At 39.5% G+C, this 144,179-nt stretch overlaps 1 protein-coding gene across 2 annotated transcripts; it reads left to right on the top strand.

Annotated features, from left to right (window-relative positions):
* Positions 1–32,950: 32,950 nt before the first annotated feature.
* On the top strand, positions 32,951–132,452 carry LOC124711894 (osteopetrosis-associated transmembrane protein 1). 2 transcript variants are annotated; one of them, XM_047242142.1, is made up of 6 exons: positions 32,951–32,997; positions 33,198–33,375; positions 76,292–76,409; positions 88,510–88,751; positions 103,752–103,920; positions 132,198–132,452. In XM_047242142.1, the coding sequence occupies exons 1-6, from the start codon at positions 32,984–32,986 to the stop codon at positions 132,251–132,253; spliced, it is 777 nt and encodes a 258-aa protein (XP_047098098.1). In that variant the 5' UTR covers positions 32,951–32,983; the 3' UTR covers positions 132,254–132,452. The 2 variants fall into 2 exon arrangements, with proteins under 2 accessions (XP_047098098.1, XP_047098097.1); XM_047242141.1 differs by having other exon boundaries at positions 32,976–33,114.
* The last annotated feature ends 11,727 nt before the right edge of the window (positions 132,453–144,179 follow it).

Genomic DNA, 144,179 nt, shown 5'->3' with positions numbered 1-144,179 from the left:
ATGGAAGACAGTCATTTGGCCGGATGAGTCTTGTTTCACACTGTTTCGAACTTCTGGCCAGGAATACGTCCCAAGAGCAAAACATGTTGGGGGTTTGGTGATGATTCGGGCACCCATATCATGTGGTATTTCATGGGACCCATGGTTACTTTGCAAGGTCGCATTACTGTCAAGGATTATGTGACAATTTCGGCTCGTCAGGTCTGTCCCATGGTACTATATGTGTTCCCCAGTGGTGACGCTGTGATCCAAGGCCCCTGTCCACACAGCCTGCATTGTCCAGGACTGGTTTTGTGAGCACGAGGATGAACTGTCGCACCTTCCTCGACAAACACAGTCACTACAGCTCATTGTTATTGAGCCTTTGTGGTCTGTTTTCGAGGAAAGGATGCGTGACCGCTGTTCACCTCCATCATTGGTATCTGAACTGATCACTGTTTTGCTAGAAGAATGGTATAAGATTCCCTTGAAAATCATATAATATTTGTATTTGTCCATTCCGAGGCGACTGGACGCTAATTTGAATGCCAACGGTTTTTCTGCACCGCATAAGGCATGGTAATGTGTTACGTTTTTGGTGGTATCACATTTTTGTCTACCTTCTTTAGGTGATCTATATTAATAGTCTTAAGAGCGTTTTGTCGATCTTTCGCAAATGTACAATTTTCCGTCGAAGAAATAAAGAGTCCCACAAAAGTTTAAAACTAATGAAAAGGCTGTGTCATACTGTAAAATAGTTATAATCAAGGAAATGGCATAAAACAACATAACAGGCACTTCAGTCTGATAGAAAGAGAGCATTGATACATTTCCCAACGCTACTTGTACAAATTGAGCCTGGACTCAAGGACTTTCAGTGGAGGCAACAGTGATCGGAGTGGTGGATAAGTTAGTTAATAGGAACAGATGCCCTTACATATCCACACACCGCATATCGGTAGTAGGGTGTTGGTGTAAGCGCATTTTGTTAATGCAGGTTGCATACATTTAGGGGCAAACTTGATTGGTTTGTGACCCCCTCCACCTCCCCTTAACCTATTGTTCTGTTAACTGATTTATGACTTCCCGGGAATAATCTGTCTTTCTGAGAAACCCCCAAGTCCTCCCCCTCCCCATCCTTCTCCCTCACCCCTCTGGAAACCTCAACCCTCCCCCCTCCCCCTCGCCAATAAAAGCACGCTTTCAGGCCTTAGGTATCTGAATACCCCAGTCCCACTCAATCAATCTGACTGACTAATTAATTAAATCAATAAATTAATTAACCACAATCCATTGGGAAATCCGCCAGTCCTACTCTCCCACACCCCACCTGGAAATTGGTAGGAAAAGGACTCAGTCTGTGCTGGAAAGGAGGGATCTCGTGGCAGAAGTTCAATTACATAGCAAAGGATATACTGTTTCTTTATAAAATTCAATTCTCTCAATCATTATCTTCTGCTGTACTGGATAATGTAGGTCTTGTAAAATATATCTAAAAGAAGTAATTAAATAGATCGCTTTCTTTCCGATCACACAAGGAATACCGCCATGAAATTGACGTCAACATAACTCGCCTCATGTATTCACACTGTTAAAATCCTTTCACACTCACCACAGGGCATTGCATGCCTATGCCCTGACCAATTCTCTGGGGTGCACCAGGCGCTGGCGTCCAAGAGACCACACTATGTCTGATCAGGTCCCGTGACAATTGTCGGTTGTGCACTACTGGCTGGCTTGTGTTGTGCACAGACTGGAAGTTGTGCTAATCCCTGAACAAACTGTTAGTAAGGGAACAAGGGTGACATGAGCACAATTTGTGTGTGTGTGTTGCCTAGATCAGGGGCAAGTATGCATTCAGGGGAAAAACCTATTGTTCTCTTTTGATTAACAGGTTAAATGACCCCCTTGGGATAATCCTTCCTTTTGACTGACAGGTTGTTAACCTATTGTTCCCCCATCCCTCTCCCCCCAACCCCTCATGAAACCTCCTACCCTACCACCTCCTGCTTCCTGATGCAGATACACTTTCATGCCTGAGTTATTCGAATAGCACCTTCTCACTCTTATCAGTTTGATTGACCACTTAATTAAATTGATCAATTAATTAACTCCCTTCCCCTCTGGTAAGGCCCCCACCCTCCACACACCTCTCACCCTCCCCTACCTGGAAATTGGCGGCTCTGTGTTGGAGAGGAAGCATCTCATAACAGCAAATTCAATTGCATAGCAGAGGTTATATTGTTAGTAATCAAAAATTCAGTTTTCAGGGGCTGCCTGAGAAGCAGCAGTGCCATGTGCAGGCATTCACTTGGGCTTCGCAACTGACAGACTGGATGTCATTCTAATCCTTGCACAAAAGCATCCGAGATATTCCCTTTGAAATGCATGCTCTTTCTCTGTTTCTCATTGTAACCTGCGGACCAAACCGCAAACAAAGCAGCGTTTACCAGCTAACCCCTGTGGAATACTGATGCATGTGAGACACCTTCCTTCCAAGGCAAATTCCAGACCGAGAATGGATTCCGCCATGGGCTCTAAGCTACTGTCTGTGCTGGAGAGAAAAGCTCTCACGACAAGAAATTCAATTATATAGCATAGGATATACTGTTTATTTATAAAATTCAATTTGCAGGGGCTGGATCTCACTTTTATTTCGTGGGAAAAGCTCTCATCCAGCAACTACATGTCCTATTTATGTAGTTACACTGTGGCAGATGGAAGGTGTCGTCTTATTGGAAAATTTTCCTTTGTGCACTCGCCTTTACATGTAGAAATCGACTAAGCTAATGCACAGCGTCGACACCAGAGGACGTACCAACCCCCTACCCCTCCCCCCCCTCCCCACCCATCCTAGAGAAAACTGGTAGGAAAAAAACTCAACTGCGCTGGAGAAGAAGGATCTCACAACATGAAATTCAAATCAAAGTCAATGATATATTGAAACATAGTCTTTATTTCATCACTTTGCGGGAGATGGGGTTCTCCACTTGGGCAGACATCATGACTGCCGACCCCTCCTCCCCCCCCCCCCCCCCCCGCCTTCGCCGCACTTATTCCCCATGACATAATAGCTGTAATCACAAGTGAATGGAATGAAGTGCGATTAGGTAGCCACAATTTGGGCTCTCGCTCGTGTGTGCCTGTCGTCAGAGCCCTGGCACGAAAATCAAAACGGCCCAATGTCCTTATTACAGATCATGTTACTAGATACAACCGACCACGGACCAGATAATGGCCTACTTTGAGCTCACAGCCCCTAAACAAAGCATCAAGTGGCTGCATTCTGTTAAATGGCTTCCTTTCTCTGTAGCTCCCAAGAAGCCACCCCATGCTTGTCGGTGTGAACCAACGTCTCCAAACAAGAAGATTGGCTAATGCTGGAGACAAAGGGAAAACTGACGCAATTTCGATATCAAAAATAGAGTGAAATAGTCCAATTGCACTTCCCTGTCAAATTAATGGTTTAACTATTTACAGGAATCAAACAGATCGCTGAAAACACACAATTGCACCTTACAATGATCCTTCTTCATAATAAAAAATATTTCAACATTTGAGTAGCACATGCAAACATTATGTAAATCAAGTAATGAAATTTCCGTCACAAATAGATCGTAGTGCTGAATTCATCTAAGGTCTTGTCAACACTCTCCTCCAGCATAACGTTTCCACTGAATATATATGCTGAAAAAAAGTCCTGACGATCACACAAGCTAGTGATCGCGAGAAACGCACCATCATCCGACTGCAGGGTAGCCCTGTCTGCACTATCTGGGAGAGAGAGACCCACTCGTGCGCTGACTATTCTCACCCGCACAGAACGCATGTCGGCACGCAATACAACTATCGGAGACAAGAAATTGATTAATTGGGAATTTGACGTCACAATTGGGTTTTTGAAAGTACTATAGACATCCTAAGTGGTTCCTTTCACCACATTCAGAAGGAAGCAGGAAGGTTCTACTGTATGATAGAATAGAGAAAACAGAAAATATCTCTGCAAGACAGAGCCCACTGCAATGTATTAGAGAAGCACTAAACATGACACACTTAAACCACAATCCAGTCTGTAGCAATAAGCTGCCAAGGCTAGATGTCGGAGACAGCTGGTAACACTCACACATCCCCACATGCTCCTGTCCTGAGGTCCACATACAGCCCCCCCCCCCCCCCCGCCCATCTCCATATACACCGCCAACGCCGACAAACAGATGTCAGTGAAAATTTCCACTGCAGCCACAATCACAGTCGTAGTCACGCGTGTGTGCCAAAGTACACTAACCCTGGCCATGGAGGGCGTCCAGGGATGATTGGAGTGGTAGGAATTCGTATGTTATCAATATGCCCAGTGAAAACGTCCATCATTTTGAATCTTCTCTCACATAACGCACACACGCTCGCTTTCGCCGCGCTCACCCAGCACACGGTCACTTCGCCAGCCCTCATTGCTGCTGGCAGGATCATATAAGTAGGCGCATCCTTTGTACACGGCAAAGGCTGAGCTAATCCGGTACTTCTTGTTGCTGCCTCCTCGAGACCGCCATTGCAGAAAGCCTCAGTGCACTGCAAAACAAGCAGCTGCAGCTTGGACGCATACACCAGTTCTAAACTATTCCACTCGCACATAGACCAGCCAGTTTAAAATATCTACTTTAGCCAGTCCGAGACAGCGATGTTGTTGACCATTCACCTCGAATTTCTCACACGAAATGTAAATTCCTCCAGTTTATGCGAGTTATTTTCGAAGATAGAAAAAATCGCGTCACTTAAGTATCGTTGCTTGTGAAAATCCCTTACAGGAGTGCAGTATAGACTATATTCCCTCCAAGTATTCTTTCATCAAGTAGAAAAATATCGTTCCTTATCTGTCATGTCATGCATCAAAGGACTATAATATTAAACTCATTTTTGGCTCATACTAAGATCTACAACTGTCACAGGATGCCACCTTACTTCCGAACTCTCTCTTAAGGTAACGAAGAAAAAGATATATACTGGTTATGATGCTGCTGCTGCTGGTACTGATGCATCTCAGCATTCATTTCATACACAATTTGGTGGATATATGCTGAAATAATAAGGTGAAATATATATAATACTGCAAAACCTTAGTGGAAGAAAAAGTTACAGTTGCCGATTTGGATATTAACTGCATTGAGCGTTTGCTGCCACTGGCATTGCCACTGCTGCTTGATACCACTGACCACCTTATTTTTCCAACTAAAAACTGGTAGCATACACATGAGCAAGAAGACGACCTGAGACTCTTATGAACAATGGCGGAATGAGGCTGGAGGTGGAGGGAATAGGGTTTATATAGACTAAAGTTCTGCTGACAAATTCGATAGAAACCAATTAGATTTCAGTATTTGGGGATACCTTGGTCGACAGGTTTGAACAGGTTGGTTCACACACACACAAACAGAATATAGCCATTTGAGAGAGAGTGCAGGTGGTTTCCCAAGTATCAAATATCAAAAGGTTGCTCAGGGATCAGTGTAACTTCTGGTCTGTGCACTGCATGAGCCAGCTGACAGTGCACAGCCAATAGTGTTCATGGGGACTGAGTGGGCATAGTACTGTTTGTTGGACTCCGGTGTCTGGTGCGGTCTGGTGAAGCGATTGCGGCTTGGCTACACAATGACATGCAGTCTGTGAGGAAAAATTTTTAGCAGTGTAACTACGTGTGGTGAGTTATGTTGATGTTGATTTCGTGATGGTATTTCTTGTGTGATCAGAAAAAAATGGATTTATTTAATTACTTCTTTTCAATGTGGTTTACAAATCCTGCACCTTCCATTATGGCAGAGAATGATGACTAAGAGATATCAAACTCCGCAAATTGAATTTTATAAATAAACCATATATCCTTTGCTGTGTTATTGAATTTGCCATCGTCAGATCCCCCTCTCCAGCATAGAGTGAGTCCTTTTCCCACCAATTTCCAGGTGGCGTATGGGAGGGTGGGGCTGGCGGATTTCCCAGTGAGGGAGAGGTTAGGTAATTTATTTATTTAATTAATTAGTCAATCAAACTGATAGAGTGGGAGGGGGCTATTCGAATAAGTCAGGCCTAAAAGTGTGCTTGTATCAGGGAGGGCGAGGGGGAGGGTTGGAGGTTTCCAAAAGGGTGTGGGAGGAGGAAGGTGAGGTGTAGAGGGATTCTCAGGGGGTTATAAATCAGCCTCAGAGAATCATAAATCAATTAGAAGAACGATAGGTTAATGAGAGGGGGTCATAAATGAATCAAGTTTGCCCATGGATATATGCACCCCACACCATTATAATGTGCTCGTACCCCCATTGCCCTACTACTCATATCCTCTTCTAAGATAATTTCAACAGTCTATCCTTCCCAGAATGTGTAACAATTTCTATGATTTATTCGAACTATGAACTATAACCAACGATAAATTATCCATAAAGGCTCCAATCTATCATCTTCGTGCATAACTGCAACGTTACTCGCCTCCGACAATCAAATGTCTCATCTCTTGATCCTTCCCATTACTCATATTCTTTCATATCTGGCTGTTATCTGTTAATCTGATAAATGCGAAGTTGAATAGCCATTTGCAGTCTGAAGCCCTCTCGTTAAACAGGATCATCCTTCCCCCTGCCCACACCCTCCTCCACTCCCATCCCTTCTAGGTTAGTCAGCTAAGGGTTGGGTGAAGGCAAGGGCGTACTACTGTATTCAGCAGTTTCAATGATGGAATGCCAGTCGTCCGCTTAGGAGAGTGATGCTGCATGCACTATGAAACATGAGGAGCGAGACGCTGCAAGTGCCACCACACCTCATGCCTGTAACGAACTACGAGAGACCACCCATCGTCTGTTGCACTTTGCGACTTTGTAGAACACAGTTCACTCCAGTCACTTTGTTATGATACACGAAACTGCAAAGTCATAGCATCACATAAGCACATCCGTAAAATGTATCTTATTATGAATGCAGATTCTATTTGAAGAATATTTTTGATATATTATGCTGGAGGTCTAGAACAATTACAGGATCCTTTTCGCATAATACTTCTCTTCAGGTGAATCGCAAAACTGATATGTTGCATATCATTTGCGTCAGTGTTATGTGACATTAACCCTGTCCCTTATTTTTTCTGGATAATTTAGCATTGCTAATTGTACATACCACAAAGGTCGGTTATAATCTATTTTTTTGGCAAATGCAGTTATGAGTTCTTGTTGAAAACCTATCCATAACATCTACAGATTGACACTGCCTCGTATTTCTGCAGAATGAGAGATCGAACTAATAGACTGCCTGCTCGTTATTTACTGGGTGTGAGTCACCCATATGCTGCGTCTGGTGTCTCCTCGCTCAGGCAGATTTTCAAATATTTGCTAATCAATGCGACTTTCGGGACAAAGGTAAATGAATATTGTGTTAGAGCTGATATCATAATGTTGTGGGCGATTACTACAAAGATCATGCACCTGAGAAGTCTATTTGCAACGGACTCCCATCGTTCACATCATATTGTGTTCAAAGAAGCTGCCTATTGAACACCATTACTTGCTGCAGTTCTTGTAAGATAACAAAACTCATAATGTGAGTTTGGTATGCAACGTAAGGAGAGTGATAAATTTATTTTGTGTCAACAATAGTAATCTTTGAGGAGGCGTAACTAGGGAAACGTCTTAGTCAGCGCAAAGCCTAGCAATGGATCTGACCAATGCGTTTGTTTGGATAATCTACATAATCTACTAGATTGTGGGATGGTAAGCTGCATTAGTACTATCTATGAGTTCCCTGCAACACAGCTCTTAAACATTACTTGACAGTTTCGGTATTACAGGTAGAGGAAAAACACAATTGGGATCCGAAAGAGTGTCTCCCCTATTCTGAAGTAGCTTTGTTAACAATGGTAGCAGTTTTCGATACATTCTTAGTACAGTCATATATGGGTGGGGTGAGGGGGTTAGCCAACGACATTGTAATTCTGTCGGAGACAGATAAGGACTTTGGAAAAGAGATTAATGAAATTGATAGTGATTTGAAAGGGATGTGTAAGACAAATATCAACACAAGTAAAAAAAACTGGGTAATGGACTGTAGCAAAACTAAATCAGACAAAGTGGGTGACAAAGTACGAGAAAATAAACATTCGCCATTCGATATGCAACAAGGGAAGTCAAAACGGTGTTCAGAATAAAGACACTTCGAATGTCACAATTTTATCAGTAAACTGTAGAGGTGTTCATAATACAGTTCGCGAATTTACTTCCCTCCAGGAAAGTTCTCTCAGTAAAATTATTCTTGGGACTGAGAGCCAGCTGAAACCCTAAGTGGGTCGTGGAACGTATATCGGAAAGATAGATTAGAGGCCATAGGAGTGTTCATTGAGGTTGACAAAAATATTGTTCCTATTGAGTTGAGTTTAATAGTGAAGTTATCTGGATGCGTATAACAGGTGTAGATGAAACCAAGTTAATTGCTGGATATTTTTAAGGGCTACCCGATTCCACTGTGTCAGTTCTAGAGTCATTCAGAGGAAATCTATGGTCAGTAGCGCGTAAATACCCGTATCGTGCAATAGTAGTTGGAGGCGACTTTAACCTACCGAGTATAGACTCTGATATCTATGGATACGTTGCTGGGATGGGTAGTGGTGAGGGGGGAGGGGGGGAGGGAGGCGGGTGAGACAGACAGTCATGCGAAATACTTTTGAACTCGTTTTCTGAAAACTTTATTGAGCAGCTATCTTGGAAGCCCACACTCAATGGAAATATCTTAGATCTTGAAGCTACAAACAGACCGGGCGTGTCGACAATGTCAGGACAAATGTTCAAATGTGTGTGAAGTCCTATGGGACCAAACTGCTGAGCTCATCGGTACCTAGTCTTACACATCTAAGCCCGAGGGAGGACTCGAACCACCGGCGGGAGGGGCCGAGCAGTCCGTGACATGGCGCCTCAAACCGCTCGGCCACTCCGCGCGGCAATGTCAGTACAGAAACGGGTATTAACGATCATGATGTCATTGTAGCAACTATGCGAAAGTTAATAAATCAGTCAAGAAGACTGGGAGAATGTGCTAGATAGAGCAGATAAGTAGTTTTAGCATCTCACTTAGACAGTGAATTGGCATCACTTAGTTCCAGCGAAATGGATGTAGAGGAATTATGGGAAAAGATTAAGCGGACTGTAGATCGTGATGTAGAGAGTTATGTGCCTCGTAAGTGGATAAAGGATGGAAAAGACCTACCATGGTTTAATAACAAAATTCGGACGATCCTGAGGAAGCAGGGGCTGTTGCCCTCTCGATTCAAAAGGGAACGCACAAACGACGACAAGCGAAGGTTAGTAGAGATTCGTTCGTCTGTGAAAATATCTATGCGCGAAGCATAAAACAACCACCGCCGCCACACCTTACAAGGGAACCTCCCCATCGCACCCCCCTCAGATTTAGTTATAAGGTGGCACAGGGATAGGCCATGAAGAACTGAACACAGATCAATCGAGAAAACAGGAAGGAGAGTGTCAGCCTGCGAGCGCCGTGGTCCAGTGGTTAACTTGAGCAGCTGCGGAACGAGAGGTCCTCAGTTCAAATCCTCTCTCGAGGGAAAAGTTTAATTTTTTATTTTCAGACAATTATCAAAGTTCAGACACTCACACATAATCAACTTCGCTCTCCAAAATTCCAGGGCATGTTCAGATTTGCTTCGACATATGCACAATTTTACGCTCTACACCCGGAAACATTTGAAAACGTAAAAAACATATGTTTTGACAGAGCACAGGGAAAACTGTGCGACTGTGAAACTGTTGCATTCATTTGTTGCAGTTTATGTGACAAACTCTTGTGTTTTCATCACTATTTTGGGGGTGATTATCACATCCACAAGAAAACCTAAATCGGGCAAGGTAGAAGAATCTTTTTACCCATTCGCCTAGTGTGCAAGTTAGGTGGGTCGACAACATATTCCTGTCATGTGACGCACATGCCGTCACCAGTGTTGTATAGAATATATCAGACGTGTTTTCCTGTGGAGGAATCGGTTGACCTATGAACTTGCGATCAAATGTTTTCGGTTCCCATTGGTGAGGCACGTCCTTTCGTCTACTAATCGCACGGTTTTGCGGTGCGGTCGCAAAACACAGACACTAAACTTATTACAGTGAACAGAGACGTCAATGAATGAACGGTCAGATCGTAATTTTGCGAAAATAAAGAAAGTAAAATTTTCGCTTGAGGGAGGATTGGAACCAAAGACCTCTCGTTCCATAGTCGTTCACTCTAACCACGGGACCACGGCGCTCCTCGGCTTACATTGTCCCTAATGTTGCATATCTTGCACATGGACTACTCAGTTTGTATATTTTGCTTATTTTTTCATAGTTCCACACAACTTCTTCCTGTTTTCTCGATTGATCTGTGTTCAGTTTTTCAAGGCCTATCCACTGTGTCAATTTATAACTAAATCTGAGGGGGGTGTGATGGGGAGGTTCCCTTGTTAGCAAAAGATCTGGCAGAGAAGTCGAGAAAATTCTGGTCTTACGTCAAATCACTAAGCGGGTCTAAGGATTCCATTCAGTCTTTTGTTGATCAGTCTAGTGTAGCAGTTGAAGATAGCAAAACGAAAGCCGAAGTTTGAATTTCACCTTCAAGAAATCATTAAAACAGGAGACATACCGTCATTTGACTATCGGTCAGACATACGTATGGACGACATAGTAATAAACATCCCTGGCTTAGAGAAACAACTGAAAGATTTGAAAGTAAGCAAATCACCAGGTCCGGGTGGAATCCCTGTTAGATTTTACAAAGAGTACTCTATGAGGCAGCCTCTTGCCTAGCCTGCGTTTATACTGAACTCTAGTCCTGCATGAAGTCCCAACCGACTGGCAAAAAGCGCGGGTGACTCCAGTACATAAGAAAGATAAAAGAACGGACCCACAAAATTAAAAACCAATCTCCCTAACTTCGGTTTGCTGCAGAATCCTTGAAAATATTCTCAGTTCGAATATGATAAACTTTCTTGAGACAGAGAAGCTTCTGTCCACTAATAAACAAGGTTGTAGAAAGCATCGCTCGTGTGAAACTCAGCCTATCCTTTTCTCACATGATATACTGTGGACAATGGATAAAGGGCAACAGGTAGATTCTATATTTCTAGAAATCCGACATGATGCCCCACTGCAGGCTGTTAACAAAGGTACGAGCATGTGGAATAAGTTCTCAGATATGTGAGTGCCTCGAAGACTTCTTAAGTAATAGAACCCAGTGTGTTGTCCTCGATGGCGAGTGTTCATTAGACGCAAAGGTATCGTTAGGAGTGCCCAAGGGATGTGTGATAGGACCGCTGTTGCTCTCTATATACATTAATGATTTGGCGGACTGGGTGGACAAAAAATCTGCGGTCGTTTGCTGGTGATGCTGTGCTGTACAGATAGGTGTCAAAGTTGAGTGATTGTAGGAAGATAACAAGACGTCTTAGACAAAATTTCTAGTTGGCGTCATGAATGGTAGCTACATCTAAATGTGGAAAAATGTAAGTTAATGCGAATGAGTAGCAAGAACAAACCTGTAATGTTTGGACACAGTATTACTAGTGTCCTGCTTGACACAGTCAAGTCATTTAAGTATCTAGAAGTAATGCTGAAATGGAATGAGCACTTGAGAACTGTGGTAGGGAAGCCGAATGGTTCACTTCAGTATATTGGGACAATTTTAGAAAAGAGTGGTTCACCTGTAAAGGAGGCTGCATGTAGGGCGGTGGTGCGACCTATTCTTGAGTGCTGCTCGAGTGTTTGGGTTCTGTACCAGGTTGGGTTGAAGGAAGTCATCGAAGCAATTCGGATGCAGGCTGCTAGCCTTGTTACTGGTAGATTTGAACAACACATAAGTGTTACGGAGATGCTTTGGGAACTCAAATTGGAATTTGTGGAGAAATGGCGACGTTGTTTCCGAGAAACACTACAGAGAAAATTTAGAGAACTGGCATCTGAAGCTGACTGCCAAACGATTCTACTGCCGCCAACATACATTGCGCGTAAAGACCACGAACATAAGATATGGAAATTAGGGTTCATACGGAGGCGTATAGACAGTCATTTTCCCCCCGCTCTATTCGCGATTGGAATAGGAAAGGAAATGGCTAGTAGTGGTACAGGATACCCTCCGCCACGCACCGTAATGTAGCTTGTGAATTATCTATGCAGATGTAGATCAAAATATATAATACCTGGAAAGTTAATGCATGCTCAGTGTTCGTCATTGGCCTTGTGATGGTGTCATGGGCCATACTGTTGTTTGTTGATAGAAAGGCTGTTCCCAATTTGTTTTTTGAGAATTCTGACCATAAAAACTAATTATCAAGATCGTTTTAATGATGTATCATATGGCCACATTTCTGCCCACAAAAGCTTTGAGATTGCTTGTCTAGGGAATGTATGTGAAATCTTACGGGACTTAACTGCTAAGGTCATGAGTCCCTAAACTTACACACTACTTAACCTAAATTATCCTAAGGACAAACACATATACCCATGCCCGAGGGAGGACTCGAACCTCCGCCAGGACCAGCTGCACAGTCCATGACTCCAGCGCCTTAGATCGCTCGGCACTTGTCTATCCTTTGAAGATGTTTGGTGATGCAGTTGAATGAAGGAACTAGAGATATTGCACTTGAAATTTCCTCTTCTCCCACTTTCTCCATTACGTAAGTTTCTCCATTAAAGTTTGTACCAGATGAATAACTTCCTATTCAGCGGTGATATATCGTAACAGTTACACATTTTTGCAGTCCGTTTGAAACCTACTTTGCGTGTGCATCTATTTATGTAATACCTCAATTATCCAGCGCTGTTTTTCATAATAACATGAACTTTGAACAATGAACAGTTGTGACGACGAAGAAAAAATATTTTACCATCCCTTTAGATGAGATTTCAAACCACAGTTTCGAATGTGTCAACAGTAGCATCTCATGAAAACCCTTGGTTGGCGCCTCCCAGACAGTAGCTTTCTCTATGTAGCTCCTGTGTCTCAGAGAAATGTCATGCTCTGTGCAGTGACCTCCCTATTAAAATGACTCTGTGACAAGAGGAGTGGCTGTCATTGAGGGACAACAGTCGACCATCAGTAACATCATCTTCCTAATGTGGTTCCTCTCAGATACTCTGGAATCATTCCTCCTTGTCTCTGCATAGGAGACTGAGCTTTGCTAATGGGATCCCTTTTCGGTGAGAGGGACCACTGGAAGGCAGGGCAGACAGTGTATGATAAGTCTGGTAAATCTCTACGAAAGACTGGAACGTTTTTATTGTACCTTCATGACTGATAAGCTCGATCATTCCAAGGATCACATAAAGAATTTCAACAATCTATCGCGTTCAGTTCATTGTTGACAGCCGGCAATATTGATCAGTGTTTCGAATGCGATTGAAAATAGACGAAAGCAGCTTTAATGTTGTAATCAAACAATTTCATTTGAAGAGCTGAACTGTCGCACAAATCAAAACAGAATTGGATGAAGATCACACGGGCTCTGCACCATCATTGAAGATCAGTTACTTTTGGATTAATGGGTTTAAATGTGGTCATACAAGCTCCAAAGGCGAAGAATGCTCGAACGATCCGGTTAAGGTCACCACAAAGGAAACCATTAACAAAATATGTGATATGATAATGCAGCAACGCCAAATAAAATTCGTGAGATTTCTGGGACTGTGGGATCTCAACTGAGCGAGTGCGTAACATGCTGCGTGGAGAATTGGCTATAAAGAGACTGTGTGCGAGGTGGGTGCCATCATTGCTCTAAGCCGACCAAAAGCGCATCAGGTACAACATTTCAACACAATGCCTGGAGATGTTTAATCGTTGCCTGCAAGATTTTTTGCTCCAATTTGTGACTGTTAATGAAACATGGATCCATCATTACACACCAGAGTCAAAATGGCAGTCAGAACAATGGATAAAGACTGGTGAAAGTGCACTGAAGAAGGCAAAGACCATCTTGTCAGCTGGTGAAGTGATGGCCACAGTTTTCTGGGATTCCCAAGGAATAATTCTCTTGAATTACTTGGAAAAAGACAGGATCATAATTGGACTCTACTATACTTCATTGTTTGATCACTTGAAACTTTCATTGGCTGCGAAAAGACGAGGGTTAGCAGGCAAAAAAGTACGCTTTCACCGTGAAAAACGCACCATCCCATGCATCAGCAATAACAAAGGCGGAAGTGCAACAGTTAGGTTTTGAACCGATTCCTCATCCACCCTCTTCATCAGAATTAATCCCAAGTGATTTCTTCCTGTTGCCTTACTTGAAACTTTGGAGAACTGGGAAGAAATTTTCATAATATGAGAAAGTGATAGTTGCAGTCGACAAGTATTTTGCAGAGTTTAAGAGAACTTATGTTTTCAAAGGAATGAAAAAATTGGAGGATCACTGGACCAAGTGTAAAATGTGTGTGTGAATTTCTAAGGGATCAAACTGCTGACGTCATTGGTCCCTAGACTTACGCAGTACTTAAACTAACTTTGGCTAAGAACAACACACACATCCATGCCTGAGGGAGGACTCGAACCTCCGCCGGGAGAGGCTGAGCAATCCGTGACATGGCGCCTTAATCCGCGCGGCCGCTATGCTTGGCGACCAACCGTAGATCCCTCAAAGGAGAATATTTTAAGACATCAAACCACCTCGTACAAGTCTCATTGTATCTTATTTTGAAATAAAACACTCAATTTGCTGAGGAGAGGCAAATAATAACTTGACTTCAGCCATGCGTTTTATTTTAGGTGACGACACACATTTTATCAACACCAAGAGCTTTTGGTGATTTTCCTGGCTTCTTTCCAGTTTTAAGGATGAACACTTCGCATAAATGTCAAGCTGTTTGCATCAAATTACTTATTCCCGTTTTTGATATTGTCAAACATTTCTACAACAATGCACTTTTATTGTTCCCTTCTTTTATTAGTTAGTGTTTTACATGTTTGTTTTATGAGATATAATTTATTGTAACGAAATACTGACGTGTCTCGGCTATGAATGGCCATAATTCACACATTTTGATGAGAGACATGGTCTTACTTTTCTGTAGTTTTAGGCTAATCATTGTGACTACACAGATAATGCATCGTATTCATATTAGGGAATATGGATGTGAGAACACGTGTCTTGCCATGCAGATCTTACTTTCCGCAATATCATTTTATGTGAATGGAGGTTTAGGTTCTTAAATGGACAACGATAGATGTGTTATATCTCTAATTGGTGCTCCATTGGCCAAACATCAAACTGCAGCTTTCCTTCTGTGATACAGTAGTAAAAGGACGGTTGATATTTCACCTTACAGAGGCATTACACTCCGAATCTCAGCGTCCCTTGTTTCTATTCAAGTGAAAATTTTCTGCATAAAAATCTGCCTTCCAGCTCAGATCTTTTCCTAGATACCTCCCCCAGAGGATATGGAGACAAAATTATTTAATATAACACATGTCTGAAGAAGCTGAAAGAGACTCATCCTCATAGAAATGGTACCTGGAGTAATGCTGTGCATTGTTAGCTGTAACAGGCAGAAGACATGTTTGTTGGTACTGCACATTTTAGCGGTTCTGACCGAGATAAATTCATGCTCCAGTATTCTTCTTTGGCACGCCAGTGTAGAAGTTTATGTAAGTAAAAAATCCCTGTACTGCACTGCACTAACTAGTGGACTGATCGTAGAGTCAGTGGAATGGAGGGTAAGCATCCTAGCTGCTGTTCCTCCTTGATCTTCCCTGGTGAATTGTCACGGCTCTACACTTCTTCAGTCTGTTGAAGTAGGTGATGGCTGCAAGACCTTCAGGGGCAGGCTTCTTCCTGACTGATCGCCACTCCTCCTTCACCCACTTCTCTGAGACTCAGTGGATGGGGTGGTGAAGATCAGATTGGCGATGACTACACAGGGCAACGATGGAAAACTTTTTTGTTGAAAGTAATTTATTCATATGTTTTTTAAAGTGGGAAATCGAAATTTGATACTTAAACAATGTATCAGCCACCATTTCTTCACATGTTACAGTTAATTTATTATGGTAGTACTGCTGAAAAACATTTGCTCTAAAAAAAGGTCGATTCTATTTTTGAGTTAACAGATGGTGTTTTGTTTACTGTCAACCCAACCTCACTTTCCCATTTCCTGTACATGTGATCAGTACAATGTCTAATTGTGGATGTAAAAACTCTGCTGACAGTTTTTGTTATATTTGTGGTGAATTGGTGATTAAAAAACATGAAAGAAACATTACAGACTTTGTTAAACTGGTTTATCTGTCATACTTTGGATATGACCTTGGTGATCAAGATAAATCTTGGGCGCTCGATAGGGTATGTTATGTGTTTGTTGCCGCCTGGAGTGGCCGAGCGGTTCTAGGCACTACAATCTGGAACCGCGCAACTGCTATGGTCGCAGGTTCGAATCCTGCCTTGAGCATGGATGTGTGTGATGTCCTTAGGATAGTTAGGTTTAAGTAGTTCTAAGTTCTAGGGGACTGATGACCTCAGAAGTTAAGTCCCATAGTGCTCAGAGCCATTTGAACCATTTTTATGTGTTTGTTGAACAGCTGAGAAAATGGTCCAAAAATATCTAATATGTAAATTAATATTAAATATTATTATAATTGGATATAATAAATAAAATTAATAACTTTAGATATAAAATATTATATTAATATAAATAATTATATTAATTATAATAATATAATTAAAGAACTATTTATAATTAGATTGTTTAACTAATAAATATTTAAGTTAACTTAATATAAACTTAATTTTATATTAATAACATATTACATTAATTTACATAATTGTATAAAATATATTTATTATATTATTTAATCTTTCTTTATTATTAGTGAAAAGAAAGATTAAATAAGAAAGAATATAATACATTTATTGGTATACATGTTCCATATTAATCTTTATTTATATATAATAGAGAAGTTGTTGTGGTCATACGGGGGTTCGTTTCTTTTTTTTTGTTAATGTTTGTGATTTTTTTCTTTTTTTTTCTTTAAATATTTGAATCTTTTATTTTTCGTTAATTTGATAAATTTTTAAATTTCTTATTTTTGTTCTTAAAAGTTTTATTCTTGCTTGTTTATTCACTTTTTCTTTGTATTATATGTAAGTTTTGTTAAACTAAATGTTCTTTTTGCAGAAATTTGATTTATTTATCAAGTCCTTTTGGATTTAGCAATTGATTTAGTATCGACATAATTTGTGCCAGCAGCCGCGATTACACGACTGATACAAGTGAATATTATTGGTTAAAACAGTTTATATTATTAGGGTTAAAATATAAATTTGTAAGCTGAAATGTTAAAATTTATTTGTAGCTCTTTTTATGAATCTGTGAAATTTAAATAATAAACTAGGATTGATACCCTATTATTTTAAATGTTAATTATATTTACCAGGGTACTATTAGTTAAGGTCTTTAAACTCAAAGAATTTGGCGGTATCTCATTCCATTCAGAGGAACCTACCCCATGATTGATAACACACGATTTACTCCACTTAATTTATTTGTTTGTATATCTCCGTTATCAGAGAATCTTTGTAGAGTTATAATTCTCAAGATTTATAATTATAAAATATTTCAAGTCAAGGTGCAGCTTATAGTTAAGAGGAGGTGGGTTACAATAGATTTTTGTTTATAACGGATTTGATGGTGAAATACTGTTAATGAAGGTGGATTTGATATTAATTTAATTTATTTAATTTAACTGATATTGGCTCTGAGGTGTGTACACATCGCCCGTCGCTCTCATTATTGATTATTCTATTTTTTTATTATTTTAAGGTAGCTTCAATTTAGATGAGATAAGTCGTTACATAGTAGATGTACTGGAAAGTGTATCTAGGAAGAGGTTCAAGATATAACTTATTAGTAAAGTGTTTGACTTACACTGAAAGTTTTTCTGTGCAAATCAGGATATCTTGATTATTTATTTTATTATATTTATTTTTTGTTTATTTAATTATTTAATATAAATAATTTTGTTGAATTTTGTCTTAGTATATTTTATAGAATTGATTTTTTAAATTATAGTTTATTGGTAATGTAAGTGTTTTATCAAATATTATTTTAAATTTTTTAAAGTAGATTTTAATTATTGTACCTTTCGTATCAGGGTTTATCAAAATTTTAGTATTTATTTTACTTGTCTCGATTTGGGTTGATTTATAAATAATTTATAGTTAATGTATCATAATTATTATTAAATTATTTATAGAAATGAGATGTTAATCGTTTCCTAAGATATCTGGGTTCTTAAGAAAAAATTTAATTTTTTGAAGGTAGTTGTTTTTATTTAATTTTTTAAGTATAAATATTAACTTATTTATTCTTTAAGGGATAAGCTTTGAAGTTAATAACCTATAATTTGTTTTATAAAAATATAATAGTAAGCTTTAAACCAGCTATCTTTATCATTACGTTTTAGTTCATTATTTTTTATTTTGATTTTATAAGTATTTTAGGTTTTTATTAAGATTATTAATCTAATTTTAGAATTTTTGTAATAATGATAGAATTAGTATATTTATTTGTATAAAATTTTTACCTTGTAAACTTATTATAAGGAACTAGGCAAAATTGATTTCCGCCTGTTTATCAAAAACATATCCTCTTGAAAATACTTTCAGGTGTGGCCTGCTCACTGAGCAGATTTTTAGAGAGCCGTGGTATTTTGACCATGCAAAGGTAGCATGATCATTAGTCTCTTAATTAGTGGCTGGAATGAATGGCTTGACGAGAAATCAACTGTCTCTTAATAAATTTTTGAATTTAACTTTTGAGTCAAAAAGGCTTAAATTCTTCTTTAGGACGAGAAGACCCTATAGAGCTTAACATTTTACTTTTATATAGTTTTTTGTTTGTCTTTCTATATTTAATGATGATGTTTTGTTGAGGTGACATGAAGAATAAATAAACTCTTCATTATTATATAATTGATTTATGTTTGTTGTTTTGATCTATAATTTATGATCATAAGATTAAGTTACCTTAGGGATAACAGCGTAATTGTTTTTGAGAGCTCATATCGAGAAAGCAGATTGCGACCTCGATGTTGGATTAAGAAAAAGTTTGGGTGCAGGAGCCCAGTAATTAGGTCTGTTCGAGCTTTAAATTCTTACATGATCTGAGTTCAGACCAGCGTGAGCCAGGTCAGTTTCTATCCTAAGACTATTAATCCATATTAGTACGAAAGGACCATATGGTTGAAATATTTTTATTATATTGATTAATATTAATTAATTTACTATTTTGACAGATTAATGTGTTGAATTTAGAATTCATTTATGTAGATTTTTTCTACAAATAGTATTGATACTTTATGATTTATTTATGTTTATTTTAAATTTTCTTTTATTAGTTATTTGTGTTTTAATTAGTGTTGCTTTTCTAACTTTATTGGAGCGTAAGGTTTTAGGTTATATTCAGATTCGTAAGGGTCCAAATAAGGTAGGATTTGTAGGAATCCCACAACCCTTTAGTGACACTATTAAGTTGATTTGTAAGGAGCAGCCAATTCCTCTTATATGTAATTATTTACTTTATTATTTTTCTCCTGTTTTTAATTTAATAATTTCTTTGGCTGTTTGAGTAATTTTCCCTTACTTAACTTATATATGTTCTTTTTCTTATGGGTTTTTGTTTTTTTTATGTTGCACTAGATTAGGTGTTTATACCGTTATGACTGCTGGTTGATCTTCTAATTCAAAATATTCTTTATTAGGTTCTCTTTGTTCTGTTGCTCAAACAATTTCTTATGAAGTTAGTTTGGCTTTAATTATATTATCTTTAATTATTTTAATTGGTAGTTTTAACATGTTTGATTTTATAAATTATCAGCTTTATTGTTGATTTGTTATTATTTCTTTTTCTTTATCTTTAGCTTGCTTTGCTTCTTGTTTAGCCGAAACTAACTGTACTCCTTTTGACTTTGCCGAAGGTGAGTCTGAGTTAGTTTCAGGTTTTAATATTGAATATGGTGCACGTGGTTTTACTTTAATTTTTTTAGCTGAGTATACTAGAATTGTTTTTATAAGAATATTATTAGCTTTAATTTTTTTAGGTGGTGATTTCTATTCTTTTATATTTTTTATTAAGCTTGCTATTATATCCTTTGGCTTTATTTGAGTTCGGGGTACATTACCACGGTTCCATTATGATAAGCTAATATACTTAGCTTGAAAAAGTTTTTACCTTTATTTTTAATTTTTTTTGTTTTCTTTGTTGGTTTAAAGATTTTATTTCTCTCACTTATTTAGTGAAATTTTTTAAGAAAAGTTAATAGAAGAGTTAAACTTCTAGTTTTGTGTTTTCAAAACATATGCTTTTCCTAAGCTAATTAACTTATTCCTTAATTAGCTTATCTCATGCGTTTGCAACATGGACATTAATTAAGAAGTATGTAAAGTAGATAATTGATAAGATTTGCCCTGTTGTAATGTAAGATTCTTCAACAGGTCGTTTACCAATTCATGTTAATAAGCATACAACAACTACTATGATTCAGAATAAAATCTGATTTATAGGATAGAATTGAATACCTCGGAATGGTGTTTTATTATAAAATGGTAAAATTATTAAGATTCTAATTGATAAGAATAATGCAATAACAACTCCTAACTTATTAGGAATTGATCGTAGAATTGCATATGCAAATAAGAAATATCATTCTGGTTGAATATGAAGTGGTGTTGCTAATGGATTAGCAGGTACAAAATTATCTGGATCTCCTAGGAGGTAAGGATTAATTAAGCATAACATAATTAATAATGATGTTATTAATACGAATGTAACAGAATCCTTGAAAGTAAAGTATGGGTGAAATGGAATTTTTTCAATATCTCCGTTTAGTCCTAAGCGGTTATTAGACCCTGTTTGGTGAAGAAAGAATAAGTGAATTGCAGCTATAGCTGCAATTATAAATGGTAATACAAAATGGAATGTGAAAAATCGATTTAATGTTGCATTATCAACATACCCATTGAACTAAATCTGTTCCTAAATATGGAATTGCTGATAATAAATTAGTAATTACTGTTGCACCTCAAAATGATATTTGACCTCAAGGTAAAACATATCCTATAAATGCAGTTGCTATAACTAAGAATAGAATTACTGTACCAATTATTCAGGTGTGTATGTATATATAAGATCCATAGTAAATTGCTCATCCTACACGCAAATAAATACAAATAAAAAATAACTTATTAGGAATGGAGGGAGCCAAGATACCATTCTGATGATTGCTACTTTTGCAGTGATGATATTACTGGCCAAGAAGGTAATAAGCTACCCTAACCTTCCATCTGCCATCTGACCAGTAGGGCATGGTGCAGATTTGCCGGTTCATGAACCACCAGATGACTTAAATTCTATTCCAACAGAAGTATTTTCTGATGTACAATGTGATTTAGATGAACCAGATGATGAGATGGATCCCATTGTAATACATAAGGTCTAGAGCCCAAATTGTTTGCTTAGACTGAGTGTAACTATTTGGTTAGGGATCTGGGATAACGAAAGAAAAAGCTGAATTGCCTGGCTCTAGATTAAAAGAAAAGAACTTATTGGCAGTTGTAACCAGCTTATACATGTATAGAAAGAGAGAGCAGCAATTTTCCAAGCTTTTTCAACAGGAAGGTGATTTACTGTACTGTTCAGGCATTCCCAGTCTGATGAATCAGGTTGTTATTGAATACAAAAAGGAAGACTGGAGGCTGTTTATTGATTCATCCAAAACCAGTTCAAAGGCTGTTTTATTACACAATGGTAACACATATGCATTTATACCTGTTGGACATTCTGGACATATGAAAGAAAGCTATGGAAACCTAGAAATAGTGCCAAATAACCTTGTAGATCCAAAAAACGTACTCCTACCGTCTCTACATATAAAGTTAGGCCTAATGAAACAGTTTGTAAAGGATTTGCCTAAAATGGACCATGTTTTAAATATCTCTGCCAAAAGATTCCACACCTTTCAGAAGCTAAACTAAAAGAAGGCGTCTTTGTCGGAGCTGACATTAGAAAATTGATGTTTTGATGTTAACTTTGAATCCACAATGACCTTAAATGAGAAAGAAGCATGGGTATCATTCAGGCAAGGCTTTACAAATTTCTTAGGACATGAAAAAGACCCAGAATATGTTTCTATTATAGCTACAATGATAAAGAAGTTTAAAACTTTAGGATGTTTGATGAGCCTGAAAGTTCACTTTATGAACAGTCACCCTGAAAAAAGAGAAAGAAAATACAAACCAATTCCAGCTGACAAGTGAAACGTCTGTTAACACGTATCATTGTTTTAAGTAGCTTACTGTAAATACAAACCATGCTTATGTTGTAACGAAGCATTTACCGTATAGCGATAAAAACATATTGCTCGAAAAAAACTACGGTTAGATTTGGATTCAGCTCAAAAAAATCTATAAAGGCCAGCTATCAAAGTAAAAACAGTTTTTCAACAAAAGTTTTTCGTTGGCCTGTGTTATCTGTACCTTCCGCCTCGACACCACATCATACAAAATGTCATGAATGTGGCAGATGTAATACAGTTGGTGCAAAAGGGGACGCTTGGAGTGTCCGCTGGCATGAATGCATAGGGATTGACCCTACGGGGTTATGTCCCATCCCTAAGAGACGACCTGATCTTCTTTAGGAAGGGCTGTACACTGCACTCGACTGGGGGCGGCAGACACTTGGGCAGGTCTTCTTCCTCCATCTCTTCCTCATCTTGCGAGGAAGACTCAGTGGGTGTCTCTTCTCGGGCTTGCGGTCTTACTGGCTCAGTATTAATTTCAGTGAAAGATAGCACCTCAGACTTGTTGGTTATGGGGATTGGCGAAACAGCCTGAGTCCTACCTGGTCCACATCCACCCTGTACAGGATGCCTAGATCAACCACTGACACGCCACTCGCAGTCAAGTGGACTCGTATTGACAAATTCTATACTTTCTGCATAAGAGACAGTATCCACAGGAGAGGATAATACTTGAGATACCTCTGGTGCTACAGTCTGGAGCCGAGCGACCGCTACGGTCGCAGGTTCGAATCCTGCTTCGGGCATGGATGTGTGTGATATCCTTAGATTAGTTAGGTTTAAATAGTTCTAACTTCTAGGGGACTGATGACCTCAGAAGTTAAGTCCCATAGTGCTCAGAGCCATTTGAACCATTTGTACCTCTGATACAGATATCATAGGTACACGACTCTTAGGAGCTCTTCCAACTCATAGATTCACTGCAGCTGCAATCATTTGACAGTAATCAGGGCGATTTCCATCTGCTTGCAAACTTCAACCAACTCATCCCATGTTTGAGAACAACATTCACAGTGGGACTGCAACGGGAGGGAGAGCGGGCGTCTCCACATCCATCAACGTATGCTCTGCCTCCTGCATTTCTGCAGGAGGCAGGGCTGTGGACGTCTGCATTGCGGCGTCTACCCCCGCCGGCCGCCTCACAGGGGAGGCGGTGTCGGGGATAGACGTCTTCTTCAGCGCTCGCCTTTCGTCTCGCAGCTGCTGCAGCTGGCAATGGACGGCTGCGAGCTCCTCTTTCATGGCGGTCCCCTCGGCCATAAAGGCGACCTGGAAACCGGCCAGAGCGTCGTCGGTGGCGGCTTCACGGCGGCGCGGCTCGATTCCTTCGCTGTATTGGTCGGGGGGGGGGGGGGTGTCTTGTCGCAAGAGATCGCCCCAGGGCGTGTTACGGCGTCCTGACATCTATGTTCCTTGATGTAATTGCAGCTGCATGAATTTGCGGCGTGAGCACCGCCTCAGTCCACGCGCTTGGCAGCTACACTACGCGGCTTGGGGCAGGTGCGTGTGTCGTGCGCTTCGGCAACAGTGCTCTTGCATGTTTTCGCATCATGCCCCATCTGCTGACATTTAAAGCACTGCTGCACTGTGTGCTTCTTCTTCGACTGTCTTTTGCGGCCGCGATCTATCCCGACAACAACCATCAGGAATACCAGTGCGGCAGCAAGCTTCCCTCCCTTTCCGCATCCGGACATTTCGTTCGGCTAATGATGTAGGCGAGCTAGCTAGCGAAGAAGTGAGCCGCAGCTAGTCGAGGAGCGGAGTGCGTGTGCGTGAAAAAAAAAGAGGGAGATCCTTGTAATACACACGTTTATTTATACACTCCTGGAAATGGAAAAAGGAACACATTGACACTGGTGTGTCAGACCCACCATACTTGCTCCGGACACTGCGAGAGGGCTGTACAAGCAATGATCACACGCACGGCACAGCGGACACACCAGGAACCGCGGTGTTGGCCGTCGAATGGCGCTAGCTGCGCAGCATTTGTGCACCGCCACCGTCAGTGTCAGCCAGTTTGCCGTGGCATACGGAGCTCCATCGCAGTCTTTAACACTGGTAGCATGCCGCGACAGCGTGGACGTGAACCGTATGTTTAGTTGACGGACTTTGAGCGAGGGCATATAGTGGGCATGCGGGAGGAAGGGTGGACGTACCGCCGAATTGCTCAACACGTGGGGCGTGAGGTCTCCACAGTACATCGATGTTGTCGCCAGTGCTCGGCGGAAGGTGCACGTGCCCGTCGACCTGGGACCGGACCGCAGCGACGCACGGATGCACGCCAAGACCGTAGGATCCTACGCAGTGCCGTAGGGGACCGCACCGCCACTTCCCAGCAAATTAGGGACACTGTTGCTCCTGGGGTATCGGCGAGGACCATTCGCAACCGTCTCCATGAAGCTGGGCTACGGTCCCGCACACCGTTAGGCCGTCTTCCGCTCACGCCCCAACATCGTGCAGCCCGCCTCCAGTGGTGTCGCGACAGGCGTGAATGGAGGGACGAATGGAGACGTGTCGTCTTCAGCGATGAGAGTCGCTTCTGCCTTGGTGCCAATGATGGTCGTATGCGTGTTTGGCGCCGTGCAGGTGAGCGCCACAATCAGGACTGCATACGACCGAGGCACACAGGGCCAACACCCAGCATCATGGTGTGGGGAGCGATCTCCTACACTGGCCGTACACCACTGGTGATCGTCGAGGGGACACTGAATAGTGCACGGTACATCCAAACCGTCATCGAACCCATCGTTCTACTATTCCTAGACCGGCAAGGGAACTTGCTGTTCCAACAGGACAATGCACGTCCGCATGTATCCCGTGCCACCCAACGTGCTCTAGAAGGTGTAAGTCAACTACCTTGGCCAGCAAGATCTCCGGATCTGTCCCCCATTGAGCATGTTTGGGACTGGATGAAGCGTCGTCTCACGCGGTCTGCACGTCCAGCACGAACGCTGGTCCAACTGAGGCGCCAGGTGGAAATGGCATGGCAAGCCGTTCCACAGGACTACATCCAGCATCTCTACGATCGTCTCCATGGGAGAATAGCAGCCTGCATTGCTGCGAAAGGTGGATATACACTGTACTAGTGCCGACATTGTGCATGCTCTGTTGCCTGTGTCTATGTGCCTGTGGTTCTGTCAGTGTGATCATGTGATGTATCTGACCCCAGGAATGTGTCAATAAAGTTTCCCCTTCCTGGGACAATGAATTCACGGTGTTCTTATTTCAATTTCCAGGAGTGTATATAAAGCAGACTTCGGAATTTTTCTTTGTATGAGATCGCGTGTACAAGTTTTGTGTGCTGACATGAAGTTCTAGATTCGCATATTTTACTGTTCGTGTCGTTTCAGCACACTCTTTCATTGCTTATCATCAATTGTAGGCTTAAACTTCAGTGTTGTTCATTTATATATGAAAGCAGACTTCGGAATTTTCCTTTGTGTGAGATCGTGTGTACAAGATTTGTGTGCCGACGTGAAGTTCTAGATTCGCATATTTTACTGTTCGTGTCGCTTCTGCATACTCTTTCATTGCTTATCATCGATTGTCGGCCTAAACTTCACTGTGCTTATTACAAATTTTTGGAACAGTAGGTAGGCCTACCACCGTTCAAAGCAGTCTTTGTCTAATTTCATTGTTCAACTGCGGGAGAAATAGGTTATAGGATATTTTTTGAGAACTTCCAGGTACAAGTGTTTTGGATATGTAATCAATTTCGTAGTAAATCAGCGTTTGTGGTTCAATGGTATTGCCAGAGATTACATCACCACTGAATTTTATTGTATATCAGCGCAAGTAAACGTACGATTTTGAGAATTTTTGGAAGCTACCACTGTCCTTTGCATAATGAACAAGTAATTTGCAGTAAACCGACGTTTGTAATTTAGTTACTGTAGCAATTACTCTAACAAACATATTGTGTTACATTTAGTTTTCCCTTAAAGAGGGGCAGCCCTATATATAATCTATATTCATCGTAAATTTACTCTGTTTTCGATTTTACTAACCAATATAATTAACCTCAAAACGTTTTAGGAAACAAGTAATTTCTACCACAGATTTTTGTTTTGCCTTAATAGAAATCTCAATTTGTGTATTTGCTTCAATTCTAATAGGGAAATAGCATTTTTTAGCTCAAAACCTTGAAAGATAATGAGTGGACTTATCTCAAAGTTATTTGTTCACTGTCCTGTAATACATTGCACCAGCCAAAACGCAGTCCCACTGTGAATGCTGTTCTCAAACACGAGATGAGTTGGTTGACGTTTGCAAGCAGATGGAAATCGCCCTAATTACAGTCAAATGATTGGCAGCTGCAGTGAATCTACACTACTGTCCATTAAAATTGCTACATCAAGAAGAAATGCAGATGATAAACGGGTATTTGTTGGACAAATATATTATACTAGAAATGACATGTGATTATATTTTCACGCAATTTGGGTGCATAGATCCTGAGAAATTAGTACCCGGAACAACCATCTCTGGACGTAATAACGGCCTTGATACGCCTGGGCATTGAGTCAAACAGAGCTTGGATGGCGTATATAGGTACAGCTGCCCATGCAGCTTCAACATGATACCACAGTTCATCAAGAGTAGTGACTGGCGTATTGTGACGAGCCAGTTGCTCGGCCACCACTGACCAGACATTTTCAATTGGTGAGAGATCTGGAGAATGTATCCAGAAAGGCCCGTACAGGACCTGCAACATGCGGTCGTGCATTATCCCACTGCCATGTAGGGTTTCGTAGGGATCGAATGAAGGGTAGAGCCACGGGTCGTAACACATCTGAAATGTAATGTCCACTGTTCAAAGTTCCATCAATGCTAACAAGAGGTGACCGAGACGTGTAACCAATGGCACCCCATACCATCACGCCGGGTGATACGCCAGTATGGCGATGACGAATACATGATTCTAATGTGTGTTCACCGCGATGTCGCCAAACACGGACGTGACCATCATGATGCTGTAAACAGAACCTGGATTCATCCGAAAAAATGACGTTTTCCCATTCGTGCACTCATGTTCGTCGTTGAGTACACCATCGCAGGCGCTCCTGTCTGTGACGCAGCGTCAAGGGCAACGGCAACCATGGTCTCCGAGCTGATAGTCCATGCTGCTGCAAACGTCGTCGAACTGTTCGTGCAGATGGTTGTTGTTTTGCAAACGTCCCCATCTGTTGACTCAGGGATCGAGACGTGGATGCACGACTTGCGGATAAGATGCCTGTCATCTCGACTGCTAGTGATACGAGGGATCCAGCACGGCGTTCCGTATTACCCTCTTGAACCCACCGATGCCATATTCTGCTAACAGTCATTGGATCTCGACCAACGCGAGCAGCAATGTCGCGATACGATAAACCGCATACGAGATAGGCTACAATACGACCTTTATCAAAGTGGGAAACGTGATGGTACGCATTTCTCCTCTTTACACGAGGCATCACAACAACGTTTCACCAGGCAACGTCGGTCAACTGCTGTTTGTGTATGAGAAATGGGTTGGAAACTATCTTCACGTCAGCACGTCGTAGGTGTCGCCACCGGCGCCAACGTTGTGTGAATGCTCTGAAAAGCTAATCATTTGCATATCACAGCATCTTCTTCCTGTCGGTTAAATTTCGCGTCTGTAGCAGGTCATCTTCGTGGTGTAGCAATTTTAGTGGCCAGTAGTGTATGAATTGGAAGAGGTCCCGAGAGTCGTGTACCTATGATGCCTGTACCAGAGATACCTCAAGTACTATCCTCTCCTGTGGATAATGTCTCTTATGCAGAAAGTATAGAATCTGTCATTACGAGTCCACTTGACTGCGAGTGGCGTGTCAGTGGTAGATCTAGGCATCCTGTACAGGGTGGATGGAAACCAGGGAGGACTCAGGCTGTTTTACCAATCCCCATAACCTAGAAGTCTGAGGTGCTATCTTTCACTGAAATTGAAACTGATCCAGTAAGACTCACTTCGCCTGTTTGATGGAAACCTATTTTGTCTGATGTCAGGAGGAGGCACACGCAAAATGGTATGGGCCTAATAATCGTTGACAGTTGAAACATATAGAGAATGATGGTACCTCTTAGGGAAATGGCAGCAAGGGACAAGAAAGGATACCAGGTGCACTCAGAGTGTATGCCTGGGGGCTTCATTCAACATGTTGAAGAGGCTATTCTACATCTACATCTACATCCATACTCCGCAAGCCACCCGACGGTGCGTGGCGGAGGGTACCCTGAGTACCTCTATCGGTTCTCCCTTCTATTCCCAGTGCGGAACCGCGCGACTGCTACGGTCGCACGTACGAATCCTGCCTCGGGCATGGATGTGTGTGATGTCCTTAGGTTAGTTAGGTTTAAGTAGTTCTAAGTTCTAGGGGACTGATGACCACAGATGTTAAGTCCCATAGCGCTCAGAGCCATTTGAACCATTTGAACCTTCTATTCCAGTCTCGTATTTTTCGTGGAAAGAAGGATTGTCGGTATGCCTCTGTGTGGGCTCTAATCTGATTTTATCCTCATGGTCTCTTCGCGAGATATACGTAGGAGGGAGCAATATACTGCTTGACTCTTCAGTGAAGGTATGTTCTCGAAACTTTAACAAAAGCCCGTACCGAGCTACTGAGCGTCTCTCCTGCAGAGTCTTCCACTGGAGTTTATCTGTCATCTCCGTAACGCTTTCGCGATTACTAAGTGATCGTGTAACGAAGCGCACTGCTCTCCGTTGGATCTTCTCTATCTCTTCTATTATGATAGCCATAGAAGGAACGGAGTGCAACCAATTGCAGATTGTGGTGTATGCTGGAACAAATGATGCCTGTTGTCTGGGCTCCAAGGTCATTCTTGAGTCATTCCAGCGACTGACAGAGAAGGTTGAGAAGACCAACCTTATGTGTGGAGTTTTAAGGAAGCTCACAATTTGCAGCATTGTCCCCAGAACTGATCGTGGCTCCTTGGTTCTGAATCGAGTGGAAGGACTGAACTATAGACTTTGGAAGTTATGCGACAAGCTAGGCTGTGACTTCCTGCACTTGCACCATAGGGTTGAGAGCTGTAGGGTTCCCCTAAATAGGTCAGGTGTGCACTACATATCAGAGGCTGGTACTCAGGTAGCTGTCTATGCAGGGGGGGGGGGGGGGGGTGGAGGGGTTGTGTCCTTTTAGATTAGGCGACTCCCATCCAATCTGGACAATGATAGCTGTGGGAAATCTAGAAGTATTAGTGCAAGATCCAAAGAAATGCCACCCACAGATGAGAATGTCAAAATCCTAGTGGTTAACTGCCAATGCATTTGCAACGAAGTGCCAGAGCTCGAAGTGCTTCAGAAAAGCGCTGTAGCTCACATAATTTTAGACACAGGCAGTTGGTTAAAATTTCATGTTACAGTAGCGAGATCTTAGTGGAAAATTTAAGCATATAACGAAAGAATAGGTAAATGGGTAATGGAGGTGGTGCATTTGTTGCAGTAGACAAGACTTTCAAATCCACAGAAGTAGAAATTGAAGCTGCATTTGTCTGAGCAAGACTCAGTATCAGAGGTGGACATATGAGAACAACTGGATATTTCTGTCACCCACAAGACTCATCTCTTGATGTAACTGTAAGCTTTAGAGAAAACCTCAGTTCACTTCTATTTAAGTTCCCAATCATACTGTAATCATCAGTGCAGGCTTTAATCACCCAACAATTAATTTGGAAAATTACTATTTTGTTAGTGGTGAGTGTGATAAAACATCCTGTAAAACATTTCTAAATGCCTCCTCTGAAACTATCTAGAATAAATAGAAATCCACTCACAATAGAAATATATTGGATCTAATGGTACAAGCAGACTTGCCCTGTTTGAGGATATCTACATCGAAACTAGTATCCGTGACTGTGGCACAGTTGTGGTGACAATGATTAACAAAGTACGAAGAACAACTAAAACAAGCAGAAAGATATATATGTTCAATAAACTAGATGAAAAATCAGTAATATCATAACTCAATGAGCAACTTCAGATTTTCAGCTCAGTTCAGGAGCACATGTAGAGGAACTATGGGCCAAGTTTAAAAGAATAGTTGGCCATGCACTGGATAGATATTTAGCCAGTAGAACAGTTCATAATGGGAGGGACCCTTGATGGTATACAGCCACTGTAAAGAAACTTCTAAAGAAATAGACATTACACATAAGAAATATAAAACAAAATGTGGGGCTGTAGACAGAGAGATGCTGAATGAAACGCGTTTGGCTGACGAGAGAGTAATGTGTGATACCTTCAATGACTACAGTAGTAGAACATTGTCAAATGGGACTTCACAAAACCCATAGAGATTTGGGTCGTATGTAAATGTGTTTAGTGGCACCAAAGATAGTGCCCAGTCCCTAGCAAACGAGGCAGGAACTGAAATGGTGGGTAGCAAATCAAAGACTGAAATGCTTAATTCTGTTTTCAAATTTTCCTTTGCAAAGGAAAACCCAGGAGATTTGCTTCAATCTAATATTCATACGACGGAAAAGATGAATCAAATAAATATTTGTGTCAGTGGTGTTGAGAAACATTTGAAATCGTTAAAATTGAACAAAGTGACAGGGTCCAATGGCATCCCTATCAGATTCTACACTGATATTGTGGCTGAGTTAGCCCCTCCTCTAATTATAATCTATTGTACATCCCCCAAACAAAAAATCGTGCCCAGCTCTTGGACAAAAGCACTGGTAACACCTGTCTACAACAAGAGCAGTAGAAGTAATCCACAAAACTACCATCCAATATCCTTGACATCAATTTGTTGTAGAATCTTGGAACTTATTCTGAGCTCAAACATAATGAGGTATCTTGAACAGAATGATCTCATCAATTCCAATCAGCACAGATTCCGAAAAATCGGCCATGTGAAACCCAACTCACACTTTTCTCACATAACATACTGAAAACTTTGGATCAAGGCAGTCAATTAGATGCAGTAGTTCATGATTTCCAAAAAGCTTTTGACTTAGTACCATATATGTTTATTGTCAAAAGTACGATCATATGAGGTATCAAGCGAAATTCGGCGACTGGATTAAGGACTTTTCGGTGGGGACGACGGTGCATGTTGTCTTAGATCGAGAGTCATCGTCAGATATAGAAGAAACTTCAGGTGTGCCCCAGGGAGGTGTGTTGGGACCCTTGCTGTTTCAATGACTTTGCAGACAACATTAACAGTAACCTCAGACTTTTTGCAGATGAAGCATTATCTATGATGAAATTCTGTCTGAAAGAAGCTGCATAAATATTCAGTAAGATCTTGATAAGATTTCAAAGTGGTGCAAAAATTGGCAACTTGCTTTTAATATTCAGAAATGTAAAATTTTGCACATTACAAAACGAAAGAAAGTTGTCTCCTTTGATTGTAATATTAATAAGCTACAGCTCGAATCTGCCAACTCATATGAATATCTGGGCGTAAAACTTTTTAGGGGTATGAAATAGAATGATCACATAGGCTCAATTGTGGCAAAAGCTGGTGGTATACTTCGGTTTATTGGTAGAAATCTGAGGAAGTGCAACCAGTCTACAAAGGAGATTGCTTACAAATCACCATTTCTAGAATATTGTTCAAGTGTGTGTGACATATACAAAGAAGAGCAGCAACGCTAGCCACTAGATGCATAGAAAGTTTTACTTTTACTATTGAAGTTGTGAATTGTACGATTAACCTTAATTCAATCTTTTTATGAGCCACATGTCCCATTAAAGAGTATATGTATTGATAAACAAGTGTAAGAAACTCTCTATCCCTAAAGACACTTCTATAAGACGTCAATTTATCAACTTAACAGGGTTGTCTGATTGCTCTCTCTTGTAGATTAAACAGTTTTAAAAAAATTGCAACAATTTCCTAAAATATTATTGGCGTGGGACAGTAGTAATCGAAAGTATGCTGGGTAACGGAATGAGAGAGATTTCTAAGTGCAAAGCAGGTAGAATTGAATATTTTTATCAAGTCCGCAGGGACTGATGACCTCAGATGTTAAGTCTGATTGTGCTTAGAGCCATTTGAACCATTTTATTAAATCCGCAACATTTTTTTAAAAGTTACAGTTTCTGTGTTTGCCGTATGGTAAATTGCTCTTATTTTCTCTGTTAAATAATCATAGGCAGCTGCCTACTTCTCTCTGGCACTATATTGCTTGAGCTTGACTTTCCACAAACATGTGTGGCTACTATATATTTTAATAAATTCAACAATGAGCTCCCTAAAGATCTGACAGATATCACCCGCCTTAGAATTCAATGTGTACGCATAGACAAAATACTCTGGACTGAGCAGACAGCTTTCTCAAGTACGACCCGGGCTCCAGAATTCCGGCGATCTCCTGTCTACACTCTCCGATCTATCAGCTCACATGTCATTTGTGCGCAGAGATTGGAGCAATGTTACTCAAATCTCCAACTCCAGTTTACAGATCTCTTGTCCAAATGCTACGATCTGCCTCCTCAGATGTATTATGCGCAGAGATTTTGCAAACAAGTCGTTTCTTCTACACCGACCTATACTCCAAACTAGTCTCTCACAGAACTAGACGCTTTTGTTCCGCAGACTCTATTACATGGGGCCGTAACTGTAGCATATGATCATCTCTGAAATGTTTTGACAGAACGCTGTGACCAACGAACCACGTGATGATGTATATAACGTACGTTGATGTTGTAATGTGTGTGGTTCAGTGTATCATGAAATTCGTTTTGCGAAGTGAAATGGTTGTATATATTTTCACGTTGATTAACTTTTGTTTGTTGCTTACACTTGCTAGGTAATATTACGAAAGCATAGATGGAAAACAAAAGGAAAACTGAGGCATGCTGTATCTTCTTAACCCGTGTACTTTTCTTTTAGGGCCGATGAAATGGATAAATTTGACAGTAGTCGATGTACCCTTCTGCTACAGGATTTTGCGAGACTTACGTCAAATTTTACGTTTTGTGCTATAAATTACTCCCGGCCTATAACATTGTGCGAGACATGCATTAAAGAGTATTTGCAAGTAATAGATGCCCACACTAAGATACTGGAGGTAAATTTAAAAAAATTAAAACAATCCTTTTAAATAGAAACTGCATTTATTTACTGTTAAACACATTTGTCATTTTGTTGGACTTTGTTACATTCAAAAAAATATATAAGAAACATCCGGTTTGTCACTTTTTTGTTAATGAATTTTTTTTTCTTCGTTTTATCATTTTCTTTTCGTTTGTTACCCGGCCTTTAGTTTGGTGCTTTTATATGTAACACGTTATTCTTTTCATCTGTTGCATTCTTGCGACATTTGCATTATTTCACTATTCTTGCCGTACAGCATCATGAAGCTACGTGAATTTTTTCTGATTATTGAAAAAGGAGTCACTCTGGAACAATGAGTGTGAAAGAGCCGTAGCACGGATTGAAATAAGTTTTTTTAAAATGATTAGTGGAATGCATAACTGCAATTCAGAAAGCAACTCTTAACGTTGAGCGTTGTAGGGCGGTAAAAGTATGAGAGATCTCCAGAATGCCTTGAGCTGTATTTAAAACCAAAGTTAAGAACGTTAGTCATAAAAAATGAATTTCAGAGTTAAAGCTTTAAGATGATTGATGGCATATGTGAGATTCACAGTGGCAGGTCGGGCAGGTAGCGACAAACTTGGCTTGCATTGTTGCGATATGGCTATAAACGTGCTTTGCACTTGGAGAAAGCATATATCCTGCAAATTATGTCTCGCATTTGCTTATGTAGAATTTGTCACTTGCCACCACCATCATTGATGACAACTTGTCCCAAATGGAATAAAAAGTCACTAAATAACTGACTACAACACGTTAAATGCTCGAACTGGCTATAACATTCCCAGCAGAGCACTCGGAACAGAACGCCCATTGGTAGCCAGAGAATGTGTGACATAGGTGCGCAGAATGAGCCTAAACTCAACTGCCATTGTTCTTGATTCCAGCTGTAGCACTTCTAATGTTTTAAACATGCTTGCATTGACAACGTTCGTAATTTTTTTTAACGTTCTAGACATTTATTTTTCAGTTTGGCAGAATGGGACAAAATACTTTTTTTTTATTATGTTAAAAGGCTTGTTTGTATTACAGCACAACTAAATTTTGTGGCTGCGCGGTTTGAGGTGTCCTGTCACGGACTGCGCGGCCCCTCCTGCCGGAGGTTTGAGTCCTCCCTCGGGCATGCGTGCGTGTGTGTTATTCTTGGCATAAGTTATTTTCAGTAGTGTGTAAGTCTAGGGACCAATGACCTAAGCTGTTTGGTCCCATAGGAATTCACACACATTTGAACACAGCTAAATTTTTGTGATCAAAGTACTAAAGATTTTATAAAAACAGTGAATTAATCACAATACACCTTAGAAAACTTGCCTTCTGGAACTGTTGTTCAAAAGCATTAACAAAAGCATTTTTATTAACAGATATCTAAGTTTGCATCTGGAATTACAAAGAAATTACAGTGTTCCAAGGTGTATTTTATACATTGTAGGCAACTTAACTCTACAGTGCCTACAGTAATCAAGAATGTTTTTAAAAAAAGCTTGGTTTCCCCTAGGTAGATAGTTCAACAGGCTGTCAGTAAATTGTTCAATGTATTGACTGACTGCCTATCAGAAAATTAGTGAATTATGAACTTTGCAACAACTATATTCACTATGATATCAGCTTTTAAAGGTACCAAAAATATCAAATGCATGAAATTTTGCCTATCTTTGACATCATGTTTCAAATTCACAAGTATAATCAATTAAAAGCTGAAAAAGAAAACCTCTGTTTTCATTATGGTGTTGTTTCATCCATGGCACAAAAATTTGGCTTATATTTGAGAATGGTGACCACTGTCGCCAAAAGGTCATGTAAGATGGCCAAGGAAGGTCAGCCATAGGTTCATCAGGTTCCCAAGCGTGACTAAGTGTTCATTCATACTACACAAGCCACCATATGGGTGCATAGCAGATGGTACATTTTACAACTACAAGACATTGCCTTTTTTGTTCCACATGCAAATGTAGCAAGGGAAAAATTACTCTTTATATGCCTTCAAACAATCTCTCTTATCTTGCTTAGCTGGCCTTATAGAATGTATGTTGGCAGCTATAGAATCATTAAGAAGTTAGCTGCAAATCCCAGTTCTCCACATATTCTTGGTAGCTCCTTATGAAAAGAACTACTTCTCCCGTCCAGGGATTTACGAAGTATCTTTGCACAAATGACAGGGATCCCTAACGCTGGAGCAGTACTCAAGAATGGGTTGCACAAATGCTCTATGTGCAGACTGCTTTATGGGTGAGTTACTTTCCTAAAATTCCAAAGTCAGCCATTTGGCTTCCCTACTAATGATTGTATGTGCTCATTCCATTTCACATTGCTTCGCAAAAGTTTAAGCCTTAATATTTCATTGTTGTGACTATGTCAACCAGCACACTTTCAATTAGTTGCCGGGATGTGTTTAGGTTTTTCCGAAGCCATATTCTTCCTTAAGCAATTCAATGCCTGAAATTTTGTTCCCATCAGTGAGTACATGCGTGGCAAGCATGGGTTCCCAAGCACCACCTTTCCCTTCTGTGCTACAATGTCTCCTCACTGACTCTCCTTCCTTCTCTTCTTGACTTACTTTCTCGTGGTGGCAAACTTTATTATGTCAACCTTTGCAACACCCCCCCCCCCCCCCCCTTGCCCTTCACCTCAAGGCCTGAATACTGTCCAAGTAATCATCTTCCACCTAGGCCTTACTCTCCAAGCAGATGAGGAGTGGGGTGCATACATTTTGTGCAAGACATCCAACAAGGTCCCAACGATAACAGCATTGGACTCCCCTACGAACCACATTGGAGGCAATAGCAATCACCATTTGCAATGTTTATGTATCTCCAGGCAGGCCACTTATTTACCTTGTGCTAACCACCTTAAGCCAGTAACTTTCCCCCATTTTCTCATACTTCGGGATAACAGTGCGCACTACTCCCCATGGGGGAGTACCACTCCACCTGGTAAGGACCTGCTACTTGACCAGCTTCTTACCAACCATGAGCGGTCTCTCCTCAGTGATGGATCCACTTCAGAGCTGGTAATGGCCCCTGTCAGATTTTGATCTAACGATTTCCTCCTCCTGTCTTTTGGTTCACTGCAGTGGCCACTAAATGCTGATCTTTGTGACAGTGGCACTTTCCAGTAATCCTGTCACTTTCTTGCCACCAACAGAGAGACCAACTACCACATTATGTACTTTGAAGAGTAAATAAATAGTTGCATGCCTCTGCCATTACCTTTGTTGCTGTCAGTTAGATTGTATAAGTGAAATTGTTCAAGATGTCTTTGACAGGATAAACTACACTACGGGAACTGTTATACTCATGTCCACAGGAGCCCTACACCATTGGCTCTTACCATGGTGGAACAGACAGTGCAACATAACCGTTCAGAATCACCGAAGGGCCCTACTACATTTAAAGCAACAGCCTTTGTGGACCAATGTTAACACTTTCAAGCAATTTTGTGCTAAGACTTGCTCTCTAACTAAATAAAGGAAGAAAGAATGCTGAGGCACTACATCTCCTCTCTGGGAACATATGTCCCTTCAACTTCTGTAGTCGTCTGCGCCTTCAGAGTGATCCGTGTACTGATGCATAGTTTTTTGCGGAATAACTTGCAACCAACTTTGCAACAGCATTGGCAGAAATGATAAGTTGAAGACATTCTCACATGTTTCACTCCCACCAAGCTGAAACCTATAATGAACTCGTAACTGACTTGGAACTGCTTCAGGCTATTGCCTTATTTGACAGTTCGGTCCCAGACCCCTGAGTCAGTTCATAATCAAATGATTCAACATATGAATGTTACTCAAAGGCTACATCTAGTCAGGGTCTTCAGTCGCATTTTGCTTGGAGGTATTGTCCCTTTGCTATGACAGAGTAGTATTGTCATCCCAAACCTTAAGCCAGGTAAAAACCCAACCAATTAGCCTCATCAACATGGTCTGCACACTGCTTGAAAGGGTGATAGCCTGCAGAGTATGCTGGTTTCTCGAGTCTCAGGTTATTTTGACCCCTATCATTGTTGTTTTTGGGAGGGGTGATCCACAATTGACCATCTGGTTCATTTGGAAATAGCAGTCTGACAGGCTATTTCGAAATGCCAGCACCTCATTTAATCTTTTTTTTGACTACATAAGCATACAGCACTGCTTGGTGCCATCACATTTTACTTATCCTCCATGTGTGGAGCTTTCAACGCTTCACATCAGTTTTTATCCCAGTGTTTGTCCTGAGTTTAAGCTGGTACTTCACTCAGTTCTCTCAAGGGTTCAAGAGAACTGTGTCACATAGTTCTTTGTCGTGGGTTAGTTACACCTGTTGGCTGCTGGTCACCACTGCACTATATGTTGATGACTTTTGGATTTGGTACAGCTGCTACTCAGTAGCCTCTGCTGAACACCAGTGTCAAGGCGCCATCCGATGGGTCTCTGTGTGGACCTTTCCTCATAATTGCCATTTTTCTCCTGCAAAAATGCATGTCACACATTTCTATTGTCATCCACAGTTCATCCTGATCCTGAACTCTACTTGGGGACCCAGAATGTGGAAGTTATTGTACATCCCATTTTAGTGCCTCCTTTTTGATAAAAAAGACTAGTTGCATGTGGAAGCTTAACACTCTTGGGGTGCAGATCACACTCCTACTCTTTTCCGTATTTACTGGTCCTTGCCTCATCCCGACCGGAACAATGGTTGCAAGGTTTATGGTTCGTTGGCACCTTCAGTTTTGAAATTGTTAGACACAGTCCATCATCATGGAGTTGGCTGGCCACTGGTGCCCTGTGGACTAGGCATTTAGACAGCCTCCTTGCCAAGGTGGGGATCTTGTGTCTTCATTTCCATTCTTTTTGCGTACGAGAGACATCAGCCTCCTGATACCTTCCCTCGAATGGATTACCAGGTGGAATGCAGCTCACAACCGTCAGCCAGGACCTCCACCTCTGCTCCCAGAAATGGACTCCCCATGTTTTCTTCTGCACGCAGCCCCCACCCCCTCCCCCCCAGGTTTGTATCTCAGGCTACATATTAGGGCAATCTATTTCTAGGTCTTAGTCCATCCTTCCAGCATCTGTTACATTCATTTCTTGTGGAGTTTCAGGATGCTACCATCTTTTATACTGACATGTCTGAAACTGTGAATAAGTCAGGATATGTAATTCTGCACCCCCAGTGGTCGTCGTCACTGTAGTTAAAATCCTCTGGGTTATTAGGCCGCATCATATTGCTACTAAAATGATTGATGTTTCGACCCCTCTGCTGGGATCTCCCTTGGGATCTTCTGATGTCCACTACTGCTAACTACAAAGACAAGATATGCTTTTACATCTCCTTCTAGTCAGGAACTCCATTTGTTGTGGCCAGAACATGTAGGGTTTTCACAGTGAAGCTGGTAGATTTGGAGCGTCCCGTAACTGCATTTTAATATGTAGTGACTCAATGAGTAGTCCTCAGGTCATTGACTGATGTTGCTCATGTCATCCTAGGGTCTTAGCTATTCATCACAGCCTCAAAGAACTTGGTCATATTAAGTGTTCAGTTTTGTTTCCCTGAGTTCTAAATCATGTTGGTATCCCAGGGAATTAACTAACTGTCATTTGGCTAGAAGACCAACTACTACTCACCTGCCATTTGATTTGCCGATCCCACATGCTGATTTGCAGGTGTGTATAAAACCTCTGCTTACTTGTAGATGGAATGACATCTGATTCGCTACTCTCTCCTTTAATAAACTCCAAACCATCCAGGAGATTACTGCTGTGTAGCACTCTTCCTTCCATTTTTCCTATAAGGAATCCACCATCCTATGTTGCCCCCACATTGGTTGTGCAAGACTAACCCATAGTTTTATTTTACATAACAAGCCACCCCTACATTGTACTCTGGAGCCTTACAGACAGTAGCTCATTTTCTGGTGGATGCCACTTTCTTCTGGCTCTCCCTGCTAAGCATGGGCTTTCAAATTCTTCGCCTCAGATATTAGCTGATGATTAGTAGATGGTTGAACTAGTTCTCCATGAAAGTGGTTTTTATTTCCAGACATAAGGTTTTCAGGTACAGTCAGGGCAAGGGTGTCGTGGTTGGGATTGGGGCATCTCCTGCTGCATGCTGGGTCAGGGGGACCCTCGACCCTATCCGCTTTGCCCCTTTCATCTGTATCTTATTCTCTTTAAATCACGTTTAGATATGGTTTGTGTCTCCTATTCTGCTACATCCTAAACTATTTTAGAGGTAGCATTCTTTTGGATACTGGGTGCTCTTTAATGACTGGAGCAGAGGTGGGACAACCCCTCTTGTGTGCAGAGCTCAGGATGCCCACCTGCTGCCTTACCTATAGCTCTTCTCGTGCTTCTGTTATTGACAGTCCAACTGATATGATTACGTTTCTAGCCTTCTCACTTTCACTGTTCTGAATCTGCTGACGGTAAGACATTCTTTGTTCTGGACAGGGGTTGGATGTGGAGTAGGCTTTTCTTATCATTAGCCTGGGAGACCCTTCGTCTGCTTTGGCCTACATATCAGCCTGACTCAATTTTTTCTCAGCTCTGGCATCAGTCTCACCTTCAATGGCTCGGTCTTATCCCACCTACCTGCTTTCATCATCAGAACACATAATTCGCGAACAGTACTAATTATGGATGGACTACCCTTGGATCGAAGGACTTATGACCTAGCTGTTTAGCCCCTTAACCCCAACCAACAAACAAACTGAAGTTATTACTCATATCTTTAATAGCCTCTTCTGGCGTATGATAGTCACCCAGTCAGTTCCCATTTGAGCTGGAAATATTTTCATTATCTTGTGTTCTGGAGTCCAGCGAACTTCTCTTCTAGCAGATCAGAAGAATGGTTGGGTAAAAGTGAACTTACCTCATTGTCAGCATTTGCATTGCGTGCTGCAGTTGGTCACCATTTGTGCAGTGAATAATTGGAGATGAATACGATGAATAATTGGAGGTAAACATCACAAATGATGAGTTGGATGAGTAGACATTGTCAGAACCAATGAGAAAATAGTGTTCAATAATGGTTGTCAGTATGTGAAGTGTACAAAATTATGTGACAGCAGAATGGGATGTAATCTGTAGAATGTCGTCATATAAAGCAGAGTATCCTGTAAAATTTAAATTGTACTCCTTGGTTCCTGCATGACCACAACCTTGGAAATCAGAACATTTTAAAACTAGCCCGCAAAAGTTTTCAAAACAATTATTGGACTATGTTACAGACCAATTTGTCATTATAGCCAGTTTTCCTCCAGTTATATTTGTTGGCTTTGCCAGCTCACAACCGAACTATAGCATTAGAATACAAAACACTATCCTAAGAAATGGAAAGTCCAGGATGAAATAACAATATTATGAAAAGATAGATTGCTACAGATGGTATATTAAGTTGCTGACAGGCATGATTAAAAAGACACTTACATATAAGGTTTCGGCCACAGCCATTGTCAGAAAAAGAGAAACTCGTATTATTCGTTCACACAAACAAGCACACTTCATGCACAACTGACTTCCAACTCCGGCAGCTCTGGCCAGAGTGCAGCTATGCCCTGGGATGGAAGCAGCAATCTGGAGTGGTGTGGAACGGAAGGGATAGGAGTGTACAGGTGGGGAGAAGAGAAGAGTGCTGTCTGGCGGAGTACACAGGGACTAGAATGCCAATAGGCACAGCATCAGGAGGTTGTGGGGCAGAGGGGTGGGGAAAAACGTAGTGGAAAAGGAGAGGAGCAAGGAAAGATGGGTGGGTCCATTTGCAGAGGGTGACAGATAATGAGGGTGGGAGATGAGAATATGGAGGAGGTGGTAGGACAGGGGGAGTGAAAACTGTTGGGTGGATGGTGTGGGGACCATATATTACAGTAGGTTGGGACCAGGATAATTATGGCAGCAAAGAATGTGTTATAAGGATAATGCCCATATGTGCAGTTCAGAAAAGCTACTGGTGAGGGGAGGATCCATATGGCTCAGGTAGTGAAGCAGCCATTGAAATCAAGCATGTTATGTTTGGCTCTGTGTTGTGCCAGTGCTTTGCTCTTGGCCACAGTTTGGCAGTAGCCATTCATTGTGGTGTACAGCTGGTTGGTAGTCATACTAATAGAAAAACCCGTGCAATGATTGCAGTAAAGCTGGTAAATGACGTGGCTGCTTACACAGGTGGCCTGACCTCTGATGTGGTAGGATGAAACTGTGACAGTACTGGAATAGAAAGTGCTGGATGGTGGGATTGGGTAGGCCTCACACATGGGTCTTCCACATGGGTATGATTCTTGTGGCAAGGGGATGCGATTGGAAGTGGCATAGGTATGGATTAGGAAGTTGTGAAAGCTGTGTGGGGACAGAACACCTCTTTAGAATGGATGTGAAGGCACATACCCAACAATCCTGGACACTCCATTGTGGCTGGTTATTGTGCCCCTTCGGAAAGAATGTCGGCCTTTATTGACCAGCACCTTCAATCAGCTGCCCATAATCTAGCCTCCCACATGTAAGAGACCAACCACTTCCTTCACCGACTCTCAACCATCCCCACCCCTGTACCTCCTGGATTCCTACTCGTCACTGTTTGACACCACCTCCCCGTTCATCGACATCCCTCTCAACCTATGGTCTTACCACTACTGATCACGACCTCTCCCAACATCTTTCAGACTCCACATTCACTACCTCATTCCTCGTACACCTTACTTTCTTTACCCTAACCCACAACTGTATCTCCTTTGAAGGGAAAGTATAAAAACAAATTTGCAGCACAGCCATGGGCACCCACATGGCACTCTATGGCAACCCTTGTATGGGCCATCTAGGGGAGACCTTCCTAGCCTCCCAAAACACCAAACTCCTTGTCTGGTTCAGGTTCATTGATATCATATTCACAATCATGACTCCTCAACCTCAACACCTTCTCTTCCATCCGCTTCACCTTGTCTCCGCCAACCCAGCGTGCACCTTCCTACATGTTGACGTCCTTCCCTCTGATGGCTCCATCCACATTTCTGTCCACATTAAACCCACCAACCACAAACAGTACCTGCATTTTGACAGCCGTCACCCATTTAAAAAAAAAAAAAAATATTCCCTCTCACACAGCCCGGCCACCCTGGGATGGCATATCTGCACTGACAAGAAATCCCACGCCCAGTATGCTGAGGGTGTCATCAAGGCCTGCACAGACAGGCACTATGCCATGACCTAGTCCACAGACAGATCTCTTGTGATATTTCCCCTCGCAACCCTAATCCTGGTGTTCCGTCACCCACTCAACCTCCACGATATCCTAGTCCATCCCTATGCCACTCCCAACCCCACCCCTTGCCACAAGGGTCATATTCCTGTTGAAGACCGAGGTGCAAGACCTGCCCAATCCACCCCCCCCCCCCCCCACCCCCCGCTAGCTCCAGGGGTTAGAATAGGCCCAAGGTATTCCCGCCTGTCGTATGAGGTGACTAAAAGTAGTTTCACATGTTTCGGCCTTTATGTGATGGTCCCCTGTAGGGTTTGACCTCCATTCTTCAAAACTTTCCCGAAGAGCGAGCCACTTGGGGAAGGGTGCCTTACAAGGTGTCCATCGTGCATTGAGATCTTTAGCCCACTTTCTCATCGTCGCATTGCAGTCCTGCCCATTCTCCATAACTCGGGCAAGGACACCTTCCTGGGTGTGTTTTCCACCATGCACTATGCAGTATTGATTTCTGCGACGACAATGACCATGGACTTCCTTACACCTGATATCCAGCATGGTAGCCAGTCTGTTGTGGTGGGGCCGCCATGTACCCTGTTGGTTGTAGCCCCCTGACTACACAGGGATCAGTCTGCTGATGCCTGCATCGTTAACTCCTCACATGTGCCAAGGGGTAGATGCCCATCTCCCTGGGGCATCGGGACTCCCGGCAATGGCCATCCTGCCAGGTGGGCTGTGCTGCAGCTGGGTGGTGCCCGTGGGGGGGGGGGGGGGGGGCCTTGGTCAGAGTGAGTGGCATCAGGGCGGGTGACACGTGATGAAGCTTAGTCCGTCATCTCTTGCTGGTGGTGAAACACCAGCAGTCTTTAAGCGATCATGAGCTCAATTCAATGCGCAGAAGTACAACCCCAAATCGTTCCCCTCCCTGGCCCTGGCTAAGGATGGCAGTGGATCTTATTCGCACCATTACCTTGTATGTTCAAGAGCTGATGGGGAATCTTTCATGATGAGGAAGCCTCAGTTTTTTGTTGAGCATTTAGAGAACAAGTTTGGGGAGGTGGAGGACTTGTCCGAAATGAGATCTGGGTCAGTCTTGATCAAAACAGCATCCTCTGCCCAGTCACGGGAGTTACTTGCTTGTGACAAGCTGGGGGATGTTTCTGTAACCATCACGCCCCTTAAGAGCTTAAATATGGTCCAGGGTATCATATTTCACAGAGACCTTCTTTTGAAGTCCGATGATGAGCTGCGCACCAATTTAGAGCGGCGAGGTGCACATTTCGTCCGGTGTGTCCATTGAGATCTGAAGGATAATCAGATTGCCTTTATCTTGGCCTTAGAGGGTGATACATTGCCTGAGAAGGTCAAGGTGATGGTCTACTGGTGTGATGTAAAGCCCTATATCCCTCCCCCGATGCGGTGCTTTAAGTGCTGGAAGTTCGGCCATATGTCTTTCCCGCTGTACTTCCAGTGTCACAAACTGAGATTGCGGACGCCAATCACATCCTAATACTCCATGTGCCCCGCCTCGCATCTGGGTCAACTGTGGAGAGCACCATTTGCCTTGCTTGCCTGACTGAAGGATTCTCCAGAAAGAAAGAAAAATCATGGAGTACAAGACCCTGGACAGACTGACCGACACTGAGTGTAAGAGAAAATTTGAACATCTACATCCTGTGCATATGACATCGTCTTACACCACTGCTACAACAGTTCTGGCACCATCAGCTCCGCCAACCCAGGTCACCTCTCAGAGCCGGAAGACTACACATGCCCATGCCCCTTTGATGGTGGGGGCCATTTCCCTCCCTGTTGCTCCTGCACCACCTACTTTGGGAGCACCCCCCCCCCCTCCCCCAAACCATCGGGGACATCTGCCCCACTTCTAAGCTGGAGAAGCGTAAGTCTTCAGCTTCTTTCGCTTGGAAGGGGTCCCATGTGTCACTCCCTTCCCAGGTTTCTTCTAGTGGGAAAGACGACACCCACCAGTGGCTGAAGAGCCCAAAAGCGTAGGGCTTCGTGCTCATCCTCAGTCCCGGAGACTGAGCCAGTGAAGTCCTCCCAGCCAGGGAAACCCAAGGAGCAGTGAGAGAAATGCAAAGAAAACCCCCTAAGACCAAGGAAATTGCGTTGGCACCCACACCACCGCTACCTACAAGCTGTGTGTCTGAGGAAGGGGTGGAGATTTTGGCGTCCGCTGAGGACCTAGATCTCGCCAGACCCTCAGACACGTCTCACGATGTCATCCTCCTGTGGAATTTCAGCAGTTTTTTCCATCACCTGGCTGAGCTACGGCAACTGTTAAGCTTTACACCTGCTTTCTGCATTGCCCTCCAGGAAACCTGGTTCCCAGCAATGTGGACCCCTGCCCTCCGCGGCTTTAAGGGATATTACAGGAGTCATAGCAACTATAATCGAGTGTCAGATGGAGTTTGCCTTTATGTCCTAAACTTGGTCTGTAGTGAACATGTTCCCGTTCGAACCCCTCTTGAAGCTGTGCCTGTCAGAATAAGGACGCCGCAGGAAATAACTGTCTGCAATGTATATCTCCCTCCAGAAGGTGCAGTACCCCTTATTAGCTGCACTGATTGATCAACTCTGTAAACCTTTCCTACTTCTGGGAGATTTTAATGCCCATAATTCCTAGTGGGGTGGTACCATGCTTACTGGCCGAGGCATAGATGTCGAAACTTTACTGTCGCAATTCGACCTCTACCTCTTAAATACTGGGGCCGCCACACGTTTGAGTGTGGCTCATGGTAGTTACTTGGCCATTGATTTATGAGTTTGCAGCCCAGGACTTTTCTCATTTATCCATTGGAGAGCACATGATGACCTGTGTCGTAGTGACCACATCCCCGCCTTCCTGTCTCTGCCCCAGCGTCAGGTGCATGGACGCCTGCCCAGATGGGCTTTGAACAAGGCAGACTGGGGCACTTACACTTCTGCTGTCACCGCTGAATCTCCCCCACACGGTAACATCAATGTGATGGTTGAGCAGGTAACTAGCACAATTGTTTCTGCGGCAGAAACGCGATCCCTTGCTCTTTAGGGTGCCCAAGGCGAAAGGCAGTCTCGTGGTGGACGCCGGAAGTCGCTGAAGCAATTAAGGAGTGTCGGCGAGCTCTACAGCGGCATGAGCGGCACCCTTCCCTTGAGCACCTCATATCCTTTAAATGGCTCCGTGCCCGTGTTCGCTACCTTGTCAGACAATGGAAGGAGGAGTGTTGGGAGAGATACATCTCCACCATTGGGTGCCACACGTCACCTTCCAAGTCTGGGCAAAGATCAAACGTCTTTTCGGGTACCAGGCCGCAACAACTGTCCCCGGTGTTACCATAAATGGTGAGTTATGTACCAAGGCAAACGCGATTGCTGAGCACTTTGCTCAAGCATCTGCGTCAGAGAACATCCTCTCATTCACTACACACCGCAGTGAATCCTGTAATGCCCCATTTACAGAGTTGGAGCTCCTCAGTGCCCTTGCACATTGCTCCGACACAGCTCCTGGGCCTGATCACATCCACAGCCAGATGATTAAACATCTCTCTTCTGACTACAGGGCACCTCTTCTTGTCATCTTCAAACGGCTCTGGTGCGATGGTGTCTTTCCATCGTAATGGCGTCTTTCCATCACAATGACGGGAGAGCACCGTCATTCTGGTGCTGAGATGAGGTAAAACCCTGCTTGATGTGGATAGCTATCGGCCCATCAGCGTCGCCAACGTTCTTTGTAAGCTGCTGGAACATATGGTATGTCGGCGATTGGGTTGGGTCCTGGAGTCACCTAGCTTGCTGGCTCCATGTCAGGGCGGTTTCTGCCAGGGTCGCTCTACCACTGATAATCTCGTGTCCATCGAGTCTGTCACCTGAACAGCCTTTTCCAGACGGCAACACGTGATTTCCGTCTTTTTTGACTTGCGTAAAGCATACGACACGACTTGGCGACATCATATCCTTGCCACATTGTATGAGTGGGGTCTCTGGGGACCACTCCCGATTTTTATCCAAAACTTCCTGTCGCCCCGTACTTTCCATGTCCAAGTTGGTGACTTCTATATTTCCATCCATATCCAGGAGAATGGAGTTCCGCAGGTCTCTGTATTGAGTGTCTCTCTATTTTTAGTGACCATTAATGGTCTAGCAGCAGCTATTGGGACCTTCATCTCACTTTCTCAGTATGCAGACGACTTCTGCATTTCGTACTGCTGCTCCAGTAATGTTGTTGCTGAGCAGCGCCTCCAGGGAGCCATCCACAAGGCGCAGTCATGGGCTCTAGCCCATGGCTTCCAGTTTTCAGCTGCAAAGTCGTGTGTCATGCACGTCTGTCGGCGTTTTACCATTCATCTGGAACCCGCACTTTACCTTAATGACGAATCACTCACTGTAGTGGAGACATATCAATTCTAGGACTGGTTTCCGACACTTGATTCACTTGGCTCCCTCATTTTCGTCAGCTTAAGCAGAAGTGCTGACAGCACCTCAATGCCCTCCGTTGCCTAAGCAACACCAATTGGGAAGCAGATCGCTGTACGATGCTGCAGCTCTACAGAACCCTTGTTCAATCCCGAATTGACTATGGGAGTGTGGTTTATGGTTCGGCAGTGCCTTCAGCATTGCATTTACTCGACCCTGTGCACCACTGTGGGGTTCAGTTAGTGACAGGAGCTTTTAGGACAAGTCCGGTGACCACCGTACAGATGCGCAACTGCTCGCCAGTTACGCAGCACACATTCATAACTGCTCGCCAGTTACGCAGCACACATTCATAATTCCCCTGAACATCCAATCTACCGTCTCCTTTTCTTGCCCTCGGCAGTCCATCTCCCGCATCGGCGGCCCAGATCGGGTCTAACGATTGCGGTTCACGTGTGGTCCCTTCTCTCCGAACTGGAGTCCGTCCCTTTACCACCTCTACTTGCGGTCCATTCACGTACGCCTTCGTGGTGTACGCCTTGGTCGCAGCTTCATCTGGACCTTTTGCATGGTCCTAAGGACTCCGTTAACCCTGCTGCTCTCTGCTGTCACTTCCTCTTGATTCTTGATGTGTTCTGGGGCTCTGAAGTGGTGTACGCTGACGGCTCAATGGCTGATGGTCACATAGGCTTCGCATATGTTCATAGAGGAAATATTGAGTAGCACTCCTTGCCAGTTGGTTTCAGTGTTTTCACTTCAGAGCTGGCAACCGTATCTTGTGCTCTTGAGTACATCTGCTCATGGCCTGGTGAGTCATTTCTCCTGTGTACTGACTCATTGAGCAGCCTACAAGCTATCGACCAGTGCTACCCTCGCCGTCCTGTGGTAGCGTCCATTCAGGAGTCCATCTATGCCCTGCAACAGTCCCGCCGTTCCGTGGTGTTTGTGTGGATCCCAGGACATGTCGGAATCCCCGGCAACAAACTTGTCGACAGGCTGGCCAAACAGGCAACGCGGAAACGGCTTCTGGAGATAGACATCTCCGAAGCTGACCTGCATTCTGTCTTACACCTCAGGGTTTCCTGGCTTTGGGAGACAGAATGGCATATCAGCACACACAACAAACTACATGTCATCAAGGAGACTATGAATGTGTGGAAGTCTTCCATGCAGGCCTCTCGCAGGGAATCAGTTACCCTCTGCCGGCTCGGTATTGGCCATACGTGGCTAATGCGTGGTTACCTACTCCGTCGCGAGGACCCACCTCAGTGTCGCTGTGGCTCCCAAATGACAGTCGTCCACCTCTTGCTGGACTGCCCACTTTTAGCCACTGTGCGGCAGACTTTAACTTTCCCAGCACCCTACCATCGGTGTTGGGTGACAATGCCTCCACAGCAGCTTTAGTCTTACGTTTTATCTGTGTGAGTGAGTTATATACTTCTGTGTAGGTTTTAGCACATGTCCTTTGTCCCTGTGTGTCCTCCACCTTAGTGCTTTTAGGGTGGGGGTTTTAATGTATTGCAGAGTGGCTGGCTTTCCCTTTTTATTATCGTGGTTGGCCAGCCACTGTAATGTGCTTTCATGCTTTACTCTCTTCTGTTTCTAGCGTGTCTCTGTGTTTTCCATGTCCTCTTTTGTTCCTTTTAGTGATCGTTGCCTTCACTTCGTTCTTGTGGCTTTTCCTTTCTTTCTGTTTTGTGTTATATGTTTTGTCCATTTTATTCTTACACTTGTAGCATTGTTTTATAAGGGACAAGGGACCGATGACCTCGTAGTTCGTTCCCTTCTCCTGCCTTTAAACCAACCACCCATCCACCCAGCACTTCCAATTGTAGTTCTGTCACGAATTTATCATACCCCATGAGGGGCCAGGCCAACTGTGAAAGCAGCCATGTTATTTACCATCTCTGCTGCAATCATTGAACAGCTTTTTATATTGGTATGACTACCAACCAACTGTCTATCAGGATGAATGGCCACTGCTAAACTGTGGCCAAGAGCAAAGTAGACCACCTGTGGCACAACATGGAGCTGAACATAACATGATTACAATGGCTGCTTCACTACCTGAGCTACAAGGATCCTCCCCTTCACCACCACTTTTCTGAACTGTGCAGATGGGAGTTACCCTTGCAACACATTTTCCTCTTCCGTAAGTATTCTGGCCACAACCTACGGTAATATGCTGTTCCTGAAACCTCCACCCAACACTTTCCACCCTGTCTTTCCAATCACGTCTTCTCCATTCTCATCTCCCACCCTCTTTGTTTGTTGACCTCTGCCTGTGCAGCCACCCATATTTCCCTGATCCTTTCCTTTTTCAGTCTGTTTTCCCCAACTCTCTGTCCCACAACATCCTGGCTCTATGCCTGTCGGCATTCTCCCCCCACCTGTACACTGCTATTTCTTCTCCTCCTCCACCCTTCCAGATTGGTGCTTCCATTCCACGTGATAGATGCATTTTGGCCTGAGCTGCTGGTGTTGGCGATCATTGTGTGTGTGTGTGTGTGTGTGTGTGTGTGTGTGTGTGTGTGTGTGTGTGTGAGGTATGCTTGCTTGCATGAATGAATAGTGCGTGTTTCTCTTTTTCTGACGAAGGCTGTGGCCGAAAGCTTATGTGTAAATGTCTTTTAATTGTACCTGTCTGCGACTCAATACCTCCTCCGTGTGGTGAGTAGCAATCTGTCCTTTTCGAAATATTGTTAATACCCCAGGAAATCCTGTCATATTCGGAAAAATACACAATATGTCTGAGAAATACGTATGAAAAACAGTTACCAATTACAATCCATACTGGCTTAATCAGTAATCATCAACAGAAAAAATTTGCCAACAGCAGAGCTGCCGACACTGTAAGTGCATTTTGATTTAGGATTGAACAGTTGCAATAGAGGACATAAACAATTAATTGGTGTTATCACATGAAATTTCTCAAATTTCTCCATTGTATTAATTTCTGCTGTAGACACAACCTACACAATGGCCATCGTAGAGTTAAGTAATGTCGATATATTTGTATGTTGCACTAGTGTGCAAATCATTATTGGTCTCAAAACAGTACCCTATTGTTTCACACACTGTTATTCCGAAGTCTTGTTTTATCAATTAGCACAAAATTATTCCTCGAGGAAGGCTTTGAAACACTTAACTCTGGCGAGAGTATGTGGAGGAGCCGTGGCTCAAGCATTGAGCGATAATTGACTTAACACTATTACACTGCTGGCTATACATATTTTCTTGTTGTGCACTTAGTGTAGCAGGAAAAATACGTGATTAAATGTGTTGGCGGTTTGAGTGGTATACAGGAAGTGAAACTTGGCAGACAGAGCTGCCACCTCCAACAGCAACATTGAATGTAACCTAGTTGGGCATCGAGCCTAACACAGCTTGGCTGATAAATAAGGGTACATCACTCGGTGCTATTGAAACACTGTGTCTGATTTCATCATTCGCATTCCTGTCAAGTGGTGGCATGCCAGCATCTTGCAACCTGTGCCCAGATGTTTTCATTGCAAGGGAGATCCAGATCAACATGCTGGCCAGGGCAACAGTGAACACACACTATATTTAGGCAGGGCAGGACAGCACAGCACAGGAAACGTGCAGTCTCGCTGGAAGATAATGTGATGGAGGCCTCGATATAGAGTACAGCCGAAAGCCTTGACACAATCAGAAAAGTAATAGTTTCTATCAAATTACTGGCTGTGCAAACCATAGGTAATTGCGTCATGTATCCGTTGCATCCCCGCTGCAAATAATCCTGGCAGGTGGTAAAAGTCCACTTACAATGTCTATGCCTTTTTGCATACTGCAGCTGTTGTTAATAGTTCATGTTATGAATGATGAAAAGTGAACATGACAGATCGTGAGTGAGGTTTGGATAGTTAATTATAATGTCTGTCTGTAGTGTCCCATGGTTGGTAAAAGAAATTAGCAGCTATTTTATTTCACTTTCAGCAATTTAAGTTGAGTTTTTAGGCAACCACCCCCTCACCACAATCTGAGTTCATTATATACTACTAAAAACACGAAAAGTTTATGATAAAACTGATTGTAAGCACCTTTGCTGCTCATTTCACTCACATCAATAATTTAACACTCACATCAATAATTTAACCCTGCCAACTGCCTAGCCACTGTGGTAACACTAGTTCCTCTGAGATCACCAAAGGTAAGTGCTGCGGGGCTGTGCTAGTTCTTGGATGGGTGACCATCTAGTCTGCCATGCACTGTTAGCAAGCAGGGTGCATTCAGCCCTTGTGAGGCAAACTGAGGAGCTGCTGGATTGAGAAGTCTCATAAACTCACATACAGCCGGGAGAGTGGTGTGCTGACCAGATGCCCCTCCATATCCTCATACAGTGACACCTTTGGGCTGAGGATAACATGGCAGCTGTTTGACCTTCATAGCCTGTTCGGGTGGAGTTTAGTTTTAAATAATTTAACCCTAGCATATCAATCAATTTTTGATAACGTGGAGTACCCGGGGGGAGGGGGGCTGTCTTTATGCCCACCACAAAATAGTGTGTTAATTGTTGTTAACTTTTATTGACAATACACTTTTTAAATAGTTACTGCTGTATAAGTAGGGTCCAGAACATGAAAATATCTTTTAGCACAATTTTAGGAATACCAGTGCGTATTTTGCATTGTTTTCACCGCATTGGGGGGGGATTTTAAAAATACAAATTTCATTAACCTAACCGTTGTTGACTTTTATTCACAACATACTTTTTAAAGATACTTTTTAAAGATACTTTTTAAAGATACTTATATATAAGAAGAATCCTGAACCTGAAAATAGAAATATGGGATTTGTTGTGAAAAGTCACATTCACTACTGTGAGTTAAAGTTTTGGGTTAAATTTTACTGAATAATTTAAAACAGTTATGGAACCTGGAATAAGAAATTATTAAAAACAATATTTTTTTCAAAATTTTTAAAATATAAAGTACATGACTATATTACAATATTTTCAAGCAGTGGGCATAAGTGTTGTCCCCCCCCCCCCCTCCCCCCTTCTCCGCTGTAGTGAGGGTTGAGATGTGCCCTCTCAGGTCCCACCCTAAGCACCACCTAAGAAATTGTGAAGTATTCCAAAAAACAGCCAGATAAGTGTAACCATCAAAATTATAAATTTCATTGCTGTTCCTTTCACTTACAGCAATGTAAGCAGAAATTGTTCCATATTCGGAAAAGAACAGTTCGATATTTATGACAGCAAAGATTATAAGTCATAGAAATTCTCTTTGGCAGCTGTGTACTATCACCTGATTGGCTGTGACTAAAGATAACAAGGTGTGAACACAATGGTAGAGCCACAGACACCGTAACTTGCACTTCAGCCCAGCAGGTATTTAGGTACTTTGCTTGTGCGTTGATCAGGAATGCCATATGGCATTGTTCAGTATCCTCAGGGCTTGCCAAATGTGTGTTTCCATTGTGATCCTGTACATGGAACCAGGACACTTCCGAAGAGACTATTTGGTGCAACTCCTGTTTCCATTGTTGTCATAAGGTACTCTGTTGTTGGCTCACGTCTCCTTGTTGCCACACTGTAGACACTGCAAAGAAGCCTGTATCTCAACTAAAGGTTTGTGATGTGGCTCTACAATCCTGCATGGCCGAGCAAACAGCATTTGTATACTTTGGGGGTGCTTGGCATGAGAGGCCACTGAGACAGTGCATGGTACTGATGCTGCCTTGTAGAATCCATTGATTTTTTTTATTCACATTGCAATCGTCGGAACCAGACAATGCATTTAGCAATATCGCGAAACGATAAACTGCAGACTCAATATGTAACAATCTAGCCACTGTCGAATTCCAGCTCATGCTTGTAGACATTTCTTCTTTTTACACTAGGCATGATGCAGTCTTCTTACACAAAAAACAATATTTAAATGCAATTAATGAATGAGAAACTAGCAAGATAATCTTTCCGTATTTATGGATTGTAGATACCTTTACACCTTCCTAATTCGCTCAGTTGAGCTGAAATGCTAATCATTTGCATATCCAAGCATGTTGTGCACTCCAAGCTAATTTAACGTTTGTTGAATGCCATCTTTATGGTGCTGCAATTTGAATGGCCAGAATTGTAGATAGCTACCCCATAGAACAATTCGTGAGGGACAGGCCCTCCATGGTATATGGTATCTGTAAAGAACCTGCTAAAGAAACACAACTTTAACCACAATAGGTGTTAAGCACACTGTACAGAGTCAATATTATTGTTCAGTAATATTTTTCAATATTTCCCGTCGACTGCTCAGTAAAAATGTTCATTAGTGTTGTGCACTGTTTGTCTGGTCTGAAATGTTGGAAAATCAAGACACTGCTGCTGTGGTAATTGCTTCTTTACTTTGTAGCAAGCAGAAGAAAAAAAGGTAAATGAAGAGTTGAGAACAAAAAATTTCTAAATTTTAAACTTAAAGAAACAAATTTAAAGAAAGAGATTCTCTCTCATAGCTGTATGCTACAGTTCTGTATGTGTGGTGATAAACAACTCATAACAATCATTATTAATTTTCTGGTTCTGATGTGATCTGTCTTCTTATTTTGAGCTCATTTTAGTGGATAAACACAAGTGAATACAAAGAAGCCCAGAGACTTAAGTGACTGCAAGGATACTGTCAATATTGCCCAAAGATGGCACCACAATATTTCCCAGATGGCACAATATTCTTCAGGTTATACGAAATACTGCAGTTTTTTATCCCATCAGTATTATTTTACAACCTCTGAACCTAACCCACACACGTTCAGTATTATTGCAGGTCCCAATAATATTGAGCAATGGTATTGACACTTATAACAGATTATAGTTATAATGTTAAGAGATGCTGAGTGAAACATATTTGGCAGTCAATTGGACAGTCGATGAAGGCTGCAATGACTGATGTAGCAGCAGCCAATGGCCATAAAATCAGTGTCCACCCACTCTTTGATATTACAGGAACTACAGCTGAAGGCAGCAAAGCAAAAGCAGAAATGTTTAACTCCATTTTCAAATGTTTCTTTACAAAAGAAGGCATATAATTACTGCCCCAATTTAAAGATGGTTTATATAGAGATTAGTGCCAGTGATGTTGGGGAACAGTTGAAACATATAAATCTGAACGAAGCCCCTTGGTTCAGTGGAATTGCCAGAGAATTTGCAACTAAGTTACCATATCTCTCAGCCAAAATATACTGTAGATCTCTTGTGTGTAAAACATTGTACAAGTAATACCAAAAACCAAACAAAATAAAACCCAATCCACTTTCTGCCTGTATTGTAGCAAGTGGCAGAGTGATCAGTGTCTGTTCACCAGTGGTGCAGCTGAAATTTATATTCTGGAACTAACCTCTCCAGTCTTACCACTCTTGAGTTCCCTCAGCGAGTCTACACAACCCCACGTGATTCCAGGCACAGTCATCAAGGAACATTTTGATAATCACAATTACCGCAGGTGGTCAACCTACAGCCAGTATCACTGGCACAACTGGTCTTTTGGATTCTGGGGTGGCCAGGTTAAAATGTGGTGTGATTCAAAAGACGAAGCCGGAGTCCTCTGGGCAACTTAAAAGCAAAACAAACACAGTTTTTACACTACTTAACATACACACACTTTTGCAACCAAGTAAACATAAATTGAGAGATACATTAATAGAGCAGGAAACACACCTGTCGGACAATAACACCCTGGTTTTCAGCAGTTATCTTTTTAAAAGTAAGACTGATAAAAGAATACTTAATAATACACCACATCTGGGAGTTGCTTTACAGTCTCCAAAAATATTTTAAATTCAATAACAGAGGTAATACCCATTAATAATAGACTAACGACAATTTCTATTAAATGTGCAAATAAAGCATACACTTTAATTAATGCTCGTATGCCAGTCAGTGAGGAGAGCCGTAAAAAACCTGAAGAAGTTAATGAAGCTTGGGAAATGTTAGAAAGAATCACCTCGAAAGTGCTCTCAAATGGTGTTAAAATTTTAATGGGTGATCTTAATGCACAGTTAGGTAAAGGGAAAAAATATAAGAAACTGGCAGGTGGTTTTTCTGCACATAAATGAACAAACCAAAATAGCCGAAGATTTGATGAAATGTGCAAAAAATTTGACCTTAAAATCACATCAACAGATGTTAAAATGAACTCTTCTAAACAAAAAACCTTGGAGACCACTCAACACACAACTACAAAAAAATGTTAAATGTCCAAGTGAGGAAAGGGGCTAATATTGATTCTGACCATTATTTAATGCGAATAAAAGGAAAACTTCTACCTCAAAAACTCTTCAAAACAAAAAATGTTATCCCAAAATTTGACACTGCTAAAATAACCGAAACTCTAACAAGCAAACTTGACAGTTGGCAAAGCCTTAAAGAAAAGTTCATCAGAACAGCACAAACTCTAGACATGAGGCATTTGAAAACTGAAAATATGTACACCATCTTTCTAACTGTAAGAAAAGAAATATCTAAATTAATCCAACAGACTAAAAGAAACTTTGAAAATGCCCAACTTTTAGAAATCGAAAAGGACTTCCAAGAGAACAATACAAGAAACTTTCATAAAACTTTAAAAACAAAACTAACTGGTTACCAAACTCAAAGCCTTTGCTTCAAAAATAAGAATGGCAGTTGGGCTCCTAACAACCAGGAAAATTGTAAGGTACTTACTAATTATTTTGAAAAACTATTAAACTGTCCAGACCGAGCGAGGTGGCGCAGTGGTTAGACACTGGACTCGCATTCGGGAGGACGACGGTTCAATCCCGCGTCCGGCCATCCTGATTTAGATTTTCCGTGATTTCCCTAAATTGCTCCAGGCAAATGCCGGGATGGTTCCTTTCAAAGGGCACGGCCGACTTCCTTCCCTGTCCTTCCCTAATCCAATGAGACCGATGACCTCGCTGTCTGGTCTCCTTCCCCGAAACAACCAACCAACCAACCAAACTGTCCAGAACCAGCAAATAAATTCCAACCACGCCAAACCAACAACACCAACCTTAACTCTAAAGAAGCTGAGAAAACTGAAATAACTAAACAAATTAAAAACAGTAAAGCACCCAGAGAAGACTATAAAATTGCAGAACCACAAAAATCAGCAGGTCCTAACACTATAAAAGACATCACTCAACTAGTAACACATATCTGGGAACCTGAGAAAGTACCTGAGAACTGGAAAACTGCTCTAATTCATCCATTGCATAAAAAATGGGAGAGAACAATGTTAATAATTAAAGAGGAATCTCTTTCCTCAAGGTCACATACCAAATTCTTTAAGAATGTTTACTTGATCTGGTTCAAAAACAGCTTCAACCTAAAATTGGTGAATACCAAGCAGGCTTTACACCAAAGAGACACTGCTCAGAACAAATTCTTAATTTAAAACTAATCCTTAGGCACCAAAGGATTTCTAGTAACAATACTGTACATACATTTGTGGATTTTAAAAAGGTCTACAACTCAGTTGGTCATGAATCTCTCTTCCAGATTTTAAAGGAACAAGGGCTACATAATAAAATTCTAACATTGAGTAAGGAAATGCTAATCAACACTAGCTCTAAAGTTAAATTCATGGGAAAAATTTCTGAACCATTTGATATAAAGACTGGTGTTAGACAGGGAGATGGATTCTCCCCATTACTGTTTAACTGTGTTCTGGAAAATGTTATTACAGAGTGGCAAGAGCAAAAATCATGTCAAAATATAGATCAATCAATCAATTTAGGTAGAAGTAGTATTAGAGTAGATTGCCTTGCCTTTGCAGGTGATCTGGGAATTGTGACGAAGGATGTTACCACAGCTCAAAAACAAACTGAAATTCTTAAAGAACTTGTGGAAAAATGGCACTCAAATATAATTAAAAATTGAATATATGACATGCAATAAACAAGCACCAGAGTTGTTAAACAAAAAATGTGGAAAAATAAAAAAGGTTTCTCAATATAAATACTTGTGGCAAATCGTTCAAGAAAATGATCTGGGAAAAGCTGCAAATGAATTTCGCTGTCGAGATGTGGCAACTGCATTCAGGTTAACACAAATATTTATAATAAAAAATCAGTTTCTAAATTCAGTAAATTTAGGCATTACAGCACTAATCAAAGCTGAATGTCTTTATGAAACAGAAAATTCAATTTTAAGTTGAAATAGGCATATTGAAGAAATTCAAAAGAAAGAAAAAAAAAGATTAGGAAAATGTTAGGTCCCAAAATTACTGATGGAGGAACTTATAGGCCGAGAAGTAATAAGGAAATAGAAGAATAGACCTACATTGTGACAGGAGAAAACAGACTGTATGTGAATGGCACCCACTAGGCTGACAAAAAGTAGAATTATGCGAAAACAGAAGTAAGGTCAAAACTGAGTCAATTAAATGGTTCGCTGTGTTTTAGGAGGATCTTAAAGTAGATGGTATAATTCAGACTGGCATTACAGATAGAAAACCATTCAGGCAAAAGATGTGTAACTGGAAAGTTGGTCAGAGGAAAATTAGAAAACACTATGCTCTGATGAATTAGAGATTTTATTCTGAAAGCATGAAACAAATTTGAGCACAAAGGAAGCCCAACCATCAAAAGCGACATTGGTTGATTGTACCTTGTGTAGTCCTATTGGGCCCATACATGAATGATAATAATAATTATTATTTATTTTATGGCCTTCATTGGACCACTGTAGTCAAAAATACAAAGTTCTAAACAAGTTGTTACACATGGATACAATTTGGTTCGACAATAACTTAATATATTTAGGTAATATAATTATTAGAGGCTATTCTTATATGAAAGGTGTTTTGCTCTTCTGTCTACCCAATATTTCTTCATTCTTTCAGATATTTTCTTTCTTTCTTCATCTAAGACAACTCTTCCTGTGCTCCTTTTATTGATTTTCATTTGTAGTCTGGTTTGCGGGTCTTGCAGTATTCTGGTTTTCTCTGTCTTGTTTTTTAGGTCATCTACTGTAATTTGAAGTTCTTTTATATCTTCCTTAATTTCTGTGATCCATTTAATGTCGCTCTTGCTATTCCACAATTTTTGTATTATTTTTTTACTAATTCTGTTTTCTGGAGTTCTCATCAGATGTCCAAAGAATGAGATGCGTTTCTTCCTGATTGTGCTCATGACTGGTTCTATTTTCTTATATACTGTTTCATTTGATGCTATTCTCCAATGTCCATTTATTTTATACTGTTTATTTATACATGTCCTAATTATTCTTCTTTCTATTTTTAGTATTCTGTCAGTTTCTGCTGTATTAGTTGTTTTGAAGATAGTTTCAGCTGTGTATGTTATTTCTGGTTGTGTAACTGTTTTATAGTGTTTTAATTTTGCATCTATAGATAGGTTTTTTGTTGTTGTATGTAGTTTTGGTAATGTAATTTGCATAGTTCAGTTTTTTTATTCTATTTTGCCATGATGGCTTCTCATTTAGATTGTATGTTATTATTTCGCCTAAATATTTAAATTTATCAACAATTTTGATTTCCTGTTCTCCTATTGTAATTTTGTTTGCAAGTGGTGGATCAGTTAGCATAATCTCCATTTTTTCAAATGATATTCTAAGGCCTACTTTCTCTGCTATTTCCTGTAGTGATTTCACTTGTTGCCTGGCTTCTTGAATGGTGTTGGCTAGGAGAGCAAGATCATCAGCGAATCCCAAGCAGTTTAAGCTAATATCATCTTTTACACTTCCAATTCTTATCCTCTTTGGATTGTCCTTGTACCATTCTCTCATTATGTATTCCAGTGCACAGTTGAAAAGTAATGGTGATAGGCAGTCACCTTGTCTTAAGCCTGTTTTTATGAGGAATGGTTCTGAAATTTCTCTTCTAAACTTCACTTTTGATTTGGTGTTGGTTAGAGTGAGTTGTATTATTTTAATTAGTTTTGGATGGAGTCCTAGATTTCTTAAAATTTTTAATACTGAAGGTCTGTGGAGACAGTCATATGCCTTCTTAAAATCTACAAATGTTATTGCCAGAGGTTTGTTCCGTTTCTTGTAGTATGCCATAATCAATTTTAAACTAATTATCTGCTCTGCACAGCTTCTCCATGGTCTGAAACCTCCCTGATATTCCCCTAACTCCTGTTCTAATTGCTCCTTGATTCTTTCATATAGGATCTCGGATAGAATTTTATATGTGCAATCTAGGAGAGAGATGCCTCTGTAGTTGTCTGGGTTGCTCTTATCTCCCTTTTTGTGTAGTGGGTGGATGATAGCTGTGGTCCAATGTTCGGGAAATTGTTCTGTTACCCAAATTTTTGTTAGAGCCATGTGTAAGGAGGTCTTGACTGTGTCACTTGCATATTTGCACATTTCAACAAAAACCTGATCTTCTCCACATGCCTTATAATTTTTTTGTTCTTTAAGAATTTCTTCTACTTCTTGGAAAGTTGGAGGGTCTAGTTTGTTAGGTTTGGTTTTTATTGGGGTATTTATGTTGATTTGTAAGTGTTCTTTGGGTTCCTCGCAATTCAGAAGTTTGTAAAATGCTTTTGCCATGATTTCTGCATTTTCCTTGTTACTGTGTGTCATTCTTCCATCTTCATCTTTCAGTATTAGTGTAGGGGCCTCATATTGTTGTAGTTGTTTCCCAAAGATTTTGTAGTAGTTCCTGAAGTTGGTTTTATGATAATTACCTTCTATAGACTTTATAATATCTTTATGAAATCCTCTCTTGATTCTTCTAATGTTTTGAGTGAATTTTTTTCTTTCATTTTTTAGGTTGATGGCATTTTCTTCAGTTTTATGTTTGAAACTTTAACCATGCTTGGTGTCTATCTTCATGGAATTTGTCACATTCTGATGTCCACCATGCATGTTTCATTCGTGGATTCAAGGGAGCTAGATTCTCTGCTTCTTTTTTAAGTTTAGGCGCTAGTTGTTCTAGATCATCTGTTAATTTGATGGTTTGTGTTATTTGTTGGTACTTATTATTTTTAATTAGCTGATGTGGATCAAACCTCCTTTTTATATTATTAGTTTTTCCGGTCCTCTTCTTTAATGGTGTGAATTTGATTTTAATTTTAACCATGTAATGGTCTGAGCCTGTGTCTACTCCTCTCAGTACTTTAACATTGTGGATCTCCTTATGAAAATTTTTGTCCATACAGATATGGTCTAGCTGCCACTCGCCCTTCCTCCAGTCTGGATGTTTCCATGTTTTAAGTTTACTTGGCTTCCTCTTAAAGTATGTTGATTTAGATATAAGGTTGTGTTCTCTGCAAAGTTCTACAAGTCTTTGACCGTTTTTGTTTGTAAATTTATGTGGACTCCATTTTCCAATTATATCTTTATATTTCCTTTCTTTTCCCAACTGAGCATTGAAATCTCCCAATAAGATTTTTACATTCTTTTTATTTACTCTGTTCACAGTCTGTTCTAGAAGGTCCCAAAATTTATCTACCTCTTCCTTTGTTTTGGTTAGACAATTTTTTTCATTTGTTGGGGCATGAGCATTTATTATTGTATAGGTTTTATTCATTGTTTTAAAGCTTAGAGTCGCAATTCTTGGTGATACTGCTTGGAAATCCGTTACTGAATCTATTATTTTTATGTTTACTAAAACCCTGTTCCAAACTGGGGACATTGTTTCATTGCCCTCGGTCCTGGTTTCCCATTATAAATTCTGTATCCTTGTGATTCGAATGGGTCCTCTGTGGTGTTTCTCATTTCTTGGATCCCTGTTATTAAATTTTTTTGTTTATTTAGTTCATCTGTGAGCTCCTTGAGTTTTCCGGTATGAAGTAGTGAGTTTATGTTGTGTGTTGCTATATAATTTATTTGCTCATGTTTAATCTTCTTTTTGTGTTTTAGTGTGCATTTGGATGGTTGCAAACGCTCCGATTCGTTGCTGTCTTCTAGTTGACTACCCACCGAATCCGATGTAGCCTTTTCCTGCCTTTTTGAGCAGGACGGTGGAATTTTTTTCCTAAAAGACCTTTCCATTTTTGACTGTCGAAGGTTGTCAACCTTAGTTGGAGCAAGCTCCGATTTACAACTCCGGTTGTTAACCGCAGAGGGTGTGTTTGGTCCGCGAGAGCTATTTTATTTCACTCAAGTCCGCCAGTAAACCGGTGAGGACTTCCCTATCCGCCACCTGGGACGCACCACGTAGGAGTATCACCTCTCCTCCTACTATGACAGCATAGTAGGTTCGTGGGAATGATGATGATAATAATAATAATAATAATAATAATAATAATAATAATAATAATAATAATAATAGCCATCTGTAAGAAGGATGACAGAAGTGTTCCGCAGAATTACCACCAAATAGCACTGAAATCTGTTACAGAACCTATGAACATATTCTGCCATTAATCATAGTGAGGTATCTGAAACTGAATGACCTACTCAGTACCAGCTAGCATAGAACCTGAAAAAATTGCTCATGCAAAATCCAACTCACATTTTTCATAGGTGGCAGGGGCCATTCCACATCAAATCACTCAGGTCATGTCACCCATCATTTCATATTTTCATGAAACTTTGCACATTTTCTTATACTTATAACAGAAGAACTTTTTTATATCAAAATTTAAATGTAGTGATATTCTGATAACTGGGCTCAGCAAGAATGCCAATGCAAAATTACGGTACTTATCTACATAAATGCCCATAACTCAGATGCTTATGAAGCTTTTGATTTGGAATTTTCTTTCAAAATTTAAGAGAAGCACATACTTAACAGACATGTAATTATTTAAACAATAAAGCTAGAAAGTAGAAAGAAAGAACAATACAAAAAAATTTGTGTGTGTCACTTTCCAATTTCCAGAAAAAGGACAGATACATTGAATAACGCATATATCACATTTCTCCAACCTGGTGAGAACTTATAACTGGTCTTAAATAATTTCCAGGACACTACACATTGTAATAAAATAAAGTTATTAATGGGTTTTCTATGAATGGACACACAAATAAATTTGAAATCACGAGACTTTGTACTGTGATGAAAAACAATAATTCGAAGTAAGATCATTCATACCCGACACCAACTGCTTCAGATTTTCATGAAACTTTTTTTACCTGTTACTTTCTGCATGGCAATAGTCATTGCAAAATTTCTCCACATACTTCATTTAAGTTGAGGGGGAAAAATGGAAATATTTTACAAACATAAATGCCTCAACTTAAATTTGTCATTTGGGTTGCATTACTTCGGACAAAAATAATAATAACAGAAAGTATATTATTTTCAGCACATCACTGACATATTTCCACAGATATCACAGAAGGGATGTATCTTTATTGGAAAAAAAATTAATAACGTATGGGAATATAGAAAATCAACTTAAGCTGTTGTGGTCCGAACAGTGATTTTTAAATATGTAAAACACTTTCTGATAGCTGATACAAGATATTTAAAAAGGAAAGAGAAAAGAAGCAGCACCCTACAAGATATTTAAAAAGGAAAGAGAAAAGAAGCAGCACCCTGAGTTTTGATAGATATTGGATGTCCATTTAGCATGTATCACATCATTGTTCAGAAGGTCATTCATATTCAGATTATGTAAACTGACAACACATAGTAAGACTGCTTCATGAAAGTACAGAGCCAAAAGTTATAAATTTAACTGAAACATTTCCATTTCACGGGTGAACTTTATTTAGCTTGTCAAATTAGCATCTTTAAACAACAATTATTCTAGCCACTCTAATGTTAATTTAAAATGTACATTTTCAGCATGAAGATCCCTGAAACTTCTTAAAAACATCTCTGCCTGTAATTGACTGTGACAAATTACATTCTGTTAACTTCGTATCTTTTACATTAAAGTAATACATTCAGCCTAATAATGTTGATTTAGGCACACCAACAGCATGTAAAATGTTTTCCAAAGACACAAAACTAGAGTCTTGTTTCTCAGGCCTAAAGAATGACACTGTTGGTCCAGGTGGGTGGAGAAAAAGTAGTTCAACATCTTCATCGCAGATATTTCTTACGAGGACAAAGTACCGCCTGTCATCATGTCCAGCTGCTACAAAAGAAGTTTTTTGAGGATGAGTGCATGTCCATTGTGCGGCATTTTCATTGAATTAAAAAAAAATCAAGGAAGGCTTTTCATAAGAAGTTACTCTCGTAATCTCTAAATAATCACAAGAAAGTGGTTTGTAATGGTGAAAATTGCTGGTACCTCGTATTGTGTGGGTTGTCAAAAATCTTTTCTCAAGGTTCTTGCATAGGAAATTTACATTGGATTTCTCTAAGAAGTGGGGGCAGGGGCTTGTCAGAACGAGCTTTGCAGAAATTGTGAAAAGCAGATGCATTTGATATTTGTGCATCATTTGCTAGTTGAAGACTAGCTCTTCTCAATATATGTTTTATACTTCGGCCCAAACCATTGCACTCGATTTACCTTGGCTAGTAGCAAAAAAGGAATGCTCAGCATCGATAGAAAAATTGTTTTTGTGTGCACACAAATTTTTAAAGCTTTTCCTATTCTTATAATGAGCAGCACATCCATCAATGAAATAATGTACTTCCTTCACTTGTGGGTAATGCTCTGCCAGCCACTTAACAATTTCTTTCTGGACAGCATTTACAAATCCTACATCATGTTCCATATCGCTGCTTATAAAGCAGTGGTTCACCATTACCAATTTATGCCCTTCATTTACCACATAAACACACATGGATGGATTGTACAGCTGCTTCTTGTCCAGTGGTAACTCTGGATTTTGTTCAGAATTACAAAATTGTAGTTTCCTGCAAAGTCCATAAACAGAATTGCTTTTTCTGGGGTTAGATTTTCTATCAATTTTTTCAATAATTTTGGCTGAGACTTAGATATAAATGAATATTGTTTAAGTGCCTGTAATTTTGTTACCTACAGGTATATGTATTCACCAACAGTTGCAGGACTTAACCAATTCTGCCCGATGGTCTGTGCTTATCTACTGGCTGAACTCAATTTCATCATCAGCATCTTTGTAAGCTAACTTCTGTTTTAATAATTCTGACAGTTTGTCATCTATGGGACAATCATCACAGTGATTAAGCATGCATTCGTAGTTTTCAGAGTTACGTACAAGAAATTTTGTAAGTTCATTGTATGTTTCTTCAATGTGTTCTGCAACCAAAAGCAGTTATGCATTTTGGTGAATACCTCTCTCTCTCTCTCTCTCTCTCTCTCTCTCTCTCTCTCTCTCTCTCTCTCTCTCTCTTTGAATGAGTGCCAGCAGCACCAGCAAAAGTATACTACTTCGGTCTTAGTGAACAAAGTTTAGAAAGACCAATGTTAATGTTGGACTCTCCCATTTAAAGCAAGAGTACAGTTCTCTTTAAGTTGCAAAGGATGAGTCCATTTGCATTGTACATTCTTCTGAATGCTAACTTTGTCCCTGGTAATATTTGAGTACATTCATCATTCCAGTAGAGAACAGTGATAATCTTCACCACTTCATCAGCAAGAACTTTCCCCATTTTTGGTTTCGGAATTGATAAAATACCTATTTCTGTTTTCAGTTTTCTTACTTGTTAAGTCACATTCTCACTAACGTTGAATTCTGGCATTGTTTTCTTTTGACCAAGAGGGTGAACCTAAATTTAATTTTTTTTTCAGGTACTCTTACACCAGTCACTTTTTCTTTCATTAACAATTCCATGGCATCAAAATCTTGGGCTTTCTGTGGTTAGAATGTTAGATACTCCAGTCTAATGCCCAGCACACTTTTCTTTCCAAAACATGCTTCATTTTTTTCCTTGTTTTTGCCACATGAAGCCTTGCTGTGATTTGGAATGGAGTGAAATTTTACATCCTCTGTACTTTTACTGTTTAGTACTGATTCATGAAATGTCACCTCCAGCTCATCTACATCACTTTCATTTCTATCGCTGATGTTAGTTTTCTGTTCACAAATCTTATGACATGTTGTGCACAGTTTTTGGCCTGGTTTTACATAAATTCTTATAGCACTTAATGTTTTAGACAAAGACAAGCAGTTTGACCTCAAAGGTTTTTAACTGTTTGTGTTTTTTTTTACAGGATCACAAGAAGTTCTGTGATGGCTTTCAAAAACTTTTAAGTAATAATGTCTTTGATGTTCACACATAGTAGCTCTTTCTTGATCTTATGGAAAACTCGCATTGGATCACAGCAATATCAAATCTCATTGCTCTTCACTGAGCTCTTCTATTTTAGCTGCCCACTGTGGCCGAGCGGTTCTAGGCACTTCAGTCCGGAACCGCGCTGCTGCTGCTGCGGCCGCAGCTTCGAATCCTACCTTGGGCATGGATGTGTGTGATATCCTTAGGTCAGTTAGGTTTAAGTAGTTATAAGTCTAGGGAACTGATGACCTCAGATGTTAGGTCCCATAGTGCCTAGAGCCATTTGAACCATGTTCTATTTTTTGTAAAGTTTTACTAAGATACTTATCTTTGTCATGGAGCAAGGCAGCTGGATTATGGAGTAGTTCTTGACTTCTGAAAACCATTCGACTCAGTGCTGCACCAAAATGTGTTAGTGAAAGTACTCATATGTAATATAAAGTGAAATTTGTGGTTGGATAGAGCATTTCTTGGTAGGTAGGAGTCAGTATGTTACCTTGGATGTGGGATCACCTTCATGACTAGAAGTTGCTTCAAGTGTGAACCAGAGAAGTGTGTTGGGAGCTTTGCTATTTATGTTGCATCTCAGTGACCTGGCCAGCAATATTAATAGTAACCACAGACTTTCTGCAGAGGATGTAATTATCCATAATGAACTGCTGTCGGAAAAAGACTGCACAAATATTCAGTTAGCTATTGATAAGATTCATTGGTAAGATATTGGGAAAATGCAATCAGTATGCAAAAAGCATTGCTTACAGAACTTTTGTGTGACCCATCCTACTGATTGAGTTTGGAGCTGCACCATATTAGATTAGTGGAAACTTTAGCATTTACAGAGAAGGGCAGCAGAAATGATCACAGGTTTGTTTGAGCCACATGAGAAGAACAGAGAAAAATCTGATCTTCTTCACTGATGTTAAAATCCCTGTAATGATTCTGAATATTGAGAAAGTTCTTAAAATGTGTGGCTTAGGCAGTGGAAACCATTACTATAATAGTGAATGTGTTTTATTTCCGTTATAAGGCATTTAAGTGTGTTGATTTGGACAATAAAATAGGCATGCACTACAGCTTTATGGTGTTTTAACTAATCACTGATCATGCAGTAACTTATATTGTTTAAATTCTTTATTATTCTAGAAGTATGTGACAAATGGTTGTAGTATAACTTGACTGTTTTGCCAGTGAAATTCTTGAACTGCATCCTGAACAATAAAGGAGTAGTTTTCAGGGGAGCCCCTCAGTATAACCAGCTACCAAATTTGAGATTTTCTCAATCATATACTTACATTATTGCTTAACAATTGTGATGCTTAGAAAGAGCCAAAATTGGGGATTACTAGTTCTTAATAAATCCTTCCTTCCCCTATTGACTGTATTGTTTCATGTGTGTCCTGGTCAATGTGACTCCGTCACTTAAATTGAATTGTGCCCTCAGGATTAGTATTTTCAAGTTCAATTGCATCTTCCAGATATAGTTTCAGGGCATCTGTTCTTGACATTCTCCACAGTGACGAAGCATACAATATGTTATTCCCAAACATAAGACAGTTTTGCTAAGCAACAAATTATTATCTAATTTTGCTGGGACATGTGTCGCTATTAGTTTTACAATGTGAAGTGTTATGCACATACTAAGTGTAAACATGATGCATCTACAAGAATTAAAATCTCCTGATGGAGAGAGAGAGAGAAGGAAAGGAAAAACATTAAATCAGAAACCTTTTTGACAGTAACTTTTGACGTAGAATCTTCCCCTACAGTCCATCTGCCTACTGATATGGATATTGCACCAGTCATGCATGAAGCTGTGAAGGAACAGCAACTTGACTGAAGTAACATTCACTTTCAGCTTGTCCAACACCCTGTCTTTTAGTGATGGTACAGTGGAACTGTAATGCTTATAAGTGCCGCCTGCTGAATTGAAGTAGTTGGTGATATCCCTCTTCTCTACAGTATGTTTTGTACTGCAAGAATCATTGTTATTGGAATAATCTGACATGCAACCACCATGTTTTATTGAAAACAAGTGAACTAACCCAGTGAGGACTTCAAAAGGCATTCACACATTGGTATGATCATCTAATTTTAACAAACTAGTATTACTGGGCACCACATAGAGGCCATAGCTATTAAATCTAGCTGCTTTAAAGATTTGCATCGTATTCTCCCAGCAGATAGAGATATGCTTCAGCAGCTGTGACATAGTCACGTATATGAACAGTGATCCAATACTGTCAAATGTTTTTTATTCCAGTCTTTGATCACAATGTCAATTCTTTTGATGATGACCAGTTTCAGTCAGTAAAGACCATTCTCAGATCTACAATATAAAATATATACACCTAGTGGCAGTGAGTCTTTCAACACGATACAGCATTACATATCACAATATACTATCATACAACCAGGGAAATGTACAGATAAAATATGGTAAAACACACCTTTTTTACACCATGTCCTAAAGTGATGTGGCTGTAATGGCATCGTCAAAACATATAAATATACTCAGCACAGCATCGTCGCATAGATCTAAAATCAGGTGTAGAATAGGCCACGTTGTCCACACGATCATTTTTGCAACTATTATAGAAACTAATTGTGATACAGTAAAAAATGAATACAATTACCCATATAAAATTATTAAAAGGAAATATATAAAGATAATAGGTTTGACACTTTTATGGTGAATTTACGGTCAAAAATTAATATACGTAATACATTGCCTGTATCAACCTATAAATTACATATCAAAGATAAAATGTCTATATGACAGCTAAAGAAAAGACAGATCAGTGATCAGCGCCCTCTGTTGGGTCAGCTGCCTGGGCATTATGTAGGCACGCACTGATCATAAGTACTTAACCACTAGAGGGCTTTACATACATCGTGATATGTCTCCCACTGCCATCGTCCCACTGGTCATCGTCAAAAGAATTGATATTGTGATCAAAGACTGGAATAAAAAAATTAAAAAAAAAAAAAAATCATTTGATAGAGATATGTCCTATCAGGAGAAAGATGATACGTTACATCAGTTACACATTGCTTTATCATACTGGATGATTTTGACACTGATATTTATCCGTGGTAGCGATTATAGAAGTAGTAGAGTTCAAGTAGTCAAGTGCCTCGCCCAGTGTTTTATCTTTTGTTTGGTGAATACAGGAATACCATTGCATTTTAATGGCATCTGTGGCATCTTTTCTGCAATCAGCCTAATTTTCTACAGTCTGTCTTTCTTGTGTGGTACTATGGCCCGGCCACAGTATTTTGTGTGACAGCAACCATTACGCAGTCACTTTATTGACACAACATTTGAGACCCACTAGCATACTGCTTTGGTGTTCCCTACGAAAAACCACCTGGTATAAATACTTTAAAGCCATTGTCATAAGTCCCATGAAAACGGGGAGGTAGTGCAAGGAACAACAAGTTTGATTACCTATGGCACAAACAATGTAATATTGGTATCCAGCTGTTCTGGACCATCTCAGAACAAGTTTGTGTGAAAATGGTCTCAGGAAACACGTGACGCCATAAAAAGTAGATGAAAAGCTTTATGGTGATAAAATAAATCCCTCAGCTAAATAATGTCATTTTATATAAACGATTATGAGCAAAAGCGCATTATTTTTACTGACACATCTTGTTTACGATTTGTGGAGGAGCATACTTTGTGTACCACTATCACTTTTCATTTTCCAGTCGCATATGGTTCTCAGGAAGAAGAGTTTGTGGTAACTCTCCACGTGAGCTAGAATAGCTTTACTTTTACCTCAGTGATATTTTTGCGGGATATATGTGAAGGAAGCGTTATATTGGTTGCCTCTTTTAGAATCTTATGCTCTTATAACATTGAACCACAGCATTATGCTGAACACTTCTATTGCACTATCTGCCACTGGAGTTGCCTGGCACATGATGCTTTCAGACTTACTAAATGAACCTGCAATGAGACTGCCCTTATTTGAGTCTTATTATGAATTTCTTCTACGATATGGATCCCAGATTGATGAGCAGTATTAAAGCTTTTGTTGAACAAGGGTTTGCAAGGTACTTTGTTTCGTTGGTGGCCCAGATTTCCTGAGGATTCTCTCAATGAACCTGTCTGGCATCTGTCTTACCTGGGATTAATTTTATGTGGTTGTTCCACTTTAAATTGCTCTGTATGCATACTCCTAGATATTTTATGGATGTGACTGCTTCTACTGTTTACTCCATAATTGTGTAATCATACAACAATGGGCATTTGTGCCTACTTATTTGTAGTATGTTACAGCTGTTCATGTAGAGGGTCAATTGCCGTCCCAGCACCAAGCATCAGTCCTTAGCACGTTTGGGAGGCCAACTGTTTAATTCTGCACCTAACCACCTAGTTTTAGGTTTTCTGCAATTTCCTTGAATTGCTAGAGGCAAATGCTGAGGTGATTCTTATGAAAAGGCATGGCTGATTCCTCCCCCCATCCTTGCCACAACCCGAGCTTGTGCTCCATCTCTGACATCCTCCATGTTAACAGGATATTAAACTGTAATCTCCCCTCCTTCTGCATTTCGCTACAATTTCCTAGCATTACAACTTATGTGTACAGTGGCATTACATTCAAAGAGTCTCATGGGACTATATCGTGAAAAGTAATGGTCCTATAACACTACCTCATGATACCCCCAAATTTACTCCTACATTTGATTGTTTTCTTCCATTAAGAACTACATGCTGTGTTCTGTTTGTTACAAACTCATCAATCCAATCGCACAGTGGTCTGATACTCATTACGCTTGTAGTTTGTTCATTAGGCGGCAATGTGGAACTGTATCGAACACCCTCCGGAAGTCAAGGAATATGCCATTAACCTGGGTGCTGATATCTACTGCTTTCGGGGATTTCGTGGATGAAAAGAATGAGCTGAGTTTATCATGATTGTTGTTTTTGGAATCTATGTTGATTCCTACAGGAGAGCATTTTGGTCTCCAGAGAAATGTCATAATTGTTGTTGTTGTGGTCTTCAGTCCAGAGACTTGTTTGATGCAGCTCTCCATGCTACTCTATCGTGTGAAAGCTTCTTCATCTCCCAGTAACTACTGCAACCTACATCCTTCTGAATCTGCTTAGTGTATTCATCTCTTGGTCTCCCTCTACGATTTTTACCCTCCACGTTGCCCTCCAATACTAAATTAGTGATCCCTTGATGCCTCAGAATATGTCCTACGAACTGATCCCTTCTTCTAATCAAGTTGTGCCGCAAATTTCTCTTCTCCCCAATTCTATTCAATACCTCCTCATTAGTTATGTGATCTACCCATTAGTGAGCATAAAATATGTTCCCAGAATTGTACATCAAAGTCGCGTTACGGGTATAGTCTTATAGTTTTGTGCATCTGTTCAACAACCCTTCTTCAAAACGGGAATGACCTGTGCTCTTTTTTCCAGTCTGTAGAATGTTTTGGTCCTCTATCAATTTATAGCACGCTACTACTACAAGAGGAGCGACCTCTCTCATAATTCATATTTTCATACAGTTATGTCCAGTGTCTTATCCTCTGTTAATTGGTTCTTTTCTATCCCTTGGTCACTTATTTTGATGTATGTCATTTTTACATTTGCGCAGTGATTTGAAGGACTTACAATACACTCTTCCTCAGTGTAACAGTTTTGAAAAAAAGACATTTATATAAATTTTACATTCAAATTCGCTGAATGCTTCACACATGACTCTCCTTACACTAATGTTGGCTTGTTCCATTTTGTCTGTGAGGTTTTATCTATGTTTAAATTCGCTGTGAAGCTCCATTGTTTTCTTAGCAACTTTCTAACACAGCCGTCAAACCATGGATGGTCTCTCCCATACCTACCAACTTCACTTGGCAAGTAATTGTCTAACATGTATTGTATAATGCTCTTGAACTTTGTCCATTGGTGCCGAACATTGTGGTTGCTATAGATGAAATTTTCTTGTTGACCACTCAAGTAATCTGAAATCCGTTTCTTGTCGCTGATAAGCAGAAATATCTTCCTACCTTTCCTTATACTCTTATTTACAGCCATATTCAGTGATGTTGTAATGGCCTTATGATAGCTGATTCCATGTTCTATACTAACAGAGTCAGAGTGTTCAGGCTTGTTGGAGACCTGGAGATCCAACATGCTATTTTCATAAGTCATTTCCCTGATTACCTGCTTAAGATGTTTTTTGGCTAAGACAGAACAGTTTCACACTATTTCCTGTCCCTACTACTCACCTTAATCACATGAGTCTTCTAATCTACATCTGGGAAGTTGAAATTTCCCCTGGTAATATAACATGAACAGGAAATTTATGCAAAATATTCTCCAAGCTTCCCCTCAAATGTTCTGCCACTACTGCTCTTGAGGCAGGGAGTCTATAAAAGCATCCAGTGATGACGTTTGAACCACCTGTAACACATATCTTCACCCAAACTATTTTACATTAATAATCTGGACCCACTTGACTAGATATTATCAAATTTTTACAGCTGTAAACATACCTCCACCACCGATGTTCAACCTAGCTTCATGATGTACATTCCATTGGGCATTTCGAACTTCTTTGCTATTAACATTTGGTTTCAGCAAGATTTCTGACCCTTCTGCTACGTTGTTGCCTTTTACGAGTGAGAGTTTTTCGAAGTTTCCATAGACATTCCTGCAGTTAGCTAGTATGACATTAATGTTTTTTTCCCACTGATGTGCCATTATGAATTCTACTCTCTTGAATTAATGTGGATAGTATTCTAAAATCAGAATATGTCTTAGTTGGCATGTGGAAGAATTTTTCTATCCTAAGAACATCGCATTTTTGTGCTACATGTACTCTGCTACCCTAGTAGGGCCTAGTTCATACCAATCTTTTCGAGATAGCCTAATAACTGGCCACATACTACACCAAAATGTCCGCTTCAAACAAGTTTCAGCCAGATGTTACTTGACATCAATTTTTAACAGACAAAATGTTCTATCTTCCAACACTTGACAGTCATATACTGTTCCTTTCACAGACTAGAATTTAAACAGTACTGTAGCACAATACAGAGATCCTTCTTCAGTCCCAGATGCCATACACAATCAAATGCTTCACCACTTCAGTGACTAGCAAACAAATTATCCTGACAGTGTCTAACCAGAAGTGGCAAGATGAGAGCTGTCTCCTACCCAGTGTACAGAAAGTATTATTGTACCAATATCGAAATCTGGCAAAGAAAAATGTAAAACCCATAATACAGACAGCTATAGACCGATTAGCTTAATGGCAACTATAATGCAAACTCTTGGAACGGATGGTCAGTCACAGGCTTTTTCAGTATTTGGAAACAAGGAAATTTCCTTTCACCATTTCAGTGAATTATTCAAAGATCCAGATCTGTAACCAACCACCTTTTATGGGTGAAGTCTTTTGTCAGGCAGCCCTTCGCACTTCGTCGACACCTGATGGTGGTTTTCCTCGATTTACAAAAGACGTATTCTACAACATGGTGAGAATACAATTTATGAGGCAATCTACCAACTTCCGTTAAAATTTTCTTGTCGTATTTGGCATTTCTGAGATAGTGTCCGGCTGTGTGTAAACAGTGTAGACTTGAGTGCTATCCTCTTTACACTATCATAGAGTTGCCACCTCTCCAGTAGCAAATATGTCACCAGCCTTATTTGCTGTTCCAGAGTCAATGACATGCCAAACAATTTCTCTCCTTACCATGAAAACAACTTCCACAAATTGTCTCTAAGCAATAAGTCAGTTTGGGATCTGTCCGAAGGAGGACTTAGTGGCACTTTGTGGGGAACAAATACCTACTCTATCCCAGTTCATATTTTTGTTAATCCATCCCAGATTTTCCATTGTTTAAATGTGAGAAAGTAAAATTACCCAAGTAGTTTAAAAACTTGAAAGGATTTAGAAAATAATGACAAAGGAGAAAACACATTAAAATAGTAGTGAAATTCGCCTCATTACATTTGAGTACAGACTTTAATCCATTGTTCACTTTCAAATGTAAAGTAATACTTTATGTTGAAAAATATGGCAACAGAAAAGCATAATGAGAGTTGTAGCTGACAGTAACATTTGCTTGTGGAAGAAACAGAAAGTGGCATTATTTGCAACTACCGCTACTAGGAAGAAATTCACTGCCCCTCGCAATGGAAGACATCCTGACATTGAAGTAAAGTAAAAATTTTGGGATTCGTCTGTGAAAGGAGGAATAATGAGCAACCTGTGACTAGTGACACCATTAGAAATAAATCATGCTGTGGCTGCAGTTCTTAATATGCTAAGGCATGAGATAAAGGTTGGCCATGGATGAGATGACTGCTTTATGAAATGGGTGGGCTTCTCTTTACAATGCCCTACAACAGTATGCTAAAACTTCTGCAGGATCTTGAGAAAAAACTGCAAGATTTTCAGTTGTATGTCATCACACTTGGGAAAGAGAATAATTTTTTGGTGGGCCAAGTAGGCAATGCTGATGAGACGCCAATTTGGTTTGAAATGCCACATAATTAATAAGAAGGGGATAAAAGAAGTTACCATCAAAAATCAGGATGCACATAACTGTAATGTTGACAATCACAGGAGGTGGGCACAAACTTTTCCCGTTCTTAATCTTCAAGTGGAAAATGAGCCCCAAGAGCCCTAAAAATGAAAAACTGTTCCCTGATAATGTTATTGTTCGAAATCGAGAGAAGGGATGAATAACTGAAACTTTAATGATTGACTGACTCCAAAATGTATGGAAACTCTGTCCTGGAGTGCTTTTCAGACTACCATCAATGCTTTGTCTTGATACATTTTGTGACCACGATGATGTAAAAAAAAAAACATCCACATCCTAGCCAATGGCCTCATTATTATTCCTGGAGGAGTGACTTTTGTGTCACAACCCCTGGACATTAGTGTAAGTTCAGGAACATTAGGAAAAGTGGTTTTGCAAACCAAACCGTGAACTGACTTAGACAGAAAGATTAATCATGCTGCACTCCACATTATTGCACACTGGGTTTTGGCTGCCTGTAAAAGCATCAAAGCACCAATTATTGTAAAGTCATTCAAGAAATGCTGTATTTCAAATACTCTGGAAGGCAGTGAAGATGATGTGCTCTGGAACTACCCCAAGGATGATGAAGAAAGAAGACATGAATCTGTTTCTGACGTAGACTTCTACGAGGATACCTCTGATGGTGACATTAGTGAACTATGAGTAATGCCTGTAATTTATGATGTATTCATTTGCCTGTCATGTAGGTAATCAAGTTAGGCATTCTTTTGTAGTTATGCTTGTGTCACTTAACAGTGAGGCACTTAAAAATTGTTTTTTCTTTTATAACTATAATTTTTAAAATTGAGGTGCACAGTACATATGATGGTGTATTAGATTCGTGTGAATACAGTATATGCTGTGCAAAAGATGTTAATTAAGTGGATGAGAAAGTTACTGTAGCCTAGGACTTAAACTATATGATCTTAAAATCATGTATATCTAAGAAAGTGGATAAATAAATAGCTCTAAAATATTTTGAGTATTAAACTCCTTATTTGCTTTACCATTTCTAATGTATATTTGTTTTGTTGGCTAAGGGATAAATGGCAGACCACTAATCCGAAGGTTGATGGTTCACTCCTTAATTCGTCCTGTGGTCTTTTCACTCACTTTTTGCTTACTTTGCCTGTGAGTGCGATTTATACGAGGTGTGATTAGTAAGTTTTAAGAATGGATCCGCTACTGCTTTCTGGTTTGGCGGGCAGGTACACGGAGGGTGGGGAGTGAGTCATTGCATTGTCCTTGAATGCCTCTGACAGGAAACTGCATTTCCTTTATTCAGTTCATTGTGGCAGCTGGTTGAGTGCGGGTCTGTTAGGGCTTGTTGCCAGATTCTGTCTGCATGGACCTAAAAATGGAGCAACAAGTTTGTGTGAAATTTTGTTTTAAAATTGGGAAATCAGCTTCTGAGACTTACAAACTATTAAAAACAGCTTTCGGAGATAACTGTATGAACCAGTCAAATGTTTTTGTCTTGTTCAACAGATTTAAAATGGCCGCAAATCATTTGATGATGAACCATGGTCTGGCTGTCCTTCCACCTCAAAAACATTGAAAATTTGAAAGTTCGCGACTTAGTGTGTGCTGATTGTAGACTTACGATTAGGGAGATGGCTGATGAACTTAATTTGTTTCTATTGCAGATAAGTCAATTTTAATAGAAGATCTGAACATGCGTTGAGTGTCTGCAAAATTTATTCCAAAAGTGTTTTCAAGTGACCAGAGACAATACTGACTTGAAGTGTACCAAGAACTGATTAATTGGACTAAAATGACCCAGATTTGTTAAATAGGATAATTACAGGTGATGAATCGTGGGTATAGTGCAGTCTTCACAGTGGAAGACTCCATTTTCACCACGACCGAAAAAAGTACATCAAAGTCGGCCGAAGGTGAAGACAATGTAGGAGATCTTGTTTTTACTCTACCGGTATTGTGAATCATTAATTTATCCCTGGAGGACAGACATTAACCAGAAATACTACAAATGTGCCATTGAGCATTTGCACAAAAAGGTGTGGAAGAAAAGGCCTGCATTTTAGAAAGGCAGGAGTTGGGTGCTACACCATGACAATGCTCCGGCTCATTGTGCCTTCTCCAGTGTTGAATTTTTGATCAAATTCAAAACTCCTGTGCTTCCACAACTGCCATATTCCCCTGATTTGGCCCCTGTGGACGTCTACCTGTTTGCTAAACTGAAATTTTCACTGAAAGGGAAGTGATTTGACTCGATTGAAGAAATCCAGGCAAATACGGAGAGCATCCTTAACACACTTCAGGGAAAATATTTCCAGGAATGTTTCCAAAAGTGGAAACACCGTTGGAGTTGGTGTGTTCAGTCAGAAGGGGACAATTTTGAAGAAGATGCATCACAGTAGCATGGAAGTACTACCATTGTACAAATACAAGCCCATTCTTAAAGCTTTCCAATCACACCTTGTATATGAGCAGGGAAAGTATCAAAGCTGCACTATGATTCAGGGTCCACATTAAACTGTAGGTGCTGCTATAGTTGGTTTGAAAAGCACTGTGTTGTTAAAAGCAACCTTCATGTGAGGACACCTATATTTTAACCTCCACTTCAGCAATCTCTTTTCCCTATAAATATCTCACAATTGAATACCTATAAAAATTAACGAATGTTCTGTAAGTATGGTTTAACTTTTTGAATTTCTTAAGCTTATTTTTTTACCTCCAACAGATGAAAGATGAACATGGTGAAAAATGCAAAACGAAGCTGATCAATCAAGACCGCTTGGAAGTTATATATAGTGCATACCACTATGTTTCCAACCTCTGGTCAGATGCAAGTTGTGATAGTAAGTATTCACGCTATAGAGAAAAACTGAATATAATCAGTCATGTAGTTCAGGTTACAAGGATTCTGGTGAGCATCACAAAACTAGCAGTAAATGGCTATCTGATCATGACATGAAGCATCTTGTGCTAAAAGTTGAAACTTGTCAGGATAAAATATCTCAAATCAGTCAAAAATTGAACATTTTAGGAGATTGCTCAAAGACATGAACTGGGTAGATGTTTACAACACTTCTGACTAAAATGTAAAATACAAAGCATTCATTAATAAAGTTGCTTCCACTTTTGAATATTGTTTTCCCCTAAAGGTAACTCAAATCAAACAGAAGTCTAAAAATAAACCATGGATTATACAAGGAATAAAGCTACCATGAGGGGCAAAAAGGAGACTGTATCTACCATCTAGGAACAGCTCTGATGTTAGCATTGCAATGCATTGCAAAGAATACTGCGAAATATTGAATCAGGTAATCCAGAAATCTAAGCAGCTTTATTACGAGAAAAAGATAATTACATCAGGCAACAAAATAAAAACTATATGGAACATAGTGAAGACAGAGACAGGTGAGGCTAAAAAGGAAGAGGAATGGATAGCTCTAAAAATATATGAGATATCAGTAGCAAGTGCCTGTAGTGTTCCAAACCTCTTAAACAAGTACTTTGTTTCTGTTACTGACAACTTGGGGTCATTTGGTTCATTAATGAAATGGAGTGTCTGAGACCAGTCTTTACAAGTAACTTCAGTAAAATGTAAATTACACTCACGTCTCCCAAGGAAGTAACATCCATCATAAAACCCTTAAAATCTAAGTGCTCTAGTGGTTATGATAACATATCAACAAAGTTAATCAAAGAATGCTTATGCGAGCTGAGTTCTATCTTAAGTTATTTGTATGATTAGTCTCTTATTAGCGGAACATTTCCAGACTGGCTAAACTTTGCTGAAGTTAAGTCTCTTTTAAAGAAGAGGGATAAAGAAATACCATCAAACTATCGACCAATTTCAGTTTTGCTGAATTTTTCAAAAATATTTGAAGAGGTTGTGCTCAAGCGTCTCCTTAAGCATCTGACTGCATATAATATAGTCCAAGTCATAGTTAGGGTTTCGTAAGGATTCCGATACAGAGAAAGTTATTTACACGTACAGCGGGAATATACCTAATTCATTAAATAACAAATTAGAGGCTGCTGGCATCTTCTGTGACCTATCAGAAGCCTTTCACTGTGTGAATCATGACATTCTCTTAAGTAAATTAGAATATTATGGTGTCACCAGCAGTGCTGTGACATGCTTAGAGCCTTACCTAACTAACAGGAAACAAAGGGTGTTGTTGTGAAATACCTGTGGAGTAAGCAACCAGTCTTCATCTGATTGGGAAGTAATTAATGGGGTTTTCCTTGAGCTCGTATTAGATTAGCTGTTTTATGTATGATAAATTTATTAAAAAGCATAATTATATACCATTCTGACAGTGTATTAATTCTGTAAATAATAGCATTTCCAGTTTACTGTAATGTGTTCACTTATTTTGACAATCTCCAGACAAATGATCGGGGGGGGAGGGGGGGGGGAGTAGTGAGTATTATATTCAAATTTTTATTTTATACTTTCTGACTTGCTCTATGCCCATCTGAGAATCATCTTGTTTTTGGGTGTATGGAACGAGAACTGAATCTAAATTACTAAGAAGCTATTTTAGTTTTCTAGTGTCACCACATGTAGATCATGAGTTATGGATAATGTTAACATTTCACATTACCTTAGGGCTGAACATTACCTTGTTTCACCTGTCTTAAGCTGGATTATGCATGGACTAATCTTTTTGCTACGACCTTTATGTACCTGCTTCGTATATTTTGTCCTTGCTTATATCCACGACCTTACTAACATTTCATACTTATGACTATATACCTATTGTATCTAACTCTCTTAATGTGTTGGTGAACTTTCACTGTCACCGCTGTCATATTATAATCTCGGTTTTGAGACTTTAATGTTTTTTCCACTGTAACAGTTGCTGAGAGTCCAAAATCATAGTTAGACCTCAGCTATGTATCATGTTGTGTATGTATCAGGTTGTTGTTGTTGTTGTTTTTTTTTTTTTTTTTTTTTTCACAGATGACCTCCTGTAGTGTGCTTACCACTATAAGTATATATTAAAGACAATAATTTTGAATTTACTTAAAGGAGGATAGCCTCTTTGTTACCTTCATAATGAACTACATATGGGGTCTCTATAGTGTGCAATTTCATCATCTACTAGGTTTCTTTTGTGCGAGCATATTGTCAATAAATATTACTGTGTGATTATTTTGTCTTGTATCTGCTGTTGTACATAGACAGAATTTGAAACGTGACTTCGGTTGCCATCTTAATGACATGCTGTCTTCTTTTACTTATTGTTTTAATTTTGTAAGGTTACGTATGCTCTTTCTGTTTCTAGACAATATTTCAGCTTTTCTTGCAACAAAAATAAATTTATACTTGTATACATCATTATATATTTATTAAAATTACGTATTTATATTTGCAATTGTAGATGACATGAATACACGAGTGACCTCCAGCAGCACTAAATGTCAGCACATTCTCTAGTAACTTCACCGTGTATCAGTTCAGTGGCGCTCTTGTTCTGCTGATGTACTCCACGTCTTGTAATATGGGATGGATGCACTTGGAAAAACATATTTTAGAAACTGGTGCTAACTTTGACACATCAGTGCATCTCATGTCAACTATCTGGCTAATTAATATATGGAGTACATTTATAGCTATCGTTGGCCACTCGTATTTACCTTCACTGAGGTACATTTAATAATAATTTGCTCTGTATATTACATTTATGACACTGTATGCTGTTGTACATAATTTAGTATCATTACACTCTATGGACGCTATTCACAGATCACATGCTCTGATAACTATGGCTTACCGTAACCAGCCATCATAAAGGTTTTACCACTGTGAGTTTAGTTGAGAAGTTCTCTTTCTTCATGTTGCTCTAATACTTCGTTCTGGCACTGTTCTCTGTCACAAGTGTTTGAGTATTTCATTTTTATAGTGCCTGTGTCACAGAACCATTCTTCTCACAAATCTCTGTTACATCCTGATAAGTGTTCTGCATAAAAAGAACACAAATCATTCCCACCTTCCACTGCAATGTTATCAAATGTTAGGTCATTTTTGAGACACACCATTTTTCTTATCTTTGCCACTAGAAGTCAAAAACGAGCTAAATGTGAAAACTGTTGAGGACACTCTGTCTGCAGTCAAATGTGGCACAGAAACAAAGGACAATAAAAGAAAAAAGACACGTCATTTTATAATAACTGGGCATGACTCAAATGGATGATTACATGGGTATGGAATCTCTAATCACTATTACTGATTCCAGAATGAGATTTTCACTCTGCAGCGGAGTGTGTGCTGATATGAAACTTCCTGGCAGATTAAAACTGTGTGCTGGACTGAGACTCGAATTCAGGACCTTTGCCTTTCGCGGGCAAGTGCTCTACCGACCGCACTTGCCCACAAAAGGCAAAGGTCCTGAATTCGAGTCTCAGTCCAGCACACAGTTTTAATCTGGCAGGAAGTTTCACTCTTACTGATTCTTATTTTCTCATTCACAAAGGACAGTTAGTGTTTAACATTACATTTACATACAGTTGCGTATAGGCCAAATTTATGGAACCATATTTCCGTGTTTATCTGTAATTTAACTGACTTATTCTTAATAAAGTATTACGTTAATCATGAGCGAAAAGTGCTTGACTTGCCATAGAATTGTTAGGTCGGGGCTTTGGTGTGATGGGTGCTGTAGTTTTTTCCATGTGGGTGACTGTAGTGGTGTGGGAATGGGGGAAGTAAATGAGACTCATCAGTGGTTTTGTAGAATTTGTAGTACAGATAGGAAGATACTAGAACAGGAGGGGAAAATCGCCGCCCTTCAGGCTGAGTTAGACAAGGCCAGGGGAGATCTTGACAGGTTAAGGAGGGAGAAGGGTAAAGAGAGGTGGGAAGTGGCAACAGGAGGAACAGGCCTAGAACTTTATCTGACAGCTTCATGGTGAATGGAAAATAGATTTGACCTGTTGCTTCAGTTAGAAACTGGTGTGCCTCAAGCAGTTGCAGGTGTAGACAGGGCACAACAAACTTTCAGCAGCAAATTGAAAAGTAAGAAAGTAGGGAAATCAGTAAAGAGAAAGGAAGTGTTGTTGTTAGGTAGTTCCCATGGAAGAGATGTTGGCCAACTTTTGCAGGATGAACTAAGGTCAGAATACCAGGTCACCAATTTTTTTAAAAGTAGTGCTGGTCTGGAGGAGGTGACAGAGGATTCAGGATCACTTTGCATAGATTTCACTAAGGGTGACACTGTGGTTATAGTGGGTGGGGCAGGTAATAGTATTGACAGAGATCCTGGGTACAGTATCCGGGCAAAGATTGCATCAGTATCGAAGCATACTAGTGTTGAGTTTGTATCTGTTCTTGGGCGCCACGACTGACCTCATTTGAACTTTTCTGTCAAGAGAGTTAATTTGGAGTTGGAACGGTTGCTTATGTCGGGTGCAGGGTCACACATTGGTATGGTTCCTGTTGATTCTCTCAATAGGTGGGATTATACTTCACCTCAACTGGAAGGGGAAGGGTAAAGTGGCTGGGAAAATAGCAGGAAAGTTAAAGGGGGGAGGCACTGTCATGAGTGATAGAATACCAGTGGTTATAGGGTTCAGAAAAGACCCTTTTTTAGGATAGTGAGGACAGAAAGAAATCAAATTTTAAGAGAGGTTAGGACTGAGACAATCCTTCAGTTTGAGAAAGAAACCAAAAAACATAATTCTAGCTTATTACATCAGCATAAACAGCCATTGGTTAAGAATTTTCAACAGTCAGCAGATATTTTAACTCTACCCAATTTTAACTCAGTCAATGTGAAATGTCAGCTATCTTTATTGCATCAAAATATTAGAGAACTGATAAATAAAATTAATGAATTAATTATCTGCATAGATGAATTAGAGTCTTCAAACCCAGCTGACATAATCTGCCTCTCTGAACATCATGTGACCACTGGTATAGAACCTTGTTAAGTGTTACAGGGTTTAGGTTAGCATCTCACTTTTGTAGATCAGAAATGGAGAAAGGAGGAGTTGCCACATTCATCAGGAACTGTCATAAATTTAAGAACATAGACATTCATAAATTTTGCCTAGAACAGCATATGGAAGCATGTGCAACAGAAGTAGAATTTCACAAAAAATCTTACATAATGTTAAGTGTATATCAAGCACTTGCAGGTAACTTTAATCTGTTCATAAACCACCTTGAAGCTGTACTGGCCCATTTAACAACCAAAAACAAAGAAATAGTGGTTGCTGGTGATTTCAGTGTAGATTTCCTTAAAGACTCTCCCAATAATAACTTATTTGAGTTAGTAACACTATCATTCAACTTAATTCCCACTGTAAAGTTCCCCACTAGGGTAGCCAATTGCTCACAAACTGCCATTGATAATATCTTTATAGAAAAGTCCAATGAACAAAATTATATTACAAAACCAGTAGTCAATGGTCTCTCAGATCATTACATGCAGTTCCTTCTGTTAAATGTTAACATTGAACAGGATATAAAATCTGTTAAATCTGAGCTCAAGAGGATAATCAATAAGCCAAAAATTGAATATTTTAGGACACTCCTCAGAGACATTCACTGGACTGATGTTTACAGTGCTCATGGCATGAATGAAAAATATAACACTTTTGCTAATAAAGTGCTTACCTTATTCGAACACCGTTTTCCCCCAAAACTTACCAAGGTTAGAGCAAAGTCTACAAAGAAGCCATGGATTACTCAAGGAATAGGGGTATCTTGTAAAACAAAAAGAAAACTGTATCTGTCAATCCGAAACAGTTCTGATGTTGATGCTATAGCACATTACAAGAAATACTGGAAAATATTAAAGACTAATACGGATATCAAAGCAAATATATTACAATATATCTAAAAAGAAAGATGATGAAACTTACCAAACAAAAGCGCTGGCAGGTCGATAGACACACAAACAAACACAAACATACACACAAAATTCTAGCTTTCGCAACCAATGGTTGCCTCGTCAGGAAAGAGGGAAGGAGAAGGAAAGACAAAAGGATATGGGTTTTAAGGGAGAGGGTAAGGAGTCATTCCAATCCCGGGAGCGGAAAGACTTACCTTAGGGGGAAAAAGGACAGGTATACACTCGCACACACACACACATATCCATCCACACATACACAGACACGTCTGCTTGTGTCTGTGTATGTGTGGATGGATATGTGTGTGTGTGCGAGTGTATACCTGTCCTTTTTCCCCCTAAGGTAAGTCTTTCCGCTCCCGGGATTGGAATGACTCCTTACCCTCTCCCTTAAAACCCATATCCTTTTGTCTTTCCTTCTCCTTCCCTCTTTCCTGACGAGGCAACCATTGGTTGCGAAAGCTAGAATTTTGTGTGTATGTTTGTGTTTGTTTGTGTGTCTATCGACCTGCCAGCGCTTTTGTTTGGTAAGTTTCATCATCTTTCTTTTTAGATATATTTTTCCCACGTGGAATGTTTCCCTCTATTATATTCAAATATATTACAAGGAAAAGATAGTCATATCAGATAACAAAATAAAGACAATATGGGATATAGTGAAGGAGGAGACCGGTAGAACCAGGCATGAAGAGGGACAAATAGCATTAAGAGTAAAGGATACATTGGTGACAAATGTGCATAGTGTTGCAGAGCTTTTTAACAAACATTTCATAACTGTTACTGAAAAGATGGAGTTGTCAGGTTCTGTAGATGCTGCTATGGAATACCTCAGACCAGACATTTCAAGTAACTTCCATAATATGAATTTGACCCTCACTACCCCAGCAGAAATAATGTCCATCATAAAATCTTTAAAATCAAAAACATCTAGTGGGTATGATGAAATATCACCAAAGCTAATTAAAGAATGTGATTCTGAGTTAAGTAACATATTAAGCTATCTGTGTAACCAGTCGTTTATCAGTGGAATATTTCCTGAATGGTTAAAATATGCTGAAGTTAAGCCACTGTTTAAGAAGGGAGATAAAGAAATAGCATCAAATTTCCGTCCAATTTCACTTTTCCCAGCATTCCCAAAAATTTTAGAAAAAGTAATGTACAATCGGCTTTATAACCATCTTATCTCAAATAACATACTGTCAAAGTCACAGTTCAGATTTCTAAAGGGTTCTGATATTGGGAAGGCTATCTACACTTACAGTGAAAATGTGCTCAATTCATTAGCTAAAAAATTGCAGGCAACTGGTATATTTTGTGATCTGTCAAAGGCTATCTACACTTACAGTGAAAATGTGCTTAATTCATTAGCTAAAAAATTGCAGGCAACTGGTATATTTTGTGATCTGTCAAAGGCATTTGACTGTGTAAATCACAATATCCTTTTAAGTAAATTAGAATATTATAGTGTAACAGGAAATGCTGCAAAATGGTTCAAATCTTATATCTCTGACAGGAAACAAAGGGTGTTATTAGGAAAGAGACATGTATCAAGCTATCAGGCATCATCCAACCGGGAACTAATTACATGTGGGGTCCCACAAGGTTCCATTTTAGGGCCCTTACTTTTTCTTGTGTATATTAATGACCTTTCATCAGTAACATTGCCAGATGCCAAGTTCGTTTTGTTTACCGATGATACAAACATTGCAATAAATAGCAAATCAAGTGTAGTCTTAGAAAGATCAGCTAATAAAATATTTGTGGACATTAATCACTGGTTCCTAGCCAATTCCTTGTCACTAAACTTTGAAAAAACACCCTACATGCAGTTCAGAACCTGTAAGGGGTGTCCCACGAGTATATGCCTAACATATTATGACAGGCAGATAGAAGCAGTGGACAGTGTTAAATTCTTGGGATTACAGCTTGATAATAAATTCGACTGGGAAAAGCACACCACAGAACTGCTGAATCATCTTAACAAATCTCTATTTGCAATGCGAATTGTCGGACATAGGGGATATACAAATGCAAAAGCTGGCATACTATGCAACTATGCCTACTTTCATTCCATAATGTCGTATGGGATTATTTTTTGGGGTAATTCATCAAGCCAAGCTAAAGTTTTCCGGGCACAAGAACGTGCAGTAAGAGTTATATGTGGTGTGAACTCAAGAACATCGTGCAGAAGCCTGTTTAGGGAACTAGGGATACTAACTACTGCTTCCCTATATATTATTCTTTAATGAAATTTGTCATTAAAAATATATCACTTTTTCAAACCAACAGCTCAATTCATGGAATCAATACTAGAAATAAGAATAATCTTCACAAGGATTTAAAGTCACTTAGCCTTGTACAAAAAGGTGTGCATTATTCAGGAACACACATTTTCAATAACTTGCCAGCAGCCATAAAAAGCTTAACAACCAATGAAATTCAGTTTAAGAGAAGCCTAAAGGATTTATTGGTGGGCAACTCCTTCTACTCCATTGATGAATTTCTTAGTAGAACCAACTGATTTGTGTGTGTGTGTGTGTGTGTGTGTGTGTGTGTGTGTGTGTGCACGCAAGTAAAATCTAACTTCTGCACCATTTCAGTGCAGTAATGTGTTCATTGTAAATAAGAATTATAGTAGTTGTATTACGCGTTTATTACCTTATAAATAAATAAAAAACTTTTTTATTTTAAATTCAGTGCATTAGTATTTGTAAAATGATTCTTTCATATAGTGTTCATTAAAAAATGATGATCATTCCACTTGGGACCTGTGGAATAGTACATTAGCTTATTTATTTGAGTTGTAAATACTTGTCATGTATTGTCGTTTTTCTGACATGTTCCACATCCTCGAGGACCTCCTCACTATGGATCAATTGGAATGAAAGTAAATCTAATCTAATCTAATCTAATCTACAACTAGGTCAATAGAGATGAATCACTTGCACTGATTGAGGAAGATCAGAGGTAGTAATTGGCCACAATACAGTTAACAGAATCATCCAGGCATTAATGTGATACAATTTAAGGAAACCTCAGAGAAAATAACTTTGAATGGCCAAAAATGGATCAGAAGCTACTCTTACCAAATGAGAGTAGTTTATCTTAACTACTGTAATCACTTTGCTCAATTTCTTATGGACTGAAAAAAGAGTAGCAATAGTAAATACTGTTGCTGGCAGACTAATATACCAGAAATTGTGTAATTTCAGCAGTCAGGTTGAGATTCAACTACAGAAGTTAGATTAGATTAAATTACATTACATTACATTAGATTAAGTTTACATTTCATAGATACCCAAAAATGACATGATTCTCGTGGACATGGAACAAGTCGGAAAGTATAACATAAAAAACACGAAACATTTGAATAACACTACCCTCATCACATGTAAAGAGTGTGTCAAAATATGTGAATACATTACAGTAAATTAATATACTGTCACAATGAAAGATTGTTATGCCTTTTAATAAATTTATCATGCACAAAATATCTGAGCTTGACTATTGTGACAAATTGCTGTCAAAACTGAAATCTAACAGACAAGCTGGCACATCAGCCCTGTTAAGGTATTAATCTGTAGAGTAGGAGGAGTTGCCTATCAAAAAGATCTCTCAAACTCTGTTGAAACTTTGCTTTATCTGAAATTATGTTTTAATGGTTGCTGGCAATTTATTGAAAATGTGTGTTCCTGAATATTGGACCCTTTTTTGGGCCAAGGTAAGTGATTTTAGGTCTCTATGTAGATTGTTCTTATTCCTAGTATTGATACTATGTATTGAGCTGTTGATTGGAAATAGAGATATATTACTTGCAACCAGTTTCATTAAGGAATAAATATGACAAGGAGTGGTTAGAATGCCAAGTTCCTTGAACACGTTTCTACATGATGTTCTTGAATTTACACCACATATGAGTCTCATTATATGCTTTTGCACACTAAAAACTTTTGTTCAGTTTGACCAGTTACCCCAGAATATGATCCGGTATGATTTAATGCAATGAAAGTAAGCAGAATATGCAAGTTTTTTTTATATCTACGTCTTACCCAATTCTCACTGCAAATACGACTTGTTCTGGCACTTAAGCATGTCTGTAGTATGCCCTTCCCAAATGAATTTATTATCTAGTTGTAATCCCAGAAATTTAACACTGTCAGCCTCTTTGATCTACATGTCCTCATACATTACACACATGCTGGAAGGAAATCTCTAACAGGTTCTGCACTGCATATAGTGGGTCTATTCAAAAATTGATGACAGTGAATTAGCTTATGTCAGTGAAGATTTGTTTAGCAGTCATTTCTAAATCTGTACATGACTTGCTAGTTATTGCAGTGTTTGTTTCATCTGCAAACAATTGAAAATTAGCATCTGGTAATGTAACATACGAGAGGTCATTAATGTACACAATAAAAAGCAACGCACTCGAGATAGAATCTTGAGGAACACGGCATGTGATTAATTCCCAATTAGGTGCAGACTGATTGCTCACTCCACAGGTATTTCGCAATGTCACCCTTGTTTTCCCTCAGTTGGGTAAGACTCTAGCCATATCGCTGCACTGTTGGTGACACCATAATATTCTAATTTACTTAAGAGACGACTGTGATTCACACAGTCAAAGGCTTCTGACATGTCACAACAAATGTCAGTAGCCTGTAATTTGTTGTTTAATGAATTAAGTACATTCTCCCTGTAAGTGTAAATAGCTTTCTCTATATCAGAACCCTTAAGAAACTCAGACTACGATTTCGACAATATATTATTTCCATTCGAATGCTCAAGGATACAGGGTACTTATAAATGGTGGAAAAATAAAAAAAAAATTTTAATGACTTTATTAAATTCTATAGCCTTTCCTGATTACATTGATTTTTTTAAATATATATAAATTTTTTTTTTCATCGCCCCCACTCCCACCTATTCCCAATTTCAGCCTCCACTAACAATGAAGGGAAAAGCAGTGGTCTTCAGAACATGTAAAAAAGAAGCAAAAATACCAATGACTCCTGAAGATGTTTTGTAAATAAAAGTGAAATTCGTCTGATAAAAAATGCTCTGAAATTGCAACAGAGTGTGTGTACGACTTTTTGTTATAGAAGAGATTTCATTGGGTTGCTGGTTGACATGAAAGCAATGCCCATAGTAAATGTTTCTCCACTTCGTTATTCATAGCCACAATTCGTTTCTGCTTCTCAGTGTATGTAATGTTATAAACGTTTGAATCATTGTAACAAAGTGAGAGACATCAACAAAAAATAAATAAATAAATTTTGATGTGCTATTTGCTTGTACCTCAACCATTCCGTGGTATGTCTCACAGGTTTCAGTCAGTAGATTTGGTTTCCCAAGGAATTGTTTATCCATTACTTTGATTTCCCAAGGATTTGTGAGTTCCACTTCTCTAACTTTGGTAATGACAGTTGCTGAAGTTTTCCGCTGTATCGTCTGGATTGAGATCAGAGCTTGACGAAGGCGATGCAGCTGTTTCTGAGCATACGAAATGACTGAATCTGTAGTTGGTTTACAGATTTCTTCCACTGAGGAAGATGACACCTACCAGGAGAGCTTCTGTAAAGTCTGGAAGGTAGGAGTTGTACTGGCAGAAGTAAAGCTGTGAGGATGGGGTGTGAGTCGTGCTTGGGTAGCTCAGTTGGTAGAGCACTTGCCCGTGAAAGGCAAAGGTCCCAAGTTTGAGTCTCGGTCCGGCACACAGTTTTAATCTGACAGGAAGTTTCATATCAGCGCACACTCCGCTGCAGAGTGAAAATCTCATTCTGGACCCTATTTCTCACTGGACACATACCACAGGAGAATAAGGTTTGGATGCTGTCCAAATTTTCCCATGTCTGTGTTTCCTGTGGCTTACTATCTACAAGTCTTCGGTTGGTTCTGCTCTTTACTTTTGTTCAGTTGAGTTACTGAATTAATCTTTTATGGCTTTGATATTCTCTAGAAGTTGAATTCTAACCCATTTTCTAGCATTTTATGCTGCTTGAGGAAAAATGAATCATTGGCTCAGTATGGGCTACCAACTGATTGCTATTGTAAACACTCATAAGTAAAGGAAACTTAATTTATGTTACAGGTTGTTTTGTGAAAATGAGCAATGGCAGCCTTACCCAAGAACTGTCAAACACCACAGTTGAATTTCAGCATCTCCACGATAAAACACACAAATGTTTTCTAGATCATTATTATGTGGCAAATAAAACATTTGACAAAAATGTATGTTCAGACTGTGAAAAGTCGTATTGTGAGATGAATGATTACTATGATCGTCTCAAGAAAGAACAGGAAATGGGAGTCTGTGTGGATATTGTTGATACAGTAAGTAGAATGAAATGGCTTCAGCAGTTTGTTCTTGATTGTATTGTGCAGTTTCTTAATATGATGTAGTATCTTAAGTTTGTACTATACAATATATGAAATGTCTTCAAATCAATTTTGAAGAAATATAATTTTTAATTTTGCTCTTTTAGTACCTAGATGCCTTGCATCGTAGAGACCTTAGAAATACAGAAAACTGGTAATTTTGGTAGTATTTGAAAAGTTTACTGAGAAATTTCCATTTAATTTGTCTTATTTTATACCTTAATTATACCTTAATTTATATTATATTATATATATATATATATATATATATATATATATATATATATATATATATATATATATATATATATATATATATATATATATATATACCTTAATTTAATTATACCTTAATTTTAGTTCTCTAATTGGTAATTGTTTTAACTGTAATGAAGATAGTACAATTTCATTTAAAATAAATTTATTTTCAGTTATAATGAGAATTTTACAAGTATATGTTTTGAGGTAAAACATTGCATAATACAGAGAAGTACAATACTTACAAAGAAACATCACCAACTTGACCTTGTATTTTTTGGAGAAAAAAGCACAATTGCAAGATATCAGACCTAACAATCAACACCACTTGAAAATTTGTGCCGTAATTCTGATAGTGCACAATTATGACCTAAAAGTGTTCAAGTTTTCCTGTCTACTCCACTTTATTTATTTACAGTTCACTTTTTTTACTTTTTCATTGCATTACTACCACACTGTCAAATATGTTACTTACTGTATGTTTCTGCTTCAGTCTATACGTGTTACTTCTCTTCCAATGTTGTTTGCAAACATTGTAACTTCTTTGGTGACAATACTCAGTAAATGTCTGAAGATGGCCTTGTAAGTCGAAAACCGGCTAACACAATAAAAATTAATACTGTAGAACAAAAGCAAACTGGTGCTTTTCATTTATTATAATGTTGTTCTACCAAGGCAATGCAAGATTCTGTTAACATAAAAGTACAGTTTTTAAAGTCTAGCGTGCACTGTTTGTTTGGTGCTTGCTCTGCCCCACTTCAACTGCCCTATGCCCAAGTACGAAGCACAGTATGTAGGAGTGACAACCAGAGCTATTCTGTTTGTGGAATATTGAAGGCTAAGGAAGAGTATGGAGAAGGTGGATACATTTTCCCAACGTGTTTGGAAATCTTGTTTGAGAACACATTATTGTACGTGAAAAGTAGTAAGTAATATGAGTGTGTAATGTGCCAATGTCACACACATATATGTTCCATATTATTTTAACAATATTCTCATATGGACATTCTACAGTTATACATGGTAATCCAAAAGTAACTGTACGTGCTTCATGGGTGTAATATGTGCATCAAATTAAGAGTAGAATGTTAAATAAAATTTTGACTGAAATAATTTTATTTCTGAGCTATGATGCATAATGTCATTTGTGGTGGTCATTACATCATGGACTTGTACAGGCTTTTGGCATTTCATGTTCATCTACGGGATGTATACGCCCCGGACCAACTGGGAATCCTCGAAAAACCTGGGAACCTTTTTGGATTCCGGGAATTTCTCATTGTTTTAGTTTAGAGTTAAATTCTTGTAATTTTAACTGGTAAGAACTGATACTCGAACAAAGAATTTTACTGTAGCTCGCTGCTGCAGAATAATACTGCAGCAGTAAAGCATAAGACAGAAAAACGCCAGTATAAAACTTAAATTACAAAGAAAATGCGCCATTTGCAACAACAAAACACAGTGTGCACAAGAGTGTGTGCCGAAAGCAAGGTGCTATGAAGGCTTTAGGACAAAGATTGTTCAGTACTTTGTAACAACAACCTGCTTTAAGAGAGCACGACATCATTACTGTTTAAATTACGTTCGTTTGAGCAGATGTGAGTGGGCTCGTGAGATGTGCAGAGCTACCTGTAAAAATTTTTCTGGCACGTCCAAGGTGCCAGATTTGCACGTGTGCAGAGCAGTCATAGTTGTAGTGAGGAGCAGTCTCCAGATGAGCCGTATGTATGTTTCATGATTTTGCTGCTCTCTTCATTTACAGTCAAGACAGATGAAAACAAGACAGATTTCTCTGGCTGGGAACTATCAAATGAATTAAAATACATTCACGCAATTATGGAAGACTAAAATATGCTATTAGTTTCGGTTTTCTGACTTCATTTTATTTCCACGTTATTGACTGTCAAGCATTAATCACTTTGCAGAACAATGAATTTGTTTTTGTTGGTTTACTAAGGAAATTTGGCTTTTATTAATCTATTCCACACAGGCAGACAATTTATTTGAAATGAAGTGTTTTGTTCCAAGCTATTAGTTAGTTTCAACTGTTCACTGAATTTGAAGTGCACATTTTCATCTTCTGGCATGTATGACATTATGCCATAATAAAGAATGAAACATGAGATAATACAGTAATGGTGACCCAAATAAATTGGCATCCCGAAAATCTCACTGAAAAGCTTTAGCAGAATTTTAAATATCTGCCTTTCATGAAATACTATCTTTTCTGATTGCAAGACATCTTTCAACATTTGTCTGGTTCCTCCTCTAGGCCTGACATTATTTCTTAATTTGTGTTGTTTATGTCTTAAATTGACAGAATGCCATTCTTCGGTAAATTATACACTGGTAGCACACTGTGTTTTATCACTGTAACTCCCTGCGATACTTCATATTTGCTACTGGAGTAGGATATAAACTGACAGTTACACCATTTCCTTATTTCACAAGCAACATTATTAATTTTTATACAGTTTGAAAAAGTCATAAAACTGTTATTATTCTAAGTCCTGGTGTGTACAAACAACTGTTCTTTTTATTTTTTCGAGAAATTTGTATTCCTTCTTACTAGCTTTCTGCAATGCTGTGTCGATGTAAACTTGAGTGGAAATGTTAAGTGTCACTATTGCAGAGTACGAGGGGTGGGGGGAGGGGGGGTGGAACACCTTGTTCAATTCAGCACATAGCAAAATATAAGGCTACTATTAGTTGTAGAGTCTAGTTTTGAAACGAATATTGTGCTAAGGACTGCTTTCTAATTTTGCATTCCTTAATTGTCCTAAGTGCAATAACTTCATATGCCCACTTCAAACAATATGCCGCATTGCTGCACATGCTCGTCTGATGTCCCCCTAAACATTAAATTCCTAACAGAGATGTGACGAAAAGTGTACGAGCAGAGCAAACATCAAGCACGGTCTTGCTCTGTCGTCATAGCTGTGCATGCTCAGGAACGCCTGTCCTCAGGTGCTCTGTAGCAGCTGCAACTGTTTCTAGCAGGTTGTGGGAAAATATTTCGGATAGTGGTTGGAGAGGTGTTACTTTCAAAGTATATTTCCTTTTATGCAAGATGAATTATGTTAACCATGGGAATGTGCAATGAATTTCGTAAATCACAGAGCATTTGACTCTCATTCAAAATACTTTGATGACCAGCCATTCAAAAAATTTTGGGCCCAGAAAACCAGACATTTGTCATCATTTAAAATTTTACTGGCACATTTGTGTTTTTTATAACTGAAAGGGTAAAACATGCAAAAAAGACCATTATTATATGTGAAATGTTAGCTTTTCTTCTTGCTATATTACATGTATATTAATGTAAACCATGAACTTTTCCTGTTTGTGTGTTCGTGCTATTTAACAATGATGTTGCTGTTGGCTGACTACATCAAGTGTCCTATGCTCAATATATGCTATCATCTGCGGTCATTTTCTGGTGAGATAACGTGATGTGAGCTATGCTTGGCTGATGAAATCGCATCACAGTCTCAATTTCAGAGCTTCAGAAACTAACATAATGCATTTGGTTGAATTCTTATTTATACTTTCATAGTATGAAAATATGCAGTGTACATGTTGTTGCACATCAAATATCTTTCGAAAACATGTCATAAAGTGACAGGTAGTTCTAAGCCATTGTATAAAATCTTTACTATTCAAAGGATTAATAAACTTCTTCCGATTGAAAGTATACTGTCACTTAACATGGAGAAAGTGTGTTTTCACTTGGACAAATGTGTGTTAGTGTATTCTTAACTGGGAGATTCAACAAAAACCTGGAAAATTTTTTCCCTTGTCTATGTATAGAGCCCAGTCTGCATATCGATGTTGCTTTGTACGTCCCTCTACATGCTCTGATGATTCTGGAGTGAAATATCTTTGTTTACCTGACTTCAGTGTGGTCCATTGTACTCTATGGCACCGTGAGTCATTTGTGGGCACATGAGAATCCTCATGTAACTATAGTATGCCGATATCAACATTGTTTTGCAGTGAACATTTGGGGTGGTATGATGGACAATCAGTTACTCGGACCGCATGTTATCCATAGCATTTGACTGGCAGTGTGTGTCGAGAGCTTTTAGATAATAAATTTGGTGGTCTGCTTCATCATATCACACTCGCTACATGAACCAACTTAAAGTATATGTACAATGTTGGCTGTGCACATTTCAGTTGGGAGGCAAGAGAGTATCTCCATGCTACTTACCCAATAAGTGGATAGGTTATGCAGGCCCAGTTGCCTGGCCCACCAGATCTCCAGTTCTTAATCCTGTGAATTTCTAGCTTTGGGGCCGTATCGAGGAGCTTGTGTATGGTGTTGGAATTTAGAAAATAGCACAACTACAGCAGTGAATTTGAAATGGCTTTGCAGCTGTGAAGACTGAGATAAACAGAGCCTGCAACCTTCAGAGAGTGGCAAGATGTCTACAAAGACATCGTTTTGAACATGTTCTGTGGTAAATGTAATTTTCGTAGTTGTGTTGAATTTTGAGTCCCTTCATGTCATTGCTTTCTGAGAAGAATTAAGTTTGTGTTGCTTGTCTTGCACATTGGTCTGTACTCTACTGCACAAATCTGAAATAAAGCAATTTCAGACAAAAAATTTATTTACATTTTATGCTTATTTTGAGGCATATATTACCTCCACAAAGTGTGTACAGTTTTGAATCAGCCTGTATATATTTCTCTTATTTTTGTGTGTGTGTGTGTGTGTGTGTGTGTGTGTGTGTGTGTCAAAATCAAAATGAGTATCTTATGAAATGATATTAATGATGTTTTATTTACTTTTTATCCTGCCAATCACATTGAGGAATTGGGCATCTCCTGCTGCTTCAACAGAGCCAACTTAAAAATCCAAGTCCGCAGCTTGTGGTCTCACGGTCATGTCTCGCTTCCCGAGCACGGGGTCCCGGGTACAATTCCCAGGGAGAAGGGAGGGGAGGGGGGGGGTCAGGGATTATCATCTGCCTTGAGACGACTGGGAGTTTGTGTTGTCCTTGTCATTTCATCATCATTCATGAAAGTGGCAAGATTGGACTGATCAAAGGTTGGGAATTTGTACAGGTGCCGATAACTGCGCATTGAGTGCCCCACAAACCAAACATCATCATTTTAAAATCCAAAGTAGGTAACACACAACAGCAATGTTAATAATTAAATAGTGCTATGCTACTTATTTAATGACGGTGCAAGTGAAAGTTTAAAAGCTGTCCTTTCAGAAGTCCATAACTGTGTGCTATCAGAATTATGTCCCTAATTTCCAAGCAGGATCAATTGATAGGGCTGATGCTGTGCTTTCTTCTCCCTTCAAATATGAGGTCAAGTTGGTGATGTTTACTTGCTATACACACAAGAAATGAGATTGCTTGCATGATTAAGGCATTATTCGATGTGTGTGGCTGGTTGCAGTCCAATATATTTTTCTCAGCACTATAGATTTTCATAAACAATAAATTCTGTGTCTTGTAACCCTTGCCTTTTATTGACATGTACTTATAATTATGCACACAGTGTGCAGAACAGCCTGAAACTTAACATGTACAATAGTATGAAACTGAACATGTTGAAACTTTATACTGTATACAAAATTACTAATTTATTACCATGTAAAGATAAGGGAGACGACTCACCAAGAGGCAGAAGCACTGTTTCGTCAATAGGTACACAAGCAACACTCCCTCCCCCAGTCCCCTGCCACAGGGATCATACCCTTGTGGAAGAACCAGATCCAAGACTTGCACAATCCACCCACCCAGCACCACCTACTCCAGTCCCGTTCCAGGCTTACCCTACCCCATCAGTGGCTGGGCCACCTGTGAAAGCAGCCATGTTATATACCAGCTCTGCTGTAACCACTGCACAGCATTTTACATTGGTATGACAACCAACCAACTGTCAACTAGAATTAATGGCCACCACCAAACTGTTGCCAAAAACAAGGTACCACCCAGTGACACAACATGCAGCGGAGCTCAACATGCAAGATTTCAATGTCTGTACTCCCACCACCTATCCAGTAGACTCTGTGTGTGTGTGCGTGTGTGCGTGCGTGCGTGCGTGCGTGCGTGTGTGCGCGCACGTGTGCGCGCACGTGTGAGCACATGCACACATGTTTTTGCAACAAGCTTGAAAAAGGAAGTTCATTCCAAAAGCTATCAAAGCTCCATACCTTTAATTTGTGTACCTATCGATGAAGCGGCACTTCAGCCTTTCAGTGAGACATCTCCTTTATTCCTAAATAATTCGTAATTCTCAACAAGAGCTTTCTGTATGTTGTTATAATTACACCATGCGTTTTTACAGAATTCTGTCCCAAAAGATCTCAGAACTTCCACCAGGCATCAATAAGAGTACTGTTGACTTGAATTGCAAGTGCTATTAATAGTTCAAAATGCCATGCAACAATTACATACTGTTTCTAATGATGACTTTTCATTCAACAACTGCTCTCAACTCATTCTTCAACCTTATATCCCTATAAACTCTTCAACTCCACTTCTGCCATGTTTGGTTGTTCTCTATACATATATATAAGTTGGATTGAATTTCTAGCAGGAATTCAAAAATTATTGAACTAGGCTTAATTCATACAGTTTATGGCCGTGTAATTTTAAAACCTAACATAACAGCAGTAACGTGTATCTACTTGTAGTTCTCGGTAATTCATAGTCACTTTAAACATAAATTAATCAAATCCTACATTTCTGGGGCAGAATTTATGCAATATTCATATAACTTGTTTACATAAACAATGACATCTTCAAATAACTTCCAAATTATTGCATATTAGTTAAAAAGAATCAAGAAACTAAGTATTTTAAGATCAGTATAGGTCAGTGTTACAACAAAACATTATTACCAAAGTTGAAATTTTTAGAGCACATAGTGCTAGGAAGTAGCAAAATATAAATTACAGTCTGATTTCACAAGAAATTGGAAAAATAACTTAAGGCATAAATTTTGATAAATTTTAGTCCAAAAATATACTTGTAAAAAGAAAAAATAGCATTTACTTATTTTAGGAGTGACACAGGAGCAAATGAAAGTGCTCCACTAACCTATTTTGATTGTACAGATAGTTACTGACAAGGGAACCTCCCCATCGCACCCCCCTCAGATTTAGTTAAAAGTTGGTACAGTGGATAGGCCTTGAAAAACTGAACACAGATCAATCGAGAAAACAGGAAGAAGTTGTGTGGAACTATGAGAAAAATAAGCAAAAATGTACAAACTGAGTAGCCCATGTGCAACATAGGCAACATCAAGGAGAATCTGAGCTCAGGAGCGCCGTGGTCCCGTGGTTAACGTGAGCAGATGCGGAAGGAGAGGTCCTGGTTCAAGTCTTCCCTCGAGTGAAAAGTTTAATTTTTTATTTTCAGACAATTATTAGCTGTCCATCCGTCCGTCAAATGTTTTTGGTTCCCATTGGAGAGGCACGTCCTTTCGTCTACTAATCACACGGTTTTGCGGTGCGGTCACAAAACACAGACACTAAACTTATTACAGTGAACAGAGACGTCAATGAATGAACGGACAGATCATAACTTTGCGAAAATAAAGAAAGTAAACATTTCACTTGAGGGAAGACTTGAACCAATGACCTCTCCTTCCGCAGCTGCTCACGCTAACCACGGGACCACGGCGCTCCTGAGCTCACATTATCCTTGATGTTGCCTATCTTGCACATGGACTGCTCAGTTTATATACTTCGCTTATTTTTTCATAGTTCCACACAACTTCTTCCTGATTTCTCGATTGATCTGTGTTTAGTTTTTCAAGGCCTATCCACTGTGCCAACTTTTAACTAAATCTGAGGGGGTTGCGATGGGGAGGTTCCCTTGTGAGTGTAGCAAACTGGATAATCCAGTGGAAGAAAAGTCTGTGTAATTGAATCAAACAATATGTAATAAATTCCTGCTGTTATGAAAATACAACTATAAATCTGTTATGAGGATCATTCTAAAAGTAGAGAACATTTTGATTTTGCAAGCCATGTGATTCTTTCGTCACCCTCTCTGTGTCGTAGACCTATCTTAATTATTGGCACCAGTATGATGCTAGCAGTGAGCAGGAATGGTGTTTTACTGATCATTTGTGCAGTTTTAAAATAAGTGACAGTATTAACAATCCCACTAAGTGTAAGGTTCATAGTGTAATTAGATTTATAAATGCAAAAAAGCTCACCTTATCAGAATTTACAGACAAATAACTGAAGTTTGTGGAAATGTGATGAATGAAGCTGCAGTTTGAAAATGGTGGGTGGATGAATATTCATGATGAACTTTCAAGCCAACCTTCAGTCGTAACTGATGAGCACAAATGAAGGATTGTGGAAAAGTTTGATTGGATAAACATTTCATATTTGACTGACAGATCTTCAGCTTTCCTTAAATTTCATGATCTGTTCTTTGTCAAAGTATTGGTGCTGATTTGTGCTATAGAAGAGTGTGTGTCAAATGGGTTCCTCTACTTTTGACAGATTAACTTTTCTCACCCAGTACAAGAAGAATGGCGAGGAGTCTTTATACACAGTTACTTGCACTTTACATCAAAAGTCCAGAAACAAAACACCAGACGATGGAATGGCATTATTCATGATCCTCAATGAAACCAAACAAAGCCAAATAAATTCTGAGCATCAAAAAAGTTATGGCCACAGGTTCTTGGGATTGAAAGGGCAGGCTACTCATAGACTTTATGCGTAGGGAAGAGACTGAACTGCAACGGCCCATTGTCAGACACTTCAACTACACCATGCTGTTACAGACCAACCGTGTGGATTGTTGTCAAGCGACACTGCATTTCTTTATGATAACACTTGATTGCATTCTGCTGTATTGACAAAGGATTTGCCTTGGCAGTTTAAGTGGGAAGTTTTTGAACTTCCTCCTTAGCCCAGACGTGGCCCCGACTGTCTACGATTTTTTCTTTCTGAATTGAAGGACTTTCTTAGCGGAAAGCTCTCTGGAAATGACAATGAACTGAAAGAGGATGGTAGTGAATATTTCAACATCATGACAACTACTGAGAGTGAAGAAGACATAGGAAAGCTTGTGGGATGCTGCGACATGTATAATTGGAACAGAGACTACATAGAAAAATAAATAAGCTATCAAAATATATTCTTTCATTATATTAATAAAAATATTTGGAAAAGCAAAGGTCATTCACTTTTAGACATGACCCTAATAGTTCTTTATGCATAATTCAGTGAAAAAATTGAATTTTTTAAGCAGCAGAATCTTGACAAATTTAAAGTCAAATGATAAGATACCCAAACTGTGTTAGATACGGAATATATAAAAATGTGTTATACAATAGAAATAATAAAAAGCTAACCTAAACACATATTTGCAAAATATTTCAATTCTTTTCTTTTTCTTTCATTCAAGAAGGAAAGACTTGGAAGTTTTCAATAGAGTGAAGAATATTTTTCTACATGCTTAACACAATTTTACTCACAGTCTCTCTCTCTCTCTCTCTCTCTCTCTCTCTCTCTCTCTCTCTCTCTCTCTCTCTCTCTCTCTAAACAGAAAATAAGACGACAGAAAAGATTTCAAAATGCAACAGTGACAATAACAAACGTAATTGTTGGGTTCAAATTAATGATATGAATTAATAGAGGGAAACATTCCACATGGGAAAAATATACCTAAAAACAAAGATGATGTGACTTACCAAACGAAAGCGCTGGCACGTCGATAGACACACAAACATACACACAAAATTCAAGCTTTCGCAACAAACTGTTGCCTCATCAGGAAAGAGGGAAGGAGAGGGAAAGCCCCCTTTTTTCCCCCTAAGGTAAGTCTTTCCGCTCCCGGGATTGGAATGACTCCTTACTCTCTCCCTTAAAACCCATTTCCTTTCATCTTTCCCTCTCCTTCCCTCTTTCCTGATGAGGCAACAGTTTGCTGCGAAAGCTTGAATTTTGTGTGTAGGTATGTGTCTGTTTGTGTTTCTATCGACCTGCCAGCGCTTTCGTATGGTAAGTCACATCATCTTTGTTTTTAAATATATTTTTCCCGTGTGGAATGTTTCCCCCTATATATATATATGCGCCCCATGACATGTTCAATTTCAGCCATTACCACTTACTGTTTAGATGCAGCCTCATATTTTAGTTCAATATTGACTGTTTCAGCTACATGAAAAGGAGTAAATAAAAAGCTATATGTGTCAGTGTTTATTGCCTTTAACTATTACACTACCTGGTGACGTGCATGTTTGCTTAAAGTACACATTTTGATTAATTAATAAAACCAAACAATAATATTTATGAAACTTAATGTTGAAAAGGAAAGTTGTTACTCACCATATAGGAGAGTTGCTATATGGTGAGTAGCAACTTTCCTTTTCGTAATATTGTTACATTCTATCCTGAATTTTCCATTGTTTGATTAATCTTAATGTTGTAACTTTTATTGAGAGGAGGGAAGCTGTTCTCTATGGGTCAGTGTTACTATATAGTAATAGTGGTCCTATCACTCTTCCCAGGGGTGCTCATTACAGTACCCTTGTCTGTGAGGAACACTTCACTTTCGTGAATAATGTACTGGTTCTAATACTTTAGAAGTCTTCAAGCCACTCGTATATCTGGGAATCTATTCCATATGCTCATACCTCCAATAACAGTCTGCAGAGAGGTACCGTGTCCGGAAATTTGGAAATACGGAATCTGCCTCTTGCCCTTCATTCATAGTTTGTGGTGTATCACCTGAGAAAAGGGCAAACTGAGTTTTGAGCATGCAGTGCTGATCGTGATCATAAGCTTCTTGGGCTCAAGAAAATTAATAACTGAGAATATGTTCAAGTATGATGCAGCAAACAGATGTGAGGGATACCGATCTGTCATTTTGAGGATCCATTCTTTTGCTCTTCTCATATACAGGAGTCACCTGGGATTTTTTCCAGTCGCTTGGGACTTTGTGTTGCGCAAGAGATCAGCAATAAATGCAAGTTACATAAGGGACCAATTCTGTAGAGAACCACTTCTAAAGCCAAATTGGGATTCCTTCTGGACCTGCTGACTTATTTATTTACAACGCCCAGGATTTATTTCTCTACACCAGGAATGCTTATTACTGTGTCATCCATACGAGAGTGAGTCTGATGGTCAAATGATGGTATGTTTGTACGATTCTCCTGTATGAACAATTTCTTAAATGCAGAATGAAAACATTGGCTTGTTTTTTGCTGCCACACCAGACTGGTCAACAAGTGACTGGATGGAAGCATTAGACCCACACAGCAATTTTACATAGGAGCAGAATTTTCTCAGGTTCCCTGACAGATCATTTTCTTAAAGTATGGTGATGGTAGTTGTACACTTCATATACAGACACACGAATTTTTACTAAGCTTTGCCTGTCGTTATTTGTGCCTTCCCTTTTGAACCAAGAGTACAACAGCCTCTGCTTCCTCAGCATGTTCTGAATTTCATTGTTAAGCCATGGTGGGTCTTTTCTGTCCTTAATTCACTTACTAGGCACATAGTTTTTCGGACCATGGTTTATTATTACTATTATTATTATTATTATTATTATTATTATTCTGTGTCCATTTTACTGGAACTAAGCTATGTTTGTACGGAACCAACCTTTCGTCCACATAAGAACCCCTATCCATCACTGAAAAATTGATGCTGACCTGCCTACCTGCTGACAAAGGCTCCACTGCAATGTTTATTTACCATAAAGATTACCTGCCAGAGGACTCTATCGCCTGTCAAATACCTCCACCTGCAAACCCTGCCACAGAAATCCCACAGGGTGTCCAGTCCCTTCTCAAATCCTTTGGCTCATCTCAGAAGCTGTCACTGTGTCTGTCTCTCTCCTTACCCTTAACACTCCCCACACTCCTACCTTCTACATGCTTCCTGAAGTTTATAAGCCCAACCTCCCAGGACTCCCCATTGTGCCTGGTTACTGTTCCCTGACGGAGAATCTCTGCTTTTCCAGACCAACACCTTCAGCCCGTTACCCTTAATCTACCCTTCTACATAAAAGACACCAAACTTTTACTCGACTAACCCTCCATAGTGCCTGTTCCTTTACCACCCTCTGTCCTGTTTATCGCTATTGAAGCCACCTCCGTCTACATTAACATCGCCATTGCCCATGGCCTTGCTGTTATTGAACACTATCTTTCCCAATGCCCAACTGATTCTGATCTTATATCCTCCTTCCTGCTTGCCATGACCAAACTAAAATCCTTACCCACAGTTACTTTTCCTTTGAAGGCATTAAGTACAAAAAAACCCGTGGTACAGCAATGGGCAGCCGCAGGCGACCTAGTCATTGGCCATCAGGAGGAATCCTTTCTAACCATTCAGCATCCCAAACCCCCACCTGTTTCAGATTCATAGAGTACATTTTTATGATCTGGACTGAGGACGAGGACTTGTTGTCTGCATTTCTCCAGAACCTCAACACCTTCCCCATTCACTTCATCTGGTCCTCCTCAACACAACAAACCACCTTCCTCTCTTGACTTAGTCCCACGCAGGACTGTTAATGAGATGAGAGAAGCAATTTGGGCAACTCTGTTTTAGAGAATATCCATTGATGAGCACGCACAGTAAGTCCTCCGCCCTAAAGGAAACACTTCGTGGTGCGAGTATAATGGACAAATCATACACAAAACACCCCATGCCAGAAACTGTTATGGTAGAACTGAAGCCAAGATATTGAGATCTTTCAGATGCTAAACACATGGAAAAATGTTTACATGGCAAAACATACACTCCAAATGAAAGCTTCAATTGTTGCATTTGGAAATGCGTGCCAGAAACTGTTATTTTGGCAGTCAGCTTTTCAGATTGGTGTGATGGACACCATAATATGTTTTCATGTTGGAGTAACAAGCAAATTAAAAACCATGAACAGAGTAGGCACGAAAACTGAAGACAACATGAAAAGTGGGGTGGTAAGTGGACAGACTGAAGTTGAAACAGCTGTTAAAAGCATGATGGAGGTCAGAATAACAAAGAAAAAAAGGAAAACTAAAGACGATGAAAAGGACACTTGGAATCAACAAAGTTTTGGAGGAGAAAAGTTTTAACATGTGGTCATTGAGAAGAAAATGACATTCAGATCTTTAGTTTGTTTCCCGTAATCAACATTTTTGTATGCTTGTGAGTCATTATCTCTTAAAAAAAAAAAAAAGCACGGATAATAATCTAGTACTTGCTTACACAGTGAACCACATTATTCAAAAATGTATTTAATATTTTAAGCTCGAGCATGTCATCTGTCCTTAAATTATTAGGAAAAAATTGACTTCTAAAAAATATTTCTTAAAAATATACAAAACAATCCTGGTTTACTGTTTCAAAAATAATTAAAAGAATAAAATTTGTTTTTGCATTTTATTGTGAGTAGTGTGGAAGTACAGTGTAGCTAACATGAAAACTACACATAATTCAGTGCATAAGATGAAAATCAATAATTCACTCTTGATACTTAGTCCCCAGATTAAAAATTTTTTTTTTCACATAGAGGTCACAATATACTAATTTGGTTAAAGTTTCATTTTAATGTCTCTTCAGTTTTTGAGTTACTAAATTTCAAATACTAGCGCTAACTACGAACCATGAAATCCAGCTCCCCTTAAATGGCTCATTTCATACAGTTTTTGGTCACATCATTTTGATCCGTAACATAAGATTACTAGCATTTTCTCATATTTCACAGTGTTTCATATGCCCTTTAAGTATAAATTAATCTATGCCATACTTTTTAGAATCAACATTTAAGCAGTAGTCATTACTACATTTTTGTACAAGGTATCTGAAGAGGAATGGTCAGTGTTCAAGGATATGGCAGAAACAATCATTTGAAGCAAAAACGTGCAATGAACACGAGTTATGATGTGTATACCTTAAGAGCTATGAACAATTCTTCAGCGTTCAAAACTGTGAAATGAATATCTTTTATTGCAGTCTTGTTGCTTTCCGTATTTTGAGAGGTGGTAGTGTGGACCAGAAGGAGAAAAAAAAAGTCCAGTAAACATGAACTCTAAAGCGAATACCTCTAGAGCTATGGGCATTTGTTCATATTCACTACTGTGAAACATGTCTCTTCCATTGAACAAATGCTGATAGTTCTTTGCAGTATGGATTTTAGAGCTCATGTTTACCAGGCTTTTGCTTTGAATGACTGTTCCAGTCATATCCATGAACATTGACCATTCCCCCTGAGGCACCTTATATAAACCACAAAATTTTTAAGTAACTTCCAAATTATTGTACATTAAATTGGAAATTCACACTTCTCTTGGTGGAAAATAGCAATACTGATGCAAATTATGTAAGGTGTCCATACCACTCTTGACAGAGAGTAGAGAATGGAGTAAACTTCCACGTGGCACACCATTCAAACAGTTGAAACATGGCACACAGTACAAAAGGATGATATTACTGAGCGTGTCTCCTATAGTTGCTATTCTGGCATAGAATAATATCATAGGTCCATAAAAAATAAATAAGTGGTGTGTACACCTCAGTGATTAACGAAGCTGTAAAAACTTATTCATCTTTGTTTTGTAATCCCTTGACCACTATACATGTAGATGGAAGCAGATTGAAAATATCTTTAATGAGTGAAAAGTTAGTTGAGGTTATATTACATGAAGTTTATTTTTGAAATGATTCTATATTAATTCCTCAATCTTTCTCTGTTAATTATACAGATGAACAGAACACGTTCCTTCTGGAGTGGAAGACTGGGTTGTGATAGAAAGAATCATTCAGTTGATGTGTATCTGGTGTGTCTGTTTACACTTATGGCAATAATACCTGTAATATTTTACACATCTTTGCGGTCTCTGGTTAGGAAGACAGAACACAAACTACTTGTTCGTAAGTATCTTGAACTGATACCAAACAATGTAATTTCAAATACTTATATTTGGAACTTATGTACATTCTTTGAAAATGTGTGACTTGACCTACTTCAATGTACATCAACAATCTGCATATACTGAAATACATCCACAAAACATTGCTGTGACGAAATTACTATGTATCATGATTTATGATAATTAATCAACTTCAATTCTTCTGTAGGGGCTTCACAGTTGTAGTCTCCAGTTTTATTCTCATTTTATTCATTGTAGTTTACTTAATTTGGCATTGTCAACCTTGAATACTGAAACGGTTTTGTTTAGAAATAGATTTCCCATAGTAATGGCAAGTTAACACTACAACTTGATCTCAACACATTGTGGAAATGGTTGCTAGATGATACAATGAAAATTAATGCCAAAAATAAATTGTTCAGTTTACAAGGAAAATACGTGTAAAAGGGAGACTGTACTCCATTGGTGGTGAACAATGCAAATAACTGAGTGTTGCAGTAGTGAGAAACTTCGATTATGCTGACTGTGTTAGAAGCATAATAAACAGGAACTATATGAGAAACTTTGATTATGCTGAGGTCTGTCCTTCTGCTGTTTTTTTTTTTTTTCCTCTCTTCACTGCCTTTCCATTGGATGTCTTCTTGTCTTCTTGGTGGCAGTGGTGCTTGGATCTGGTTTGTGATTTGGTCACTCATTTTCTTCCCTTCCAGCATTCTGCAACTTTCATTCATAACTATGTGGTCCTCTTGTTGGGTCTGACTTGCTATGCTACTCCTTTTCTAAATTTTACACAAGTGCAGATTGTGCAGGGAATGTTGCACAGTGTGACCTATGTGCCACTTTTTGCGTCTTTCTTTCTTTGCACCTAATTCAGAGCTGTGTTAGTGGACATGATTCCATCCCCATTGGTGACAGGCAGTAATCTTGCTGCGTGACTGGTTCTCTTAGCCCCTTCACACCTGACCTGGTCTCCAGGCACATGACCATTCAGTAGAATGGAATGGGTACTAGTGCTCCCTGCCAGAGCACTATCTTGTTTCCTCTTCTTCTGTGGTTTGCATTGCTCTCCAAGAAATGCATTTCACAGATGACCATTATCCAACATTCTATGGTTGTCGCGTGCTCTATCGGGACCATGCTGATCCCAAGAGAGCATCTGGAGGGATCTGTACTTGGGTTCGTACAGGTGTTGTCAGTGAGTGGATTTCCCTGTGTACCTTTTTGGAGGCAATAGCGGTGCGAGTGCAAACAACCTCAGCGATTGCCATTTGCATTGTTTACTTACATTCACACAGGTCACTTACTTGTGTTGAATTGACTCCATCAGTTCAACTTCTACTCCCTGCCTCCCTCCCATTTACCTGTTTTCTCCTGCTTGGGGACTACATTGTGCACAACCACCTGTGGGAGAGTACCAAGTACCAGTTCATCTGGTGGGAGCCTTCTAATTGAGCAACTTCTCACAGACCATGATCTGTGCTTCCTTAATTATGGTTCTCCCACCTGCTTCAGTGCCACCCATGACATGTTTTCAGCTAACAATCTCTTCTCCTAACCCTATGGCTTCACTTCATTGCTCACTATATGATGACCTTGTGACAGTGACTGCTTTCTGGTGATTTTGTCATTTATTTGCCACCGCAAGGCAGACCGTCTAACACATTGGGAATTTCACAGGACCAACTCCCCTTGTATGCCTCTGGTGTTACATTCACTGCATCTGTCTTATTGTATTGATGAGATTGTGCAATGTGTCTCAGATGCCATCATCTACACTGCTGCAATTGTTATTCCCCTTTCTACAGATACCCACTCCCCCTCTACGTTGGCCAGTGCCATAATGGATCAAAGACATTGAAATATCTGCTCGGGATTTCTGACGAGCCCTGCAACCCAAGTGTATATCCAGGAAAAACTTGGGAATTTTTTCGTCCAGGAGAAAACTGGGAAAAACCCAGGATTTTTTTAGAATTCAGGGAATTTTTCATTGTTTCAGTCTTCAGTTAAATTTTTGTTATTTGGCTGGCAAGAACTGATAAACTACGAAATGTGTCAAAGGCTTTAGGATGAAGTCTATGAAATACTTCATAAAAATAAAGTGCTGCCGATGAGAGTGACATCACAGGTGTTTACATTAAGTTCGTTAGAGCATTTGCCAGTGGGCTCGCGCGTGTACAGTTGAGTTGGGTATGGGCAGTATATTTTCACACTTCTGACTACTTGAAGTGTGGCTGTTAGCCATATCAGCAGTAGTAACAAGGAGCCAGATGCTACCTGGAAAAATGCCAAGGCTCACTACCTAATCAGTCACAGTAAGAAGCAATGCTAGGACTGCCATGTCTCCTCCCTGGGCTCATATGCCTTGTCACCTCAGATGTGGGCCAAGTCCTCTGGTCTTACAGGTTGTCACTGTTCAACAGCTGTTCTGGGTCTTGTCCTACGATGTAGTCTTTGTACTGATTCACTTTGTGACGGAATCAGTGTCCTCTTCCCATCTGTGACTACCTTTCTACTGCAGAAGCAGCAAGTTGAAGATGTTCCCTTATGTTCCATTCCCCACCAAGCTTAATCCTATAATTAATTGTTCAGTAATTGGGAACTTCATCAGGCTGTTGCCACATCCCACAACACAGTCCCCGTGCCCTGATTCAATTCAAAATCAGATGATTCAATGCTTAAATGTTCTCCAAAGACAAAATTTTCTGAGGGTCTTCATCTTTCTTTGGTTCCAAGGTGTTTTGCCCTTGCAATGGCAGGATAGCATATTTGTTCCCATCCTTAAGCCAGGCAGGATCCCAGCGTCTCTTAATACTTACTGGTCGATTAGCCTGACCGACGTACTCTGTAAGCTGCCTGAAAGGATGGTTGCCTCCAGATTATGCTGAGTTCTTGAATCTCAGGGCCTTTTGTTCCCTATCAGTGTGCTTTCTGGGAGGGATGATCCACAACTGACCACCTGCTTGGACTGGAAACAGCAGACCGCCAGACTTTTTCTAAATGCCAACATCTTGCCGCAGTCTTTCTTGACCTGCATAAGGCTTACAACACCTTGACATCAGCACATTTTACTCACCCTAAATGACCGGGACATTTGAGGACCCGTACCAATTTTCGTTTATGAGTTTTTATCCCACAAGTTGTTCTGGGTTAGAATCAGCACTTTACTCAGCTCCCCACAGGGCCAAGAGAATGGCATCCCACAGGGATCTGTGTTGGGTATCACTCTCTTCTCATTGGCATCAGTGGGCTAGTGACCTGTATTGGGCCACTGGGCACTCCTGCATTATGCATCAACAACTTTTGCATTTGGTACAGCTCCCAGTCGGTAGCCTCTGCTGAAAATCAGCTCCAATGGCCATCTGGTGGCCCTGTGCATTGGTTGTTTCCCATGGTTTCAAATTCTCTCTTACAAAATGGGAATCATACATTTCTGCCGTTGTACCACAGTCCATCCTGACCTGGAATTCTACATAGGTCTCAGCACCTAGTGTTACACCACAGTCCCATTTATTGTGCCTCCTTTTTGATAAAAAGCTTTCTTGGCTGCCTTGTGTTCATCACCTGAAGACTAGCTGCATGTGAAAGCTTACTGTAGTGAATCGTGCTACTCTTCTATGTATTTACTGAGAAGTGGTTTCATCCCGACTGGACTATGATTGCCAGGTTATTGGCTCCGTGGCTTCGTCAGCTTTGAAACTGTTCTCAGTTCACCATCGGGGCGTGTGTCTGCCTTTCGGACTAGCCCTGTAGACAAGCTTCTTGCCAAAGTGGTGATCTTTCCTCTCCTGATGTAATGGTATCAGATCTTGATCTCATATACGATCACCATTTGCTAATTGCATGAGCATCCCATGTATTTGATTTTATTTACATATGAGGGGTGTTGTGTTTCTGATTCCCACCCTCGGGTGGGATTACCAATTGAAATGTGCCTCACTTCCCTCTTGTGAGATCTCTATCTCACCTTCCTGAACTTTGCTCCTCATGTTTTCTTGCACACTTCCCCTTGGATGGTGCTCAGGCCAGAGATTAGGACCAATCTTGTCCAAGGTCATAAAGACTTGGTTGTCCCTGTTTTGGTGTCCATTATGTCCAGTTCTTTAAGAGTCATAGAGTGCTACCATCTTTTACACCAACGGCTCTTAAAACTGTGGATCAGATGGGATATGCATTTACATCTCCTCCTGTGTGGAACACCGTTTGTTGTCAGGAACATGTAGTGTATTTACATCAGAGATGACAGCCGTTACCAGAGCCCTCCGTTGTATTAAACGGGCCTCCCTTGACTGTGTTTGAATATGTACTGTCTCAATGTGCAGTTTCCAGCCTGTTGACTGATGTGATTCGTGTCACCCTTTGGTCTCTGGGCTACTGCCCCATTTAGTAAACTCTGTACAATTGAGATGAGTGTTACAGTGTCACGCTCTTCCTTCTGCTTCTCGTGGGTGATCATACCAGGTTAACTGCTAGTTTTCTTGTGTCACCCCCACATGTGGTTGTGGAACCTTACAGACTGTAGCTCATATCTTGGTGGTCCTCCACGCTAAAACGGACTTAAGGATCCATTGCCGCTAATACCAGCAGACAATTCGAGGGTGGTTGTACTGGATCTAAGTTTGTTCCATGAAAGTGGTTTTTATCCTCACTTTGTAAGGTTGTAACCTACCTCTGGAGCAAGGACAGGGTGTTTGGAGATGGGCCATCTCCCACTGTATGCTAGGTCTGAGGAATCCCAGACCTGACCTCCTTGACCAGACTACTCTTTCATCATTCATTTACTCTGTTTTAATCACTTTTGGTTTCGGTTTGCCTCTTTTCTGCCACACAGAATTTTCAGTTCTGTTTGTCTCACTTTGTTGAGTAGTTGGCACTCATGATTGTAATGGATCAAGGATGGGACAGCTGTGGATGGGATATTTCTTGTCACATGGCGAGCTCTGGGGATGCCCACCTGCTGACTTTCCTAATTCCTTCATGTTGCTTTTACTGTTGATGGTACAAAAGATGTCCTTTACATTTGTAGCCTCTTTCTTTTACTGTTACAAATCTCCTGATTAAATCAGAAAACTTCCTCAGTGGACATCTCTACTTCCAGATGCACCAGTCTTGGCTCAAAGGGCTGATGACCTCGTTGTTTGGTCCCTTGGCCGCCCCCCCCCCCCCCTACCCACCCCCCCATCCCAATCAATTAGTCTCTCAGTCAACGAACCAAATAAACATTGATAGGTAGCTAGAAAGACACAAAAGAATTAACATACCTAAAATTAATCAGACCAAAACTTGAGTATGGAGCTTCCTAGTACATTAGACTCAGTTTTCATTCCATAGATCCAAAAATGAGATGATTCTCTTGGGTGTGGAACATCACAGAAAGTATAACTAAAAAACATAAAACATTTGAATATAATACTCACTGCCCTGATCATTTGTCAGGTTTTGTCAAAATAGGTGAATACATTACAGTAAACTGGAACTGCTAATATTTACGGAATTAATGCACTTTCAGAATGAAAGATTGTTATGCACTTTTTAATAAATTTATCAGACACAAAATTCCTAATCTTGACTGTTGTGACCACATGCTGTCAAAACTGAAATCTAACACTCATTTTATTTAAGCTGGTCTAACAGTCCCTGTTAAGATATTCATTATGAAGTAGGAGGAGTTGCCTTTCAAGAATTCTTTCAAACTCTGTTTAAACCGTACTTTGTTTGAAATGAAGTTTTTAATGATAGCTGGCAGTTTATTGAAAATGTGTGTTCCTAAATATTTGACCTCTTTTTCAGACCAAGTTAAGTATTTTAGGTATCTATGTAGATTGCTCATATTGCTAGTGTTGAGACTATGTATTCAGTTATTGGTTTGAAACAGAGACTTTCTTGCAACAAAATTATTTAATTAAGGAATAAATATACTAGAAGCAGTGGTTAGAATACAAAGTTCCTTGTACAGGTTTCTACACAATGTTCTTGAATATACACCACTAATGATTCTTATTACGTGCTTTTGCACGCTAAAATCTTTTGCTCGGTTTGATGATTTACCCCAGAAGATGATCCCATATGACGTGATAAAATGAAAGCAAGCAAAATATGCAAGTTTTTTTTTATATTTATATCTCCTACATCTGATGCCATTCTCACTACAAATAGACTTTTTTAGGCACTTCAGCAATTCTGTGGTATCCTCTTCCCAACTGAATTTATTATCGATTTGTAGTCCAAGAAATTTAACACTGTCAACCTCTTTGATCTGATTGTCTTCATATATTTTACACATGCCGGAAGGTATCTCTTACAGGTACTGCATTGCATATAGTGAAAGTTTAATGACAATGAATTAGCTTCAAACCATTTATAAATGTCAGTGAAAATTTGATTATCAGCCATATCTAATCCTGTACTTGACTTCCTACTTATTGAGATCCTCATCAGAGTTACTTAATAGATGAATTAGTAATTTTGTAATGATATGCTGTTTTATACACCTGCAATGCCCTTACTTGGTGTAGTAGTCCTGTTTGATGGTCTGATGAATGCGTTACCTGGGAAAGCATTGCAGCACAGAATGAGAAAATCTTGGCTATGTGACATTCTCGAAAGCTCTGCATAAAGACTGGAACAAAAAGAATTGTTTAGTCCTGCTAGCAGGTTAGATTGCAAACAAGCTATTAATGTTCTGGTAGGGTCCAAAGAACTGATTTATGGAAGTTTTCTGTCTAGGATAAGGATAATTAATAAGTAGAGCACAATACCTGCTCAAAGCCTGGTCCCATCACTGTGAGATGCCCTATATATTACCTGCATTTGTCATAAATTAACTCTGTTTTCAAGTTTGCTAACAACTGTAATTAATATCAAAACATTTTCGGACACCATTACTTTTTACCACAGGTTTTCATGTTGCCTTAATAGAGATCTTGTTTTGTGCATCTGCTTGAATTCTTATAGGAAATTAGCAACTTCTTAGCTCAACAGATTAAAAGATAATCAGCAGGTTTAATTCAAAGTTATATGTTCACTGCAATGTAGTACATTGCACCAGCCAAAATGCAGCCCACTATGAATGCTGTTCTCAAACACAGAACAAGTTGCTTGATGTTTGTAATAAGCTGGAAATCGCCCTGACTACTGTTAAATAATAGGCAGCTGCTGCAAATTGGTATTTTGGAAGAGCTCCCGAGAGTCATTAATGCACCTGTGTGATACCAGTACAAGAATACCTCAAATACTATCCTTTCCTGTCTCCTCTGCAGAAAGTACAGAATCTGTCATTACCCATCCACTTGACTGCGAGTGACATGTCAAGTGTAGATCTAGGGTGGACAGGGACCAGAAAGGACCTAGGGTGTTGTATTGATCTCCCTATCCAACAAGTTTGAGTGCTGTCTTTCATTGACTTTGAAGCTGAGCCAGTGGGACTCATTTCACTCATTTTGGGAAACCTATTATGTCCGGTGTCAGGAGGAGGCAGATGCAAAAGGATATGGATCTATTAATCATCAGATGTATGACGAATTAAGGTACCCCTTAGGGAAATGGCAGCAAGGGACAGGAAAGGACACTAGGTGCACACAGTGTGTATGCCTGGGGGGCCTCATTCAGCATGTTGAAGATGTTATTCCGGCAGCCATTGAGAGAACAAGGTGCAATCAGCTGCAGATTGTGCCGCATCTTGGAACAAATGATGCCTGTTGTCTGGGCTCTGAGGTCATTCTCGTGTCACTCTATTGACTGGCAGAGAAGGTTGAGAAGACCAACCTTGCGCATGGAGTTTCAGTGAAGCTCACAATTTGGAGCAATCTCCCCAGAACTGATCGTGGCCCCTTGGTTTTGAGTCGAGTGGAAGGACTGAACCATACACTTCGAAAGTCCTGTGGCAAGCTAGGATGCAACTTCCTGGACTTGCACCATAAGGTTGAGCACTGTAGGGTCCCCTAAATAGGTCAGATGCGCACTGCATATCAGAGACTGCTACTCAGGTAGCTGACTATGTGTCAGGTGCACTAACTGTTCTGTGATCGACAGCAGCATCTCCATACACCTTTTTCAACCTCTTGTGGATGTTTCCCACTGTCTCTTTTTCACAGCACAGGAATTCTATGACAGCACATTGCTTCTGACGAACGTCAAGTGTAGCAGCCATCTTGAAGACATGCTGTGACAGCGCCACTCACAGGAATAGGTTGAACGAAGTTTGAAAACAAGCGGGAAGGATGTATCTACACATTGCAAAACTTTCACACATGCAGACTGAAAACAGTATTTTTACAAAAATAGTGTGCATTTCTTTTGGAGTGACCCTAGTGTTAGAAGAAGGAAGCCAATGTGAAATTGCAGCAAAACACATCTGAGAAAAATTGAAAAAGGTATTTTTGTTGGATATGCATATTCAGCATACAGAAAATTCAATTAACTTCTGTGGGATTAAAAAGCAATGATGTCTATGTTAAGAATGCAAAATAAATTCCACTGTCATATGCAGAGAAGTGAGTGGAAAAGTGTAAGAGTATTTTGAGGGTTTCTGTAAGAGCAAGGAACTGCTTGCTAACTTGGTAGAAGAAGAAATGGGTCACATTTTGTAGGACACAGGGGGTCAGGTATTAGATTTGGACCTCAGATGTGAAATTTTTAGAATCTTTTGGGGCAAGTGGTAACCAAACAATTATTCAAGTTAGTTTGCAGAGTCTGTGAGACTGAATACATACCACTGGACTTCAGAAGGGATGTTGCTCAAACACTCTCAACGACAGTAAGACCGATAAATACTAGACCTATTGTATGGTAGCTTGATATTTCATGCTTACAAGAATCATATACAGAAAAATTAATAATAAATAATACACAGGAAAAAATGTAAAATATAATTGATAGTTTAGTGGTGGTAAATCATCAGTGTGTTAGTTCTGACAAAATCTTGATAATGGAAGCAAAATTTGTGAAAATCAAGACTTTTCTTATTATTTTTTGACCAAGAAAGAAGTTTTATGATGCAAAGCGGTCCAAATGTTTGACATCCTCAAAAATAAATTTGAGAGATATAATATATGAGAGTCACTCCAAAAGAAATGCACACTATTTTTGTAAAAATACGGTTTTCATTCTGCATGTGTGAAAGTTTTACAGTGTGTAGATGTATCCTTCCTGCTTGTTTTCAAACTTAGCTCAACCTGTTCCCGTGAGTGATGCCGTCACAGCATGTCTTCAAGATGGCTGCTACACTTGACATTCGTCAGAAGCAATGTGCCGTCATAGAATTCCTGTGCTGTGAAAATGAGACAGTGCGAAACATCCACAAGAGGTTGAAAAAGGTGTATGGAGATGCTGCTGTCAATCACAGTGCAGTTAGTCGGTGGTCAAGCAGGTTACGTGATGAAAGCGGGCACGGCAATATTGAGGATTGTCCTCGCAGCAGCAGGCCTCATACTGCACACACTCCAGACAATGTGCAGAGACACAAAATTGTTAAGGCTTTCGTGCCCACTTGTTGACAAACTGCCTATTGGCTTCTGTCTCGGGTTCTTCGGCCGACGTTCATGAACGTCGGCCGAAGAACCCGAGACAGAAGCCAATAGGCAGTTTGTCAACAAGTGGGCACGAAAGCCTTAACAACTTTGTATTATGCCTCTACGGGGAGGAGATTTGCAGATTGTACTGATGCCTTGACCAACGACGGAAGAAGAAAGCGCGACATGTGTCCTCTCTCGCCTTTCTGTCACAGTGCCGAGATGAATGTGCTACACCGAAGTTCTTGAGATGTAAGCGCCTATTCACCACTGCCCAAGCACATTGTATCTACGACAGAATGGAACGAGCTTTTCTTCATACAACACGGAGAGACTTGGCAAGAACGGATCAGGAACTTCTGGACATTTTCTATCAACTAAATAGCAGAATGCATCGAGACGACTGGGACAAGATCGACAGCATCACTCACAGGAGCATGCAGAATGAACTCGAGTGCTGCACCGAGCGACAGAAAAAAAAGTTTGAAAGATGCCGGAAGCAGACTGACAAGGCGTTTCCCGACATGTCACACACAGTGGTCAACCTCACTGAACGACAATTGACCGAAGAGGAAGTGTCTGTTCTTCAAAAAGGAGGGAATTTCGCTATCATCCCGAGAACTATACCTATGGAAGACATCATTGCCAACACCGAAGCGGCCATTTGGACCCTTCCTTGTGAAAGGGCAGAGGAAATACGCACTGAAACAGCCAGGATACTGCGCCGAGCAAAACCACCAGCGTGCAATCTGAAGAAAGAAGAGGTACAAGCCATCAAGAATCTCAACGCCGACAAGAGTATATTGGTACTGCCTGCCAATAAGGGGAATGCGACCGTCGTAATGAAGACCGAAGATTATGAGCAAAAGATCTGAGACCTATTAGATCCGACGATGTACCGAAAACTAAACGCCGATCCGACGCAGCGTATCACATGGAATACGAATCGATTGATCAAGGCGTCTTCTCTGCCGATGGACATACAGAGAAACCTGCGCAACACAGAAGCCCTACCACCTCGGCTGTATGGATTACCCAAGATCCATAAGAACAACGTTCCACTGAGACCGATCGTTAGCGCTCCTGGATCACCGACATATAAACTGGCAAAACACTTGGCCTCTCTGCTCCAGCCACACGTGGGGAAGACAGACACATACATTAAGGACTCAGGACGTTTCATTGAGAAGCTAAAGAAACTGAAACTTGCACCAAACAACATCCTGGTCAGCTTTGATGTTGTTTCATTATTTACGAAAGTGCCACTCAGTGATGCTCTGGAGCACATCGGTTCTATTTTCCCACAAGACATCAGAAAGCTCTTCCATGCATGTCTCACCACGAGCTATTTCAGGTGGAATGGCGATTTCTATGAACAGCTGGAAGGCGTCGCCATGGGTAGTCCTCTCAGTCCAGTGGTGGCCAACTTCTTCACGGAACAATTCGAAGCACATGCACTAGACTCGGTGACTTGCAAACCTAAGGTGTGGTACAGGTACATCAATGATACTTTCGTGGTGTGGAGCCATGATGAAGAACAGCTCGGTGACTTCCTAAGACACTTGAACAGCCTCCGTGCCAACATAACATTTACCATGGAAGTAGAAAAGGACAAGAAACTGCCATTTCTAGATGTGCTGGTCACAAGGGCGACGAAAACCTGGGACACAGCGTGTATCGAAAACCGACACACCCGGACCGGTACCTGCACAAACTGTCAAACCACCACCCGAGCCAGAAAAGAGGAATGATTAGTACGCTTGTAACGAGAGCAGGACGAATATGTGAGCTGCAACACCTCAAACCAGAAATGCAACACCTGGAAACTGTCCTGAGGAGCAATGGGTACTCCACAAATTATATTAGAAGTGTAACGGAGCCAAACACTCGGCGAAGTAAGGAACCAGAAAAAGAAATCTCGGGTATGGCCTTTCTGCCATACATTCCCAGAGTGACGGACAGAATCGGCCGTATATTGCGCAAACATGGTGTAAAGACGATTTTCAAACTGACAAGGAAGATCAAAGAGTGTCTTAAATCGGCGAAGGAGAAAAAAGACCCACTTGGAATGTCGGGAATATACCGTATACCATGCACATGCGGAAAAGTTTATGTCGGAATGACTGGACGCTCCATTAACACGAGGATCAAAGAGCATAAGCCACATTGCAGGTTGGGGCAGGTGGAGAAATCGGCCGTGGCAGAGCACGCACTGAATGAGACCGACCACATAATAAAATTCGCCGACACAGAAGTTCTGGCTGTAGAGAAGCACTATCACACGCGCTTGTTCAGAGAAGCTGTAGAGATACAAAAACACGCGAACAGTCTGAACAAGAAAGAGGAAAGCCTTAAGGTAAACAGATCCTGGCTTGCCGTACTGCAGCGAACGACCATCGCAGGTAGTAAGAGGAGAACCGCACCGGAAATGACCGCGGAGAAGTCCTCGGACGTTGGCGCGCCAGGTACATACAGTCTGTGGCCACGAGCTCGGCTCCAGTTCACCACCAGCAATGGAGGGTGAAGCTTTGACAATGCCAGCCACTCGTGCTGGCGAAACGTCAGAAAAATCATTAGATGAACGTCGGCCGAAGAACCCGAGTCAGAAGCCAATAGGCAGTTTGTCAGTGTGCAGAAAGTTAACAAATTGGTGACTGCTGACAGACACATCACAGTGAACGAATTGTCACGCCACATTGGGATAGGCGAAGGAAGTGTTTGCAGAATGCTGAAAGTGTTGGCACTAAAAAAGGTTTGTGCCAGGTGGGTTCCCAGGATGTTGACAGTGGCTCACAAAGAAACAAGAAAAACGGTATGCCGCGAACTTTTGGAACAGTACGAGAATGGTGGAGATGAATTTCTTAAAAGAATTGTGATAGGTGATGAAACATGGCTCCATCAGTTTTCACCATAGATGAAGAGGCAATCAATGGAGTGGCATCATGCAAATTCACCCAAGGAAAAAATTCAAAACCACACCTTCTGCTGGAAAAGTTAAGCTGTGGTGTTTTTCAGTTCTGAAGGACTCTTGCTTGTGGACATCATGCCAAGTGGAACCACCATAAATTCTGACGCATATGTGACGACACTGAAGAAAGTTCAAGCTCGATTGAGTCATGTTTGACCACATTGGTAAAAGCAGGATGTTTTGCTGTTGCATGACAATGCACGGCCACATGTCAATCAAAAAACCATGGAAGCGATCACAAAACTCGGATGGACAACACAGAAACACCCGCCTTACAGTCCTGACCTGGCTCCATGTGACTATCATCTCATTGGGAAACTGAAAGACTCTCTTCATGGAACAAGGTTTGATGATGATGACTCCCTTGTGCACGCTGCCAAACAGTGGCTCCAATTGGTTGGTCCAGAGTTTTACCGTGCGGGTATACAGGCGCTGGTTCCAAGATGGCGTAAGGCAGTTGAGAGGGATGGAAATTATGTGGAGAAATGAAAATATTGTTCCTAAAGGATGTATCTACACACTGTAACACTTTCAGACATGTAGAATAAAAGATGGATTAAAAAAAATAGTGTGCATTTCTTTTGGAGTCACCCTTGTACAATACATTCAGGAATGAAGAGGAAACAATTAGAATGGCATATCAAGAGAACACTGATTGGATTAAAAAGGACATAATGGAGGGATACAGCCTTCCTCCTCTACTGTTCAGCCTGTTTATCAAAGGACTAATATAGGAAATAAAGGGAAGACTCAGAAACAGGATTAAAATTTCAGGTGGAAGGATATCAGTGATTAGCTACACGGATGGCAGTGCTACATTCAATGACAGTAAGGAAGAATTATATGGCCTTTGTACTCCTCCATTAGATTCAGTGTGGGATGATGCTGTCAATTTCTATGTGCTAGGTGCAGCTTCTTTGCATTTATAAAACCTGATTTTGTAAACATCTTTATGGCAACACCTCTTCATATCTCAAGAGGTGGCTTTTGTTGTTGCCCACAGCTGTGTGTGCTTCACAGTGAAAGCTGCCAAAAGCACTGCCAGGTATCAAGGATTTCCTCAAGTTGACTCAACTGTAAGAGTTTCTCAGAAGTAAAGAATAAATGTATTAAAACTTCATATGTGATGTCATATCTCCTGAACTATGATAGGTGGGTGGATCTTAACCCAGCAGTGATTGATGCCAGACAAAAACGAATGTGTGTTCGAAGTTTGGTTGAATTCTGTCCAGTGGTTTAGGAGGAGACTTGGAAAACAAATACACACACACACACACACACACACACACACACACACACACACACACATGTATGTCCATTTTTGTAGTATGTTCCGCATCTCCTCCTAAACCTGTGGGTAGATTTCAATCAAACTTGGCACACAAATCATTTATCGACTGGAAATTATCACTGCAGAGGTAAGGACCACCTACCTATCAAAGTAAAGGCAGTGTAGCCCACAATGTGCAAACACCCATAATTTGGTCAACCAGTACTTGAGAATGAGAGCCCTTAGAGACTTTCGACAAATTTACTCTTAACTTCAGATCTTTATGGAACTTTTTCTTGCTGACAAACCCAACAAAATGATGACAGGAAAAAAGTTATCACTTATTACATTTTCACTGCTTATGCAGTAAAATTGCCACATGTAGTGTGATGTTCTAACTTATTGTATCTTTAGTATTAACTGTATTTTGCAGCACATTCTGCAGACAGTATTCATGTATGCCACTGAATGTAACAGCAAGATTACATCATTGTATAGCATGTAGTTCAAGAGATAAGGCCTCATAAACATTGAGCTGTGTGACAAGGAAATTGCAGGATGAAATTTGCTAGAGGTACAGGTGCAGTACATGTACAAATACATCTGACATGTTTTAAATGTATGTGAAATACGTTTGACATGTATGCGCACAGTCAAACCCATAGGTAAAAAGTTCATCCTAAACCCTTGGAACAATTTTGACCAATTTTGATACATATATTAGTTACATTGTGGAAAGAAATACTGTGGGGGTAAGAACCACCAGCTTGCAATTGGGGTGAGCATGATAATGTGAAGTCAGAAGGAGGAAGGAGGGAATGAACAGACCATGAGGGGAAAGGAGGAGATAAACAGAGAGAGGTGGAGGAGGAAATGGACAAAGGGGACAGAGGAAGAGATAAGCAGAGAGAGGTGGGAGGAGAAGACGAAGAGACATGGGAAAATGAGGAGTTGGACTAGTGGAAGATTGGAATAGATGCATACCTGGGCAATGCCAGTTACTCAGCTAGCAGCATATAATTCAGTCATTGTGCTGAACTATGAGAGGTGGGGGATAGAAGACAGGCTAGGAGAAAGATAAGGTAAACAGTGCAGATTATGTTACCAAGAGGGAGACAAATTAACGTGTACCATAAGTTGTGGTCTTCAGCCCACCATACTAGTCTATCCTCTGCATGCCTCATCACATGTAAATAACTATTGTTACATATATCCATTTGAACCTGCTTACTCTATTCATAAATTGATCTCTCTCTACAATTGTACCCCCACCCCATACCAAACTGACAGTTCTTTGATGCCTCAGAAAGCACCCTATCACGCACATCCTTCTTTTAGTAAAATTGTATCACAAATTTATGTTTTCCTCTGTTCAATTCAGTACTTCCTCATCTACCCATCTAATCTTCAACATTCTTCTGTAGCACTGTGTTTCAGAATCTTCTGTTCTCTTCTTGACTGAACTGCTTATCATCAGTGTTTCATTTCTGCACAAGGCTATCGTAGTGTTCATGACTGGGGGGTGCATCATGCCACAATTGATGAGCCCAGGTAGCAAGGAGCAGTAGTACTTCTATTAATTCTAAGGAACAGAATACAATAACTCAGTTTCTTGAGATGTCGGTCTGCATTGCTTGGTGCAGGCTAAAAGTCATTCAGATGTTGCACTGGAATGTTCTTGACTGAATGTCAATCACAGAAGTTTCACTGGGATGATCTTATATAGACCAAGTCTCTGAGGCCATAGTCAGCACAGAGTAGTAAGCTGCTTGAGGGTGGATTGAAGGTGGTCATATGATGCGGTGAGGTTGAGGAAGGATCGAAGATGAGGTCCAGTGAGGCGGTGAGCTGAGAGCTGTGAAGACAAAGCCCAGAGAGACAGTGAATGGCAGATGCACTCAGCAAAGGCTTGGATGCTGCACTGGGATGAACCCCTTTCTGCTCAGCAAACTGCAAACTAACTGTAGAGTAGCTGGACGGCTTCCTAAATACATACCCAGTGGATGGACACCAGATGCAGCATAGAGCAGACACATGGTTTTCAAAAGGTAGGTAGTTCCTGTGATGGAAATACGGTTTATGTCTAAGCTTACACTTCTAGTGGTGAGGCTGGCTCCCCATAGTACCATGGCAGTTGGTGGAGGCTTGATTGAAAACATCGCGGTATGTTTGTGTTGGTGTCGTATAGTTTTCATTCAGTATCCAGAGTGGACCGAACCTTTGGCAACTTACAGTATAGATGGCTGTCTCGCAGGTGGTACCATGGGGATACTGCAGCTGTATTCAAGATAAATACCTTAAAAAAAAAAAAAAAAACTTCCTAACACTTACATTTACATTGGATGTTAACAAATTCCCCTTTTTGAGAAATTTTTTTGAAGCTTCAGCCTCTTTGCATGTTATATCCTCTCTTTTAGGCCATCATTAGTTATTTTACTGCCCAAATAGCAAAACGCATCTAGTACTTTCAGTTACTCATCTACATCTACATAGATAATCTGCAAGCCACCATACGGTGCATGGTGGAGGGTACCACTACTAGTCATTCCCATTTCTGTTCCACTCACAAATAGAGCTAGGGAAAAACTACTGTCTATATGCCTCCGTATGAGCCATAATTTCTTGTATCTTATCTTCATGGTCCTTATGTGCAATGTATGTTGGTGGCAGTAGAATCGTTCAGCAGTCAGCTTCAAATGCCGGTTCTCTAAATTTTCTCAATAGTGTTTCTCGACAAGGATTTCCAGGGATTCCCATTGGAGTTCCTGAAGCATCTCTGTAACATTGACATGTTGTTTGAACCTATGGTAACAAATATAGCAGCCCACCTCTGAATTGCTTTGATATCTTCCTTTGATCCAAACTAGTATGTATCCCAAACATTCGAGCAGTACTCAAGAATAGGTTGCAACAGCATCTTACGTGCGATCTCCTTTACAGGTGAACCACTCTTTCCTAAAGTTCTCCCAATACATTGAAGTCCATCATTCGCTTTTCCTACTGCAGTTCTCACAAGCTTGTTCCTCTCATATCACTTCGCAGCCTTTTCCACATTTAGGGCTAGCTGCCATTCATCACACCAACTGGAAATTTTGTCTAAGTAGTCTTGTATCTTTCTACTGTCACTCAACTTAGACACCTTCTGTGTACACCATGGCATTATCAGCAAACAATCGCAGATTGCTCTCCACCAAATCATTTATGTGTATAGAGAATAACAGTGGTCCTATCACATTTCCCTAGAATACTCCTGATGATACCCTTGCCCCTGTTGAACACTCACCATTGAGGACAACATAGTGGGTTCTATTATTTAAGAAGTCTTAGAGCTACTCACATATCTGTGAACTTATTTCATATGCTAACTCCTTCGTTAAAAGTCTGTGATAGGGCACTGGAAATCTAGAAATATGGAATCTGCCTGTTGTCCTTCATCTATAGTTCGCAGTATATTCACAGCAGCTGAGTTTCGCACAAGCGATGCTTTCTAAAACCATGCTGATTCGTGGACATAGGCATCTCAGTCTCAAGAAAATTTATTATTTTCGAACTGAGAATATGTTCAAGGATTCTGTAACAAACGGAAATTAAGGATATTGGTCTTCATGTTGCAGATCCGTTCTTTTACCCTTCTTGTATACCGGAGTCACTTGCGCTTTTTTTTTTCAGTCACTTGGGACTTTGCACTAGACGAGAGATTCTTGATAAATGCAAGCTAGGTAAGGTGCCAGTGGTGTAGAGTATTCTTTGTAAAATCAAAATGGACCTGATGAAATATTTACTTTCAGATCTTTCAGTTGTTTCTCTACGCCAGGGATGCTTATTACTATGTCGTCAATATGGGAGTCAGTCTGATGGTCAAATGAAGGTATGTTTGTATGATTCTCTTTTGTGAATGATTTCTTGAATGTGAAATTTAGAAGTTTGGCTTTCGTTTTGCTGTCTTCAGTTGTCCTACCAGACGGGTCAAGAAGGGACTGAGTGGAAGCCTTAGACCCGCTTAGCAATTTTACACAAGAGCAAAATTTCCTCGGGTTCTCTGCCAGATCTTTTGCTAAGATTTGATGGTAGTTGGTGTATGCTTCGCACGTAGATCTTTTCAAAGATGCCTGAATTTCTACTAACCTTCACTTGCCGTCATTTGTGCATTCCATTTTGAATCAAGAGTGCAACAACCTCTGCTTCCTCAGCATCCTCTGAATTTCGTTATTAAACCATGGTGGGTCTTTTCCATCCTTTATCCACTTACTAGGCACATAACTCTCCAGATCTCAATTTACAATTTGTTTAAACTTTGCCCATAATTTCTCTACATGCATCTTACTGGAGATAGATGATGCCAGTTCATTGACTAAATGATGTACTAATAACCACATATCTGCTGTATCTAGCAGAAACACTCTCCTAGCCTTCTTGACTTCATGATCACTAATCCCTATTTCCATACTGACATTGTCGATAAGGTCTGTTCTGTTTGTAGCTACAAATGCTTTCTATTGCATGTGGGCTGCCAAGCTAGCTGCTGAAGATAGTTTTTAGAAAACTTGTTCAAAAGTAATTCGCACGACTGTCTGTACCCCCACCTTCTGCAATGTATCCATGGACGTCAGAGTCTATACTCGGTAGGTTAAAGTTGCCTCCAACTACTACTGCATGATCTGGGTATTTAAGTGCTGCTGACCCTAGACTTTCTTTGAACAACTCTAGAACTGACACAGTGGAAACGGGTTGCTGGTAAAAACATTCAACAATTAACTTGGTTTCTCCTACATTTGTTATACGTGACCAGATAACTTCAGTGTCATACTAAACTTCGACCTCACTAGATACAGTATTTTTGTCAGCTGCAGTGAACACTCTCCCTCCTCTAGTCTCTAATCCGTCTATCCAATATACATTCCAAGACTCACTAAATATCTCAGAGCTTCCCACTTTGGGTTTCAGCCAGCTGTAGGTCCTAAGAATAATTTTAGTGTGAGAACTTTCCTGTAGGGCAGTAAATTAGAGAACTTTATTACCTTGTTGCATATCCAGTGGTGAGTGTTCATTTCCTGATATATTGTCATCTAATTTGTCTGACTTAGTTTTGCAACAGTCCATTACCCTATTTTTTACTTGGGTTGATGTTCGTCTTGCACATTCCTTTCAACTCACTGTCCATTCCATTCATCCGTTCTTCAAAGTCCTTCACCCTCTCTGGCAGAATTATATTGTCATTGCCTAACCACAACGTTTTTCTTTTTTCTCCTTGAACTTTAGTTCCATCCCCAAATTTCCCCTTGGTTTCCTGTACTGCCTGATTGTTGTACATACTTATTAATGATGGGCATAAGCTACAACCCTGTCTCACTACCTTCTCAACTGCTGCTTCAGCTCCAGCAGTGAGACATACTGTTGTTGGGCTCGTTTCTGTTCTGAGGCGCCAAGACCAGCCTCATTTAAACTCTTCTGTTAGGAGAGTTAATTTAGAGGTGGAATGGCTGCTTGGATCAGATATGAGGTCTCATATTGGTGTGGTTCCTGTTGACTCTATCAGCAGGTGGAACTATACTACGCATGGCCTTCAGCTCAACAGGAGAGGGAAGGGAAAATTGTTCGGGCTAATAGCAAGTAATTTAAGGGGGACACTATCACAAGTGTGAAGTGCCAGTGGATACAAGTGATAGAACAGCAGTTTTTTAGGGTAGGGAGGGCAGAAATGAAAGATATTCAGGGTCAGGCTGAAAATGACATTCACATTAATAAAACAGGCAGCCAGAAAGCAAATTTTAATGTACACAATTAATCCAGACAGCCTCTCATTTAAACTCGATACTCAAAAATTGACTGGAAAGTTAGGTTCATCCAGTTGTAATTCAGCCAGTGCACAGAATCATTTATCCTTATTGCATCAGAATACCCAAAGACTAAGGGTTATTTGTGTTGAAGGATTAGTTGAGCAAACCAGTTGATATAATCAGCTTCTCTGAACATCACTGACCACTGGTATAGATATGTTAAATGTTACAGGATTCAAGTTAGCTTCTTACATCTGTAGAGAAAATATGGAGAAAGGAGGAGTTGCCAGAAACTGTTTTGATTTCAAGAATATTGATAGTAATAAATTTTGCTCAGAGCCGCACTTCGAAGCTTCTGCAACAGAATTACTGTTTCATAATAAGTTCGTTATAATAGTAAGTATACACAGATCACATTCAGGAAATTTTAACCTCTTCATAAAAAATCTGGAAGCTCTGTTGTCCCATCTCACATAAAAAAAATGGTTGCCGGTGATTTTAATGTGGGTTTATTGAAAAGCTTTGCCTGTGAACAATTGTTGCAGTCAGTAACACTGTCATTTAGTTTAGTTCGTACTGTGAACTTTGCAGCTAGGATATGTAAATGCTCTGAGACTGCATTTGATGATATCTTTTTAGACAAATCTAGGTACAAAAGTCATATCACAAAACCAATGGTAAATGGGCAATCTGATCATGACATGCAGCATCTCGTGTTAAATGGTGAAACTTGTCAGGATAAAAACATGTGTTAAATCTGAATACAGGAGGGTAATAAATCAGTCAAAAATTGAGAAATTCAGGAAATTGCTCAAAGAAATGAACTGGATACATGTTTACAATACTTCTGATTCAAAGGGAAAGTACAAAGCATTCATTAATAAAGTTACCTCCACTTTTGAAAATTTCTTTCCTCGAAAGGTAACTTAAGTCACACAGAAGTCAAAAAATAAACAAAAGATTACACAAGGAATGAAGATATGTGGGACAAGAAGGAGACTGTATCTACTGTCTAGGAACAGCTCTGATGTTAGAATTGTAATGTATTATAAAGAATACTGCAAAATACTGAAGCAAGTAATCCAGAAATAAAAGCAATTTGTTATGAGAAAGAGATCATTACATCAGGCAACAAAATGAAAACTGTATGGTATGTAGTGAAGAGAGACAGATGAGGCCAAAAAGGAAGGGAAATAGATAGCTCTAAAAATAAATAAGAGATTCGTAACAAGTGCATGTTGTGTTGCAAAACTCTTAAAGAAGTACTTTATTTCAGTTACTGTCAGCTTGCGGTTATCAGATTCGGTGAACAGTGCAATGGAGTATCTGAGACCAGTCTTTAAAATTAACTTCAGTAAAATGGAAATGACACTCACATCTCCCAAAGAAGTAGCATTCATCATAAAATCCTTAAAATGTAAATATTCTGGTGAATATGATAACATATCAACGAAGTTAACCAAAGAGTGCTCATGCGAGTTGAGTTCTTTCTTAAGTGTAATCAATCTCTTATCAGTGGAATATTTCCAGACTGGCTAAAATATGCTGAAGTTAAGCCTCTTTACAAGATGGGTGATAGATAGATACCATCAAACTATTGACCAATTTCACTTTAGCCGGCTTTTTCAAAAATATTTGAACAGGTTGTGTTCAGATGTCTCCTTAAGCTTCTGACTGCAAATAATATATTGCCCAAGTCACAGTTTGGGGTTCTTAGGGGTTCTGATATAGGGAAAGTTATTTACACTTACAGTGAGAATATATTTAATTCATTATATACTAAAGATATGAATATAATAGAGGGAAACATTCCCTCTTTCGTGATGAAGCAACTGTTGGTTGCGAAAGCTTGAATTTTGTGTGTATGTTTGTGTGTCTATCAACATGCCAGCACTTTCGTTTGGTAAGTCACATCTCTTCATTATATAGTAAATTAGATGCTACTGGCATTTTCTGTGACCTGTCAAAAGCCTTTGACTGTGTGGACCACAGCATTCTCTTAAGTTAATTAGAATAGTGTGGTGTCACCGGGAGTGTTGCAAAATGGTTTGAGTCTTATCTAACAGGAAACAAAGGGTGTTGTTGTGAAGTACCCGTGCAGTAAGCAGTCAGTCTACATCTGATTGTGAATTAATTTTGTGTGTTACTACACAAGGTTCCATCTTGGTCCGTTGGTTTTTCTTGTGTACACTAACGACCTCTCGTGTGTTACATTACCAGATGCTAAGTTCGTTTTGTTTGCAGATGATACAAATATTGCAATAAGTAGCAAATCAAGTACAGATTTAGAAATAGCTGCTAATCAAATTTTCACTGACATTAATTAATGGTTTAAAGCTAATTCACTGTCATTAAACTTTGAAAATACTAACTACATGCAGTTCAAAACCTGTAAGAGATCTCCTTCCAGCATGCAGATTGGAAAGGTTGACAGTGTTAAATTTCTTGAATTATGACTCGATAATAAATTGAGTTGGGAGGGGCATACCACAGAATTTCTGAAGCGCCTGAACAAGTCTGTATTTGCAATGAGAATGATGTCAGATGTAGGAGCTATAAATATAAAAAAACTTGCATACTGTGCTTACTGTCATTTTATTATTTTATACATGATGATATTCTGGGGCAACTCATCAAACCGAGCAAAAGTTTCTAGCGTGCAAAAGCGTGTAATAAGAATCATTTGAGGTGTTAATTCAAGAACATCATGTAGAAACCTGTTCAAAGAACTTTGCATTCTAACCACTGCTTCTCAGTACATTTATTCCTTATTGAAATTTGTTGTAATTAATATATTTCCAACCACCAGCTCAATACATAGTATCAATGCTAGGAATAAGAACAATCTACATAAAGACCTAAAATCACTTACATTGCTACAAAAAGGGGTCAAATATTCAGGAACACACATTTTCGATAAACTGCCAGCAACCATTAAAAAACATGGATTATGATGAAGCACAGTTTAAACAGAGTTTGAAAGACTTTTTGAAAGGCAAGTTCACCTACTCTATAGAGAAATGTCTTAACAGGGACTGTTAGACCAGCTTAAATAAAATGTCTGTTAGATTTAAGTTTTGACAGCATTTGGTCACAACAGTCAAGATTAGGAATTTTGTGTCTGATAAATTTATTTAATTTATTCATTCTGACAGTGTATTAATTCTGTAAATATTAGCAGTTACAGTTTACTGTAATGTATTCACCCATTCTGACAATCTCCTGACAAATGATCAGGATAGTAAGTATTATATTCAAATGTTTTACATATTTTATGCTATACTTTGTGGCATATTCCACACCCATAACAATCATCTCATTTTTTGGGTCTATGGAACAAAAACTGAATCTAATCTAATCTTTTTTGTCCTTCAACTTTCTATAACTACAATCTGGTTCCTGTACAAGCTATAAATGGCCTTTTCCTCCAGAATTTTTAAGTGTATATTCCAGTTAGCATTATCAAAAGCTCTTTCTAAATCTAGAAAATATCTTCACCTGTTGGCATCTGCCTTCTTTGGCATCAGAAAGTGCGAGAGTATTTCTTCTTGCTCATATATCTTGCATACTGGGTGTGTTATATAAATTATGTGAACTGTGCAGAATAGTTAATGGTGTGTGTGTGTGTGTGTGTGTGTGTGTGTGTGTGTGTGTAGGGGGGCTTACAGTAGTGGCAAGTGAAATAGAGAGCAAATGATTATGTATTTGCAGATGTGTGGTGTGTGATGATAAGTAATGGAGCAGGGCAAAAACTTTTATTTTTTTCTGTTTGGGAAATGTTTGTGATGTAAGCTAAAAGTTTAAAAATTATAGCATTGTTGGTGTAGTTCTGTGGAGGCAGATCCTACTGTCAATGCAGACTTCTGTACAGCACAGCTGTTAGTACCTTTAAGTTAACCCTCTTGATGTGTGCCTTTGTTGGGAATAAATATGGGTTGGGTGCTTAACAACTTGCACTGCAGACAGATGGTGAGTTGGTGTCTTGAGTCAGAGACTTGGATGCTATATGAAACACACAAAGACTGACTGATTGCTAAATAATTCTATTCACTTGAGAGTCAGAATGCAAACTAGTCATGTTGATTCCAGGCACTGTTATTCAGGACTCAGACTTGTGCTGAATCTGCTATGAGCAATTATCCACTGAGATTTAATGCTGTTCCTATGACTTACCAAAGTATTTAACCCTTGTCAGGCTATTGGTAAGGTTGTTGGTAGCCCTGCTGCAACATGTAAATACTGGAATGTTGATATTCTGGCCCCTGGGGAAGAATATTGGGAGCAGTGGACTGAGGAAATCTGGGTAAGGTCATGGGCTATGCTCAGTTGCTTCTATCTTCTTGAAGTTTGGCTAAATAGCCATCTGTTTCCAATAATTTGTGCTTAGGGACAGTAAATTAAAGAACTTTTGAATCCAAAGACAGGTTAGTGGTGGGAAGGGAATTAAAAAGATCAACTGGGATATAGTTGTGGTGTGAGATGTTGGAGAAATCTCGATGAAGATAGCAAGACTTATATTAAAAATATAAAAAAAACATTCCATGGAAATCGTTTAAATCTGTGCATTATTGTCTCAGAATCTGGTGATGAGGTAGAAGATAGAAGGCTTCTAAAAAGAGGCAGAAACATAAATAATAGCAAATCCGACTTCAATATGACAATGGGCATTTGACTGTGAAAATAAGATTCAAGATCTATTCTTCAGTGGAATACTTTGAGTGTGTTATCCAATATGGCAGAGGTTATATGTTCATTGAACTTGCCGAGAATAGCAGCAGCGGAAATGGAATTAAAAATAAACTTTGCTGTATTTAATGAAATAATAAAGAAATTGTACAGGGTTGTGATGAGCCTCACATACCTTAAATATTGAACTGATAATGTACTAATATGATCCTGAGTAAAAAGGATACAAATCTGGGAAGAAACAGAGTTGTCTGATAAAAAAATATTATGGTCTTTCAATTAAGAAAATCTCAAATAGAAATACAGCTGTTTTGAGAATTTATTTAATAGTGAGAGGGACCAAATTAAATCAAGCCGTAAGTTGAACTTTATATGTAATGATGGATATACATAAGCAGATGAAACGAAGCAATTATTTTACAAAGATATTTCTGTAAGCTAATGTTGCTGGAATGACGATGCCAGATGGGGTGCGTAAAACCTTTGGAATTTCAAAGAAAGGAAAGAAACTTTGAGATTATGGTATTTAAATTAAGGAAACCTCAAATAGAACAAGGCAGCTATTTAAGAGAAGGCATTAGTTTCAAACAAATGGTAATAGGAACATGTTAGAATATGTTGAATTGAACAAAACTATCTGGAAATGCCCTAAAATGCATTTGATAATTTACAGTGGGAATTTACCAAGGGAAACAATTGACAGAAAAATGAGTTCGTGAAAATAAGACAGAAGCTTACGTTAGGTAGAAGTCACATTTTATTATTAAAGATGAAACCGTAACTGACAGTAGAGAGAAAATGTTCCAAGCATTCCATCTTCAGCCAGTCAACAGTGTCCTTCTAAATTTACACTTTTCTCCAATGAATTTTCCTTTTGATTCAATAGAAAAAGCATTAGATATTTATTAGCCAAAGGAACAATCTGGTTTTAGAAGTGGACATAGCACATGGACCATTTGCAAGATGTGAAAATGAAATTATAATTCTGAGCAATGAGTGTGAAGTACCACTTTGTCTGACATTCAAAGATTTTGAGAAAAGCTTTTGACAAAGTTTCAACAAAATCTGCTGTAAAAGCCGACGAGAAAGGAGCCACTGATTTTTTCCTCTTAATATACATACTCAAGAGTATATATTTGTAAATGTTGTAGATTCTGTTAAACTTCACCATAACTGCAAGAAATTAAGATTTGAAAGAAGAGTCAAGCAAGGATATTACATGGCATGGAAGCTATTATCTGCAGTTCTAAAGGAATTTACCTTAAACTGGGAGAAGAAGCAACAATAATTGTTAATGGAACATACTTGATGTGACTGCATTTTACTGATCTTATTGTATGTACTATTATTTAGCTCTATTCATAATAAATTTCAATAATGAATAGAAGAAATTAATAGAGCAAGTTTGAAAGTAGGCCTGAAAATCTTTGAAAGTATTAAGAAGTGATATGTATGACAAACATTGCCTTTCCCACTGTGGTCCACCTAGTATGAAAATTCAAAACTGTTATTTGAAACACCAGATGGAGTGGAGTACTTACTAATGGCAGCAGTGCAGTAATTGTTTTGTTGTAGTCCATAATACTTTAAAATCCTCAATCTTTTGTGCCTTTGGCATTGAGATATAATACTGTATGAAGTTTGTTAGACTGAAAAGATGTGTACTGTACTTTTCAGTGTGGAAACTATTACAAAACTGAGACAAATAAAAATTAACAGGAAACTGAGAGCAGTAGAACAGTCTTTCACTTCTACAGAAATAGGAACTGACAGGAAAGGTTATAAATATCATGCAAACCTCATTTCAACTTGATATAAAACCTTGGCATACAGTAGTGAATGCTAGTATGCTGGTGAAGGTGTATGAAGTGAGATGAGTTGGGCCAAGAAAAAAAATAAGAATGAGATTAACAACAGAAGAATATATAAATGGAAAACAGCAAAAAGAACATTTCGTACACCATTACTACCAAAAGTAATAGTAGTTCTGAACTGGCACTGAAGTTAGGTTTGTGCTAAGTCGAGGAAAACAAAGAAAGGGATAATGAAAAGTAAAGGAGGTCCATTAACATTTAACACCCCAGTGTTGGTGAGTTCATTTATGATGTTAAATGAGAGTTCTTTTTCGTATTCAATAAATTAACAATGATAGCAATGTTATGGGGTAAAAATGGTAGGATGAATAAAAGAATGACAAAAAAGCAAGAGAACAGATCAAGACTAAAAAATGGAAGCTGTTGTATTTTTGAAATGACATGTGTAGAGGAAAGGCAGAGAGAAAAATAGAATGGCATTGACACACACATACAAAAACATAGTGTGATATTATTCCAGTTTGTTGAAAGGCACTGTCACAGTGCTGTTTTCAATGTTCCCTCAGTGTGAGCATTTATATGAAATATCAAGATGGTAAGGCATCTCATAATCACTGTACCATTCAGGCTCAGTGCCAACTGAAAACTCCATTCTTTATATCATATCATTGCTGGCAGTCGCTCATTTTGCTTCTCTTGAATTGCCTGGTCTCTCTTTCTAGATTTGTGTCTGTAATAAACTTAAGTATTTTATCTGTTCTTCTCTTGCTCTAAACCTTAATTTTGTTGACTCCATCCTTTTGGTAGTTTCACATTTCCCTGCTATCTCTTTGTAAGATTATTTTCTTAGAATCAGTATAATTGTTGATAATATCTCACTTACTAGGAGCATTTGAAAAGTCTGTGCAAAAATAAAAACTACTTATGTGTTTGGGGTAAACCTTTATTTTTCGACATAGTCTCCCTTTTAGACTTACACACTTTGGCCAACGCTGTTCTAATTTTTTGATCCCTTCCAAATAATAGGAATTGTCCAAGTCTGCAAAATAGCTATTAGTTGCTGCAATCACCTCCTCATTTGAATAAACTCTTTGTCCCGCCAACCATTTCTTCAAATTGGGGAACAAATAGTAGTCCGAGGGAGCCAAGTCTGGAGAATAGGGGCAATGTGAAACAAGTTGGAATCCTGTTTCCATTAATTTTGCGACCACAACTCCTGAGGTGTATGCTGATGCATTGTCATGATGGAAAAGGACTTTTTTGCGGTCCAGTCGCCAGCATTTTTCTTGCAGCTCAGTTTTCAAACAGTCCAGTAACAATGAGTAATATTCAACTGTAATATTTTTACCCTTTCCCAGATAGTCAATGCGGATTATCCCTTGCGAATCCCAAAAGACAGTCGCCATAAACTTTCTGGCTGAAGGAATGATCTTCGCCTTTTTTGGTGCAGATTCTCCCTTGGTAACCCATTGTTTAAATTGTTGTTTGGTCTCAGGAGTATAGTAATGTATCCATGTTTCATCCACAGTGACGAAACAACACTTGAAGTCCTGCGAATTCTTCCTGAACAGCTGCAAACTTCACACAATTCCGTTTTTGGTCACGTGTGAGCAATCACAGAACCCATCTTGTGGATAGCTTTCTCATGTCCAAATGTTTATGCAAAATATTATGTACTCATTCATTCGAGATGCCCACAGCACCTTAACTCTTCTGTCATCCATCACCATATCATGGATTTTATCAATGATTTCTGGAATCATAACCTCAACAGGGCGTCCAGAATGTTCAGCATCACTTGTGCCCATATGACCACTCCGAAAATTTTGAAACCACTTATAAACTGTTCTAATCAAAGATGCAGAGTCACCGTACTGTTTATCAAGCTTCTCTTTAGTCTCCTGAGGCGTTTTGCCTTTCATAAAGTAATGTTTAATCACCATACTGAATTCTTTTTCGTCCATTTTTGGCAATCACTTGACTTCCTTGATTCACATGAATGCCAAACACAAAGAAATAGACCAATATGGCTGAAACTTGGTGTGTGTTCTTTACAAAGATGCTACTAACTAAACATGACCTCGATACATGCCGGTTTTGCCATCTCTCAGACTTTGCAAGGACATATCAAACACCCTTCATACAGTTTTTAATTTACATTGTCGTTACATACAATACAGCATAATTAGTGTTTGTAATTAATTTTAAGGTAACTTTATACCACACAAATATTCTGTGATGGCCATTTAATTTACAGAGAAGCGGTTGGCAGAGCATCTAAGCAGGCCATCAACAAGTACAGCTGCTACCTGATGATACAATGACATTATCTAATGTTAATGTACCAAAGATTGTTGTTACTTTTATAATAGCTGTTATGTTCATATTTGAAGCTGTGATTTCATTCTTTGTATGTTATCTTCTAAGTTTACATGGCCAAAAAATTGTGATATGTTTCAGTTTTACAGTATTTATTTAGGTGTGATATTTTTCATATTATAATAGAACAGGAGTCTCATAGCAAAATACTAGATTCATATATGTATGTTTATTTATTTTTAGGTTAAGTAGCCATATTAAAAAATTGCTGCAAACATGACTAAATGTGCAAACTACTGTTATTTGTTAAGTTTCATGTCCTGTACTCATTTCCTGTCCTTATGGGAGACAAGAAAATGTGCATGTGAATGAGAACTAAAACATTGAGTGACAAATGATAAGTGACAGAAGACTGGCTGGAATGTACAGGGAACAGTTAAAAAAGAAATGAAAAGTTGTGACAGCACTGATTGCTTAATTTGCTGTGTTTGAAGCAACAAAAGGAAAAAGTTTCAGTGAAACTGAGGTTATTAAAGACAGAGCATTAGCTCAGCTGGTAAAGTACGAGGGCAGAAGTATCTAATGCGAGTTCAGTGCCTTAACCATTGTGCAACATAGTTCAGCCCCAGTTGCCAGCAGATGTAAATATTCAAAGAAAATTTGAGTATATCTGGGGTCTGAATCACAATGCAAACTAATTAATTGCACAATTATTACTGAATTTTGAAGTTAGCCAGCGAGTGGAAGACAATGTGTAATGTACTTACACACAACTGAGTATTAAATTTTATGTTGTATATTTGGGCCACTTGATGATGGTACAGATCTGCTGGTATTTGAAGTAATTAGATGGCAGGGAGGAACCTTGCATCAAATAACACAGGAATAAACATTAAATTATTGCTGTAAGTGACAGTTTTTGGGTACATCTACGACAAATGGGTCACACAATAATCAGTGTCATAAGTGCAGTAGAATGAATGTACCTAAAATGCTTCTTACAGCCCTCCCCTTACCTGTTCTTCATATCCCATTCATGAAACTTGGGTGGTGAATTAGACTACTTGTAAGTGCACTAATGTCTTTACGTTTGTAAGTTTAGTAATATTTTTACACTTCTGTTTGTTGCCTGTTACCAATCATGTTATGTATGTTGGGTATTTTTGTAGTTATTCCATGTGAACAAAGTAAACTCATTGTAGTAATGGAAAATCCAGGATGGAATAATGATGTTATTATGAAAAGGATAGATTTCTACTCACAATAAAGCGGAGATGCTAAGTCGCGGATAGTCACAACTGAAAGTGTGTCAAAAAAGTAAGAGTTGGCCGAAAGCGTCCTTTCTTTGGCAGTCTGTTTGTTGTCCCTATCTGTGACTCACCATCTTTACTATATAGTGAGTAGCAATCTGTTGTGTTCATAATATTATCATTCAACTCATTGTTAACTGCATGCCTCTTCTAGGAATGTGTGTCTCACTACTTTCCATTATGTAGTTTGTGTTACAACCAAAAGCCATAGCAATATAGCTTGATTTTTGAAACATTAAATATTCTGCCATACATATTTATGGCTTGTCTTTCTGATATCTTTCCCTCAGAGCCAGTGTCTTGAAGGCAATATAATCTGGAAAGACCACATTTTGTTGCGATTGATTGCTGTAAAACCCTTCCACAAGTGCTCTGGTACCTTATTGATGTGAGGTGGATATTTTCTTCATCTGTAGTTATGATTATATTTCCTTCTTCCATACCTACTCTATAAAAATATGAATTTTCTGTATGAAAATGTGTATAGAATAGCTCTGTTATGGACATCTTGCACACTTTGCTACCCAAAAGCGGCTTCCCTAGTTCGTCGTCCAGTAGTTTGAGCCAATGAATAAAAAGTGAGATCCCGGCAGAAGCCTGTATGTGACACTGTGGCAACCAGAGAATCTGACCTATCTTCAGGATCAAGTGCTTTATCATAGGAATGGTGCTTGGACATTTCATCGGAGTGACTGTCTCTGTCACTTGTGATCCAGACATCTGTCAGCACATAGCTGGCAATGTTTGGGGCATGTCATGAGAGAGAAGAGGAGGGGGGCGTGTTAATATCAGGATTAGCTTCTTCATTGACAAATCAAAGAGTGGAAGGAGAATATTATCAGAAATGATAATAAGTGATGAAAACTATAGCGTACCTTCAGTCATACTTGTTATGCTCTTAAATAACACTTCATCTGCCAGTACATGGCTGTTGGTGAGAGGAGTACTTGCTACTTTATTCAGATGACGACAAACTTAGTAACTGCAATTTCTCCATGTGGAATATGGATTCAGAATAAGTCATTTTACAATCATTGTTCACGTAGAGGTCCTTTACACAATGGCGCCATGCTTCAGCTAAAGGAATCCTCTTTTCCCTCTTTAATCACATTTGGGAGATTGGAGTCTTCTCTGATTCTTTAAGGTATGTGTTACTAACTCTCTTGAAATCTGGTAGTTTTGCATTTGGTCATAGAGTTATCGTAGTGTTCCCTTATTAGACTTATACCTTCGGCTGGATGGTGAATTGCTGTCTCGTGTGGGTTTTGAATCCAAGCACCTTCTTGCTTCTAGAGCAGATCCAGGTGATATAAATTCCACTGTTAATAATCTCATTCTGCAGGAGATTACTGCACAGCAGGCATGCACAGACAAAACAGCACTACTTAGAAGTATTTCATCTGTGATATCTTCGTATAACGTTATCAGTGTGGTTTCATGTTCACTATCAGTTCCAAGCATTTAGAACAGTGTTCCTAGGGAGAGTGTCTTGCCTTTGTTGTTGTCGTCAGTAGCGTAATAGACATATTTAGGAGACCACTACATTGTTCAGAATATATCAGTTGTTCTCAGATATATTTTGCTTTTTTTCCAGTCTCTGAACAGCAACACATCAGCTACTAGTCAATATCAGGAGTTTGGAGAAGTGGGCACTATGCTGTGGTTTTGGGTTGGTTTATCAACAGAAAAACATTAGTCTAGATATTCAGTTTTAACAGCGTAAATAGTGTTGAAGTATTCAGTTTTAACGGCGTAAATAGAAACCAGTGGCATTACAAATAAGGAACAGCTTTCTTAGTACTAAAATTTCATTGAAATTTCTCCTGGGTAGCACACCTCAGGGATCTTTAAGGTCTGCAAGGAACTAAATATTCTTCAGTGCTTTAATCACAATTCAAAGAATACCTGTTTCAGTTTTATAAAACATGTATGCAATCCCAATCCAATTATAGGTGCTGGTTATATAAATCAATGGGCCTGCACATACTGAGATACCTAACACTATACACCATGACAGGATTTGCCTGGCTGTAGACTCCTACAGGAGCAGTCCCGTAACCAGTCACTGCTGAAATAAGTGGTCCACTACGATCTGTTTGGCAGCAACCCCTAATAATGCATGACTATCCCACCCTCTGGCTAGTCATCTCACTATGCAAATGGTTTTCACAAATCATGTGTCAGCAAACCATTTGGGTTCTCCATATTCATCATCATCATCATCATCATCATCATCTTCTTCTTCTTCTTCTTCTTCTTCTTCTTCAGTTTCCCATCAGTGTCAGGGTCTGCGTGGAACACAGGCTTCTTTATCTGCTGTGGTCTTCCCACCACCTCTGTGTTATTGCTCTGGCTCAGACTTTTCTCCAGCGCATATGCATACTTTCTTCCACCCCATTTAAGCACTTGTCCCTTGACCATCCCAATGGTCTCTTATTCTCTTCTTCAACTGGTGCATCTTTCTAGGCTTCATAGTTTTATCCATTCTCTTAAAGTGCCCAAACATTGGTGATGGCAGTAACAGTAACTAATGTAGCACACTAAGTAAATTACTCTGCACCGAAAACAAAATCAAATGTAAGCAATATGCCTCATTTTCTGATTGTTATTTTTAAGTTTTTGTTCAAATTGTGAGACTGTAGAGCTGCAGGTGGTATTAAGCTACACTACTTAAATTTGCCCCAAACGTTGCAGATAGAAATTGAGCAACAACAGACCTAATAAATATATTAATTACAGAAAATCATAATATGTCATGAGAGAGAGGAGGGGGTGGTGTGTTAAAATCAGGATTAGCTTCTTCATTGACAAATCAGAGAGTGGAAGGAGAATATTATCAGAAATGATAATAAGTGATAACAACTATAGCGTACCTTCCCTCATACTTGCTATGCTCTTAAATAACACTTCATCATCATCATCATCATCATCATCAATTTAACATACACTTCTGGATGGAGGCTCCTGCTAGGCTTTTTCAAGCAATGCAGTCTTCAGTTAAAAGCATTTCTGGTGCTTCTTCACATTTTAAAATGCCATCTTACCCATCTTTTGTTCGGTTGTCATCGCAGTCCTCTTTTAGCTGTTGGATTGCAGCAAAGAACTTCAGTGGTCCATCTATCATTCATTTGTATGGCTACATGAACTACTCATTCACATTCAGTTTTCATTACAGTCATGATTGCCTTCCTTTTCCAGTCTGTTTTCTGACCATTTGTATTCCTGTCTGGTCTGAACATGCATCTCTCCCTTGCTTGCTGAGCAATCCTTGGTTTTTTTAATGACTTTTTTCATTCGAATTTCTTGTCTCAGCTGCCATAATTCAAACCAGTAATACACACTAACACCAGGCACAAATTGAGACGCATATAGCATGTGTGGCGCAGCTTCCATTTTTGTAACTCAGCAGGTCCAAGTGCACCTGTCCAAATTGGGATGTGGCGCATGGCAACGTGACATGCACCTGCGCCAAGTCGTGTGGCGGCATGTTTGAGGCACAAATCATCACACAGTGCGAGCATTATGGGAGGGGTGAGGTGGGGGGTGGAAAAGTTATCCTCGCATGTCCTCCGTCAGGCAATCCACACATGGCCAGTGGTAGTGTTGGGCGTCTGAAAAATATTGCCTTATTACTGAACATTATTGTCATTGAGTGATGTTTCATTTTTTCATTAGTTCATTATATTTTTCAGTTATTTATACCTATATAGTTTTGCTGTTTCATTTCATTATTGTTTCTTTTGTCATGAACCATTCACAGTTCATTGACTGGTGAACCATTAGCCACTGGGATTATATCTTCTGTTTCCACAATTTTTTCAAATTGCAAGAAGGGACAGACAATTCATCACGAGGGTAATGAAGTAGAAAGTAATAATATAAAATCATGTGACCAAAAAGCAAGGCCAGAAATTGTAAATGTTATACTGTGAGACTAGGGTGTGTATGTGCTGCCTATGCTAACATATCTGTACAATACATTACAAAAATTTGAAAAGTAGAAATTCCCGTAGATGTATCTGCTATCCACTCCTGGTAAAAAGTGTCCAAGATCTGAAGTATATGAGTTTCACTTTGATTACTTGGATATGAATGTGATAAGGGACTTCATACTGCATGCATGCAGACATCACATTTTCACTGTAATCTAGAAACAGTCGAGGAACCCCCCTGAATGACATTGTTTTAACTGGTGCGTAGTTTAGCGAAAAAGCATTTCAGTGGTTGCGTACATGGTATCATCATCAATTAACTAGTTACACAAAAGGCTACACGAATGACGTATGCCATAGGCTTTATTTCGAAAGTATGGGTGGCCTGGAAGAGTCTGATGATATGATATATATTTAATTTACTGAAATGTGGTGCTGACAAGATAGTCCTATTTTCATGACAGCGTTTTTTCGAACAACGTGAACTCTTCCCCACACAAGGCCCACCTGGCTAGTTTCCATATTCCTGTCACACGCATTGTTCTCAGCTGCTGACAGTACACTGACCATTGTGTTGTTTTCTTTTCTCAATAACTATCCTATTCGCGAATCACACATTGTCATTGTGGCCAGCCGTAGGCAAGTAACCAGTGTCTGACATGGGCGTGTCACTCCGCCTTAAGGGTATGCTCATCGTCATTTTAATACTTGCCAGATGAGAAACAGGAATAAAACCCTTTGGTAAATTTCCATTCCAGTCATTTAATTGTTAAAAATAAAATGGGTTATGAGGAATTAACCAAAATTGCAACAGAATTGACAATTTATTTTTGTGTGAATTAATAAGCTTTCTTCATTCTAAGAAGCATCACCATTTATGATTAACAGCTACATTTCTCTTGGTGACAGGTTTCATTGTACTTCTTTTGGCAAAACACAGTATAATTTGCACAAACTCACTTTGCAGTAGCTATTTCGACAGAATTCTGAAACGGCAATTGATGATGAGAGAGCTCAATAGCTTACAGAAAACTTCATTGTGTCAGTTTGCAGTAACATAAGAGAAATTTCATGTTTATTTTCATGCTAGGAAATTCTCCGTTTCTCTAGTTAGTGATGACTCTTAAAAAATTATAGTCACAGAAGTGAAAAAAATAAATAAAATAAGAACTATAACTTCTTATTTATCACCATAGATAAGGTAGGTCCAGGTGTTAACAATTTGGCAAAATGCTCTTCTCCTTTGGTGCTACAATTTGACCAAATTTCATTTCTATATGAGGGGTGTTATGAATATTATATTCTCATGGGTTTGCAATCTGGAGTGAACTCACTACGTACAATCCTTTTTCTCGAGATCGGAGGCCGATAGAGGCCTCATCCCAAGTCTAAAGAAAAATTCAGTTTATTAGCTAAATTTCACATGCAACATCGTATAGTGTAACGTGCACCAAACGCAGAATCATAGCGACCACAATATTTCCTTGCAAACTTTTCAGAATTTTTGCGCAGTGTCTTACCTAAATGGGTACATCGTAATATGTAGTGAGATGATGGGCACTTCACCATGAAGCTAACATATAACACTACAGATAAAACAAAAATCAAATATTTTTACTGAATAGTTTTTGTAAAATACTTTGAGATAGATTACAGAGCGAGGGCTCTTAAATTTCGTCGGCGCAGAGCTTCATCAACCTGTGCGTGCAAAGATTGTGTACACATCTCAATATGCACAGACCAGTGCAACACATGAGGAATGTGCAAGTCGCGCTGTAGTGTCGTGTCGCATCACACGTGCTATACATGTCTCGATTTGCTCTCAGCGTTATGGTAAAGTTTCCTTTTCTGGTACACCCGAAACTTAGTTTCAAAACCTTATTTATGTTACTATAATTGATCTATTTATTTCTATTCCTGTCCATCCAGCCATCTTCAGCTGCCCTAAGCACAAAAACTGAATAAGAAAAACTGACTTCCATAATCTTTTTTTTGGTGTGTTTGTTGTATGTTGTACAGCAGTTGTAATTTGAATCGTAGCTTGCATTGTTTGCAGTTTAGATTTTGTTCACATAGTATCCATTTCTCTAGCAGAAACAGTATTTATTGGTTTTGTCTTTTACTTCACAAGTGCAGTACTTGTAGAACTTTTCGATCATCTTTTTTCTTCTGGAAAAGAAAATTTTATTTTTTTCTTATAGAAACTCAGCAGTCTTCATCAGTTAGTGCAGATTTCTGATTTTATTTCTGTCTGTAGTTTTCAGTTGCTTTATACAGTTGAGGAAATACTTGCATTTGATGTTCTTAGTAGTATGGATTTATAGTAATATAGCCTGAGGAAGAAGAAAAATGTTTGTCTAAGGAAGCTGAGATGAAGATTCTTTGTGAATAGTGTGAGTTAAGTTTTGCACTTACTTCTTTCTTTTTAGTAATTAATAAAGTCAGTACTAGATTTAAGAGAGAATTTTTTAGTGAGTTTAATTTTAAGTGTGAATTAATGTATTGAAACTCTTAACTGATTAAAGAAACGTTACAGTAATTAAATTTTATATTTGTGACAAATTTCGACAAATTGTACTTTCAGTAAAATGTTTTGTTGGGTAGTGCTTAATAAACAATTGGTATGACATTTTTGAAGAAGCTGTAATAAGATCCATTTATTTTAAATTAGAAGAAAATGTTATGAACACAGCTGACCTATGAAGTGAGGCGTACAAGAACACAGAGTATACATAGAGTGTAAAAAATCAAATTAAATGTTGTATGACTTTAAAATAATTGCTACTAGAAATAAGAGAAGTGTGATTTTTTAAGAGAGACATAAAGAGTATTGTACAAAGATTTTATGTTTGAAATGTATAAACATTGTTATACAGTTGCAGTGATATGCCATCAGTTATTAATCACATGCTCTAAGAAGGCTCTTAGCACAGCAGCTAACTGGTGTAGCTGTACATATAGAAATAGTAAGATCATACTTCAATTTAGATTGATATTCACTTGTCTGCGCTTGCTACCAACTGTAGCTTTCAATACTGTGTGCAAAGAATATGTCAGTACATTTAAACTGTTTCAAACTCTGTTACACATAATATGTAAAATAAAGAAAGGCAACCACTGACCTTTAGCTGATTGATGCATGGCGAATAGAAACATGTAACAGAAAACATTATTTACACTAGCTTTTGAGCTCTTGCTCTTTCTGTACTAAAAGCACACACACACGCACACACACACACACACACACACACACACACACACACACACACACACACACACACATCGTAGTCATGGTGAGACTCCCACTGTGTCCATGGTGTGTATGTTTTGTGTGTTTGATTGTGTTTGTGTGTGTACTTTTACCAGAGAAGAAGCTAGATCTTGTAAGCTAGAGTAAATACTGTTTTCTATTACATTTTCTATGTGCTATAAGTGAGTGGTTACTTTTCCTTTGTTTTGTGTGTTACCCATTCAGGAATTTCCATTCCTGTTACATATATTATGCCTGCTTTCATTTATGATCACTTTGACACACTGCTTACTCGTGCTGACTGGGTTGTTGGCTTCAATGAGAAAGCTTTTGATACCTACTGAGACCATTTGACTTCAAACAATGCAGCCACTCCAGTCAGCCGCTGAACCAAGAGTCTGAATAGAGTGAACAGTTTGTATGAGATATCTCTGTTTAGTAAGTGAGCAAGTTCCTCAGTTAAATTTTCTTGTGTAATTTTGTAAAGAATATTAAAGTTTATTGATCTCTTTTGCTATTGTTGTTGGTTTAGAGTTTGAATAGACAACACATACATTTCTGCTGTATTTATTAAATGCAAAAGAGATACCATTTATTTAAAGTTGTTCCCTAATTGTTAATAAATTAATGAAATTTAGCTCAGTATTTTATATAGCTGTGTCCCCTCCCCCCCTCCCCTCTTCTCTCTCTCTCTCTCTCTCTCTCCCCCCCCCCCCCCCCCCCCCCCTCTCTCTGCAGAATCTCTGAATTCTTAGTGAAGCAGTTACGTGAGACTGGTTTGGTTCTGTAGTGAGTTTGCTTGAGTTTTTCAAAGCTTGTTGCATCTAAATACTATGTACATATTGTATAATTTGGCCTTCATGAAAAAGAAACAACTATTGGGATTTGATTTCAGGCATATAGTCCTAAGTGCCTCTTGAGACACTAGTATGACATCATCCCATGTAGAACCATTCTGTAACATTGCTGATAGTTGTTCTTTCGTCACTGCAACTGCTACACTCTCACCTTTAAATGTCTTTTTTTTTTTACATTATTGTTGGAACTTTTAAAAACAGATCTGGTTGTAAGACACATTAATGGTGGAGACTATTCAAATAGTGCATGTAGTTTTAAATTGCTTGTTTCCCTGTTTCTACTGTTCAGAAACCAGTAGCTTGATAAAGGAAGAAATGACTTACTCATGATGAAATAGTCAAACTTCCCATGTTCCTTTAAGTTAATTACCTATTTCCGTCTTTGCAGCTGTAATACTGTGTTTTCCCAGCCAGAAAATATATATATTGCATTCTTTTGCTTCTTAGTTAGGTCACAGATGCTGCATGCAGATGATACAGGTAAATGTAATGGCCTGGAAATACATGATGGTGCACCCAACACTGATCTGTTCTCACACTTTTGCCAAGAAAAGTTTTCCAGAACCATTATGTTTTGTACACGTGGCTGTTCCTCCCCTGACATAGCTTAGCCACCGCCTGGGGGAGTTGTGCTTGGGTAGCTCAGTTGTGCCCATGAAAAGCAAAGGTCCGGAGTTCGAATCTTGGTCAGGCACACAGTTTTAATCTACCAAGAAGTTTCATATCAGCACACACTCTGTTGCAGAGTGAAAACCTCAATCTGGAAACCTCCCCCAGGCTATGGCTAAGCCACGTCTCTGCAATATCCTTTCTTCCAGGAGTTGCTAGTTCCGCAAGGTTTGCGGAAGAGCTTCTGTGAAGTTTCGAAGGTAGGAGGCAAGGTACTGGCAGAATTGAAGCTGTGAGGACGGGTCGTGTGTCGTACTTGGATAGTTCAGTTGGTAGAGCAATTGCCTGCAAAAGGCAAAGGTCCCGAGTTCGAGTCTCAGTCCGGCACTCAGTTTTAATCTGCCAGGAAGTTTCATATTAGCGCGCACTCCGCTGCAGAGTGAAAATCTCATTATGTGTGGCAATTCTACAAAAAGGACCACACTGCTGCTCAGAAGGCTAAAATTTGACCCCTTTCAGACTTGCTCAGTTGGTTGTAGGAAGCATGAATGCGGGACTGTGGCATGGTTGCATGCTTGTCTCATATGTTAGCATCACACTGAGCATTCTGGCTTTGAGCATTCCCTATTAAAGTGTAGACACAGATGGTGCTCTGGTAGCTATGCCATTACACTATCTGTTAGTGGACGACATTGAAACTACTATCAGTACATCTACCATCCCCTGGGTGGCATATGCTGTCATTGGATAAAAATCGTTGTCGACTTTCCAGGTGTACTAATTTTTTTCCAGCAGTTTACTTCTTAAAACTGTTGTACAAGATCTGTTCAAAAAGTTCCAGAACATTCTTAACTTTGCGCCAGTGGTGTGTTAGAGTGAAATGCAGTGGGCATCCCTGCATGTGCCTGTGTTTAATGTGTAACTGCCTGAAGTTTCATTGTTGTATATCAATTAATTATTGTTCAGTGTTGTATTGAGTAGAATGTTGTATCACACAGTTTGCGGATTTCGAGATGGCAAAATTAGAGTCATATCTAGCAATACTTCAAAGTCCGTCATAGACATATGAACAAAATTTTTGAAACCATGTATGTCTTGAACTTTTAGGTCACTCGTCACTGAACTGTAAGCTCCGTGACTACACCAATAACTGAGAAAATTATGTACCCACCATCTATGTTCCTTTCTCTGATGTTTATTCTCTCGTTTTACAATTAGATTCACAGCACTAGCACATAGAAATAAAAGTTCTGCGCCAGAAACCATGTTCCGTGAAACTGACTCACTACATGTCACCAGTGAGAACACACTACGTGGCTGCTTGTGCCGGGCACATCTCCCTGAACTAGGTCATGGTATACATGTGCTGAGATACTTTTCTCTGCAACTTGTGCCGGGTACAAATCTCCATGACAAATCCCACAGTGTAAACTTAGCTTTATAGAACAAAATGTTCATATTTATTTAAGAGAACAATTCTTAGCCGTAATTTTGGAATAAAGCAAAATTAAATGGGCAGGTAATTTTACATTATTAGTAATAATAGCTTTTATTGTGCATAAAACATTAATATATATGTTAACAACAATTGTAAACATTAAGACAAGTTTTGCTCAGTGAATATCAAGCCTCCCAAAATTGATTGGACAGAGTATATAATTTGATAGTCTCCGAGAGCCATAGGCAACATCACAGGCAGGAATATCAAAATACCCTTCTTTGATACCCAAGCTATGTCTTCTGCTTCTGTGAATACAAAACCTTTTTTCAAAGATATGAGACTTTTATTTATCACTACCATCTACTGCCTTCTACATTTTCGCTTAAAAAAAAAAGAGGAAATTTTACCAAAATATAGTACCCCATCTCAACAACCCAGTTCAAATTAAAAAGTTCTAGTGATGAACTCCCCTCTGGTTGATTGGATGACATCTCATCTTTATCGCTTTGTCATTTTCATTT

The sequence above is a fragment of the Schistocerca piceifrons genome, chromosome 8 (assembly GCF_021461385.2).
Source record: "Schistocerca piceifrons isolate TAMUIC-IGC-003096 chromosome 8, iqSchPice1.1, whole genome shotgun sequence".
Lineage (NCBI taxonomy): Eukaryota > Metazoa > Arthropoda > Insecta > Orthoptera > Acrididae > Schistocerca > Schistocerca piceifrons.
The sequence above is the reverse complement of the archived record's forward strand: the minus strand, read 5'-3'. Positions and strand labels throughout refer to the sequence as shown.

Coding starts and splice junctions, on each gene's coding strand:
- LOC124711894 (XM_047242141.1), top strand. CDS start 32,984: ATGATGTATATAACGTACGTTGATGTTGTAATGTGTGTGGTTCAGTGT. Junction 33,115..33,197: donor TTGTTGCTTACACTTGCTAG/GTAATATTACGA, acceptor CTTTTCTTTTAG/GGCCGATGAAATGGATAAAT. Junction 103,921..132,197: donor AGAACACAAACTACTTGTTC/GTAAGTATCTTG, acceptor TTTAATTTACAG/AGAAGCGGTTGGCAGAGCAT.